At 36.4% G+C, this 117,490-nt stretch overlaps 1 protein-coding gene and 1 pseudogene across 1 annotated transcript; both read right to left on the reverse strand.

The window, feature by feature from the left end:
- Nucleotides 1–361: 361 nt before the first annotated feature.
- LOC109082181 (noelin-3-like) lies at nt 362–7,088 on the reverse strand. Its single transcript, XM_042717982.1, has 6 exons — nt 6,817–7,088; nt 3,861–4,004; nt 3,157–3,312; nt 2,574–2,793; nt 2,312–2,444; nt 362–1,647 (listed from the first exon to the last, which is right to left on the reverse strand). Exons 1-6 carry the CDS (start codon nt 6,883–6,885, stop codon nt 987–989), a joined length of 1,383 nt encoding a protein of 460 aa, XP_042573916.1. The 5' UTR covers nt 6,886–7,088; the 3' UTR covers nt 362–986.
- A 12,726-nt stretch (nt 7,089–19,814) lies between these two features.
- On the reverse strand, nt 19,815–93,007 carry LOC109089636 (annotated as a pseudogene).
- Nucleotides 93,008–117,490: the final 24,483 nt, after the last annotated feature.

Below are 117,490 nucleotides of genomic sequence, written 5' to 3' on the forward strand. Positions count from 1 at the left end.
TGTCACTAAATGAAGAAAAACACTTTGTTGATGAGAACTCAGATAATTTCTCATCAACATCAAAAGCAAAATCACAAAGCCCTCTGAAATTTCTCTCATCCACAAATTTCCTTTGGCATAAAAAAGAAAGCAGGAACAAAGCCTTTGTTGAATTACATCTGGAAATATGAGCTATTGAAATAACATTATTGAATAGCATTTCTGACAAAAAACACCACAGATTTGACGGCTGCCTGCTGTTGTGGGAAAGTTGAGATACTAAAATGAATTCTTTTTTTCAGGGTGTAGGTACATTTGAAGTTCACAGAAACAACGTCAAACCATGCACTTAAAGTAACATTTTTTAATTGTAATTACACTGTACAATGTGATTTTTTTAATTTTTTTTTGACAGCTTTAAAGGCGCCCATTGATTTCCACTGCGTAGATATTCTTCTCAAAATATATTTTTTGGTGTTCCACAGAAAAAAAGAAAGCTATAAAGTTTTGGAACAACACAGAGATGAGTATGACCAATGTTTACTTTTGGGTGAACAATTCCTTTAAATATAAGTCATAAAAAGAGCTTAAAAATACGTTCTTACTCTTCTAAACATTCAACAAGCTAAAACTAAGAAACAGTTTGATAGATCTTTATGTAATGTCCATAATAAGGATTTTTTTATTTAATGTTTCTAAGTTTCTAGTTGAAAGTGTTTGTTACATTCTTTGCAGAATCAAGTATTAGAGCTGAACACCACTGTTACGCACTGGAAGTTGCACAAACAACATTTAAATAGAGCTTTAAAAGTCCATGAATATCCTTATCTGAGACCGAGTTTGAGTTTAATCATGACTGTTTTACAAATGGAGGAGTGCAATGCTGACTGACATCTCTAGAGGCACTCATCTTTTGATTGAAATATACTGTATAAAAGCCATTATTTCACAGCAATACTACGGCGATTACAGCATCAAAGTTTTCCTCTCTCCTCAGGGTAGATCCCTCAGGATTCGTCGTCAGTTTTAATAATGTGGAACAGTGTGACGTTGAACAGTACCTGGTGGCCATTGTTCCAACCATAAAGTGCACGATCCCTGGCGTTGTAATCCAGCATGGACATGTGAAAGTATTGGTTATGGATGGGGATGTCCATGTACTCATAGGTAGAGGTTTTAGTGGAATAAGAGTAGTATACCTTAGCACCGGTCAGGTGGGAGTTGGTGATATACAGCGTGCCGCAGATCATGAAGGACTCACCTGCGTTTCGTTTGGAGTATTCTGTGTTCCAAGTGTTTAGCACCTGGATGGTCAGAGGATCCAGCTGGCTGATCACTATATTCCCTGCATTCTGATTTGTGGCATAGATGGCCCATAAACCAAGCTCATCAGCCATCAGGTCAATGTCGGAGAATCCGCCCCAGGTGTACGGGTAGACGTTGTGGAAGCCGGCCGACTCAAGTGCTCGTTGGGTCATAACCCGGCCACTTTCAAAGCTGTATCTGACAATGATGTTGCTCTGGTATTTGTTGTAGTACAGGGAGCCATTGTAGACCACATGATTAGTTCCCGCCCAGTGGAACGGAAGGTTGTAGGTTCTTGACTCGACCCCAGATACAAAGTCGCTTACTGATTTGTACTCACGGACAATCTTGTTGTTTGTATAGCTGTATTTTTGATGATTTTTAAAGATAAACCCTTTAAGATACCTCACCATGTTTTTTAAAGATAAACCCTTTAAGATACCTCACCATGAGTTATTCTTCAGCAGAAGACATAAGTCATGATTTTTAAAGATAAACCCTTTAAGATACCTCACCATGAGTTATTCTTCAGCAGAAGACATAAGTCAGTGTGACATGAAAATCTAACTTAAAATGCCAAAAAAAAATGTGTTTAACAGCTGCATGGAGTGCACAAACCATACTATTGAAGTGAGAAATTATATACATGAATACAGTAAAACTTATATTAACATAGTACAACTATTGTAAAATGTGATTTATTCAGTGACAAAGCGAAATTTTCTGCATCCATTACTCCAGTGCTTAATGTGACATGATCTTTCAGAAATCATTCTAATATTAAGATTGGTGCTCATTTTTATTAACAATGCTGAAAACAGTTCTTTGTTATATCTTTGTCTCTTTTTCAGATTTATTTTTTTTTATTTTTTATTTTTTTGCTTCAAATCAAAGTTTATAAGTTGTGATTGATTTTAGAGCTGGTTGATTTTGTTCATGTCTTTGAACTCTTTATTAAATATTTTTATGGATAAAAATAATGGAAAAACTAGATCCTGGAAAAAATGCTGCTGAAAAGTGGGCAAACACTGTGGCATAGTCATAGATTATTACCTTGTTGTTCTTAGGTGAAGCCTGAGGGTCTGTCATCCAAGCTCCAAACCTCGTCCCTGATGTCTTTACAGTGATGGGCCCAGTGATTTTCATCAACTTACCACAGGCTGACACAATGAAGAATGACAAGTAATGTCAGCTATTATATAAGCATGCCAACACACTTTGAACTTTAAAAGAACACGTAACATATAACACAAGAAAATACCATGAAAGTCATGTTGAGTACAACTCACTGAGTTTGTTCATACAGTTCCTCAGTCTTCCCTCTAAGCCGAGGACCCTTTGCTGGAGCTCCTCATAATCATACGCTCCTATCTCCTCCTGGATAGCAGTCAGCACCAGAGACAGGTTCCTGATCTCCTCCTTGAACTGGGAAATGAGTGTGGCGTCAGTCTTGTACTGCTCCAGCACTGGAATCAGCGGCTGCAGATCGTTCATCTTCCCCTTCAGCTCCTGCAAAACCAGACACACATTTACATAAAAAATTACATGAGGGAAGATTTGATTATGCAAGAGCACGGCACAGCTTGCCCGGTTAACAGCAAGACTCTCTGAACAATGACATGTTAGACCAAAATGATATTACAGGTTGGAAATAAAACATGACCTTTAGAGGTTTACAGGATTTCCAAGAATGCTGAACTGCATGTGGCCTTTTCAAATGTTTGTGAAGGATAAAGACAAGACGATTTTAAGTGGGATTTGATTCTTTATTCTTGTAGAGTAATGGCAAGAATGTGGCTCTTTCAAACCGTTCTGTTTGTATGAGAAAGGATCATTGATTTTCTCTGAGGCATGACTTTAATGGTAGCCCACCTGAAAGTTTTTAGTCAATAATGTTCTTCGGTTCGACTCGATTTGTCTGAACTTAGATCGGAGTCCTTTCATCTGGCTCTCCATTTTCATGACATACTGGAAGTCCCTCTGGGTCCTCAGGTTCAGCACTTCGATTGATTGCGACATGTTCTGAATCTTAAAAGAAGAAGATGGGCCGAAATGAAGTTAGGATCCATTAATCATTCTTTGAACTGCAAAAAGGAAGATGCGATAGATTTAAATGATATTTTCAACTGGTGTAAATCAGCCCTGACACCATGTCTCCAAGGAATTCTGCATTTCCATAATTCCACTCAAAGCAACCCAAGCAAAGGCGGAAAGATCTTAGAGACATACCACAGCTGACACATTTAAAACTTTCTTCACTATCATCCACCAAACAAAAAAAGACACAAATGGGCCGAAAACTATTGCAGAATTTTTACAGTAACAGAGAAGAAATGCGTAGGAAGTAGAAACAAGAGGGGGCCTAAAACACCCTTCAGGCCTTTTGCATTACCGTCATCTTTATGCTCCTCCACAATCATCTGCAGAGAAGCCTGTGGCATTCTTAATAGATGACAATGGCACGCAGTCGAGCATAATGCTTTCAAATTGCTAAAATGAGAGCTTTTGTTATCTAAACCAGATCTCAATATAAAGCAACTTTAGAGTTCTTAGACACACATTTTGTGCACACACACCTTCTCCAGTAGCTGGCGGAGCTGTCTGCTCTTTGCGTCTCTGGAGCACAAGTTCTGTTCAGGTGCCACCACCGTACAAATGCAGCGGCCGTCGGCATCCTGCGCTGAACTGTACACCTGCCAGCCTTCCTTTGGTCTGATGGTCTGTACACAAATATACACAGGCATGCATGGCATATCTTGGTGTTTTTTGTGTACAATTTAAAATTCTAAATGACATTCTTAATGCAATGAATTTTAATGACATAGAATGCGACATAATATGATTTTCATGCCTCAAGCATGCTTTGAGCAGCAAAGTGATACTGAAATGTGGATATTTAGTGAGAACTACGATAAACTTGTATGGCACACTATTCACTTCCAGTGCTTCATTTTATTATGCTTTTTCAGTTTATAACTTATTGCATTTGTTATATGGAGAGATGATTGAGTAAATATGCAAATCATTTTTAAATATGCCTATAATTTGTTTTGTGCGTAAATCTGGTGAGTCTACTGTATGTTTTTTTTGTTAAAATTAATAGCCTGCCTCAAATTTCTTTGATTCCACAAGCATGGCTCTCATTTATTATGTCTAGCTATCTGGGTAAAATGATTTTAAAGAAATAGTTAACAGTGAGTAAATCAGGCCATCCATTCATCAGAAAAGATTTGGAGAAATTTAGCCTTGCATCACTTGCTCACCAATGGATCCTCTGTAGTGAATGGGTGCCATCAGAATCTGAGTTCAAACAGCTGATAAAAACATCACAATAATCCACAAGACTTCCAATCCATCAATTAAAGTCATGTTAACTGGGAAGCTGTGTGTGTGTAAGACACAAATAAAAAATAAGAACTTTTTTAAATTCAAACTGTTGCTTCTGGTTAAATGCATGTTATTGGTTTCTCCAGAGAAAAAGTAATCTCAGCTGAATCAGGAGAGAAATATACCTAGGACAAGCACAGTTTACAAACATAAACAGCCCAATCCAGTAATAAAACAAATGTGTTGGTGGATTTTGATTTGAGTGTACAACAGAAGAGTATGGATTAAGTAAAAAAAACACCTTAACAATGGATAATGGATGCAGCTTTTCACTTCACACATTAATTGCTGGACTGGACTCCAGTGTGTGATGTGATGTTTTTATCATGTTTGAACTCAGATTCTGACGGCACCCATTCACTGCAGAAGATCCATTGGTGAGCAAGTGATGTAATGCTAAATTTCTCCAAATCTGATCTGATAAAGGAACAAACTCATCTACATCTTGAGATGGCCTGAGGGTGAGTACATTTTCAGCAAACTTTAATTTTTGGGTGAACTATTCCTTTAACTCTTTGTCTCTGGCTCTATAAGGCTCTATGGCTGCATTTGAAATCATAGAATAAAATCACAGGAGAAATATCATGCAATTGCTGTGTATTCCACTGAATATTCATTTTGATTCACACTGATTCATCAGAATTCTGAAAGCAATCCAAGCACACTCCACTAAAACATGGCAGGCCATAAATAGCATTATTTGACAACAAATAGCACCCCATCACAGCACCTTCATGATAAAGCCTCTCTCTGCATTCATCCCCCAACATTTCCCTAGATTGTCTGCAACAATAAAGGGGCTTTGTAAAGACCCACATTCATTTTTTCCACTCTCTCAGCGGGCTCTGAAAGGCCGGCTCTGGGGACTAGCCTTTAACAGGCAAGGCTGTAAAAGAGAGTTCTTTACACACTCTGGCACACTTCCTGATGCTGCTGCAACTAACAACTAACTGCAATTTCAGCAAATTGTAACATATTCAAGTTGGACGGGTACTTCCTGCTAGTTCACTGCCATTATGGAATATGAGCAGAGGGATTCTGCTCCTCAAATAAGACCTGCAGCTGGGTTTATTAAGACTGGATGAGAGATCCTCATGACACTTTCACTGATACTACGGATTTCTTGTATTTCCGGTCATGGATTGCATGAAATTCATGTAGTTATTTGGGTGTCACATGACAAATAATTGGCCTTGCCTCAACGATGCAGATCTGATCTTGACCCAGTGCTAAAATAGAGACATTAGGGATTGTGTACAGATTAATAGTAGTGCTGAGAATAGACTTAGAACACTGAGGATGAAAAAGCATTTGCTAATTTAAACATTTTATCATTGCCATATACTACAGATTACTAATGAACTCTCAATTTAACAAAATACACTATAACTATATTAGTATAACAATACTTTAAATTAGTTTAAAATTAAGTTAAAATGTATTGCAATGTCCATTTTGTGTACATACTGTACAGTACTGCATGTAATAGGTTACTCCTACTGTAGTAAACATCCATCTTAATTGGTTTTACAGTGTAAACCACAATATATTCTAGTATTATAGTTGTAATAGATTGGAGAAATGAAACAGCATGGAGAAAACGCAAATCTCATGATAATTTCATGCACATGTACACAATACACTGTATTACATGTTTAATTTTGTAATGCAAATATATTTAGCATTTGACTAAACACTAGACACTTTATATAAAATGTTACCAAAACCTAAGGTGAAATAAACCCATTCAAAGCCAATTCTCAATACAGGCGGGTGTTTACAACCTTTTAACAACAGCAAAAATAATGCACAATAGAAATTGTAAAATTGTATGTACAATAGCACATTCGCTATAATTTTGTGACCATTTGTACTGCAATCATAGAGGAAGTTATAGAAAATCTAATTTTTAAAGTATCCCACATCTATCAGGATTTTAACCCAGTTTAGGTTTTATTGCATTTATTTTCTCTCTGAGTTTGCTATTAAAAGGATATTATCGCATAAGTAGACCTCATAAACACATTGCTTTCGTTTATCGCTTTGCAGATATCCCATTCCTATGACTCAGAGTTGTAGTAGGAGCGGGACTCAGACATGTCAAGTTTGTGTCTATGTAAAGTCAGGAAGGTGCGCAGCACTCACCGCGGAAGGGCAGTAGCCGAGCAGAGCGAGAAAACACAGCGGTTTCAGCACCACGAACAGCGACCGCATTCTGCCTCCAGTCTCCCTCTTGCGTCTTTCTTCCAACCCGCTTCACTCTCCGCTGTTTCAGATCGAGCTTCTTGTCAGTATCTTGGGATCGGAGACCCTCGACAGAGCCACTGAAAGTGCGTGCGCTGTCATCGTCGCTCCGGGCGCAGAAAAGTTTGAGAGATGTGTGGAGACTCTCAGCGGATATTACATCATTAGAGCATTTCTGTGCGGGGTTACTCATTCATTACCCGAACTAAAACATATTCAAGAGTAGGCCTAACTTAAAGAGATAAAATCACGAGTTTTATATCTGTACAATGTCAATAAAGATCAATCAAAACGTCCATTCGACGTTGCTCATACTATAGGGATAGAAATCGTAAAGAATCGAACGATTCTGTTTCCTAAACAATACAATTAAAGATTATTTTAGCAATTAAGAAGAAAATATTTTTGGAATTAAGAATTGCGATTTAAGTGTAGCTATCTTTTTAACGTTACTTAAATGTAATAAAATCGGTCATAACTAAGCTATGAAACAAAATTCATTTTTTTTAAACCATCAGTGATTACAGCAAAACACATAATGTGCATCTTTCGTTCCACATTGTTATGTGAACAACCATTCAGTAACTTAAGGCTATAACAATTTCGGCTTTATTTCCAGTAACAAATAACTAATAGGCCTATCTTGTGGTTCAGTAAGTGACTCAGATTCAGAATTCAGTGATTGCCCAACTGAAGGTTCACACTAAGAACAATAATTATCAGGATAATAACTATTACGTAATAGTCGTTCTTATTCTATGAGAATGCGGAAGTCCACCCCACACGATTTGGTTCAGTGGCGTCTATTCACCAAAAGCCAAGGTATGAAGAACTCAAATGACGTCATCAAATTCCTTCAACGTGACAAGAAGTGTGCGTGGTGCGTCCAATGATGAATCACAAAAGCCTAGTTTTGATCATTACACAGCAAATGGGAATAGATTACTTTAAAGTACTATAGCTACTTTTTTATGGAATTTCCAGTAGCCATTTGTTCCCCCTAACACTTTAAGCTCAAAAGACTGAATATTATCCTATTTTCAATGTGATGACCAAAATCCTTTTTTTTTTTATTTATTTATTTATTTATTTTTGTTCATCCTTCAAAGACAAAAAATTTCAGGATGTAAAACTAACACTTTTATTTTTAAAATTATAAAGACGTTAAATTACCACTACAACCAGAAGATGGATTTTTTTTTTGATAACATTAAAAATCTATTTTTGTCACTTTTTGTATTAAAGTATGAAGTATATTAGGAAAGGTCACAAAGTCTCAAGAAAAAAACATTTTCTTTCTCAAATTGTCAATGAAATGAGATTGCGAACGAAGAGCGCTTTCTTTATTATAACGAAAGCTGTCAGTCAGTTCAGTGCAAACTCACTGAGTACGAAAACTGCTAATCAATGACACTATGTTACTAAACTTCACAATGAAACCTTTATTTACATTGTATATCTGCTTTGTTATAATGAAATAAAACCTATCCAGCGTTTTAAGAGATAGGATACTTAGCGGATTCTCACAACCGGTAGGATTGGTCATTATTTTCAACAGAAATGTGATTGACTACAATACTCAACACTGCAAAATTATGTTCTAAATGGGCTCATTTACTGCGTTGTTGAACAACTATATTGCTTTAATTTTTTTTTCTTTTTTCTAAACAATTACAAATTATATGTTACACATAGTAATATATCTCAGTTAAAGGGTTACTCCACCGCAAAATGAAAATTTTGTCATTAATCACTTACCCCATGTCGTTCCAAACCCGTAAAAGCTTTGTTCGTCTTCGGAACACAATTTAAGATATTTTGGATGAAAACCGGAAGGCTTGAGACTGTCCCACAGACTGCCAAATAAATAATAGTCAAGGTCCAGGCAAGTATGAAAAAAAAACCATTGTCAGAATAGGCCATCTGCCATCAGTGATTCAACCGTAACGTTATGAAGCGATGAGAATACTTTTTGTACACAAAGAAAACAAAAATAATGACTTTATTCAACAATTCCTCTCCTCTGTGTCTCTCCAAATCAGCGTAGCGCAATTCTGAGCAGTACGCAGATGGTGTACGCTCTTCTGTGTCAGCCGCAATGCGCTGATGTGCTGTTTTCTTTCAAACCAAATCGTAAATACACGTAAAAAACATATCCTTGTGGTGCGGCTGATACAGAAGAGCATACGCTGCCTGCGTACTGCTCAGATTTGTCAAAATGGCGCTACGCTGATTTGGAAAGACACAGAGGAGAGGAATTGTTGAATAAAGTTGTTATTTGTGTTTTCTTCATGTACAAAAAGTATGCTCGTCGCTTCATAGCATTATGGTTGAATCACTGATGGCAGATGGACTATTCTGACGATGTTTTTCATACTTTCCTGGACCTTGACTGTGTTACTTGGCAGTCTATGGGACAGTCTTAAGCCTTCCAGTTTTCATCCAAAATATCTAAAATTGTGTTCCGAAGAGGAACGAAACTTTTACAGGTTTGGAACGACATGGGGGTAAGTGATTAATGACCAAATTTTCATTTTGCGGTGGAGTATCCCTTTAATACAGCAGTATATTACTTTCCTTTAACCTGACCAGGCAGCCAGGGTATGGCATTGGCCTCGCCCCTGATTCAGCTGAACTTTTATTGGAATAGCTTTCAAAAAAAATTCCCAGCTAATGAATGATAAAAACACTGACAGCTAATAAAAATCCATTCTTATTTGGGGAGCTTGAGCATTTAAAGCTGCAGCAGCGCACGCTTATAATAAACAGAACATTTAGAAACATTAAGTCTAGAATACTTAAAAATCCAAATGACGTATTTTGAAATATGAATATAAATTAAAAAAGGTAAAAATATAGTTGGATGACATTTCTATTTTGTTGTGTATTAATGTACAACACTATAATAGTAGGAAAGGTAAACTGAAGGTAGCCTAATATAAAATGCTGCCCCACAATTGCTCTATACATGCGTATCATCTACAGACCTATATATGCTAAAATGCCTCTTCAGAAGTTGGAGCATAAACTTCACTGTATCTCTGCTCACATTCTCAATTAGTTGCTTAGCAACATGTGTGGTTAGTCTGTCCTTTTTTAGAGGTAGGCTTCTGTCTTTATCTGCTCCTTTATCAAAAGAGAAAACCTTTTTTACTTTATTGTCATACCAGTTTACAGTCAATGTCAGTGAAATCTCACTCATTTAGAGACATTACTGAACAATTACAAATAAGTTGGCTCTGAATGATGCAAGCAGTCATTTTAATCCAGTAATGCTTCACTGAAACCTGACGGCACCAGCTGGGGCCAGAAACCAATGCCGGGATAAGCAGGGCATCTCTGTGTTCATAGTTTGCCATGTTAGGTATCCATTTGATATTTGGTTTAATTAACTTAGTGGCATGTAATGGCAAGTTTTACCCAAGTACAGCAATAATACACATCAAAGTCCCTTTATTCATGTATAGACAAGGACATATTAGTATACTTTAAAAACCTGCTCTCCTTTATTGCAGAAGCTGCAGGAGTCACCTTGGTCTTTCCAGGAGTTGGCCACCCCCCCGAGCACACATCAATCTAGCTATGTATCAAAGCTCAAAGCAGCTGCAGACAGACATCTCAGAGACTGTCTTCAGACCACAAGCCAACATATGTGACCCTGGACCACAAAACCAGTCATAAGTGTCAGTTTTTCAAAATTGAGATTTGTACATCATCTGAAAGCTGAGTAAATAAGCTTTCCATTGATGTATGGCTTGTTAGGATTGGACAATATTTTGCAACTAGAGATACAACTATTTGAAAATCTGGAATCTGAGGGTGCAAAAAATCTAAATATTGAGAAAATCGCCTTTAAATTTGTCCAAATAAAGTTCTTAGCAATGCATATTACTAATCAAAACTTACGTTTTAATATATTTATGGTAGGAACCATACAAAATATCTTCATGGAACGTGATCTTTACTTAATATCCTAATGATTTTTGGTATAAAAGAAAAATCAATAATTTTGACCCATACAATGTATTTTTGGCTATTGCTAAAAATATACCTGTGCTACTTATGACTGGTTTTGTGGTCTAGGGTCACATATGTCAATGAGTATAGAAAGAGAGAGAGAGAGAGAGAGAGAGAGAGAGAGAGAGAGAGAGAGAGAGAGAGAAAAAAATTAATAACCATGCCCCAATAAGCAGTTATCATTCTCATTATTCTATGCATTTACAGGTGCATCTCAATAAATTAGAATGTTGTAGAAAAGTTAATTTATTTAATTCAACTCAAATTGTGAAACTTGTGTATTAAATAAATTCAGTGCACACAGGCTGAAGTAGTTTAAGTTTTTGGTTCTTTTAATTGTGATGATTTTGGCTCACATTTAACAAAAACCCACCAATTCACTATCTCAACAAATTAGAATATAGTGACATGCCAATCAGCTGATCAACTCAAAACACCTGCAAAGGTTTCCCGATGGTCTTTCAGTTATATAAGACGCGTTAGGCTGTGTGTTTGTAAGAAACAAATACATCACATCCATAATCTAATAACGCTTCTCCAGTGAAAAAGTCTATCCCATTTGTCCTCTAACATCAAAATCTACTGACATAACTTTTCACTTGTAAACAGTGTTTGATCTGTACATATTTCTTTTCTGATTCAGACTGGAGAAAGCAATATTATTGACACAGAGGACTCAGATTTTAGCCAGAAGTGATCGTTTAAAGGTAAAAACATCTTAATGATAGATTTATTTCTTACAAACATTTGCATTTACTGATGGAGTCATGTGGATTGCTTGTGGATGATTGTGATGTTTTAAATCAGCTGTTTCATTAGTGAACGAGTGATGTAAAGCTCCATTTCTCTAAATCTGTTCTGATGAAACTAACTGACATCTTGGATGGCCTGAGGGTGACTACATTTTCAGTAAATTTTAATTTTTAGGTGAACTATTCCTTTAAAACCCTGAAAGGCATTGACTGAGACAATAGATGGCACCAGTTTTGTGAGAGAGCGAGAAGTTTGCGGTGTGAGATGAGAGACCTGTAAGTAGTGCTGGTTTCAGTTACCCAGATCAGTGTTCATATGGACAACTGTTATATCAGGAAATGCATAGCGTGACTGATAATTAATAATGAAGTATTCCATTTAGCTGTGTACTAATACAGTAGCTATAATCAGTAGAAATTGTGAATTTACAAAAGAATAAAAGCTGTTAACCCATGAAGTCACTTAAAAGCTCACACAGAAATTACTTTCAAAGCAGCTTTCTTTTAGTCAATGTGTCAAAGCGGGTGTCTATTGTTGTTGCTGTCTCAAGTAATTTGTTGTTATGCTGTCTTCTCAGTTACTTCTGTCTCCCCGAGCACCGCAGCATAAATGGCTGCCCACTGCTCCGGGTGTGTGTTCACAGTGTGTGTTCACTGCTGTGTGTGTGCACTTTGGATGGGTTAAATGCGGAGCACGAATGGCCTGGGCTAGTGTCATAACACTTTATGGTCAAAGTATTTTGCAAAAAAAAATAAATACATAAATAAATAAATAAATAAATATATAAATAAATAGATAAATAAAAACCTGTATGGAAGCTTGTTTCCACCAAAAAATGTATTTTATTCTCACAATACTGAGTTTAAATCTCATAATTTTGACATTTTCTCTTGCAATTCTGAGAAAAAAGTCAGAACTGTGTGATAACTCAGATAAAAGATATTAAAGGGATAGTTCACCCCAAAATGAAAATTACCCCATGATTTACTCACCCTCAAGCCATCCTAGGTTGTGTATGAATTTCTTCTTTCTTTTTAATAAAGGCCTTATTTATCCATAAATATCCATATTTAAAACTTTAATTCACAATTAACTCTAAGATGAATTTGGGGAAGAAAAGTCAGAATCGTTAGAAGAAAATACCTTTTTACTCACAATCACCTATTTTGAGAAATTGCGAGAATTGCAAGAAAAAAATATTTTATTTAATTCCATCTGATTTGATCTTATTTTATCCAAATTAGATTTTTTTTTTTATCCTGTGGTGGAAACAGGCTTCCATAGGCTACAGCACTTAAGCAAGCTCAGTGTACAGTGAAAAATCTGCCTACAGCATGCACATTTTATGCTAATGATGAAATTTACAGTATTTCACATGAACTGTACTCATACCCTGGCGTATATGTAAAAACCAAAGCATACTTTGTATTTATATGATGCCTTAAGTGAGTTTTCAGCCTAAGTTCTTTATTTAAGTTGTTCAGTCTTTGGTCTGAGTCTCCAGGGCACGTTTTCTTTTTAGGAAGAAAGGAACTTTCATCCCAATATTGCGGAAAATAAAAGTCTGATGGTGTTTCATAGTGTACTGAATAAATGGTCTCTTCTCTGACACCTGTTTGATTCCACGAGCAGTGCTGAGGTTGCACAGGTGTGAGTGCAGGACATTTGCTTCCCTCAGCAGGTTATCACTAATGGCCTGGTTGCCTTTGATTATGCTTCATGTTATAGTAGCCTCAGAAAAGCACAAAAAGGTTTTGAATTAAAAGAGACTGTGAATAAAAGAGTGAGAAAAACAGAGAGAAAGAGTCAATGTCCTCACATGCGGAGACACTGACCCAGCAGGCTGCAATGTGCGTTGCCTGAATCACGCTAACACATTAACTCTGGGCACGTTTGTGTCTGGCATCTGGCCACCGCTGCTGCCTGCTAGAGCTCTGAATGAAAGGTGTTCCGAACAGGAGTGGGACGCCAGACATACACACACAGACACACAACACTAACACACACACACACAGAACATTTACGAAGAGACGTTATTCATGAGCTGGAGCGGCTCACCAGTCATTACTCAGGAGCTGTCTCAGTAAAGGCAAATAAGCTTTGCTGATTTATTTTGGACACTTAGGCACATCAAACATGGAGGCGGCAGGGAAGCCAAAGATAATGGACTTTCTGCTCATGGAACATTTGGCTATAAATTCAATTTCATTATCATATTACTATCGCTGTGCTCTCCCAGTAAAGCCTTGTAAGTGGTATGCTGTATTTAACTTAATCCATGTGGTATTGTTGAACCCGTCAACACCCAAGACAGCATTACAAGAAAGAATACAAAATAATTTTTTTTTTTTTTTTTTTTTAAGAATTAATGGCCATGATGAACACAAACAAGATTTAAGCCTCTGTCAGAAATTTGTGTCCTGTGAAATGAGCTAACTGTAAAATATATCAGCCATGACTAAATAGAAAACGTAATGATGATTAAACAAGTTCTGGATCTGGACAAGAGCGGTGACTCACAGCGGACAAATAAACATTTTTGTCATGTGTAGTTGCTCATCATTTGCTCATTTCTCCTCCTTCAAATCTGTCATTCCCTAGCTCTTTTTCTCACTCTGTGTGACTATATTGTTTTTTAATTATGTATTCATATATTCTTTTTGGTTGTCTGTGGCACAATAATGCATTAACAAGTGCATAATTAAACAATTGTCCCATGCATATTCTACCGTTCAAAATCAGGGGGTCAGTAATTTTTTTTAATTAATATTTTAATTTAGCAGGAATGCAATAAATTGATTTAAAGTAAAAGTAAAAACATTTATAATGTGACATGATTTCTTTTAAAAATAATTGCTGTTCTTTTGAACTCTCTATTATACAAAAAATCCTGAAAAATTATTAAAAATATTAGTAAATATTTATAGACATTTTAGACCATATGGCAAGTTACTTTGTCTTTTTTTGCTCCGCTAACAGAAATAGTTTCAAGAGAAGCCGCTGTAGAATAAACTGTTGTCTCTGAGCAACACACAGTAGTGGTGTTTCATTACTAAATAAAGCAGTGTTGATTCCAATCACTTGCACATAAAGACAGTTATTTGTCTTCATTTATTGACTTAACCATGCACCTAAAGAGAGTCAGATAGATTGTGAATATAGTCAAGACCGAAAGGGTTCTATAATACAGATTTAGCTTATTTCTTTAATTAAAATATTAAGCACACTTGTTAACTTTCAGCAAATTCATTATTATTGGGATGTAGGCATTATGGTTCTACTCAGTATGTTAGGCACATACAGTATGCCTAAAATAGATTTATCTCACTGGCTCAAGGAGAAAGACTTCTGAAAGTTGAATATTTGAGGACATTGACAATCACTTTTATAAAGTGATCAAGTACCTTTGAAGTTTGGAAGGAATGAATAATGCAATGAAGGTATTTCAAGGCAATCATTCACAAGTAGCTGTCAGGATCTTTTGAAGTGACATCTTTCTGTATTAAACTTAAGCATTCTGAGTACTAAGTCCGCTCATCTTACACTGATGCTTTTTATAGAGTGTTCAAACAACTCAAGAGGATGATAGCAGAATTTTCTTTTCTTTTTCTTTTCTTTTTTTATATGAGCAAAAACTGTTGGCTACTGATCAGTCCTTGTTATCAAGAGTTACACTGTTTTGTGGTGGCTAACAGAAAAAAACAAAAAACAGCTTGTATATACTAATCACAAAAACAAAAGGTGTTAATGAAAATTAGGAAACCCAAGAAGAATCACAAACAAGCAAAGCCATGCAAGCAAACTTTTTGTCAGTTTTACTAGAGAATACTATTTCTGGACATTAGTGTTGCTTGTTTTATCCACCATGTAATCTAAAAAGTACTTAAAACAAAATTGTGTTTTGCACACAAAATATTAACCCCTCGAAATTCTTATGAGTAAAATAACTCTGAAGTATATTCCCATTCATATTCACAATTTTGAGCACTCCAGGGTGATTATGAACATGAAATTATCCAGCCATTGCTTCCTGTTTCACAGAAATATAAATAGGGGGAAAACAAAGCCCAAATTCCCTTAATCATCCATCACAATGGGAAAAACAAAGAACATTTTTCTGATGTGCAGCAAAAGATAATTGAGCTTCACAAATTAGTGAAGTGGCTTTAAGAAAAGAGCTAGAGCGGTGAAAATTCCCATTTCCACCATCAGGGCAATAATTAAGAATTTCCAATCAACAGAAAATGTTATAAATCTGCGTGGAAGAGGACGTGTGTCTATATTGTCCTAATGCACGGTGAGGAGGAGAATTTAAGTGGGCTAAAGACTCTCCAAGGACCACAGCTGGAGAATTGCAGAACATAGCTGAGTCTCGGGGTCAGAAAACCTTAAAAAAATTGTCAAACAGCACCTACATCACCACATTTATGTTTGGGAGGGTTTCAAGAAAAATTATCCTAGCTTATCCAAAAACAAACTCCAGCATATTCAGTTATCAGACACGACTGGAACTTCAAATGGGACTGGCTTCTATGGTCAGATGAAACTAAAAAATTAGCTTTTTTAGCAGCAAACACTCAAGATGGGTTTTGGTACACACAGGGATAAAAAGTACCTCATGTGTACAATGAAATATACTGCTGTATTTTTGATGTTGTGGGCCTATATTTCTGCTGGAGGTCCTGGACATCTTGTTTAGACACATGGCATCATTGATTCTATCAAATACCAACAGATAAAAAAAAAAAAAAAAAATCAGTAAGTGACTGACTCTGTTAGAAATCTTATAATAGGCCGTGTTTGGATCTTCCAACCCTACAATAATCCAAACACAAACCTCAAAAACAACACACAAATGGGTCACTGAGCACAAAACCAAGCTTCTGCTATAGCCATTCCAGTCCTCTGACCTGAACCCTATAGAAAATGAGTGTGGTGAACTGAAGAGGAGAAGCACCAACATTGAGCTGGGAATCTAAAGGGTCTGGAGTTATTCTGGATGAAGGAATGGTCTCTGATCTCTTGTCAGGTGTTCTCTAACCTCATCAGGCATTATAGGAGAAAATTTAAAGCTGTTAAACTGGCAAATGGAAGTTTCAAAAAGTATTGAATAAAAGGGTGCCGTTAATTGTGGCCAATGTGTATTAGAGAAAAACACATTTCTTAATGATATTTCCCCCCATTTTAAATTCTTATTATCCAGTGAAAGGTTAGATTTTTGTGATTTTTTTAAATAAAAGATCAAAGGGATTAAAAATGCAGATTAATTTTCACAGCCTTCTTTGATCATATTTACCAAGGGTGCCGATATTTTTGGCCATGACTGTATATATATATATATATATATATATATATATATATATATACATAAATTTCCATCTTTATATGAGTGGTCTGTCTACCTTTTCCCAATTGTCTTCGATATTATATTGGATCTTTCAAAGTTTATCAGAGACAAATTTCATATATTAATGCACTGTGATCATTTTAAAGCCACAGTACTATTTCCGAGACTAATAATAAAAATATAAACAAAAATGTCTTTAAAACAAATCCAAAGTCTTAACATGACACATAAATTTACACGACTAATAAATACCTTAACTTACATAGACTTAAAGGGATAGTTCACCCAGAAATGAAAATTTGATGCTTATCTGCTTACCCCCAGGGCATCCAAGATGTAGGTGACTTTGTTTCTTCAGTAGAACACAAACTGGGATTTTTTACTCAAACATTGCAGTCTGTCATTCATATAATATAAATGGATGGGAATCACGGCTTTGAGAGTCATAAAACATACACAAACAAAACTAAATTAAACCCTGCAGCTTGTGACGATACATTGATGTGTAAAGACACAAAACGATCAGTCTGTGTAAGAAACTGAACAGTATTTACTTTGGTTTTTTACCACAATGTCTGAACTGTCCTGAGTGGTTTCTTCACATAGACAGTAAAAGAAATGGACACAGCGACCCCATTGGAACTCAACTGAGACAAGTGAAGCCCGTTTTTAGCGATTTTTAGAACTTCCGTTTCTGACGCGCAGACTCAAACTAAGCTTGATGACGTCAGCAACCTGTCTGACAGATGTAAACCTTCTAGTAGCTGTGCGTGCAAACTGCCATCGTTAATCTTGCAGAGACGGAGAGCTCGAGCGCGGAGTTCTTTGGCGTGAGTGAGCAGGAGTAAGTATTCTGATTAATTATTTTGTATAGTATTTTGAAATGTAACGCCAGTACGCCATATCTCTTGACGTCTCCCCGATTGCCTGCGAGCTTCTCCTCCTGTCTGTACGGTAATTTCTCTACTGTGCGACAGAGAGTCGAGTTGGTTATGACGCAATCGTTAGCCTATTTTTACAAAAACTGTTTCTACGGGGCCATAATGTAACATAGAAGGTAATGGAGCCCTTTATACATTGTCGTGTATCTTTAGAAATAAATAATGGACAAACGGAGTCTTTAAACGCCTCAGATGTAAAGTTATTCGCTGTCAAAGTGACGCAAAAATGAATGGGAGTCAATGGGATGCTAACGCAAGTGAAGTTCTGCTACAAGATGGCGGCACGCGGCCGACTTCAACTTCCGGTCGACTTCCTTGCCCCCTGTTTCTTCATCAGCCTGCATGTGAGGCCTCTTCTTCTTCTTCTTGCTTTATGGCAGATCGCAGACTTATAAGTGCATTACCGCCACCTATCTCTCAAATGGACAATTGACACTCCCAATTGAGATTGTAGATAGAGTGTTAGTGGTCCATTTGAGAGAAAATCTAATTTTCATTTTTTGGTGAACTATCCCTTTAATCTGCTAAGCCATTTCAGTCTTAGCTTATCATCTTTGGCAGTTTCTGTAATAATGCACTAATGTTCTTCTGAATACATTTTAATGCAAGTCACAATTGAGCTAAATCTGATCTGTTAGCTTTACATTCACTTTTAACAGAAATACAATGCTCAGTCTTACTAATATCCCTCCTCCTATTACTCTTTGCTCTTTAACTTATTTCATACTGTAAGTGTTTTGTTTGTAATTAGTATGTCATTATTAACATGATTATTTGCACAGGTAATACTGTATTTAGCACTGTAGAATCACATTGCTCTTTGCACATCAGTTTTTTTTTGTTTTGTTTTTTGACATAAGGATGACCTCTAGCTATTCAAATTCAATCACACCATAAATCATCCATCAAACGACATGGGGAGAATCTCCATTTGTATGTACCAATTGGAATCATTAGCTATATTTTATTTGGGTACAGGAGTCATGTAACATTTACATCTCAATGACTGAAAACCACCATTTTAAAATTCCCTGAAATTTCTAGGTTTGCCACAATCATATTCTAAATTCGCTAATGTAGCTGTAAAGTGTGTGATTTTGTTGATGTTAAAAATGTCATTTGTGGGACAGTTTGCACAACAAATTGAAAACACTGTTGATCAGCGTGGCACTATCGTAACTTTGTTTGTTCTGTTTGCTCTAGAATCACAAAACAGCATCCTGGAATCAATCAATTGCATGATTTGAGGGAGGGACTATCGGTTTTTCTGACCAATGGGTACCACTAACCACTGGGTAGGCCTGAAACTTATTTGAGAATCATTTTGCAATTCATCTAAACAGAGAACAATGAAAACCATCTTCAGAATCAGATTGTTTCCTTACCCCTTTATGAGCTCTACTTCATGTTTTGTGCACTAATATTTTTATCCCAAAAAGTAATTTCCTATCTCAGACCATTAGTTCAGGGTCGCTAAATGCATGGCTGTTAACATCCAAGGCACTACACATGCAGGTGCTAATAGCCGTGTGTTGCTCATCAGGCGAGTTTCTGCTCCAGCAGCTGAATAATCACTTCTACATGAGCTGTTCACCTATAGCACCATGGCAACATCAGCTATTAAAGAAACTGCAAATCTCTATTCTAGATTTCAGCATCATTCTGTGAGCTCTAAACTGTAAGATTTAGTAGATCAACAAGACATGCCTCTAAAACCAAACATGCTTTACATCCAGTGACATTATGGCTTAAATTGTATGATTGATTGAGTGAGTGGTTTTGAACTGAAATGATAAATCTTTGTTAGTTTGGGCAAAACTGAAACAGAGTAGATTATCTACTTGAGATGTAATCGATCATTTATTCCAAGTTTTACATAAATTATAAGTATGTTACACAGACGTGTAAGTTCTGAGTCTATTGCCATATATTTGAAGGGTTTTCAGGGACACAGACAGAACCGTAAAAACAAAGCATAAGAAAAAAAAAGCTTGAGCATTACAGAACCACAAAACCTGAACACATTTCAGCACAGAAACTTTAAATATGAAGAGAAATTAAGAATGCAACAAGCTTTTGCACATACAGCACAAAAAAAGTGTGATTGAGGAATCACACAGATGTGATTCATACAAACAGTAAACAATTATCAATTTTAATACAATACTGTCCAGAATCTGTAATATTGATGAAAAGCACCTCAAAATAGTTGTTTCTGCTTTAGATCTAGAAGGGGTAATTATAGCAATCACAAAATAACCAAACAAAAGTTTAACAAATAGTCTTTTTTTATTTTAAAACTCCCTGCCTCAAATATATAAACTTGATTTTCTAACCAAGGCTCTTTATATACAGGGTTGAACATCTTTGAATTGAATACGTCTTTTAAGAGATTGAGGTATAGTGTCAAGAAATTCAATCTGACATCAAGTTACTTTTCATCAAGTTTCTTTAGCACTGATTACCACAGCATCATTGCTACCACTGGAGAACAAAAGAAAACTAGTGGAAGACCATTGACCCTTCACTACGTTAGACATGCCCATATATTACTGGAAAAAAAAGGAAACTTCAAGTGCTTAAATTGGTCAATATTTACAAAATGGATACTTTATAATTACAAATTTAGATGGTTTGAAATGCTTGTTTTATTTTATAGTTGGCAGGGACACTTGATTGTTTGACATCTTGTGAAGAAATCTGTTGCACTGTTGGTTTCCAAACATGAAAACAACAACAACAACAACAAAATTCTAGAGAGAATACTCTTGATAGTTATCAATATTTCATCAGATCAATTTTGATGCACATGCAAGATTTAAAGGCAATAATTAAAGAACAGTATTGTACAAAATAATAATTACAGTTTTATCAAAGAAATGCACTTTCAATAGCACCTTAAGTGTTTGGGTGCTTACAACAAGAGCACACCACTGTGGTTGTCTTGCACTGAGCAGCACCTGGAGGAGGATCTGTAATGGATACAGGGAAAATGGACAGGAACGGGATTGGGAATTCATTGGATTGGGGCTTGGGGAAGGACTGGGATCAGGAGTAAATGGTGCTGGGATTAAGGTTGGAATGGGACAAAAAAAGGCTTAAGAGTTCAAGTGGAAAAAAAAACAAGTTTGGAAAAGGCTCCTACAGGCTCTAGAGTGGTGAGATGGTAAAGGAATGGGTCCTCCTCCTTCTCCTGAAAGTGCGCCATTGTCCACCAGGTAGTTCGTGTCCTCTTTCTGGTTTATTCCAATTGCAGGTTTCAGTCGTTCGATGAATATTTCATTTCTGATTACACAGTGCGGGGGCTGGTGTGTGTGTTTGTGGCGCAAGGAGGGGGTGGGCAGGGGGTCTCTTGGCTGGCCACACTCCTTGACCTTTGCCATAAAGGTAAGAGGGGGTGTCCTTTAGCCGAGGAAGCAGACAGGGCCTACCTCAAAGCCAAACCTTTGACTGGATCCCCCAAAGTCATTCAACATGACATCGATGATAGGCACCTGGTCGATGCGAGGAGTATTAATTTCCATCACAGATTTAGAATATCCCTGCTTTAGCTGGAAGAGAAAGAGATGAATTGTGTTATAAACTGTTTAAGCAGAATTATGTAACTGTTCGTTCTGATAATCTAATTTGACTGGACAAGTGGCAAGAGTCCAAGATCACTGAGGTTTCTGTTACTGTTCAAATAAAACTGAAATAAAATAAAATATAAATATTAGATGAATAACCTAAAACTTGGCAACTTATTCAAAATAAGTACTAAAATTATTTTAAAAATATATAAAATTAAATAAAAATAATTATAATAAATCAAGTAAAAAATTCACTTGTATGTTTTTACAGTGCTGCAGACAACAATATGAGAAAGAGAGTATTCAATACAAACATTATTCTTGCTATGATAATGTGATGTTGCTTAATTAACATACAGTATGAATATACAATCAGTACATTGTATATTAGTATATTATATATATATTTATATATATATATACGTGTGTGTGTGTGTGTGTGTGTGTGTGTGAGTGTGTGTGTGTGGGTGTGTGTGGGGTATATATACACACACACATACCACACACACATATATATATATATAAAAATATATATAGGTATCTGCCAATATTAGATGTTTAATTGTATAGCTAATTTCCTCTATTTTTACATTTAGATCACCTTTGCCCTCATCTAACTTTAATAAAGTTAATCTATAATTTCTTTCAAGTTAGTCTTTAAAAAAAATTTTTTTTAAGTAGTTAAATGTAATTAAAATATCTCAGAATGAATATCCACTATTTCCTACTTTATGTTAAAATATTGTGATTTACTTTTTTGTACATATAGTTTAATTTATTTAGGCAAAATAGTACAGAACCTAAATATCTGCCAATTGTAATATTGGAGCATCCCTAATATACAGTATAACCAGCAGACTGATCAACAGCACTCTCACCGAGCAGCCATCTGAAAGAGCCTTGATGAAGGGGTTGTTGTCGTACGACATTTCCTCATCATTAGAGCCCAGGAAGCGCAGCGCCTTGTCATAGTTGTCAGCCTTGGCGTCATACCAGGCCACAGACTGATGGCATATGTATGTGAAGTTCTGCCGGGCAGAAGAGCTGAGCAACTTGAGGAACGTCATCTGGACTGAGGTTATTGAGCTCTCCTCAACATCCACATAAGACAGCTGAGACACAGGGAATAGATGGGTCAAACATCTGGCCGAAAGAAGAACTTTCCAAAACTTTTCAAAGTATTACAGGGATGGAAATCATTAGGAAGTGAATGGTTCTCGTTCCTTGATTCTTTTAGTGCTTTTGAGAAATAACCTTTTAATAATTAGTCCGTAAATAAAAATACTAAGACTGGTTTAGTAAGTGATTTAAACTGACAACATGCATACAAAACTGATTTTATTCTTTAAAAACTCATACTAATTCATTTGCTTACTGAAGCACTGTGAAGTTACCATTCAGGTTGCATTAGCAGAAGAATGCTGACATCTAAGGACAGTTAAAAGAACCAAATTTTATGAAAATAATCCATTTCCCTTTTTCCCCGCCAAAAAACTTCTGAATAAGAACCATTTTTCCCCACCAGCCCTAAACTACTGTCACTCTTCAAGCAATAGAGACATTCATGACCGAATTGCTGAGCTATGATTCAAAGTTTATGAAGTTTATAATGCAAGAGAAAAATGGACACTTACAATTTTTCCACGCTTAAATTCACTGAACCAAGATCCTGGGGACTCCTTTGGCCAGTTTGATATTCTAACCTGGAACAAATGGAAACTGTGATCAAATAATTCCCTAAGATAATACAGTTCTTTATTTTGGATTTCTATTACTACCAATCATGAGATTTAGCAGAGATGAGTTCCTCTCACCCCTGAGGATTTTTTATCCGGGTAAATGCAAGTTTCTCCTCCTGAAGTGAAGTTACAGTACACTTTGAAGGCATCTCCCATGCATCCCATATTTGGATCGATCCAGTAATGTCCTGCAGTCAGAAACATGGATGTTAAAATTCTCTTTTTTGCCAAAGATAAAGAAAAGAGTAACTCTCCAGATCTGTTTTATCTTCGATTATTAACTTTTGTTTTCCTCAGACAGACTTAACTGACTCTTAAATGCCTAATCTATGCTTAAAGTAACATTCTCTCACCATCAGGGAAGTCTGGCTGGCTGAGCTGCAGGTCTTTGCAGGTTCTGGCTGGGTTATCCTGGGTTCCCAGTGGGAACTTCATGCGTTCAATGTCCTGCTTGAGGGTGTTGAGGGATCCAAACACATCCTCCATTCCCTCCATACCATAATCCATCATTCCCGCTGCTTCGTCATCCTGCATGTCAGGTGACCTCCGGGATTTTTTACTTGTCTGGATGGGGAGGGGCTGAATGATGTCACCAGCTGGGCCCTAGTGATAGAAAATCAAAAAGAATTCACTGACAATTCTGTAGGGTCGGCTTCAATCCCATTGGAGACATAAGCATGCCAATATCATATTTCATGCAGTATCATATTTTTCTTACAGGAGGACCTGGTGGTCCCACCAGGCCAGGGTCTCCCTTCTGGCCAGCTGGACCCTGGGGAAACAGAAAACACACTACATTTAAACTGGAACAAAAAATTAACCACCTCAATAACCATGTGCAATGGAGAGGTTCAGCACTTACAGTTGATCCTTTGGATCCTTTCTGTCCTTGTGTTCCCTGAAGATAGAGACAACGAGGAAGTCAATTAAGCAAATGTTACGGTGGTTAAATGTCATGTTTACATGCACAATGCATTAACTCGACTGTCACGACCAGAATAAGATTCCTGGAATCTGCATGAATGAAATCTTGCACTTTTCTTTTAATGAATGTAAAAACATTCATATAATAATAAAAAAAGGAGAAAAAATATCACAAAATTGTTACATTACTATCCAAATTAATTAAAATTCAGTGGAATAAATGGCAAGAGTGGGCGAGCATCTTCAGGTTTGCAGAAAGATGATAACATATTGAAGAATATTCATAATAGCTGTGGAGCATATTAATATCTTAAAAAAAAAAAAAAAAAAAAAAACATGAAAAAAAAAGAAGAAGTCTGAGTAAAAAAAAAACTGCTTACAGGAATACCAGGAGGACCTGGGGGACCGAGGGGACCAGGAGGACCAACGATACCCTACAGTCAATAAAACAATTCATATTTTTCAGGACAAAACCAAAACATATTCTTAAATAACAGCATCTGTGAGGAGCAGACAAAAGCACACCCAGATTCTGAACTGACTCGGGTGTATGTAAAGAGCACACATCACTCACAGCATCACCCTTGCCTCCACCAAATCCCTGAGGTCCTTGCAGTCCTCGGTCGCCCTTCTCTCCTGGCTCACCGGGAGGACCGATCAGACCAATCAGACCTGGATGACCCTGGACGAGTGAAGGGAAATTTATTACTAAGTCACAGGTTTTAATAACAGTGTATTTGCCTATATTTCGCAAATGCAAACATACAGTCACACTTTTCTGATGAATTGCATTCCACGGATGCTTTTGATAGAGCGTAAGTTGTATTTAACCCAGAATTTTGGCTTATTTGAAACCTATGACTATGAAATTGTATTGCCAATATGTTCAGTGGAACAATAGCATGCATTATTCAGTAAAAGAACCAATGCAAATCTCAGTTTAAGGGCTGAAATGGCAAATATATATTTTTTTATTTATCATGTACTAAATACAAGTTATTGTTCTGGATCTTTTGCAACCACAGTGTGTACAATATAAATCTTATTTATGGCACAGAATCTGAGAGGTGCTCAAGTGCTTTAGTTTCTGTTCAACACCTGATATTTACAGCTACTGTACTTGCCTCTCCAGAATATTAATACTTCACATCTCAGCAGGTCTCCTCTCATAAAACAGATTTACAGATGTATACTGCATTGATTATGTATCGCAGACAGGGTAACAGTTTAATTATTGTCAGACACTATATAATCTACAGCACTAAGAGCTTGTTTATACCTTGTCATTATGTGAAATAGAGATGCCAGTGAGGCCTGTTGCTCTCACATCTTAAACTTTCAACTGAGCTCAGTATAATTGTACATATACATAGACAGATTTAGGAAAGGAATATTTAAAATGTAGAACCTCCTTGGAGACGTTTATGGCATGTACAATATATATAATTTATGTTTTTAACATTTCTTAAGCTCACAAAGGCAGAATTTTGTTGCAATTTAAATGTAAAAGAACTGTTTTCTATTTGAATATATTTTAAAATGTATTTTATTTCTGTGATGGCAAAGCTGAATTTTCTTCAGACATCTTAGTGTCATATGATCGTTCAGAAAACAATTTAATATGCTGATCTGGTAAAATATACACTCACATCACACACACACACACACACACACACACACACACACACACACACACACAAATACAAAAACAAAAAAAATAAAATACATACATATTACACACACACACACACACACACACACACACACACGGATATCACATGACATTTTCTTACTAAAATTATCTATTAATATATTCCATTTGCCGTCTTTATTTTTCTGCTTTGGAAAAATTACTAGTAAAATACTAGTTAAAACATACCTTCTCACCCTTAGTACCAGGGTCTCCTTTCAAGCCAGGAAGACCAGGAGGACCCTAGAATGTCAAGACACATAAATATCCCTGTTGTCTTTATGCAAAAAAAAAAAAATATATATATATATATATACATCATTACAAGTGACATTCATTAGTCTAAATGGACAACATAATGGTGCCTCATTGTATCTTCTTACCAATGGTCCAGGAGGACCGTCTTGGCCAGCAGCTCCAGGAAGTCCCTGCTCACCCTGAGAGGGAAGACAGAAACCAGAATCCCATTAATACATACTATAATAGCAAAAATTTATGTACGGCACATATACTCAAATCTACTGACTAGACAAGGAGAGTGATTCAACTTGAAAAGCTTAATTATACAAATTAAGAGATTCTTGTGTACAATTCTGCTCAACTAATATAATTACGCAGCAATTTGAACTATATCAGAGTTTCCAAATGCATACCACAGGCCCCGGGATGCCACGTAAGCCTTCAGCTCCAGACTTTCCAGGAGGCCCCTGGGGGCCCACAGGCCCAGTTTTGCCCGCTGGTCCTTCAGCACCGGCCTCACCCTGTGTGATGAAAGTAAAATTAAGGGACAATATACTGGGGGAAAAAAATCATGCATAAGAAAATACCCTGACAGGGCGAATTGGACCCGACATAAAATAGCTACTTATTAAACTGAAAAAAATAGGAAAATAAAACTGATTTGAAAACATATTTGTAAAGGACATTCTATATATATCTAATGCTTTTGGACATTTAACTGACCTTTTCAATGCAAGTGTCCTAAAAAAATAAACTTTTATATCTATGTGAATGTGATAAGATGAACTGGATCAACTAATTATTTTGAAGAACAAAAGCTTTTAGGGGCAAAATATAGATTTCCTGTCACTTCCTCTGATTGAACCTGCAGTATAAGCTTAACTTGTTGTGGCATCCAATTAGGCTTTCTCATGCTCAGATCTTTCAATGAGGATTTTAAAAGTCAGGACCACTAAGTGTTGTGAGAGATTGGATTCAACAGACAAAAGCATGGACAGATAACAAATCAAGCTCTGAGGAGGACAAACGATTTACGCTGCAATACAAATGACAATCATGTTGTTTGGTTGTTCAGGTGCTAAGCTTAAATAACGGAAACTAGCTTACCTTTGCGCCCTTCTCTCCTTGTCTGCCTTCTGTACCAGCTGGGCCAGCAGAACCCTTGAAGAGAGAAAAATAAAACTCAAAACCTTCTACAGCAGATATCTATAAAGTGTCATCAACAATTAAAAAAGTATTGCATCCAAATGGCTTTCTTTTTTATCAACATGACACAACATTTCTGTTCACGATATCTCACAGAAACCAAAACATACTCTGGAAACCACATATAAACACTTTTATACATCTTATGTTTGTTATGACGTCTATGACTCAGAGGTTCTGCTATTGTTAATGCACTACCATTTGCTAATGGAGTAATATAATTACAGATTCTCAGAAACAAGACCTATTTTCATACACTATATTGATTCTTTAGGATGTTTAGATATTTTTAATGGAAAAGAACAAAACAATGATTAAGATAATTATTTTTGAAGCGAAGGTATTAGCGATAGCAATGGTTAATGGCTTGGCCAGGCATCCAGATATTTAGCATTACTGTCCACACATTTGTGAACACTAATATGATTATTCAGACAAATAGTAATTTGTGAAAGACTTAATGATGGTATTGTTTTCTCAGCGTGGGAATGAACACAACACAAGTTGAAATATGTTTCCCAGAAGTCCATGATCAATATGGGTGTGCACATTTAGATTCAAGACACACAGAAGGCCGAGGTCGGCCGAATGAATCAGCTTCATGCACAGATCCACTCAAAGTTGTAAGTAAGGCGGGTGAAAATGGAAAGCCCTGAAATGCCTTTTTATTGCTACTAACAGCTCTGCTGATATGAGAAAATTCAATTTTTCAGACTAAAAGCCTGACTTGTTCACATATTGAAAACAGTCTTAATTTCTTTCCTGACAAATATATTGCAATAAAACTCACTTTTAGAAAGCAACTGAAATGAAATTCTCTCTGAAGTTATGAGTCAGCGACTGAAAATTAAAAGTTTACTGTGGTAAATACATCAGAAGATGTGTTCGAGCTAAAAGTGTAATCATATGTAATCGAAAAGTCAGGATGGCAACAGAGCTGACAATGACAACTTCATTTCCTTTCGGCTATCACATTGCCATCACAGTGCTGTCATTCAACCCACTTTGGTCAATGTTCTATAATAGAACTGTCTAAATGTCAGCCTCGGCTTAGCTGCTCTTAAGCAATGCAAACTAATGTGAGAAGCCCATTTTTTTCCCCAAACAGGTCTTATGTTATACTGAGATTTCACAGAAATCCCTTTTCCCAAGCAAAGCGTGGACTCTTTACTCACTTGGGAACAATTTACTGAGGGAAGACCCAGTAAAATCCTGCTTTTAAAGATTTATTGTTTGTGCAGTTCAGATCTGTTAAAAATAAATGTGACACATAAAATACAGGCTACTTTTAGCATAAAGTTACAAGGGAAGCTCATAAACCTATTTGAAAATGTGTGTCTCGGCAGATTATAGAAGGTACAACAAAGGGGTAATGCAGACAAGTACATTCTTACATTTTTTTAAAGAAAACATTTGCCACTTACAGTGGGTATGTTCAAATATCTAACATTAAGTCTGAGCTGTTGGAATAATAAGTTAGTTTACTACAATGATGCTACTAGTTTAACCAGATTTCTTCAGAATTTTTGGATCTCTGCACATTTTCTTTTAGAATCACAATTGGTCCATAAAATATTGTACCTGTTTCATGCACATCATAAAAAAAATGTTTTAAAAATGTGTGCATTTCTAGATATAACCAGTAGCCCAACAATTGTACTCCAGTAGGCAAAACACATCTGAAATAATAGATCACGACCGGACACATGACCTATTTTTACAATTTTAGATTTAAAAAAAAATTCTAACATTTCTAATATTTGAGTAGAGACTTGGTACAGATCATTTAAATTTAAAAGCATGTTCTGTATTATTTTTTATATGTAATCAAATCAAATACAAATATCTATGAATAAGAAAGGGTCCCTTTATGTAATTTAAAATAAGTTGCAATGGAACTAACGTTTCAGATTGGTAGCTTGTCTGTAGTTAAACTGTTTTAAAATTATGGGTAGCTTCTAACTTGGAAAGCTTTAACACTTTTAAAGTATCGTATTCAACACTGAACCAAATGAACAAAATGCCTGGTGAAGTACTCACTCGCTTTCCAGGGGGTCCTGGAGGACCAGCTTCACCAGATGGACCAGGTGGACCCTGTGGTGTAAAAATCCAATGCATTACTAGCAAGTTTCGTTATGTTTGAATATAAAATATGATTTTCAGTGAAAGTCAACCATCACTCACAGGCTGACCGGCCTCTCCATCATCTCCCTTGTCTCCGGGAAGGCCATCCAGTCCCTGTGTGAAACAGGACATTACATCACAACATTGCCCTAATATTTCATTTCCATCAAGCATCATATTATAATTTCCTCACAACATTTGTTTAATACGCTGGACATTAAGCCTGTAACTAATGACTATTTTGACAACTTGTTGATTACTTATTTGATTGATCTTCTACACCTTACGCAATGTTTTTCTTTAAACAATGTGCAATGAAGCCTGAAATATATGCTGAACACTGTGTGCAAAAAAAGGTTGTTTGAGTGGAAACCTGGGCGTAATAAACTACATGATTTTCTTTGAATGTTTATATATCAAGTGCTTTGGAAAAGTGTTGCACACTTTTTTCCCCTCGCTCTATTGCTTCCAGCATTTTAAAATGCATTTGTTCCCCAAAGAAATAGTTATTTTACTGATGCAAAGTGAATGATCTCCATAGTGTTTGAAAGTCTCCATAGTGAACTTACACCTGTACCGGGCTCACCAGGAGGACCTGGATCTCCAGGGAAGCCTATAGGACCCTAAATTACAAAAGAAATGATGGATCAGTTCAGTCATCATGTAGTATTATTTCAGTGTAATAGCTGAAGGGTGCTTTCTGGGATGTCACTGATGGTGACTTACTGGGTTTCCTTTGGGACCATCATCTCCAGGGGCTCCTCTTCCACCAGCGGGTCCTGCAGCTCCAGGAGGGCCAGCTTCCCCTTTCTCTCCAAGTTCACCTTTGGGTCCCTATGGAAGGACACAACAACCATCAACATCCTGCTTTCATCCATCTATGATGATTATGCTAAACAAAATTAATTCAAAGCTGATGCTTTGTTGTTTTCAAGCCCAAAATGGAGATTACCTGTAAATATGTTGGCTAAAAAGACATTATAATGGTTACTTATTGCTTAGTGGTTAATAGGCCATTTTGGATGGTTGCACCTTTCACGACTGAATTGAATTTCTGAATTTAAATTGAGGTAGCCAACAGGGTGGACTGCATTTCAAATATGAATTTAAAAAAGTAGACTTAAAACTGAACTGAAGTTCATATCACTGCAACAAGTATAACATAAGTGTAAAAAAAAGGTTGTCAAAACTAACGTTGAATGTAAACTCCTAATGCAAGCAGAAAGCTACTATCCTCTTTAGTCTGAACAGACAAACATCAGCATTTAAGATGCTGATAACACATAAACAGGTTTGTGCAGCAGGCAGTGGTTGAAATAATGTCCCTGGGTGAAAAAGAATGACGATAGCAGCAACCATCTGGAATGCAAGTGATGTTCACCGCAGCATAAACGAGAGACAGGAAAATATTCACATGGCCGTTCTAAAGCAGAGTGAGATAAAACAGACTGTAGCAGCCTTCACCTGCCTGTGCTAATAACACGTGGTACTCTTGTGAATGCAGAGTGGAGAATTATACGGAAGAGAAGAATTCTTGAATAAAGTATTTTTTTTGTTTTCTTTGTGCACAAAAAGTATTCTTGTAGCTTCATAAAATTATGGTTGTACTACTGATGTCACATGGACTATTTTATCGATGTCCTTACTATCTTTCTGGGCCTTGAATGTGGTAGTTCTGTTGTTGTCTATGCAGGGTCAGAAAACTCTTGGATTTTATCAAAAATATCTTAATTTGTGTTCCAAAGATATACGAAGGTCTTAATGGTTTGGAACGACATGAGGGTGAGTAATTAATGACAGAATTTTTATTTTTGGGTGAACTATCCCTTTAGAGGTCATTAGCTTTATGTATTCTGAGTTAAAAACAAGGATTTGTGTAGTTATGCTCCTTGAATGTCAATACATTAGCTTCAGTAACATGCAACTCTTAAACACAAACAAATACTTACTACAGAACCAGGCTCTCCTTGTGGTCCTGGATTACCCGCCTCACCGGTCTCACCCTGAGGGGAAGAGATGAAGTTTTACCTAGTCTTTATTACACTGTAACATCTACTCACATTCATCATAAGAACTACAATACATATTTGTGTACATTCCTGTTTTTAAAGAGATTTATTCAAGAAATACGCACCTTTTCACCATTTCCACCCATTGAGCCGATACCTCCGGGAGGGCCAGGAGCACCCTGTCAATAAATAACAATACTGCTGATTCAAATCTTTCTGATGGAGTTTCTTTACAAATATGGCATGGTTAAACTCACATCTGCTCCGCTAGAACCTTGAGGACCTCTGGGACCAGGAGGACCAGGTGGACCCTGTAAGAACAAAAACAGCAGCTTGTCAAACAAGATACTAAACTCTGGAAGATTCAATGGATTCAGTCATTCTGACCTATTAATTACAAGAATCTGCACATCTTTTGTTTGTGAATCAGCGGCACTAGCACTAATACTGTGAAGGTGTGGTCACATTAGTGAAATTTCTGCAAAATCACAGGCAAAAATGAAGACTGACTGTCAAATGTCAGTTATACTGTAGCAATGCATGAAGCAGAAGTCAAACCAAGTGGTTTTTTTGTTTGTCAGTGTGGTGAATTTGCAAGGAGTGAATTTCCAGTTGTATGATTCCAACTGAAATGACTAGATTCAACAAGAAAATTGTTTAACAAGCAACAGTAGATGTGACTGCACCTAACCTCAAAATAAAGATATACAGTGCATTCGCAAACTTTTGTTGTAATTGTATGTTTTAAATAAAAAAGTATGCATGTTTAGTACATAGTTGAGACTAATTATGACAAAAATATAGTAAACACTGCGTTTTGACAACAAGGATACTACAAACTCACCATTGGCCCGACGTCTCCATTCTCTCCTTTCTCACCTGGTGGTCCTGGCAAACCCTAGAGGAAAACAAGTTTTACATATTAATCAGGAACAACTCCAGTTTATATAAGAGTTGACCTATTACAATTTAAAAAATGCTAAAGCCTTTATTAACAAGAGAGGATACGCAATTTAGAATAACAATCAGTCTCGCAGTGTTGAATATTAATATTATACATTTACAGCTCTGAGCCATCGGGTAAACACTATTAATCAAATAACAATTTTTGGTAATTAGCAGTAGAAGGAACCTCATGGCAATTAACACATTTGCATTTGGGTCCCTGCGAATGTGTCACACCCAGTGTCACTTTGAAAATATGAAACAAAAAGAGGCAAAGCTTGGCAAGCAATTCATTTTGCAATATAATTGTACTTGACTAAAGAGGTTTGAATGTTATTCAGATCATTATCACCGAACAATACCAACTGACGTCTCTCCATTGTTCATAGTCAACATCTGTAATTACAAGGCTATTCTGGGTCATTGTATTTAGCAGACATGCTCTTTGGTACCCGCTAACGCATATCTTACTGCTTATTGTTGTGATAAATGTTGTGTTACTATAAAAGGACAGAAGTAATATTTCACAGTCATGTTGACGGAAACAATTTCCCTAACTGCCAAAATAGCTTATACAGTACATTATATTCAGAGTGGGTTTTGAAAAGATAATGAAAAGTCTCCATTCTAATGAAGTCCAATTACTTCTCATTAGCAAGTTATTCAAAACTTGAGAATTAAGATGGTTAATTTTGTTGGATCAAAAATCATTATCATTGAAGATCAGTGAGAGGCACCAACAATTAGCACAGTTGGGAAGAATCACTATTCCTATTACCTTTGATCACCAGTCAATTGCTCTCAGTGACTCTGGAATATTGCTGTGTTGAGTAGCAGCCTCTGTTGCCATTTGAAAATCACCCCCTCATTATTCCCATAAACGGGAAGAGTGTCATTTTTTTTTTTTTTGATGTTATAATAGTTTCTTAATACTTAGAGACAGCTACAGTACCAATTTGTGGTCGGTAAGATTTTTTAAATGGTTTTCACCAAGACTGTATTTATTAGACAAATCACAGAAAAATAAAAAATACAGTAAAAAATTACGTTGTGAAATACTATTTTATACACTTAAAATTTAACAATACTCCAGTCTTCAGAGTCACATGGTCCTTTAGAAATCATTCTAATATGTTGATTTGGTGCTCAAGAAACATTTCTGATTATTATCAATGTTTAAAAATGTAACATTGCTTAATATTTTTATGGACTCGATCATTTTTTTCATGATTCTTTGATGAATGCAAATTTCAAAAGAACCGCTTAAATTTAAAATACAAATCTTGTGTAACATTACAAATGTTTTACTGTCACTTTTCATCAATGTTATGCACACTTGCTGAATGAAAGTATACATTTTTTACTCTCATAAATAAATAAAAATCTTCTAACCGTGTATAAATAAACAGTTCGTAAGTTGTTTTTCGGAAAAGTGGTTACCAAAATATTTCTATGTCTCAATGTTTGCAAAAATGGCTCAACCAATGGACTGAACTTGGGAAGATGGAGTGTGACTCTGTTGGTCCGGCCAATGGCAGACATGAAGCGTTCAAAGAAAGTCAATCAACCAAGTTTAGAGCAACATAATTGGATCCAGATTTTAAAAATGGCTATTACTCTCCTTGCTCAATTATCCTGCCTTGATGATATTTAATAGTGGAGCTTTGTGTAAATTAAATAACATGCTTGCAGCAGATCCATAATAGGTGTGTTTAGATTAGTTTAAAATGATAACTGTACCTGCAGTCCGACGGGACCGGGAAGACCTGGGAAACCACGGGCCCCCTCATCTCCCTTTGCCCAAACATACCCTGCTGACCTCTGGGTCCGGGCTCTCCGTCACTTCCCTATACAAGAAAAAAAAGAGTTCGATAAATGATAACACACTGACGGTTAACATCTGAAGCTGATACCAACTCTGAACATGATGGTGGGGAATACAGTACAACACTCTCTGTACATGTGAAGTCAACTTGCTGACCCCAGAATGTCTTTCATACTCCAGTGTACGGTGCAGACAAGCATGAAAATGAGATCTACCCCCTGAGACATCAAAAGTTAAGCATGAAAAGACGTGCCATTCAAAGGAACGCCCAGGGGAATTATTGAGGGTGAGAATGTGCTGCCCTCATTTCTGACGCTGCTTGCTCTACAGGGTCAGTGGAAGGAGAAAAGAGAGGTTCAGAACTGTTCAAACAAATGCGGAATGAAGATGAAGGCATTAAAAAATGTGAGGTAATAGCGCTTCCTGTGAGGAAAACATGTCTGAATGGGAGGTCATTCCAGGATATGATGGAGTGTTTGTATTATAAACTATGATGAACGTAGTATTGATGGACCTACAGGACAGACTTCACCATGATGGCTAACAAGTATTATTAATCATGAAAAATATACAATATACTAACGAGTGTATTTACTGATTATTGATTATGTTGGTCTAACTCATTAATTGAATATGCTTAAGATGCTTTTATGGTTTAAAAATAGCAGCTCACAATGGACTGAATGTCTATTTAATGGTAACTTGACTGCCATAATGTTTTTTGAATTATTATTATGAGGGCTTTTCTTAGAAATTACTGATTTAAATTACTAGTTAATTTCGTTGATTAAATGCAATATGCAATCAATTCAATTTGTTCATCAGCAAATCATGTACAGGCATGTAATCAGTGAAGGACAAAAAAAAAAAGAAAAAAAAAAGAAGGAAAACCAGAAACTCCATCTTTAAAATGTTCTAAAATAATGTTCTAAAATAATAATAATAATAATAATAATAATTGTATAGTACAAAAGTAAAATTACACTACTAGTAGTCTTAATTTCTTTGCTTTCAAATGTAAAATCATAAGATTTCTTATCTTAGCAGAAAACTACAGGGATACCTAAAAGCTTCTGTTTTATTGACAACAGATTTGCAACTGATTCTTATCATAAATTTGGGAATATGGTCGCCGTGTTGCGTTTTCAAATGCATGTTACAGTATTAAGGCCATTTCGTGTTTCATGTGAGAAAATACGGTAATTTGTGTGGAAATCACATCATTGCATATATTTAATTTGATTACATTTTTTAATCAAGTCACAATCCTAATGATGTATGCATATAAAGAAAGAAGGTTCAGTCAAATATTTAAGTGACTAAGATCTTTTATCAGCATTAACATCATTATGTCATCTAATAGATTTAACATCTCGCACGCTTCCAAATTTGTAATATCCTATTCAGTAGAAAAGCCAAACAGTTTCCAAGAATGTTCTTCATATAACTGCACAGAATAGGTGTAATTATCAGCTTTTATAGAGCTAATGTATCAAGGAAAGAGAGAGGCACAGCTGGGAGTGTTCAGCTTGAGTCATAAACTTTAAATATTCAACTGTGTGCCACCTGGCCCTGACTACTTACTCTCACTGCTGCTTTATCAACTCAGCAGGCTGGCTGACAGAGGCAAAACTGAGCAAATGTGAGTAGTTAGTCTTTTAACGGACACTTTTATCCAAAGCAACTTCTAGTGCAACAAGGAGCAATGAAGATCAGGGTTAAACAATCAAGATGGCCCAATGTAAGAAACGTTTGTCCAGTTATCCAGGCCAGTAGTTGCAATGTTCTAATGATTTGGCCACATGCAAGTGATTTTATGCCTTGCAAACATAAAGCATTTGTTTAAACATTGTTTTAAGGTTAATGCCTCACCCTTTGCAAGACTTAAACCTACATCCTTTTAACTAACAACCCAGATCACTAACCACTAATCCACAACACCCTGTGCAAAAAGAAACAATGAAGTTAGGCTAAGAAAGCTTGAGGAGTGAAGATACTTTATATGTGTGAGTAATAAAAATTATATATTTGTGTGACAGCTACTCCAGGATGATTGGAAAAAAGAGGTGATCATCTGGGTTTCATCCTATACGGCTCAAATGGAAGGCTGTAAGTACTCACAGCAGGACCTGGAGCTCCAATTACACCCTGAGGACCTACTGGACCTGCTGGACCCTACAGCAAAAGACAATCAGGACAACTTTAGAGACTGGTTGTGAAGAAGCTAGATCTCATATGAACATCTGAATAGCATTTGTTTGTGTTAAAATAGGCACAAGTGAGTGTAAATACAGCAAAAATGTAAAACAAAATATTTATAATTAATATTATTGTAATTATATTACAATTATACATAAAAAAAACGGTAACACTTTACAATAAGGTTCAATTTAGTTAACACACAATAGTTAACAAACAAAAAATAATTTATTAATCTTAGTTATCTTGGTCATTTCAACATTTACTAATACACTATTAAAACCAAAAGTTGATATTTTTTTCCTGTTAATATTATTTCATGGACCTGAGCTAACATGAACTTACAAAAACAGTTGTATTTTTAATAATGTTTACAAATATTGATAAATACTGTAACAAATATATTATACATAAAGTGTTGCAACAGTGACATATGATTTATAAGCAAGTCAAAGCATTCAACTAATGGGACCTTATTTTAAAGTGTTACTAGTTAACTATATAATACTTAATATTTTAAATGTTTTATATATAATCAGTACTGTTCAACTTACATGTTCACCTTTGTCACCCTTGCTTCCCTTTTGACCTGGTTCTCCAACTTCTCCCTGGAAAAAAAAGAAAAGAAAAAGTTTTTGAAAATCAAGAAACTTTATGCTGTTTACAACTTTTCCTTAGTTGCCTGGTCATCAAAATTTTCTCAAGGTCACTACAGCATCAACAGCAGAATAAACGTTACTCCAGAGATTTTAATTTAACAGTAAAACCAAGACCTTGGGATGTTTTTGCAATTAATTGATTACTTGGTCCCTCCAACACCATTGCTGCCACAGCCGAAAATAATAATGTGGCTTGGGACGTGATAAGGATCTAAAAAAGCACTATTCTACATTTAACAGGGCGATAATAGATTCTGGAATACATTAGCCTCAAAGCATGTTTGTTTACTTGGTTTACGTGCCTCGATTTCACTGGTTTCAACATTTCACTATAGTAATGATTTAGTGTCTTGTTTGGTTATAGTGATGGATAAGTCAAAACTCTGTCCGTACTGTCACTAATGGTGTGCAGATGTGAGATGGGCATGATATCTGTGTATTAAAACCTCATGCTGTAAAGTTTAGAATGAAGTGCTGCACCTTGTCACCATCCTCTCCAGGTTGACCCTGAGGTCCGGCTGGGCCTGGGAGTCCGACTGGACCTTGGATGCCATCCCGGCCGGCAGGACCAGCAGGTCCTTTCTCACCCTGCATGAAGTTAAGAAATAACAGTTTACACACATGTCTGAAAGTGCTGAATAAGAAACTGTTACATCCTATGAGGAATACTATAATCTGGTTAATACAGACAGGCTGAGCAAACAAAGCTAATGGCAGATCCACTGCAATTAATTAACAGCATTTATACACTATGCAGAGGAATATGTTCAGTGTTATTATAGAACCTTTCAGTCAACTAATTGATTTCATATTTAACTGTTTGCTTTAGAAGTCTCAATGAACTGAATTGAGTTTCTGTTTGGATGCTGCATTAAACTGGCTAAGCTATCTGTGCTAGATGTGTTTATTGAAAAGATGAATTTTAATGAACCAAAACTCTTTTCCTCTGGCCCCTTTTGTTTCCCACAGGAATCTCTAGACATTAGTGCAACACTTAAATGTATCCAAGCATTTGATAAAAGCACAGTCACTATTTTACTTTGAATTCAGGTAAATTAGGCCATGTTTTGCTATTCATCTCAACAAAAAGTGGCCCCGTTTACTTGAATTCACATTATTTCTTTTTCTTATTCTTTTGGACAGTGTACAAGATAACATTGGCATTTTTATATCCAAACAATGCGCACTCACCGGACCACCCTTCTCTCCAGCACCTCCGGGTCCAGCTGCTCCTCTCTCTCCTGGTGACCCCTGTGACACACACATCCCATTGAATCTGGGATTTTCTGCAGTTCCGCTAACAAACATCATTTGACCCATTAAATCTGACTGCAAAACAACTGGATCTGGAGATTTTTAACTGCAGTCATTCGAATGTAACAATTATTGGTCTTGGGTTACAAAAATTTAAAACATTTGCTCGCAACCAAATGAACAATTGCTCTTCTGTTAGATCTCGACATCTCGATCTCTCGATCACACGAAGGCTCTCGCTCTCTCTCTCCATCTCTCTCTCTTCTCTCTCTCTCTCTCTCTCTCGCGCTCTCTCTCTCTCTCTTCTCGCTCTCTCTCTCTCTCTCTTCTCTCACGCTCTCTCTCTCTCTCTCACGCTCTCCACTCTCTCACGCACACAGGCACACACACACACATACTTTCAAATATAAATATGTATTGCCTTTTATCTATTAAATGCCATAAACATCTGTATTATATACACTGCCATTCAAAAGTTTAGGATCAGTAAGATTTGTAATGTTTTTTAACCCCTTTTTTCAGCTCATCAAGGCTGTATTTATTTGATCGAAGATAAAGAGAAAAAACAAACAAACAAAAAACAAGCAAACAAACAGTAATACTGTAAAATGTTATTGCTATTTCTAATGTTGGCTTCCTATTTTAATATTCTTTAATATTTCTGTGATGCAGCATTGAATTTTCATCAGCCATTACTCCAGTGTCACATAATCCTATTTTGAATAAACACTGTTCTTTTTCATTTTTTATTTATCAAAGAAAAATAATGTACAACAGATCCCAATTTATTTATTTATTTATTAAATATTAGAATGATTTCTGAAGGATCATGTGACACTGAAGACTGACACTGAAAATTCATCTTTGCTTCACAGGAATAAATAATATTTTAAAGTATATTCAAATATAAAACTGTTATTTTAAATTGCAATAATATTTCACAAAATTATTATTTTTTTCTGTATTTTTGATTAAATACAGCCTCGATGAGCATAAGAAACTGCTTTAAATAACATAAAAAATCTTACTGATCCCAAACTTTTGAAAGGCACTGTATATAGTTAATTAAATATTTTAGAGCTAAACAAAACCATAAAAAATGATATTTAAAGTTCCATGACTTTTCCAGGCCTGGAAGTGACAGTTCCAAATGTCACTGATATTTCCAGGTGCTCTGTGTCTGTGGGAACCGTGTTATTTGGTAGTTTGTTTTGGCTCTGAGGAACATGTTCTTACAGATCCTTTTTCTGCATTGAACAACACTTCATGCATTTGTGTATCACATTAAATACATTTCTTTCTTAGAGTGTATCAGGAAGTCTTACCAAGAGACAAAAGTTTATGAGTGATCACGCTCTCTGGTTCAAAACCAACACGTAGCATGTCTTTTTCAGAAACAGTCCATTAGAGCATCTATTAGCACTGAATGATAAGCACTGAAGAGAGCTCTCAGAGCTAGGGCTTTATTCACCGTTTACTTAAAGACATCCGGTTGCTTTCACATGCATGTACATACCCCCAGAAACACATGCTAAAACACACACACAACAACATCCGACTGCATTAGCCAGCAGTGATAGTGCTTCTATACATAGTGAGGGGTCAAGGTCACTGCACACCACACCGCACTACCAATACATTCTCACTCCCAGCTCGTCACATATTGACGCTTGGGCAGGACACATCACATTTCTTGTGTGTCTCGTGATGATTGTGTCATGCTATGGGAGTATCTGTTTGTATGAGATGTGAGATTGTTAACAGAGCGGGATCATTTTCAGCGATTAAAACCTTATGTTAAAAACATCATATGGCTTCAGAAGACTTGGAATGCAACACGACTTGTTTGCAATTCTTTTATATTGCTTTTGTATGGTCAGTTTTAGCAATGAATACCCATGACTGTGCTTATAATTGCCTGTTGTGTGTTTTATATTGTTCAGAGATTTTAGGGTAGGGGTGGGGTTAGGTGCTCCAATTAAAGTATACATTTATATAAAATTATTTCTATATTTTACAAATGCATGAAAACCATTAAATTAAGACAAACAACTGAAAACAATGGAGGACTCTGCACGTCAAAAAGAGATGCTAAAAGGATACCCCTGTGTGTTGAAAACTTACACTAAAGGGGTACCTTGAGGGTCAAAAAACGAAGCCAAGGGGTCCTGACCAAGCGTCAATATGTGACGAGTTGGGGGTGAGAATGTATTGGCACTACATGCAGGACAGAACATTATTAATTATAATTTTCAAAAAGGTTTTTATATATTATTTAAAGGTACAGATACAAATAATGAAGCATGCACAGTTTCTGCTCATTTCCACAATGAATGGTCCACTGTCACCACAGACTATGACCAGTCAAATTGACACAACACACAGCCCTAACTCACTTCTCATCTGATATACCACCTCACAAACACACTGAGGCACACTGCGCACACTGACTCAACTCTTTATTAGAGACTTCTCTGAGGAGTTGTACTCTGCTGCCGGTGACTCAATTCAGGCACCTGCGGGAGGTCTATTTAGGCAAAGATAAGATGGCTGATTGGCGTGGGTGGGCCACTGACTTAAAATCCTTCTGATTTTTAGAGTTTTTTCTTGCCGGGCTGTACAGATGCTTTTTATACAAGACAGACAATGAATCCCTACACCAATCCTCCTCAAGCTGAAAGGGGCTTCACATAGCGCACAGCTGAAGCTTTGATGGTTTTAAGATGTACTGCTGTGCCTTCACTGCACTACAAGAGAAGACAGACAGCAGTTACTTTAATGGGAGGATGTTATTTCTATGCAGAATGGAAGACCTGTTTTACTCTACATTCTATATAGGAGTCAATAGCAAGAACAGTGAAACAGCATTATTATCGATACAACTTTCAACAGCACATAATTCAATTATTGAACATAAAAATACCGTTCAGTTGTACTGCAAATACTAAATTGGTATACTTAAAGACTGCTAAATTGGAACAAATAATTTTGTACTTAATGCACTTTAATTGTGCGGAAATAACGCTGAAGTCCAATTAAAGATACACTGAAGTATATTTGATTGTACTAAAGTGGAACTATTTTAAGTATACTTTAGGTACACTTTTTATTATCTCACATTTTTAATGTCACTGTTGATGAGGATCATATGGTCTTTGAATAATATCGGCTTTTCCGATATTATTCAAAGATCATCTGATCCTCATCAGCAGTGACATTAAAAAGGTGCATTATTGTGCACAATTAGCTCTCCAAATAAAGTTTAAATATAATTTTATATCAGTAAGATTCAAGGAATATGTCAGTAAACATGTTAATAGATTTCTATGCTTAGTATGAAATAAATGTATTTTAAATATATTACTTTTTTTTAAGGGTATATATAATGCTATTTTCTACTTTATTAATAGCAAAATATTTGTATTAGTAAAATACTATTACATGTATAAATATGACATTTTTATATTATTATTACAATATTTATACTTGAACTCTCTTTCTCTTTACATATACATAAATATAATAAGATATGTTAACATAATACATATCATTAAACATTACATAATATAATTTTGATTTTTTTTTTAGAAAAGAATAGAACTACATAACTACATTTTAATAGAACATAATTAATTACAGAACTGTTCTGAAGTTAAAATGTTAAGTGGCAATATTAAATAAAAATATTTTATACATTATGCACAATAAAAAAAAAAAAAAAAAAAAAAAAAAAAAAAAAAAAATAAAATATATATATATATATATATATATATATATATATATATATATATATATATATATATATATATATATATATATATATATATATATATATATATATGATTTTACATCTTTGCAAATTTATATATAAAAAAACTTAAATGATTCCATTGCATAAGTATTCATACCCTTATCTGGGACAGTTGGACTTTAGCTCAGGAACATTCATATTGCTTGTAGGTGTTACTACACTTCTAGTGAAGTTAACCTGTTGCACATTCAGTTGATTGGGTATGATTTGGAAAAGCACACACGTCTTAATAAAAGGTCAAACAGCTGATTATTTATATAAGAGCAAAAACCAAGCCCTGAGGTCAAACGAACTGCCTGTAGAGCTCAGAAACAGGTTTGCATCAAGCCACATATCTAGGGAAGAGTTTCATTGGGGAATTCAGCTTCACTGAAGGGTGAAGCATCATGAAGCAATTCTAAGCATCATGTTTAAAGGAATCCAACTCTGCTCATCACCTATAGAGTACCATCCCAAAAGTAAAGTGTGCTGGTAGCAGGCTCTTGCTGTGGGGCTGTTTTTCAGCAGCAGGGGACTGAGGGACTCGTCAGAGTAGAAAAAAAGCTCAATGCTCCAAAATATTAAGACAGCCTTAATGAAAACTTAGTCCAGAGCATTCAGAACCTCAGACTGGGCAGAAGGTTCACCTTCCAACAGGACAATGACCCTAAGCACACAGCAAGAGTGACTTACAGACAACTCTGTGAATGTTCTTGAGTGGCCCAGCCAGAGCCTGGGATTGAACCCAGTCAAATATTTCTCAAAAAACCTTAAAATTTTAATCAAACCTCATCCAACCTGATAGAGCTTGAGAGGTGAAGAGATGAGGAAAAGAATGGCAGATAATTGCCAAATGCCGATGAGCAAAGCTTGTCACATAAAAAAAAAAAAAAAAAAAAACAAAAAAAAAAAACTTGAGACTGAAATGGCTAAAAGCTAAATATTTAGTTAAGGGTATGAATACTTATGCAATGTACTTATTTCAGTTTTTTTATTTGGTAATAAATTTACTAAGGTGTGACAATTCTGTTTTTGCTTAGTCATTATGGTGTATGGAGTGTAGATTGATGTGGGGAAAAAAGTAATTTAAAGCAGTTTAACATAAGGCTGCAACATAACAAAACGTAAAGAAAATTAAGGGGTATGAATATAAAGTATATATAAATGATTTTTTATCTTTTTTATATAAATATTTAAAAAATAACAATAAAAAATATTTCTCAATTAAGTTGCTTGAAGTTTTAAGAAATAAATATTTTTTCTCTTTCCTTTTTAATATTTTCATTATAGGCCTTATAAACAGGTCCAATTCTGCCACTAAGCACATACCGTATCAAAATTGCAGTACTTTTGACATCCCTGATGACAACAGGTCTGAATCTCTAAGCATATTTCACATATGATTCAAATGAAATTACTAATGTGGTGACGGACTTACTGATTAGGCCTGACTCATTCAGCGTGATCAGACTGCGTGGGATCAGATCACACACCAAACTTGGCACTCAGTGCCAACATTACTGGTCATTAAATTCACCACCTGCTGACTGCGCCCGCTCCAGAATTTGCCTGATGTCACTTCACTAATAGAGGCAAAGCTTGCAGATTGATCGTTTGCAGCGACCGAGTTTCCATGGTAACACAGGTACTTACAATAGGACCGGCTGGACCCTGCGGACCCTCGCCTCCCTTCAGACCAGATGGACCCTGTGTGAGAAGGAGAGAGAGTGGTTTAATTCTCTAATGAGAGCTGTGCTTCAGAATCTGTCAAAGTGGCATCTGAAACTCTGTGTGCGCTTGCATTTGTTTGTGCCAGTGTATGGCAGCTGTTTGTACTATATGTCTCCTGGAAATACAGCCCAGAGTGTTTATACAACTGGCAATCTCTCTATTTCCTACATCAGAAACAAGTGCTGGCAGTGCATTGTCATGTGACGCCAAGGACACGTCACTCTCCTCCCTTCTGAGTCATGAAAAACATATGAGCCAGCTAAAAGTAAACATCAAAACAGCAAATGACGGCAAAATCAACTGTTGTTTATTGAAATCATACTGGCTTTGTGTTTTAAATGTGACTTTCAGCAACAACTTATTCATGAAAGACATAACTAGTGGAGACTGAGATTCATCAAGAAGGCAGATGCTGTTTCTTATACTAAAAACAAAACAAATTTTGATTATATTCATTCCCACAGTTTTAAATACTCTTAATGAAGAAAAACTAGTAGAGACATTTCCAAGTCCCTGTGACATATTTCTGCTTTGAGTCGGCCAACTGTGGCAGTTTGTTATGTACAAAGTCATTTACAAGCCCACAGAGTTCCACATCAGAGGGACAATAAATATGTCAAACTGCATCTTTGAAAACTTACTAAAAGTCAGGCATTTTATGAGATACATGTTAGCATTTATTTGGTAAAACTTTATAATAACTTCACTCTAAGGATCATTAATCAAGCATTAGTAAATAGTCAAATCATCATTTATAAAGCAATGCCCCTACATTAATAGACAGTAAGCAGTTTATAAACACAGCTATAAATGCTTTGTTCTTGAGTTATGAGCATAATGTGTTTAATATTTGTATTTTCATAATTTATTAATGATCAATGTATCATTTCTAAATTAACCATTACATTATTAACAAACCGGTTATTAGTTGTCAGTGGTTTATAAGATAATTTAAATCTGTATTACTCTGTTGTGTTTGTTTCCTTTTTCTGTTTAGGAGATAACTGAGCCTTTAAATCTCCTTTTAAAAAGTTTTTATGAGGCACAAGTAGTCTTCACTTTAGATTGGCTCACACAAACAGTTAACTGACAGGTACTCAAGGTTTTATAACTACCTGAATTAATCATGAAGTACAATAAGAATACGTGTTAATACAGCATTTATTAACACACTATTTCTATATGTCTATTTATATATAAATGTCCATTTAAATTGTTTATTAATCATTTACTTAACCTTTCTAAATGATCTTATGAACCACTGATGACAACTAAATAACCGGTTTGTAAATAATGTCATACTTAATTTAGAAATGATAAACTGATCATTAATAAAGTATACAGCTGTGAGACTGTAAAATCTGATTAAAAATGAACTTTTTTCTAAAATGAATCTCCAGCAAGAGATTATGTTGGTACACACAAGTTTCTTTCAAATAAATTGTGGACCTTTGTACATTAAAGTCAATATAAAATCAAAATTGCCTATTTATATATCCCTGGTTGTATTGCCAAGCACTGCAGTGGAATTTCTCTGCAGTGTTAAAGACGTATTTCAAAAAGCTTGCTAAATGTCTAAATGCATGTTAAATATGTCAGTTAATCTCCATGAGCCTCAGTCTCATAGTTAGGACTGTACCCTCTCCTGAGGCATTCATCCAGCGTAAGCATTTGCATGAACAGCAGGCGGTTAAGCAGCTAATGACCATTTGGTGGGGCACACAACATTAACTTATTTGTTCTTACCGCTGTACCAGGAATACCCCTTTGGCCTGGGAACCCTTTTAGTCCGGCAGGGCCAGGTTTCCCAGAAACCCCCTGAGGACCTGGATCACCCTTCAAGGAGAGAGACGATGAGAATTTAGTCTTCAAACCTAAAACCACCAACCTCCACAGCTGTTATTTGTAGGCCTTACCAGCCACCCACACATTGTGATATTGAACTGAACATTATTCGAATTCTTCCCAGTTATTATCCTGGAGTGATCTGAAGTGAGCATGTTTAGCAAACCATACCTTTCCACCTTCTTTGCCAGCAGCTCCGGGAAGACCTTGCTCTCCGGGGGGTCCTGGTGATCCAGGATGTCCTCTCTCTCCAACAGGTCCAGTTTCTCCAGTAGAGCCCTTTCATATTCAAACAGGTTTTTTTTATTTAACTTCTGTCTAACAGCAGGTTTTTATTTATTTATTTATTTATTTGTATTTCTACTCATATAAGAGCAACTTATATAGCTCACCTGTGGGCCAACAACACCTCCAGGTCCAGGAGGTCCAGTTTTTCCTTGGAAACCCTGTTTGAGGACAAGCATAGTCATTGTGAGCATAGTTATCACATTTCTGGAAGCAAATTTGGAGAAAAGGAAAACCTGGTGGAAACTATGTAAATATCACTAAACTGTACAAATCCAACCTCTGAAACATCAGCAGCACTTATTTTTGTTACTTTTTTCCTTAAATCAGTGAAAAGTCAAGTGTCAGAAAACAAAACAAAGGGGAGTCTTTTAAGATAAAATAAGTGTCTCCTTTTGGCACTCCATCTGTCAGACGTTCTTGATTAGAAACAGAAAGATAGACCTGCCAGAAGTAGTGTAGCGCCTTGACTCTGTCAGCAGCTAAAAGGTAATCCACCATATAAACACTGTCTACAACATTTATTCCTCTTTACTCAAGAGACAGAAAACACTTATGAAGACAAAACGATACTCACAGTCTCTCCTCGCTGTCCAGGGTGACCGGGCAATCCATCCTTTCCAGGAGGCCCCTGAGGGAATTACATAATTAATAGTGATTAAATCATATTTATATAATTATTATAAAATAGACTTGCAGACTTGTGGCTTATTCTTTTGGGTTTTGTGATTTAATGGTTACAGCTTGACCTAATATTCGAATTATAGTATAGTAAGTCTAATGTATGGAAGTCCATTTCAGCCACAAAAACAACAAAGCTTTTGCAAGTCAAAATAAAAAGACACAAAAAGAAGAAATTATTACATAAAAGTAACTTATGATTAATAGTTAGGTAATAATTATGACAAATAATGAATCTATACTTAGCGTGTCATCATTTTAACATAAACATAACACAAATGACACTTTTATAACACAAAATTATTAAAATTATAATTTCAATGTTTTGTCATCATTTTAAATTCTTTGAATCAATTTTGAATTCAACTAATTAAGTGTAGAGTAAAAAGTCAAATTAAGTTAAAAAGTAGAATTTATGAGACATTAAAAGTCATTATAATTTCGAACTTGTATCATGAATAATTATGAATTTTATTTTATCATTTCAATTTATGTCATAATTAGTTATCTCATAATTTTTCATTTTTTTCTCAATTTTCACTTTTCTCTCCCATATAAATGACTTTCTTATGTGGTGGAAATTCTAAAGTAAGTCGAAGAGTAGAATAACTTCTATCCACAGCATTAAAATGATCAACAACATTTAAAATCGATAAAATTACATACAGGTGGTCCTTTAGGGCCTGTTAATCCAACAGGGCCCTGAGGTCCTTGGAGTCCCTAAAACATGGAGAAAGTAACATGTAAGGGAATTGTAATGCAAACGTTTTTGTCCTGGAAAGTTGACAGATAAAACTGAAAGGGAGAACTAATTGAATGATCACTCACTCTCTCTCCTGGGCCACCAGCTGGTCCATCATTTCCTGCTGTTCCCTAAAAAAAGAAACACAGTCAAAGGGGCCTGTTAAAAGCAACCATTCACAAATACCATTAACTAATTAAGTTAAGCTGAATCATGACTGATGAAGCCTGACCTTTGCACCAGGTTTTCCTGTTGGACCTCTGGCACCTCTTCCACCACGGGGACCCTGAGGACAAGAGTTATTAGTAATACGCATTGTGCATCACTAGCGTATGTGGGAAAAAAAGTGTTCTTTTCTACTTAAAAGATTCAAGCTTGACATACCGTTGGTCCTCTTTGTCCTCTTGGACCTGCTTTACCAGCAATACCCTAAAAAAACAAAACAATTACAATCCTATCATTACAATTATTAAAGACTAGTCAACTTCTGGTAGAAGTTGTTTGTAATCAGAACCTGAGAGATGTGATAGAAATGGCTCCTTTAGGCTATAGCTTGTAAAAAAAAAAATCTAATCTAAGAATGAAATCAAAAGGGCCTCATACATACCCTTGCTCCCTTCTCACCATTGGCTCCAGGGAAGCCAACGAAACCAGTTGAGCCCTGTGGATAGAGACAGATTATTAGACACATTGAGGGCAGCAGTTTTCAACGATACTGTGTAAATGACATGCTCACTTCAAAAGTATCCAATATCCTTTAAAACATGCCAAAAAACTTTTGCAAAAAGTGAAGCTGTGTTGACAGAGAGAGGGTGTCCTTGAAGAATAATTCAACATCGTTACTGCTAATGCTATGTATATTATGTGGGTGATACTCAGAGGGCAAGCTTTTGGAGTTGATAAACATGAACGGTGTACGCTTGTTAGCACAAAGACAGGAGATGAAATTGAAGGTCGAATTATTTTGGCAGGCAAAGAAGGGGAAGCGGCCTGTGCACAATGGATATGCATCAGTAATTTACTCCACGGGATGGTTCCCTGCACAGGATAATGGAGCAAATCAAACAGACAACTGCAAACACACACACACACACACACAGAAAAAGGAACACTGCAGTTTGACTGAACCAAAGGAAGTGAGTGGAGAAGGCCGACAGCAATTTCTCATCACTGCTGAAAGTGAACACTAAACGCAATACTCCAGCTCTGGGTTTTACATTTTTCAACTGATACCTTATTTAAAATGTCTAATATCTAATTTTGAATCACACACACACACACACACACACACACACACAAACACACACACACACACACACACACAAACAGCAGTTGGAAAAGTTTAATGTGTCATCAAAACACTAACATTAACCCATTAACGTCATGCTTTTGTTGGAAGCACGATAAGCCACTTATTATTTTCATCAGTGCCTAAATAACTATATATAAAAAAATTAATACGTAAATAAAATGCTAAAAACTAAAATCTATCGTTTTAAATTCTACTAGTTAATTCAGGCATCACAACATTATATTTTATATATGAAAAATGGGTATTCATTTTGAATTAGGATTTATTTATTTTTTTCAGATTTGCTAAAGATTACATTTAACAATACTAAGAAATGATTAGTGTTTTAAAAATAACTTTAAGTGTTTTGTAGATTATGGTAAATAATCTAGTAGTAATAATAATAATAATAATAATAATAATAAAACATGTAGTAAGTCAAAGGTTAAAGGAGAGGAAATTAGTAAAATAATGAAATATTAATATCAACAATACTGATAAAAAAATACCCATTAATTATCAATATGATACTGATATATTGTGCATCTGTCACTGGAACTCAAATAACAAAACAAAACAAAAAGCAAAGCAAAGCAAACAAAACAAAACCCTCCTCACTCCACAGGAAATAATAATAAAAATAATAATAATCATCATCATCATCACACAATTCCGCTCTTCATTCCAGACGCTCAGACACTCCTCAAATAATTTGAACAGAACCCTGAACGGGCCAAACATCAACTGTAAACCCAGAGCTGAAATAGCTGACGAAGCAGGATGTAGACTACTTCAATGTCACTCTGCACCACTTGCTATTCAAGCAAAGTAGGATCCATTTCATTAAAAAACTTCAAAAGTAAAACTCAATGAATAAATACCAGGGAGTTCAAGCTATTTGAGTGGATCAGCCCTATACTGAATCAAATGCTTGTTTTGATGGTGTCAGCAGCCTGAACAGAATAAATAAGCTGACAAACATCACAAACACTGTCTGTACAGTTTTGAGCTGTTCACAGGACTGCACTTATTGCATGCTGGGTGGCCAAGAGATAAAGCGGTCAGCGTCATGGAGAATGAGTTTATCCTATTAACTCTGTTAACACAGGCTATCAGAGAACAGCAGGCCTTGCGTGTCAAAAGCAACGCTCGGCGAAATATATATAAAGCAGTACTGACCGTGTCACCGTTTAAGGGACATGATGATTTCATAGTTTTATTTTTTATTAGTGTCTAATTTGAATCTAGAGATAATAATCCTAGAGATGCTTTGAAAAAATACATAAAAATAAAATAGAAATAACATAAAATAATGATAAAGTTGCAACAGCAAACGTGTCAGTACTTACCTTAGGACCTTGTCTTCCTGGGTAGCCAGGCAAACCTGGAACTCCAAGTTTTCCCTAAAAAACAAAAAGAAAAAGAACAAACTCAGCACATTTTCATTTTGAGTTTATAAATAATTATCAGACCCTGTACAGTCACAATAAAGCATTTCACCACCCTCCATAAACTGTAAAAGCATATGGGAGCTGTAATGGAGTATTTGGCTGACATTTAAAACTGGCATTCAGAATCAATTTATGATTATGAGTTCGGTGGCATTTTAAGATTTAATTCATACATGTATTAATAATCCCTGACAGACACTTAAGTGCCCCAAAAACCCTACTGATGATTTTTCCAGGGCTGGTCATTTCAAGTCCTTTGCCATTATACTGAACATAATGAGTTTCAAACTGACCTTCTCTCCTGCCATGCCCAGGGGACCAGCCTCTCCAGTGGGACCTGCTTTACCTTTCGGCCCCTCTGGTCCGTCTTCTCCTCTGGGGCCTAACACGCCAACCTCTCCCTGAACACCAGCAACAATGCACAAACATCATATTAGACTTGCAACAACAAAATGGTTAAAACTCACCTTAAATAAATAATAAATAAGTGTTTATAAGAGTTGATTGAAATTAAATGTAACTATACGTGTTTGTTACTCACCTTATCTCCCTTGAGGCCCATGTCACCCTTGAACCCAGGAAACCCATCTTCTCCCTGAAATCAAACTCAGATCATTTATTTGGGTAAAATGTAAACTTATGTTAATAAACAAATGAATGAATGAATGAATGTGATAACAAAAATTATTTAAATAAAAATTGTCATTTAAAAATAGAATTTAAATAGAATTAAATAACATTTAAAATATAACTTTTCACAATGAATGCTGATAGATAAGACAGACAGACAGACAGACAGACAGATAGATAGATAGATAGATTTTATTAAAATAAATAAAAATAAATACTGAACAAACTATCAAACATTTTAATCTAATAATACTCCATAAGAACATAATGGCTAAATGCTGGCATCTTGTGGCCATAGTGTAAACTGCTGGTTCAAGCTAGTTCAGTCTGAGAAATGAAATCATATCTATGATTGCATGCTCATTTAACAAACTATAAAAGACTTCTTGAATTTTAAATGTTAAGCTTGAGACTTAATATTTCATACCAATAACGATACATTTTAGAAACAAAAGTCTTTGACTATTGTATGAATGAAACACTGACACTTGGTGGCCACTGCAGAGGATACAGCCTGAAGCAGATTATATATAAAACAATTATAACAGATTACAGATTACAATTCTTCTATCATTTTTTATTTTCTGCTTATAAATCTCTACTGACATCCAGTCGTATGGCTTTGCTTCACACCACACACTCATAACACCTGATTGAAGCCATTTTGGTGCAAATAGTCCCTGAAATGGCCTTCCACTTTTAGCTGCTGGCCTGTCATCTGTGTGCCTCATTTTAGAGGCTGACCCAAGAGCTCAGTAATGGAGACAGGGGATGGGTAATTTGCTTACCTTTTCTCCTTTGCCACCTTTCAAGCCACGAACGCCCTCTGCACCCTAAATGAACAGAACAATGAAAAGAGGTTCTAATGGATAGAGTAAAAGCACATAATAAAGAACCAGTGAGATGAAGAGAATCAAGGCTGTTTACCTTCACGCCTCGGGGACCGGGATAGCCAATGGACCCCTGGGGACCTGGGTGGCCCTATAGGAAATGAGTAAATATAATAACACAGAATCAGTCAGGATTAATAGAGGGGAATTAGGTTTTAAACATCTAAAAGGTAATTACAGACAGAGAAATAGCTTTAATTTCAATACTGAACTTTTAGACAGCTGCCTTACAGGTGTTTAGTGGCTTTATACTTGAAATGTGGTCAATAACTGGAACTTAGAGTGACAATTCATTTCGAGACAAACTAAAAATACACTCACAGCTGCTCCTTTCTCCCCAGGAGAACCTTCCTTCCCAGGATGACCCTGTGCAAAGATTATAAACAAAAGCATCTTCATTGAAAGTCTGAAAGTAACATGAGGAAAATACAGCTGGGTATGGTCCTGTGGATTTAGTGTACAGTAATTTACAGTATTCAGAGTATTACAAACGCCAGTGTTAAGATGATTCCAGTGCAATAATCTAACTTTTTAGGGGTTGTGCACTACTTAGTATTGGAATAGAAAAAAATAAATAAAAAAAATATGTGAAATATATATATATATATATATATATATATATATATATTATATATATATATATATTATTTTTTTTTTTTAAATGGGGTCTTTTTTTTAGTTTTACTTTTATTCAGCAAGTCAATAAATGCATCAAAATGATTAAACTAACCAAAAGAGACAGTAAACACATTTATACTGTAATAAAATAATAAAAATGTTTCTAAAGCAGCAAATCTGCATTTCTGAAGGATCATCTGACATTGAAAACTGGGGTAATGGCTGCTGAAAATTCAGCTTTGCCATCACAAAAATAAATAATATTTGTAAATATATTCAAATAGAAATAGTAATTATTAAATTGTATTTAATTTTATAATGTTTACTATATTTTGATAAAATAAACATAGATTTATGAGTAGCTAAAGAAGAGAGTTCTTTTAAAAACTTTACAAAATTTACAGACCCCAAACTTTTGAACGGTAATGTAAATTATTATTTGTGAGATAAACACCCATTAAAATAACATTATAATAAATGCAATTAAAATACATAAACATATATATTCAATACAATTTATTTGATACAATATTTTTTTCTTCCTAAAATAAATAATTTTCTAAAAAGAAATCATATTATTTTGATTTTTTAATTCTATAAATATTAGAATTAAATATTATATCAATAACCAACAACACTAAATATTATCAAGAAATACTATATATTTAAATAAATATATAATTTTATGTACCATAGCGGAATTTAATTTGCCAGAATGCTTCAAAATGAGTCGATCCACATTGAACAGGCTATAAGACAGAAATCAAAGAAGGTTTCTGTTCTTGCTCATTTTGATGTTGTGTTGGACTAATGAAAGACCTCTGTCATGTCTGTGTTGAATTTCTTTGAACTGCAATTCAGTAAATTCCACTTTCTGTCAATTCAATTCAAATTTCAACTCCTGGATTGAAAGGCACCCGCCACTTTAATTCTAAATTGTGCAAGGTAAATGTATTCCCCTCAAGCCAGGATTATCACCAAGCAGGTAACTGGCTAATGACGTGTGATGATGCAACGTATTTCTGATATAAACATGGAGATTTAGGGGAGGGGAGAATATGAAATACAGAAAAATCCACTTACGGGAGGCCCATCAGCCCCAGCCAGTCCATGGAGCCCCTGTTTCCCATTGGGACCCTATAAGAGAGAGAGAGAGAGAGAGAGAGAGAGAAAGAGGATAAGTGAGAAAAGAAGGAAGAAAGAGAAGAGCGAGGAAAAACACACACAATTACTGGTGTGCTCAAGTGATTCGCTGGGCAACTTTTAGAAGCAGTTCAATCCTAAAGCACTTCATTATCATCTTTTTCCTCTTGGTAAAGAAGAGATCTAATCATATGGTATGTCTGGAAACACTCCACCACTTCTGGAGTCACATTTCAGACTCTCTGGCCTATTTCCAGGAGCCCTGAGAAAACGCTTGTCTGAGAGACCAACCAATGACAGTTTTGTGTGTAAGCATATCTCCTGCTTGTCAAAACATTAGCGAGTCTTGAGGTGTGTGTGTGTGTGTGTGTGCGGTTTTCCTCTAGCCAGCATTGATCTGCTAGCAACCTACAGCTTGGAAACCGAGGAGTCTGTTGAATCGTTTATAGGGTTAGGGCAGAAAACTCCGTCTGTAATAACAAAGACTATGGCTGCCGGGGCAAACTCACTTTCTCTCCAGGTGGACCGATCGGGCCTTGAGGACCAGGCAGACCCTGCAAGACAAGATTTCAGAAGTCAGACAGTACAACATGGGGTCTTCAGGGGAAATCTGATAGTCAAGTTTATATTGGAAAAAGCTGTGCGAGCACCTCTCAGTCAAATCTGACAAAAGAATGTCGAACAGGATACATTATTCTTGTGTGAATATAAGAGTTTTCTCTTTACTCTTTACTTTTTCTGTCAAATTCTTTTAATGACAGTTCATTAAGCTCCACCTTTAACGGAATACAACAGAAAATGCATAAAAAGAACATGTAATAAATTGATATATTTCCAATTAAAATAGGATGTTTGTGTGGGAGATATTGAAGGGGTGGGTTCCCTTTTTCTTTTAAACTAGCTAAAAAGCTATAGTAAATGCACGTCACAGTCATAAACATGATTTGCTAATTGCTAGTTAGTTGTGGGTGGTATCAGGGGAGGGACTTTCTCATTCTGGAAAGCGGCTGATTGGACAAAATTCTTTGCAGTACATGAACATGAATCTTCTATATTTTTGGTTTATTTACACTACTGTTCAAAAGTTATTTGATAAAAAAAAATAAAAATACGCTAAAACAGTACACTGCAAATTATTTGTATCATTCAAATGTACTGTTTTCTATTTGAATATATTTTCAAATTCCTGTGATGCGAAGCTGAATTTTCAGCAGCCGTTCCTCCAGTTTTCAGTGTCTCATGACACTTTAGAAATCATTCTAATATGCTGATTTGCTGCTTAAGAAGCATGTATTATTATCAGTGTTGAAAACAGTTGTGCTGCATAACAGTTAAGTGGATTTATTTTATTTTATTAATTGACTGATTGATTGATGAATAGAGGGTTTAAAAGAACAGCATTTATTTGAAATTGCTAAATAAAAGTATACATTTCTTAAAAAAACTGACCTTTTACAGACCTTTTTGAACAGTAGTGTATATATAGTATATCTACAAAAGATTGTTTTTGTCAACCTTTAGGAGTTCAGTAGTGTATAGATTACTCCAAAGCTAATAGACCAAGACTAAACGCCACAAAAATGTCATGGAAAATGGGAAGTGAAAGATTCTTGATTAGAATAACACAATCAGGTTGTCTAAGAGAGAGAGAGAGAGAGAGTGAGAAAAAGAGCAGACTGACAGTGATCATTCGACTGATACATACATGCGGACCGGGGTTCCCCTGTTGCCCAGGAGGTCCAGGCTCTCCTTGAGGACCCTGTTAGAACATTTAACAAAAACACTTTAGTACACAACACTAGTATTATTCCTACACTTCACTGCTCCAGGCAGCCTATGACATTTTATAAAGATATGAAAAACAGTCCCAATACCTCAAACTCCAAAAATACTCTACATGTTAAACAACAGACATGTGAAAATTGCAAATCCATCTTTTTTCCATTGGCCGTGCTTCATGAATTGCACAGCCTACTGTAATAAAATCTATTATAGCAGCTTTAAACCACTGTCAAAGAGGAAGAGTTCTATATATATTATATATATACTGCTTAAGAAAGGCAGTTGTAGTTAGAGTTAGACTTTGAGTGAATGGAAAAAAATATATATTTTATATTTATATAAATATATTAATTTATTTTAATGAACTCCAGGGATACTCCTAGTATTTAATGAACCTTTTGAGTTTATTTGCTAGCTAAGAAGTTGGACCAAACACTTGTGTATACTGATGTATAACTTTGATCTACATTACTGAAGTGAGATAAACACTTATTCATAACATTAATGAAAACACAATCAGTTATGTCACTGGTAGGATGGTTTATTAGTTAATTCATTGTTGGCTCTTCTTTTTGTTTTATTTTTTACACATTTTGTTTTATTATGATTATTTTTTTGAATCATTTGAATTCTTCACAGACCACAGTTTGTAAACAAATGAATAAGAAACTTATAGAATCATGGTAAAAACATTGAACTGTATGCCTACATGAATCCTACACTTCGTGTCTTGCATATTTTAGTGGCAGACTTCATGCCTTCTTAATTTCAGCACTTCCAGGTCAAAGATCACCCCCCTGCTGCCACAGTAACAGTGACATCATCTCTCTCCTGCCAGGCCTACATAGTTTCTCTAATCTAATAGCCTTATTTAGATATGACCTCTGCTTGGGAGTCGGGACAACAAATCTGTTTCAGAGAGGTCAGAGGTTGTCAGGAAAAGACAGTTAACCAGGAAACCCCTTCATGAGGTGATCTCTTCTGTGATAAGTACACTACCAATACAGGGGAGAGAAAGTACTTACCATATTTCCTTTAGGGCCAGGTGGTCCATCCAATCCAGGAAGACCCTGCATGTATATAAAACAAAAGTGTTTAGCTGTGAATTTCATGCTTTTTGTACAGTTATAATTAAGCAAGTGTGGTACATACGCGCTGTCCAGGGGTCCCAGCAGAACCTCTGGGGCCCAGCAGTCCTCTTGGACCCTGGGAGTCAATAAAAGAGGCATGTCATCATGAGAATAATTAGACCATTATACTGACCACAACTGGTCTTCAGGCCAAAAGAACCCTCGGTGGATAGAGATATGGAGCATAGACCCCTTTTACATATGTGTTGTATTTTGACTTACAACAAGTACTATATTTATGTATACTTCTATAAGAGATTTGACCAAACGTTCTACTATAAAGAGCCAATAAAACAACCTTCACTTCACTGAGGGCTGTGGGCTGAAAATAAATGTTGCATTATATATAACAATACTATATTAAAATTGACATTTTAAAAAAATCGCATTCAGCTAAATTAACATTAACCCCCTCTTGTGATGTGGCATGGCAGGACAAATCAAAAGGCATCATGGACCAGCTTTAGACCGCAGGCCCTGGTTTAAGTATATATTGTGAATTATATACTTGATTAAACTACAATATCATTAAAATATTATCATTATTGATGATTCAGATAATTGTACATTTAATTTTTTTTAAAGTGGAAGGGACAATAAAACATTTAGCTGAATTGGTTGAAGTTAACTCAATATATATTTGTATCATGCAAATGTAATTATTTTGAATACTTGGTGGACCCCCTGTAGTTACATTGTATAACAGTCACATTTTTCAACAGTATGTCTACTTTGTGTTCTAGAATGATTAAAGTAATATCTTCATATGTTTTGATCAACTCAGAAAGGCATATTAAAAATTATCTTAAAGGAACACTCAGCACAGAACACAAAGTTTAAGAAAGGACACCCTGAATATGCTTTTTATTAATTAATTAATTCAAAATGGTTTAGAAATATCTATGTAAAACAGAAACAAAGGTACTTTGGGTTTTAGCTGTAGACCCAGAGGTTCACTACATCAACTGTGAGACTCAATCCAATTAGGATCCACGTCTTCAGGGCTGATTCTGTTATTTGTTAGATCTCTGCTGATGGAGAATTTAGTCAAAGAGCGAGTAAAATATGTGAGACTATTAGTGCGTCGTGAGAAACAGAGAAAGAAAGAGAGCTGGAGAAAATAGAAAACTGCAGCGCTCCTTTCCTATACAGAGCCATTACCTCAATGAGCAACAAATATTGAGATTTGAGGTGGAAAGAGCAGGGTGGGCCGTGAAGAGTGATTATAGTGGGCAGTCATGGTCTTTTAGGCATAAAGTGAAGTTAATAACCCTCACGTTCTGTCCTGAGAGCCCCGAGGCACATTTGAATAACTCAAAAACATGCTTACCATTGTTAACTTGATACTTCAATTTTCCTAATTAGGTTATATACAAAATTTTAACTTGATAATACATACCTTACATGAAAAGGTCACATTACTTGTGGTCTTAGACACTTCATGATTTAAAAATACACAATTGGTATTATTATTTTTTTTTAAAGAAATCTCTTACACTAACTAGGTCTGCATTTATTTGATCAAAATACAGTAAAAGAGTAATATTTGAAATTTTATTCCGAATTAAAATAAATTATTTCTATTTTAATATAGAATTTATTGCCATGATGGCAAACATGAATTTTCAGCAGCCCTCACTCCAGTCTTCAGTGTCACATGATTCTCCAGAAATCATTCTAGTATGCTGATTTCGTGCTCAAAAACAGTTTTATTATAAATTAATTAAAGTTGAAAACAGTTGTGCTACTTGATATTTTTGTGGAAACTGTGATACAGTTTTTTTTTTCCTCCAGCATTCTTTCTGAATAAAAAGTAATAATAAAAATAAAAATCTACAAATATTAATGTCACTTTTTTTTGTTTTTTCTAACTGACCCCAGACTTTTGAATGTTAGCATAATTAGGATTTTTTATTCTTTTTTTCTTTTTTTTTTCTTTATCTTTTGCCAGGGTCAAACCGACTTCAAAGGGATTCTAGTTATTGGAAAGCAGTCATATTTCATAAGTCTGTGCCCACACCGTGATGCAAAAGAGGGTTAAAGTTTCAAACAATGTCTATTAAGCTGTGAACAATTCACATAAAAAATGTATTTTCAAGGGAAAATATGACAAGAGAATATAAAATGTAAACAGAGATGGAGATGCTTACACTTTCTCCTGGCATTCCTCTCTGTCCAATCTCACCATCCTCGCCCTGCAGACAAGAGCACAAACACACTTGCCAACGTGTCTGCACACACATATGCAAGTACAAATGAATCAAAATAAGAAATTAATGTGTCACTTAGACAAACACACCCTCGGTCCATCCTCTCCTGGAGGGCCTGGTGGTCCGATAGGACCTGCCTCACCCTAAAAGGAAACGAAAGAGATTAAATGACAGAGAGAGAAAAAGAGTAAATGTATTATTACTGTCCCTGCCTGCCTGTCTGCTTTTGGCTCCATGCATTTTTAGGGCCCAGGACCACTATTTATAAAACTGCATCCCTATAAGAAGAGGCTATAACATAACGGGGCCTGTAATTACCCAGGGCAGGATTAGGAGGACAGCACTTTGGCTGGAAATATACACAGCTCCCTGTGATCTACAGGCCTCTTTCACTATACTAGCCCAGGCCAAGCAAGCCACACTCTGCTGTGCCTAGCGAGGGCAGCTTTCATTTGCCAGAGGAACGCAAGCACGCCAAACAACCCCCAGTGCCACTATAATGAAGTCAACTTCTCCTGCCACTTTGACTGTCAGCACGTTAAACAAAACGTACAGCGGCAGACATGGAACATTATAAAAATGCACTCGGTCTTGGCAGGAGCCGTCGAGAAGCTTTTCAAATCGAGTTAGCGCAATATTAGGAGATTTCTGTAGGAAAACTGCTGCTGAGAGAGGAATAAAATGAAACCAGGCAAGAATTGTTCCCATAATCATAAAGCGCTGTTCGAGACAAGCTGGAAGTTTGATAATTGAACATTAAAAATACATTTTTCTCACAGGTGGTGGTCAGGCTTGCGTTCTGCTGTCTAGAACAATTCAATTCATTTCAAGTATTACAACAATGAAAGGAAGCTATGTATGAGTTTTCTTAAGAATAGCTCAGCACTTACCCTGTGTCCTTTCTCACCAGGAAGACCAGGAAGTCCATCAAATCCTCGGTCCCCCTGTTAGACGGTAATTACAACGAGAATAAAAATAGGGCCGTCAAAGTTAAAACCTAAGTGCCTAATTGTTACTTATTTCTGCGCATGTATTTCAATCAAAATAGGGCCGTATATTGATAAAAAATTAAAATCTAACAAAATAATTGCAAAGCAATTAATTTGACATAAAAATGTAATTTTTTAATCACAAATGCTATTTATTATAAATATATTTACACAATACATTTTCAAATTAATGTTGAAAAATTTGGTATATTTAAAAAACATTTCATGCCATCTTTAGTCATCTTATTTTTTATATTTCTGAGGATAAAATGGCCTTACAGCAATTATTTAGGCCTGAACTGCAAATAATCAAACCAATGTTTTTATTTTGTAACACTTTAGTGTAGGGATTAATTCTCACTATTAACTAGTTGCTTATTAGCATGCCTATTATTAACATATTGGCTGTTTATTAGTACTTATAAAGCACATATTCTGCATGACCATATTCTAAATCCCTAATCTGACCCAACAACTAAACTTAACAACCACCTTATTAACTATTAATGAGCAGCAAATTAGGAGTTTATTGAGGCAAATGTTGTAGTTAATGGTTTGTTAATAGTGAGAATTGGAACCTAAAATTTCCTCATTTCCTTGTTACTAAATCAAACAAAATCATTAGTCTGATAATCTAATAATTATTGTTATAATTCCATCTAACATTAGCAATGTTATAACAACTTTTAATTTAAATGATTATTTTAGCTAGTAGAGATTAACTCATTAATTCTAAATCAGTAATTATATGACCAAGACACACAGTAACAAACACTCCCACTCCCAGTTTTCAATACAAAAGAAGCAATTCTGAAACCTTAGTCAGTGGTAACTGTGTTTTAAGTAGAGGTTTTGAGTCAGAGGTGATTTTACCTTGGCTCCTGATTCTCCAGGAATTCCTCTGGCTCCGTCGGCTCCATTTCGGCCCTGTAAAACCAGGTCACATCATTAGCCTGATGCTGCAGGTTAATGTGCTTAACATATGTTTTCAACAACTGCAGAATTAATGTGAGACAGGAGATGATGTGAAGCGAGCGAGTACACAAAACCTAAATAAGGTGTGTTGAGTCTACAGCACGTTTGGGGATTTAGTTATTGTGGCAATTTATAACAAAACTGTGAATAAACTGTGTCAAAGGAGAATCTGAGAAACGTTTGGCATTAAACCGGGCAGATGTGAATGTGAATCCAACAGACATATGTTATTCAGTTAAGCTGAACCAGGTAAATGAAGGTCAAGGCTAATAGACACAGACAGTTTCACGGAAAATCTGGTGCGCGGTTGGAGAGTGAACAGTGGGCTTCTTGCGTAGAGCCTTTCAGCTTCACTTTGCCTGAGTACTTCAGTAGCAGTGTTGCAGATGTATTATGTATGTCACCTTTTTTTGCTTTTTCAATGTCATGCTACAATCAAACACTACCAATTCACAGCATGAGCAGATTTTTCCTATTCTTACCCTCTTGCCTGCTTTTCCAGGTGATCCAGTAGGGCCCTGAAGTCCTCTTGGTCCTAAAAACACACAACATTCTGTAATGAAAGTGTACTGCTAAATGACAAAGCAGTGTTGAAAATTAAGTAAAAGCAATTGTTAAATTGTTACTTTTTATGACGTAACACTTAAAGCCTAATAGTTCTTCCTCACCGTAGCTGACTCTCTCTGCTCCAGAGTAGAAGCGCATGTTTTTTACATTAGAAAGTGCTATTTTATTGCGGACGAGTGTTTACCCCTAAGCATATTTTACATTCAATTGCATATAAGCTATACCATGTAAAGAAGCATGCAAATTGTTATGACAGCGTTTAAGTTTATGGCGGCTGCACCTGTGGGCTCCGAGGCAGAGCAAAACTCTGACGTAACACCCTAATTCGGTTAATTAATCTACAACAGATAAGGACTACAACTGGATTCACCTTTGAGGGTTTTTTTTTTTTTTTTGTCAGCATTTTTAGAAACATTTTTTTTTTTTTTTCGGGATGGCCCTAAAGAAAACATAGTCACTTATAAGCATGATGCACATCTTTAACTACAATATTTCATCAAATGCAATGCACCCTAAAGGGACTGATCACCCGAAAATGAAAAGTATGATGACAGAACCATGGCATTAAAATACATCTTCTTACAGTATCTTAACTCTGCGGGCTTCACACATTAAATGAATAGAAAAGTAGTGTGATTATGTGATTATGAAAAGTGCAGTATCTCAACTCAAGGTGACAGTATATAACAGTACATAGAGTTTGGGGTCAAAAAGTTTGGGAGTTCAGTGTCACATGATCCTTCAGAAAACATTCTAATATGCTGATTTGCAGCTCAATAAACATTTGAAATATTTGAAAATAATTATACTTTCAGGATTATTTGAAGAAAAAAAATAAAGCTAAAATATTTTGTTGCATTATAAAATGTCTTTACTGTCACAGTTTTATTGCATTATTGATTAATAATAATATGAATTTATTTTAAAAATACTAGGAAAATACTAGGACTAGTGATCAGATACTGAGTCCCAGGAATACTCATATTGTTGTTCTAATTAGGATTGCAGCTGTTGTTAAACAGGTTGTTAAAAAGAGACATAGTCACCTGTGGGCCAGGATCTCCACTTTCCCCTTTAGCACCAGGTGCACCAGGACCACCCTGAAACACACACATACATACACAGATGAATTTTACATCTCACACACCTCTCTAAACACCAAATTCACATGCGTGGAGCTGTCTTTGGGTCACACACTGGCTACCCAAACACATTCCTCTGCCATTGCTTTTAAAGGGCATTTGATTTGGAGGCAGCTGTGGAAAAGAATGAGAGAAATTCTAGTGGCATTCTTAGTATTATTCATCTCAAGAGGATGAAATACAGAAACACAAATGTGACAAAAGAAATCTGAGAAGAGAACGTGAAAGCAAACAGCAGACAGCCTGAAAGCACATCAGCACAGAAGAACTGTTCATTTTCTGGTCATAAATCACAGCGAGATGAAAGTAACACATGTTCCTATCAGTGTTTGTGTGATGTCAACTGGAGGAAGTTGGGTTTGAAACGAAGACATGGGAAAAGAAAAGAGACATTCACGAAGGTAAATCTTGCATGCTTTTAGATCGTGTTTATTTTATATGCTCTTCTGTGCCCCTCATCTACATAATAATAATAATAATAATAATAATAATAACAATAACGATAATAATAAAAATGAATTAAATGCATTTAAATAGAACAAATATCACAATGCCTGAACTTATGTTCACAACTTAATTTCATTTTGTGCAATATATTTAGGTTTGTAAAACTGTTTATTAAATTACATTTAATTAATTTACATTGAAAATTATTCATGTTTTTTTTTTTTTTAAGTACGAAAAAGGCATACTGTCACAGAACCATTGGCAACTGTTTAAAGAATTTTTAAAATCTAACGTCACCTATTCATTACATTTATTTCATACATTTTTTTATAGATATATACTGCTTTATATAAATATATCTCTATTTCTATTTTCGTAACCAACACTTACCCAGCAAATGTTGTGTAAAAAGCTTGTAAAATATATACAACATATGACGTGAAAGTGGTACAGTAGTAATAGAACATAGTTTTATTTTGTTGAAAAGGAATCATTTTGTTTAATGTTTTCCTTAAATTATATAGTCATTGTTAAATGTCACTTAGAAATAGGACACTCACCACAGGGCCAGAACGTCCTGTCAATCCCATTGGGCCAGGTGCTCCCCTCATAGTCAACTGCAGCGACAAAGTAAAGTTTGCAAACCTGACATTAACTGCAGTAGAGTACATAAGTTGTGTTACTGGCAACTTGTACATTTCCATGTAGCATACAGTCTTATGAGAACTATAAACCTGACTTAGTTTTAACAGTCCCTTTAAACTTGCTCATATACATTCCCTGCACCTAACACACTCATTTCAGCCAAAAAAAACCCCAACAAAACAAAACAAAAAAAATCATGAAACAAGGGTACACACCCGAGCCTGGGCAAGGATGGCTTGGGCCTGAGCTTCTTGTGCTGTCACCACCGGACCTTTGTGAGCTTCTCCACCAGCGCGGAACTGTCAGAGAAACATTCACAAACACAGAAATCGCAAGTTTATTTCAGTACTTTTACTGCATGCTGGAATTTAGAGGGGCCACTGGAGTCACTACAACATAAAGTGGCCTCAACGGTCTTGTCATTATGGCTTTGCATCTGGGTTGCAAAGTGCCAGTTTGTGTAGAGTTAATGCAGACTTTTGGGTGTAGCGTGAGTTCAGTAGGCTTACGGGGTGGGGTTAGGGCTTTTCACAGCTGTAACAATTCATAACCTGCTTGGACATTTACAATGATAGTAATTTGTCCAATGTTAGAGGAAGTTGCAGCTGATTTTGAGATAAGTTCAGTGGTTTCTCTAAGATTGCGGGCTGGAAAATCTTGTCCTTAATCAGAATCATTGGAAATGTAAGGGTTGGACGAGCTTACCGGCAACATGAGGATGGTGCCAGAGGGCCCCGGAGCTCCATCTGCGCCTGGCAAACCAGGACGACCAGCAGGGCCCTGAGAGAAGAAGAGAGAAGGAGAAAAGAGGGAGGGGAAACAGAAGGAAATGAGCCATAAAGTGTGTGGGAAATGAATGTGTAAATGGCTGTAGAAAAAAAAAAGACAACTATAGGCATGGAAAGAGAGGTTGTTTCTTTAAAGCTTAAAATACAGGGAAAATACTGTAGGATCATTTTAAATTGTCGGTTAGGTCACCTAAATCAACTCAAAATCCCTAAACAGTTCACAAAAACAAAAGCTTGACTAAACAGTTTAGAGAAAAATGCTGCGGCGCTTTCGCAAATTGCACCTAAACTGCAGAAGATTTCCGCGGCGTTCCATACGCCCGAAATCAAAAATAGCTAATGTGCTAAAGCCCCGTCATTATCCCATAATAATACACTTGGGTTTATTTCGCTTTATATTTATACTGAGGTTTATATATGTTTTGTGTTGTTTATAGTTCCTTTCATTGCGCTGTTTATTTGTGTGTGTGCTCATAATGAATCTGACACCCCACAAGAAAAGCAGGGAGGACTCATATGATGGAATGCTGCTAGGGTAGTTTTGGGAAGAGATCTCTTTAGCAGGCATGTCACGCTCCTCTTGTAGACGGCTCACTTCAAATTGTTCCCATATGACGGTGTAGTTGTGTGAGTGCATGTGTGTGTGTGTTCAAATGTCCTTTCTATGTAGCATATACACTGACACCTAGCACACATGTGCTTCTGCATATAAATCAGCGAGGATGTACTGGCCATCGATGGAAGTGGCCGTCATTGTTAATTAAGCATTTTCGGCTACATAAGAGGAGGAACTGATGGAGATCAAAGCCAGTGGGAAATCGCTTCCCCTCACAGACAAAAAGCCCTTTGTGCTGGGAGGCGCAGGTCAATAATGGTGGGATTGCTGTCCATTTCCCAGAATGCACTGCAGGAGGTTAAGAAAAAGAGGCCAAGCTGCACCACCGTAAAGAGGAAAAAAATCCAGCTGTTCGTTAATATGTGGACAGCTTTTCTCTGTGCAGTAATCAACAGAGAGCATTTACAATTCTGAAAAATGGTGCGAACAGCACCAAACATAAGAATCTATGGGAGAATAAGTATGTGTTAATGTGTATGAGAGGTTATAAGCTCTGCTGCTCCTCTGGAAGTGTTATTAGAGTGAGGATTTACAGGCAGATCTGGTTTCAACGTGGCCTCTCAGGTCTTTGTAATATGCACACATCTGCTCGTTTACATACGACATGCTGCTTGTCATTGGCTTATTCTCTCAATGCTTTAAACAATGTAAACTTTACCATTGTCTTTATGTGGAAGTCTAACTGCTCTAATAAAGTGAGAAAAGGATTGTGAAACTTCTGACAGGGATACGGTTACCTATAACTAGTGTATATATGTGAATAAGATATTTTAACACCACAAACAGGAGTAAGAGATAGTAGGTAACCAAAATGAGGAATGATTTTTTGGGAAATGTCAACTTACTCTCTCACCAGGATCTCCATGGAGGCCTGGAGAGCCTTGTGTACCTGCAGTGCCTGGGAGACCCTGACAAAAAAGGACATGTGAAACGTCAAAGGCAACGTAACATAGACAGAAACACACTATGCTGCCATTTTCCATAAAGTTAAGTTTTCCTGTGGAGTTTCGCCATGTGTGAAAAGAGTGCGGAACAAGGTGATACTCACAGGGGGACCTGGTGGTCCTGGGGGTCCCTCTACCAGCATCCCCTGAAAAGAATTGAAGGGGAGAGAGGAAGAAAAACATGAGTTTGGTAGCATGCTGGGCAGGCCGTAAATCTCACAGTATGAGCAGTATGGAAATAAAAAGAAAATCAGTGAACAGTGAAGAGGAACCCAAAAGATGTGGTTCATTTAGTCCAACTGAACCAATCGCCTTTTTTCACTATTCAAGAAAAGCGAATACTGCAACTGCTGTCAAAATCAGATGAATAATACGTTGACATTTGAAAGCATTAATGTAAGAATCTTTTTTCCTGGACTGCTACCATCTTCCCTTTCCTGTACATCTGTACAAAGAATAAGTAGATGGGAGGTATGACTACACTGGCATATTACAGTTCCAAAATACAGGATGCATTACATTGATCAAAAGTGATAGTAAAGACTTCTATATTGCTAAAAAATGTAACAAATGAAAAAAATTGTTATTAATAAGAAATAAATCTTGAGCACCAAATCAACATTTTAGAATTTGATTTCTCACATGTGACACTAAAGACTGACGGCTCTTGAAAATTCAGCCTTGCCATCAAAGGAATAAAATAGTTTAAAATATATTAAAACAGAAAACAGTTAGTTTAAATTGTAATACTATTTCACAATATTACTGTTTTTTACTTTTTATTGTATTTTTGATCAAATAAATATTATTATGCAGAATAAGTGTATATATATATATATATATATATATATATATATATATATATATATGTATATATTTACAGTGTATAATATATATATATAGAGTTGCATTTCATTTGGTACTTGTAAAAGCTTCACGCAGAGTTTACCTACCGGCTCAATGACTGCAGGTTCACCTTTTTGCCCCTTTTCACCACCATATCCACCAACCTACAACAGAGGCAAAACAAACTGAGATTTAATGACAGAGGAAGTACTACTCCTGTAGACCAAACAACTGTAAAACAGCACATTAAGCACTACAGCTAATGCCCAAAATGGACTGTATAACTCTTTAAAGCCAAGTGGTGTATACGCTCAGTGAATACTGTGAGGATGATTAGAAATTAAGTGAGAACTCCATCTTTTCCTATAACATCCACTTATAAGACCCACAGGGAAAGTCATTTGACAATATTTATACAGTCGTTTAACACAACTATTAAATTCAGCCGATTAGTGTGTGTTGTATTTGTGGACCTGGATGATATATCTCTCCAGGAATGAAGAAAAGAAGCGCAAAGCCACTGTGGTCAGTGTGTGCATGTGTGTAAGTGTCTGTGTAAACGAGTACTTGTGTTGAGCTGTGAAGTTATAACAGATCAACACTGCAATCACGCAGCTAACATTTCATTTCCTGTCTCCCACACACCGCAAGCAAAATGCCTACAATTGAGAGACTTTCATGTGTTGCTGTGTCAGCAGACATACTGAAACGTAGTAAGGTAAATGGACATTATTCCTAGTAATTAGGAGCATTAGAATTACAGTTATGTGGTTGCAATAATAATAATAATAAAAACATCCATGGCATTCTCTTGCCACACAATTGACTTGTTTCCAACATAAAGATGGAGAAGTCAACTCACATTGCTCTCTGTGACCTGCGTTTCAGCAGGTCGGCCCGGTCCAAACTCGCTCTCATAGGTTGATCCGGTGGGTTTAGCTCCATTAGTATTGTAGTCATAGAACGAATCATCATAAACGCTGGGGTCTATCTCTTTTGCATCATATTCGTTAATGTCGTATTCCTTAAAGTCCTGGTTTTCTGCACCTTGTGGAGTGCTTTGGGACTCCACAATATCCACATTCTCATTGGTGGCAACGGTGGGATCCACTCCAACTTCTTCTGTCCCTGTAATGTAGTCGTCTACTATTTCCTCTTTTGGCGATGGATTCTGCTCAGCCCGGGAAGGAAGGAGGTCAGCGAATGAAGGGAACAGGGAGGTTAGTCAATGCAGACACCTAATCAAACTAATGAGCTCTAAGGGTGAAAATACTATTGCACTAGCAAAGCATAATTTTAAATGGGATCATTTAAGACATGACAGTGTGAAATTGGTCTAATGTCTGTAATATGTGTATTTTATGATATGACCTTACAAATGTACAATAGATTTAATTTAATTAAAAAAACTGCTTTCTTTGTCAATTAATTTTGTGACATTTAAGTAAAAACAAAATATTCATATCTATTTATATTGTTTATTTATTACAATAATAATAATTAATATTTGTTTTGTTAAAAATATATGAATGTCAACACATAATTAAACATTTTTACATATATAAACAATTATATGTCATTTTGTTTACTGTATATTGAAAGTGTGAAAAAGTGTTCAAATACTTTTTGGGGAAACTTTATGTGACTAACAACTATAACATTAAATATTTTACCACTGCAGTGAATAGAAACTAAAAATCTGAATTGTTTTGGTTCATAAAATGACAAACCACAACAACCTTGCATGTAATAATGCTGCACTGGTTTCTCGTCTTATTTTGTACATCCGATGCCTTCCAGCATTTTTTTTTTCTTTTACTGAAAAACTATTTTGGCTCTGAGTCTGACAGCTTTCCTCACCCAGGGGCCTTTATGCAGTGAACAAAAGTACTTAAGATTTCTCTAGTTAATCCCAGCCTTTGTGTTGTATACAGGAGTGCTTTATGAGGCCGCGTCAGCCCATGTAGGTGTATCATTTGAAGCAGACATTTGGCCATCACTAAATGCAAGACATATTGTTCCAGTTAAAGCTGGATGTTCTTCATTTAGACTTCATTTGTGTGATGTCTTAGAACAAACTGTGACAGAATCATCAAACTATTGAAATAACATAAATAAGGAAAATGCTATGATTTCACTGCTTTCTGCTAAAGGTAAACTGTTACATGGAAAAGTGGTTTTTATTTGACTTTTACCCATAAAAATCAGACTGAGATACAACCATTTGGTAAAGAAAAAACACAGTGAACCACCTCAAGTAGAGCTTGCACCTCAAATGTGGACGATTTTCTACTTTTCTCTTATAGCTTAGTAATAACATGATCTAAACATAGCAATTGTTAAAATTTAACAAAAAATTAAGGTGCAAAATAATACCAGAAGAAGGCTATTTAAATAGTAACCTACTTAAAAATCAGGAGCATGCAGATCTTTACCTCACTGGCCGGATTGAAAACAGAAGTGTCTTCAGTGCCATAGTCCTGCTCAATATAATAGTCTCCAGTGTCAGCAGTGCTGGGCTATATCACACAAGAGATTCACATCACTCAGAATGAAGAAAAAAATTTACCTAATGTTGAGATGTGAATGTTCATTTATTGTTCATTTTAAAACAACTGCTTATTCTTAGCTGTTTATGTTCAAATTTGAAATATAAACAGTTCAAGTGCAAGTAAAAGTTAGATTTGGCAAGTGAATAACAGCTGGCTGGTAACTTTATTACATATTTTAACATTATAGTGGATGATTTAAATCACTCTGAAAGAAATCAAACTGTCTACAAATGGGGGGAAAAAAAATCTCTCTATATATATATATATAGTCTCTTTGACAGTGGAATTATTTCTTGATAAACAATATGAAATATAGTTGCATGCATGGTCAATACATTTTCTCAAAATCTGATCTAGCAGATCTAGCAAAAAGTTACATTTGGAGCCTGTATTTGAATGAAAGTGATGGCACATGAGGAGACAAAAAGGCAAAGTGACAGAGAGTAACAGAAGAGTGGAGTGTGAGAGTTGGGGCAATAAATCAGAGACCACACAGTGTGGAAGTGGGCAGGCTGAAGAAAACATGCACCTAGGCCATACAGATGAGCAAGAGTGTTTACCTTGGTCTCAGTACCGACGTTGACTGTGGGATTTTCAGTGGCAGTCCCTTCTTCTGTGTAGTCATATAACTCATTATAATCTGTGTATTCAGTATTGTACTGAGAGAGAGAGATGGTTGCATGTTAGAAATAAATACTTGAATTCAAAGCCCTTATACAGTCCTCAAAACACATTTGAACACTTTTTAAATATCTGATACCCCCCCCCCCATTTTTTTTTTTTTTTTTTTGAAAAATGTTTGCACTTTTTTTCTATTTAATAAACACCACTTGATTTGATATTTTGTTAAAGTGCCCCTATTATGGGTAATTAAAGGTTCATATTTTGGTTTTGGGAATCCCCAGGAACAGGTTGACGTGCATGCAAGGTCAAAAAACACTTTCATTGTCTTATAATATGCATTTATTTTGACCTTATTTGCTCAACGACTCTAAAACGATTTGTTTAAAGATACATTTTTCCAAACCCCTCCATTGCTTGAAGCTAATCTACAGTGATTGGTCCGATTGGTCTCATTTTCATTTCATAATGCCTGATAAAGCAGCTTTTGTAAGCAGTGCTGCTTTGTGTACAGCGTTACCGGGGAAACTGCTATTTTTACCGCTCCAAAAGCGGCATCTAGTGGCAAAGAATGAATTTGCATTTTTATTCAGACCAACGCAAAAATACCAACTAGTTGGAGGGCAATATGCAACATGAAATCAACATGAAACGGCTTGGGATTCGTTTTAAAAAATGACTCGTTTCAATGATTCAGAGTCGACTCTCTTTTGAGAGACAATAACTTTATACACAGTGCACTTTCAAATGTAAAATTTTGCAGGATGTTTTCATTCACTAAGAGCTGTGTTACACACTGCATGAAAGGTAAATTTCAAAAATCCATAATGGGGAACTTTAATTATTGCAACATTTTAAGTGTGGCTAAATTTGTAAGTGTTCAACTGCTTTTTGGCATCACTGTACCAAGTGGAAGATGCATTGTAGCATACATTATTAGAATATCACATATAATACAAATATAAGAATATAAATCATGTGAAATGTGCTTAGGTATGCCGTTGACATGATGGGTGATCAGTGAACTACAAAACTCTTTTGCAGTGTAAGTATTTGAGAACTTTAATTTCTTTGACCTTCCCATCCATTTAGACCATCAAATCAAAATGTCAAAAGGCTTAGTTTGATTTGATGATTTACATGACATATTTTTACACATAGTTATTTATCTAACTGTATCATTTAACAAATGGTTTTTCATTCAAAACATTTTATGGTACAAAAGCACAAAATATGTGCTTTGAGCCCAACTGGGCCTCATTTATGAAACAGAAGTAGAATTAATTTCTGTGGAAATCTGTTTGTACGTATCCAGTCACATTAAATTCCATGATCTGAATACAAATCTCATGAATGTCATAAATATAATAATGAAGTTTACTATAGTTTAACTATCCAGTGCCATCCCTACTGGAGATTAAACCTGTAATCTTTTTTTTTTTTTTTAACAAAAACAAGCATTAACACTGTGCCCAAATAAGCAATGAGTAACAGTAACATTAATAACTAGAAAAAAGAGACATAAGTGAACAGTACAAAGTATTCTTGTCGCCAGTGAAAACACAAAATCAAGAAAATTCAGCTTCTATAAAACATGAAAATGCACTTCAAATGCCAGATCATGTGAGTATGTGATAGTGAAAATGCTAAAAAAAGTGTCTTAAAGGGTATTAAAATAATATAATAAGACTGCCTGCTAATGCTCTATTTTATGTACCGTATATCACAATTTTGAGCCACCTGCCATATCACTGTAAAACACTCCACTGCTCCACCTGTATTCCACTGATACTGTAGTTAAATGTTCAAAATCCAAAGAAGAGAATAACTGATAATTACCAAAAAAAATAAATAATAATAATAATATAGTTCAATATTGCAAATGAATGTAAAAATTGTTGGTATTACAGTACATTCTGGGACATTGATGCAGAACATATAGTAATGCCAATATAAAATGAACTCAGCAATTAGTGTGAAAATCCTGTCGGTTTTTTTTTTTTGTTTTGTTTTGTTAAACAGAGCTCATGGTATTCACTGTGTATGTTACACAAGGCAGTTTGCAATTTATAATTCATTTATTGCATAATTATGCTTCTAATAAAGCGTGCTAATTAAATGTTACACTCCTAAGCCACTTGCACACTAACAGTTTTTAAAAGTTTTTAAGCACTTCAGTTCAATAGCAGTCAGTTTAACAATTCAACAAAGAGCTATTGTTATAGTAAGTCCTTCCCAATAATAAATGACTTACATTGTTTATGACAAATAAGCAATCATAAACATACGTTTCCAATTATTAGCTTGTTTTCCTCTCTAACTGAAATACGTGAGCATAAGGTGAGGTACAGAAGATTGTAGTGGTATAGCAAGTTAACAGGCATTCTGTGATGTGCCTTTGTCCATCAGAAAGGGATGAATTTAAGTCCCTATGCATCAGCTGAGCTAATAAAAATAACAGAGAAAAAAGAACTGAGGCCTGGTGGACTGGCTGCATTCCACTGGCTGCAGAAGAGAAGCGAAAAGGAAGAAATATCCAGCTGCGAGTCGGTTTACGGCATTAAAGGGTCTTGCCAGGCTTGGAGCCTGCCATGGCTGTAGCCAGCGAGCTGGATGAAAGGCATAAATATCGTCCTGGGCCATTAAAAATGCGTCCCCATTTCCCACACGTGTCTTAAAGCATTTGGTACGGCGCAGGGGAGCTCCTTGCAGGGGAAAAGAACGGGCCTGCATCCAAAGTTGTCTGCTTTTTCTAAAAGATATAGATGTTAGGCTGCTGATGCTGGACTGAGTTACAGCACTAGTAAATTAACACGGATTATAAAGCTATATATCATCTGCTTTTAAAAAGCTGACTAGTTGTTAAATTAGTTTTTACCTCTCTGTATTAATTCGCTGATTTCTCCATTGGTTTTGCTCTGGCTTCTTCTACGATACGTGAAGCTACATTTTCCATTCACTGTTGTGGTGTAGTTCTCAATACCCCAAGCAGCCGTTACAGTGATTTATCATCATGTTACAATCAGGAGTTCTTTAACAGCCGAGAGACATAACTTCACTTTTCCAGGTATTCCAGAGTTAGCTGTGGAGGGAGAAACTAGGCTTTCCCAGCAAGCATGCAGGAGTCATTAAAGAAAAATATATTTCCACTCCACTCAAAAGTGGGCTCAGACTCTGTGGCAGGGGGAAAAATAGTTTCCACCGTGAGCTCATTGGTTATTCTATGAAATATTATTGGAAAACATTGACGCACTGAAAAAGCTTCATATCAAAAACCAGACAAACCGCACTGTTTCAATTTGGGATTAGCAGAAGAGTTAAATCCCTCTAGATCACACTTGTGATTCACAATAGATTCCATAAGGACAGTTTGTTCAGACCTGCAGCTCTAATAAAACGTTCTGTACCACAATTAATAGGCTGAATAATAGGGATGGACATTTAAATGTTTAATAATATTTTTTTTTTAATTGATAACTTAAACTTATAAAAAAATAACATTAGTATGACAAATGTGAATACATATGTGTAAATATATGGAGACCTTCCCTCATTTTGCCATCAAGTATCCACAGCGCCACCTAATGCATTTATTTGTAACACTGATATTTAGATAAGACATTTATTGGAAAAGTATATACTTCGGGTCTTTCTGGATACGAGGCAAAAGCACCAAAGGAAATCAATTTCAAGAGCTTGAACAGTGTTTTTACTAGAAAACTACTTGCTGCAGAACAAAAACCCAGCTAGGCGATTACTCTTATATATCCCTACTAAACACTGATGGATAATTCAGATATTTGGCAATGTTCTTGAATCCAGGCCTAAGAAAGCCCCAGACAGGAGCTGTGGGTGTAGACAGTATATAATCCATTAATACATCATCACACAACCACACACACAGACACACACAACACACTCATCTGGGTCAGATCCAGACACGTACTGACCTCTTCCTCAGGTTCCTGGGCCTGTGGTGTCTCTTGATGGGGTGTTTCACAGTCAGGGCTGTAGTGTTCACAGTAGTCATATGCTGCACGAGCGTCTGCCACCAAAAGAAGCTGCTGGATGTCTCCCTGAATGACATTACAGAGACATTTATCAGAAATATACTGGATGTCTATACATAAAAATGATATATGCCATTTCTAGACAGACAGACAGACAGACAGACAGACAGACAGATAGACAGATAGATAGATAGATAGATAGATAGCTCTGTGTCCCATTCAAAAAGCACTGTTTTGCTCCACAGTGAGTCACATTTCACAGAGCGTCCTACGTTAACGACTGAGGAATGGCAAGAAAAATAACCAGCACCCGTGCTGATGTGAAATATCTGAGGCCGTCTGTTTTTCATAAAAATTTCGGGAAAGGAAATAAGATCCCTTCTCCCACCTCGACACAAAGGCCAAACAGCTCCGAGCACAAGCCGAACCCGAGGAATTCTTCAAGCGAGAACTGTCTGACTCTGCTGAGAATGTAAACTACTGCTAGAGAAACCGCAGAATACCTCTGCTGACCCGCGCAGACTCGGACCCCCCATGCAATACTGATATAATGCATCATAAATAGGTAAAAAGTCAAAGAAGGGCAAAGGTAAATAAACACACAGATTTCTTTGATTTGATTGGCGTGTAAAGTCGATTCAAGCGGGGTGGCCTGTGGAGGAGAATGCTAACATGCAGACGACATTAAATTACAGGGTCTACATCTGTAGGAGCTTAAGGCGCTGGAAGACATTTTATGGTACCAAAATGATGCTTCCTGCAAGCATGACCAATAAATCCTTGTACACACTGGAGAGCTCTGATATCCCTCTATATACAGCAAACATCTCACGATTAAGAACTAACACATGTTTAGGAGCTAAATGTATTTTAAATGCAACTTTATATATTTTTTTAAAAAGTTGTACGATTAATATAGGTAAGAAGAGGTGTTTTTCTCAAAAGCTGTGGCAGAAATCAAATATTTAAAGTCAGAATTTCACAGATTTTCTCATAATGTAAAATAAGTCTGCAGTTTTTTCCTAGCCTAGGGTCTTATCTCATCTAAGGCAATTGTTTTCAACCTTTATACCAAGGAATTCCAAATATCATGATTATGAGGGACTGACTTTCTAAAATATGAAGACAGCAAGATATTTTGTTTATGTATAAATATAAATTTTTATTGTGCGAGAAAAATATTAACTGCAATACTATATAAATAAAATTTTGCTTTGTATATTAATTAAATGATGTTTAAATTGTGATTTTACTAAAGCTTTTACTAAAGCGATTGGTGTATATATATATTTTATTATAGTATATAAAAATTTTATTTGTTATCTTTTAGCCATTATCGACTCTTCTATCCAAAAGATGGCAGTATAAATTTGTTAAAAAATAGTGTGGTCAATAATAATAAATAACTGAAATTTATTACATGATAACTGACTTTAGACATTCTTTGGCAAACGATTTGAAACTGTAATATTATATTCTGAATGTGTTAAATTATGGTGTTAAACATTTATTGTAACATGTTTAATGCAATAACACTAAAAAACATTTTGTAATTTTTCTATTTCAATAATAACTACTTTAGTTTAAGCTGAAGTACTAAAACAACACACTAAAACTGAAATAAAAATAAATTCAAGCTAAATAGAAATATAAAAAAACCTAAAACTAATAAAAATGACAAAACCGCATAAACTGACTCAATTTAAATTAAAATAAATGAAAACTAAAAATAAAAAAATAAAAGCCATTTCAAAATATTATAATGTATAAATATTACTAAAATAACAAAGCACTGGTGTCCCCTCAAAAAAATCGGTACATCATGACACGCTTGATACATGATCACTGATATTCAGTGACCCCATTCAAACATAGTCAGACAAACCATTCAAACACACCTGACCTAGTTCAACATTAAGTCAAAAATGTGTTGGCCCACTACTGACATCCATCTCTGGTCAAACACATCTCCCTTTTCAGCTTATTTCTAGTCTGAGTCCCATCCAATGACTCTCCATCACTGAACAGGAGTTGTTTTTCTAAGCGTCTGGCACATCTTCTTCCTCACTATTGAGAACATAGATAATATACTAGCATGGCTCTGGACTAAACACTGACTGAAACAGGGAGATATAAATTTACTTTGAATACTTGAGCATCCGTTGGGATTGCCCTGTCTTACAATGTCTGCTGAGTACTGTGTTAATTCATAACAGACACATTCTTTTCAAAGAAAAAAACTCCTTGTACAGCACAGTGAGCTAATTTCAGATTCTGGATATTAAATATTGAAAAAGAGGCCAAAAACTTCCAACAACAGATCGGTATCAAAATCCCCACCAGCTACTTGTTGTGGTTTGATTTTCTTCATGTGCGTCACAAGTCCACTCAAAATCTCTAAACTTATTAGTTACACGCTCTATTAAGTCTGTTCAGGCTTAGAATATAGAGAACATTCAAACTGGCAGGAATTGAATACAATCCAGGCTACAGATGTCAGAAGAACTGGTACTTACTGTTAATACCAAGTTAATACTTTTTTTTAAAGAAGCAATGATTTCATACTTTCAGCAGAAGCAGTACCATGTATTAACTCAATTTCAGTACCCAAGTGCTGTCTGACAGACAGACAGATACTTTCACATGGCCAGCTGTAACAGTGATAATGTTAATACATTTAATGTTGTCTATAAATGTACACGGACAGGACAAAATAAAAAATCTAAAACTGCACCATTAACTAATGCATTCTGAAAAGCTTCACCTGGTTCTCATACTCTTCCTTTAATTAGAACAGCAACCTGTGGCGTTTGACTATCCTGCTGCGATACTAATCATATTCTTTTGTGGTGTACATGTACTGGTAAAAAACGGAGGGCAGTAGGGATGGGCAGTACACTGGTAGACCCGAATAACCGGAAGAAATTTGTCAACTGATTTTGGACTACTGTCACTATTGCAATTACAAGCTCATGTGACGTTGTTGTGCTACGTGGTTACGAAAACTTTGCAAGCATTGTGGTGATTTGTGGTGCAAACAAGTGATTTTAAGCCGTTGAAATGCAATCAGCAGCGGAAGAGAACTCATTTAGCTATATGTGTGTGCTGTCTGAGAGATTGTTTCTGAGCGCTGTCAGAGAGGCGCACACACTTGGAATACAGTCCTCAAAGAGTGCGGGAGTATTGAACAGAATTTTTGTTGCTTTATAGACTTTGAATAGTTAAATACACACACATGTATGTGTCAAAATGCCCATCTTTGCAAGTATCCTCATAAATACAGTAATTAAGGTCTTTTGAAATCAAACAGCTGAGAAAGCAAACACATGTGTAACAGTATATTGGATCCGGGCAGCTCTTAAAGTGACAGCAGTCTAAATTTACAGCTGTCTTGCATTCATATTAATCAAACAACAAAAGAGAGAAAACCTCTCACTGCTCTTGACTAAATTTCATGCACAACGCTGACCCCATACGTCATGCTCCCGAAACTGCTTAGTTTACAACACTGAGCGCAAGCTAGATTAAAGTGATTATTGCGTTTTGAATATGGATTTTTTTTTTTTTTTTTTACAAAAATGCATTGATTCGCTACAGGAGGTCTTTGCTCACCCCCCAGAGCCGTGTGAGACACTTTTTCTTATGGAAGGGTGACTTTTTTTCACGTCTTTTGGACTGAAGAAATGCAACAGCCGTTGAGTGCCATGAAACCGCTTGAAAGATCAAAGACAATTTTTTATAGAACTCCGTCTGGATTCATCTAAAAGAAGAAAGTCATATACACCTAGAATGCCTCGGGGGTGAGTAAAACGCAGCCTAAGTTTCATTTTGAAAATAAATGGATTTTTTTCATTATAATACTGAGTTTAATTTAATTTGATGTTAAAATATGTTCTCTAATTTAAGTACTGTTTGTTTATGGGCAGGTTTTGGAGTCAGTCATGTCATCTTTCAGCTACAAGTGAAACGCAAGGCTGCGGTCTGAACAGCAGCCCTTCACCGGCTTTTGGAGACACACCAGCACGAGAATTAACCCTATTTTGGTAAAAAGTGATTACAGAGAATGGTTGAATACACTCAAATAAAAATGGTACTTTTTAAATATCCCTTATTTTTTTTTATATTGTAAACTCTGCTGTATTCACTCAAATAAATTCAATTTGTCTTGTATTTTGTCCATGGGTGTTCTTGCTTAATAATAAATGTTCATCTTTTGATAATTGCTGTTGCCTATAGTAATTCTGTGTGTGATTTTTAATTTCTAGCACATTTTAAGCCAGCAATATTATGGTTTTTAAACAATAGAGGACTTAAAACAACCCAGCATGGTGGGTAAAAACGTTTAACCCAACCAGCTGGGTCAAAATAACCCAGCATGTTTTCTGTCCAATATTTATCCTGAGCTGGGTTGCCAAATAACCCAAGTTGGGTTGTTTTTAACCCAGCATTTTTTAGTGTGTTACAACACCTAAAATATTTGACACATAATGTGTTTTTGTGTTAAAAAATGTAAGATGTGGGATCTAGTGCAGTGTTGTCCAAGCCAGTTCCTGGAGGCCCTCTGTCCTGCAGCGTTTAGCGCCAATCCAAATATAACAAACCCAACTGAACCAGCTTATCAAGGGGTGCGTCTCAATCAGCTCCCTAGTTTAGTCACGGCACTGATCAAGGAGTTGGTCTCAACTGCAAAATCCTTCTAGTGCACTGGAATTTTCACTCCCTGAAAATTTCCACAATGCATCACAAAAACCAGTGAGTCCTTACCAGTGCCCGGATTCCTGAACATGATATACTGAATCACAAGCTCAAATTCTATTAAGATGACTGAGATGCACCCAAGGTCCTCAGATTCACTACAACAAACTTTCAGACAAGCGTGCTGCAGCTGGCTGAAGCTGAACTCCAACCGTGATGTTAGCCCTCCAGGAGCAGGATTAGACATCCCTGTTCTAGTGAAAGTTACAGCCAGCCATATTTCAAGGTCTGGAGTCAGAAGTTATCCCTCCTGACTGTATAACCTAGATATTCAGCAAAGAGTTTTGGAAAGATTCAGAAGAAAATACAGACTGGAATAATATAATGGAAAATGCAAATTGTTTAAAAAGTGCACAAACAGCAACTGACTGTCAAATGGAGAAAAAATGGAGTATCTAATGCACCCCAGATCTTATTTCACATTTTCATGAAATACAGAGAGTCTCTTTGGCTGAAGTGGGAAAAAGCTTTGTTTTATGCACTGGTATACAGATTCCATGCACACTTTGAATAAAATTAGTGTGCTAAGGCAAAAAGAAAAAATTCAAATAATGGTTTAAGCTTCAATACACCACACCCCCGAATTGCTTGCCCCATTCCAGAGCAATACTCCAAACAGCAGCCGCTACAAAGCCTTGAAGCAGGCCTCAAATGTTACCTTATCACTCTACTGGGAGCCGTTAAACAGTAAAATATGTTTCCCAGCAGTGTGCAGGACACAGGCAGAGGCCAGTCAGGGGAGAAGAGGATACAGAGAAAGTTTTTTTTTTTTTTTTTTTTTTTTTTTTTAAAGAGAAAGAACCAAAAGCCCAAATGTGTAACAGCATACAGTTACATCTTTTAGGAAACGATAGACCAGTATGTCCACAGGTGGTCTGACGACAGTTCATTCTAGCGGGAAAAAAAAGTGTCACTGGGGTGGTACCTTTCAGGTACTAATATGTACCCTTCAGATATTAATATGGACCTTTAAGGTACTAATGTGGACCCTTTAGGTACTAAGTTGTCAGCTTTTGTACCTTCTTTTTTTTTGAGAGAGAGAGTTTAGGAAGAATGAGTCCAGTTATACATCAAACAATTAAACACAGAATAACTTGAGATGGATGCTCTGTTCAAAAGTGAGGCAAACTAAACCATAACCAATCATTTTCCAAAATTGTAAATAAAACACAGATTAATGGACAAAACTACTATTTCAGTCATTTTACTTAAAAATTTCATTTTCAATTTCAAAGTCAATGCATTACTTGCAGTTTCATTGCGATTATTTGTGAAATTTAATAGCAACTGTGAAATTGTCAAAGCAAATTCTACACCAAATTTATATTCTTAAAAAATAGAAATGTTAATGTATTTTTAACAGCATGTCACATTATTTTACAGAAGCTAAAATTATGATAATAATGAATTTCAATAAATTATTTTAAAGCTATTAGCTTAGCATAGCTCTAACTGATCATAAAGAGCTATTTTGACTAGCTATATACAGCATATGTTGTACGTTGTTTCTAACTTGCATGCTTATTTGTTTTTTCCATTGAACATAAAAAGTGATTAAAGTGTCTTCACATACAGTAGATGGAGAAGTACAAAAAAGGTAATCTCAAGCTGCATACCTTGAGCTTTTCGTTACAAAAAAACAAGCTGAACACACTATCTCTTAAACAGCTGTGAATCCTCGGCCAAGTCATAACCACACTCTGATCATATTTTCCCCTCGATCGCAGTTCCAGGTTCACACACCTGCCTAAGCAATCTCCAAAGGCTAGAAACACAGATGGTCCAACATGAGGTATGCTCCTTGTTCAGACCTAGTAACTCATCTCCAACGACACACAAACAAATCTTAAAAAAATTTCAATTTAGCCTTCTTGAACGACCAGCATACAAACTGTGTATTTATAGGTGTCTCCACAAATGCAAACAAGTATTAAGCATTGACAATCATGAAAATAATGAGCGATGCGCACCTTACATTTACATTACATATACATTTACATTACATACAAGCTGGGCAAATCCACGTTCATTATAAGCTTGAATTTGCGCAGCTTGTCAGTTAACAACGGCTCTGTGTAGTAACAGCTGCTCTATGTGAAATCACGCACCTGATGGAATTTTCCGCTGATTAGATAACCTGCTTTACTGACGAGATGCGCATTAATCATCGGCCGATATATATCGTGCACCCCTAGAATTATTCATTGACTCACTTATAAAAACAGTAATTTATCACCACCTACTGGTGTAGCAATGTAACCTGCAGAAAGAGAAACTAAAAGGTGTCCCTCAAGGATGTCATGAACAAATTGATGGAGATAAAAACTCAACCTATTTGTTATTCTGTGACAAAAAGACATTTAATTTCAATGACAAGATGATCACACTTACTAAACAATGTCTTGATCAGAGTTATTCAACTTGATTTTTCCATCCACTCAATGTCTAACACATGTCCTTGAAGGAACACTAATTTGGAATCCTTATGACATGCTGGACTTCTGGCCAGAGATCCCTAAATCCTTGCCACATCTCACAGGGCTGGCTAAGCCTGGCTACTTCCTTGGCCAAGAGTTACAAGATATGTTTCCCACTTCACAAACAGTCCTTGCAAAGAACTTTTGCAAAAGAACGTGAACGTGCATATCAGATCTCTTAAAATGATATCTTAATAGTTAGGGAAAAATGTTAAAACTTTTCTGATAAGACTGAATGACTTTACACTATAGTTCTAGTTGTCACAAGGTATGCATCCCAGTTGACTATAAGGTGGAAATAAATGTCCATTTACAAAAATTTGTTTCTCTAGTGGTGGTTTTGTGGGTTTCAAAACCTACTTAAAATTAGAGTTGTTCTGTAAATTCAGTCCTCTGAACTTAACTTACAATATCATAATATTTAGCTATAGCTGTTGGGTTAGCAAATTAAATCAGAACACAATAAAACTACACTGACTTAAATTCAGACCAGAGTCAAATATATGCTAAAGATTTTAACTGAAAAGTTGAGCTGTGTTCTCAGGACAAGGGTATTTTTCTTAAATGTCTTAAATGACATTTCTTAAGCCAAGTTGTGAATTGTTTGATACATTTGATTGGTTTATGAAACAGTTAAAACTTTGCAGAAACACCTATGATAATTTCTAAATACAGAGTGTGACAACTAACCTTATACTTTATATTCAATATTATACAGTATGTATATATCAGAGGTGTGCAGTGGTGCTCTGAAATGAGGAAGCAATGTCCTTTAATTTAATTTTTATTTTTTATTTTTTATCAAATGGAAACTCAGGTTCCAGTCACATTTTCCTGGTTAAATAAACATTACTTACACTGTCAGAAAAAAAAGAAAGAAAAAAAAACCTATTCTACGTTATATTTTTTACATTAACAATGTAATCAATATTCTATTTGTTAAAGCTAAGTATGAATCTCATCAACTTACTGTTTTTTAAGCATTTTACATTAATTCAAAAATGATAACTGAAGGCAGTAACAATTGAAACCATTTTTATTTTAGTAGTTAATAGTTAGTAGTCAGTAGTAAATTTCACCAAGCTGATTACTCATCAGGCCATTTTAAGTCTTATTTTGACAAAGTAGTTATATCTAAGTATCTAACTCACTGCACACTTTGGAGGTCTGTTAAAACTCAATGGACTCAGGGGAGGCAAGACATACGCATGCTCCCACTGTAACTTTTCCTGCTAGTGTTGCTGTTGGACAGTTTTTCTTTCAGAAAATTAGTAATATTAGTGTTATATTTTAAAATATTTAAAAAAATTATTTTCGTACTACACATTTTTGTTATCCAAAATTTTGAGGAGACACTGCTTCCATTGCCAAAGAGCTGAGCAAAAAACAAGGGTGTATTAATGACGCTGCTGCCAGTCATTAATGTTAATCAAAGAACAAAAGAAAAGAAAATCCCTCGCTAACCTTGAAATAACCACTTTAACAACAGTCAATATATAATTTACCTGTTCTGTTATTCGGCACTGACTACTGTAATGGCAACGTGCATCACTGTGCGATTATTTTGGAGATGCGTTCCAAGATAATTTATCCTTGTAAAGGCCTATTCTATTTTGATCTGCGGTTTAATAAAAGTTAAATAGAAAAAAAAGACAAATAGTACCACTGCATGTGCTTCTGAATATTAGTTTAAACAAACTGTATAATGATGAAAAACCACAAACAGGAGTTAAAATTAAAATACACAAACAGGAGTTAAACTTAAAATACACAAATTCCTTCACAGCCTATTTATACAGGGCACACAGTGCGCTATTTCTACAGATTTTTTAAACAGTGTATGCAGTATAATTATGTTTAATTAAGTTGAGATATAGCACTATAAATTCTTAATTCATTTGCAACAAAACTATAATGTTTTGTTGCAAATGGATGAAGACAGACCTATATCTCAGCTTGCAACTGAAACTGGTGTGTGTTTATGGCACATGTCAGCAATGTTGTCTCAGCGGGGGCAGGGCATCGTGGAGGTGGGGCTTAGGTAGACGATATTATCGGATATTGCGAGATATATATTTATATATATAAACACACACCTAAGTGAGTGAATTTGCTAAGGTACTAATTTCCTCTTGGAATTATCACAGCGGTCATCAGAATTCCTTCCCTGGGCTGTTAAATATGAATGTATTTCTTGTCTGGCTGCCCTGGTGTGTAGGTTGTAACCTTGTGTTCTCTTCCAAAACACACACATATACAAATAAACACAACTTCAATGTTATTCAGCATAAGCATCTGCAAATACTCTCTCCATCTAGAGGAAAGGTTAGAACATAAACTAAAAAGCCACAAAAGTCATTTCCGCAGAACACCTACAGGTGTTTTGGGTTATAAACCTGGGGGTTATAAAACTTCCTAACTTATATTTCTATGATTAACATGGACTCATTTACCCATTTAAGCAATCTATCTGCATATAGGCAAAAAAATCATTTACAATTTGCTTTACACAAACTTTTTATGTTCAACATAAAAACAAAGCAAAAACCACAAGAAGTTCATTTCACAGTGCTTAAACCTATTAGCAAAGCTTTTGACAGCTGCTTTCATCTTAATCAGCTCTCTTGATTGAAACATCTGTGTTTACCACTGGGCAGCAAAATCTGACATCGTTTCCAACATTGCGAGCAACCGTACAGTGGGTGGAAGAATTCAGAGATGAGATGCTAAGCAATTGCTGAAAATGAGCCCATTAACTATGGCAGATTTACCTCTCAGGCTATATATTTTGCAGGCTCATCATAACCCTATGACTAACACTTGGGCTAGCAGAGAAGAGGAAGAAATGGGATAAGAATTTCAAAAGATTCCTGTGCTGTACAACATCTCTAACCTGAGGCGAAAATTTAGCATGCTGTTCTTATTAGACAACATTCCTTCAGCTCACATCAAAGACAGACTCAATCGAGCGTGCAGAATTACACAGGATTGCTGCGTTGCTTCGTACAGCAAAGATAAATGTGAATGGAATCCTTCAAACTTTAGAAAATTTTGCTTAGTATGCAGCTTACAATACTGTACTTCCACTGAGTAGTATCTTCATGCAGATGGTTAAACTACTGCTGTTTTATTGCTCGGGAGAATTTAGTTGCTTTTTCGTAGCAAGTAAAAATTTGGCCCCAATTTGGCCTTTTCTTTCAAAAGGGGAATAAAAACTGTTAATTTAAAAGCAAACAACCACAAATAGCCCAATTCTCTCAAAAGTCACAGCAGGTCAACAAATTTATAAGCAATTCCCACTGGCCTCAACAGCATTCCATATAGGATAAAATGTGCCAAATATGTAGAGTAGTTTAATTGTTAAGATATTGACTGGAATGCTCTGTTCAAAAACTCTAACAAGTATTCAGTATCTTTTGGTGACTAATGGGCAAATAAAACCCACTGACATGCCCTATTATTTGTAAGTGAAATGAAAGACTCTTGACAAACATTATCTGACTGAGCAGTAAATCAAATCATTTGCCAGTTTTCCTGCATAGCATCATTCGTATGGCCTCGACACACACACACACACACACACACACACACACACTAAAACAAGTGTGAGTATTCTTTGTGGCCAAATTTAAGTAAGCACTAGTGACTTAACAGTTCCCAGAAAAAAAGGTACAAAATCTGTCACTGGGGTGGTACTTTCAAGAGACACTAATATGTACACATTTGGTATTAATATGCATCCTTTAAGGGTAACAATGTATCTTCTCAAAGGGTATTGTGTAAAGTGACACCTCTTGTATCATTTTTTCTGAGAGTGTATCATTGGCCTACTAACATTGTTGTATAAATCATAAGTGGAATGGACTGTATCCACCAGGGTTTTTGGAAAACAGCTTTGCTTGCCTCAAAAACTTCCTCGTCCAGGATTCTGGTCCCAAAGACAGTGATGCCATCGGTGTTAATGATTGCATGGTCACTTCTGCTGAGTGGTTTAGAGATCTTCTTCTTACAGTCCACAATCATTGTGACGGTCTTCTTTTCGATGCTAATAGCCACACGGTGCCACCTATCGTTTGGGAGGAAATTGTATGGGAAAGACAACAGAGAAGAACCATGAAGTTTGTGAGAATGATATATGTTTACTTTCCCTTGCATAATCAAAACTCATACAGTGAGAAAAACAACTGCCTTGTATTGGTACAGGATGTTCCTAAATGAAATAATTTAAATGGAACAGACAAACAGCATTCTCTCTCAAAACCATTTGCATTTCAAAAGGCATTTTACTGAGCTCCACCTCTCATATTGAATCAATTATAAAAATTTCACAAGCTGGTTTTTGTTTAACACCATGTTTTTTCAAATAATAAAAAAAAAAAAAAAAAAAAAAAAAAAAAACGTTTTTCATTACATGAATTGTGAGAATACACATTTATAACATTTAAACCTCAATGTGGCTAATCAAAAGCACAGTAGCTTTCTGCCGTTCTCGTTTCTTATAAAGTAAATGTTTGCTTTGCTAAATTGGTTACATATGGCTGTACATTCACAGTTTTCCTAATTTAATTATTTCTATATAGATAAATAAATGAATAAGCAGATAAGCTGGTCACTAGGAAAAATTTATAAGCAAATTGCATAACTTATCCAAACACTTTCAATGGCCAGTTGATGAAACTGTACTACAGCTTGTTCAAAACACACACACAAACACACACACAAAGATGTTAAGGCCCATTAAAATAAGATTACTTCTGAAATTGATGTATTGTATTGTACTACTTCAGACATTCAATCTGTTTAGACCAAAAACATTCACAAAGATAAAAAAATATACAAATAACGTCAACTTGCTTTCCATCTGCAAGGTTAATGGCACGGAAAAGGGGGTAATCCTCAGGAGCGGGCTTCCCATGCTGATCCTCATACAGGAAGACCGGCGCACGGCCCACCTCCACACCCAGCTGCTGGATGCCCTGCTCGTTGTACACCGACAAAAGGAAGGACTGTACTCCCGCCTTTGGTTTGATCGTCATAAGGATGGAGAAATCCTGAGGGAATACTCCTCCTGAAGACACAGGAAAGGCATTGTGGGTTAAACATCAGCTGTTATTGATGATTCATTTGCTTGTCTTCCTTTCCATGATGTTGATGAGCTACAATACTACAGAAGGTCGGACAATACTGTGATCTAAACAGCCTTGTAATATGCAGTAGCCCTTTTACAACAGCCCAGTAGTCCCCACATCATTTTTTAGGGGATGGTTTAATGAAGTATGAAACGGTTTGTCTTTTCTGTTGCCACATTAACTTTACAAGGTGTCAGATGACATAACAGATTTACAATTAAATGGGTTGTATGAGCACTGGAGTGGAACTAAAGCTCAAACTGTCTGTCTCTGAAGTGCTGTTCACTTTTCCAACCTTGAAGGAGATTTTTTTTTTCTGCTAACAAACCATTTTCCTAAAATTTTCAGTCCTTAAATCATAAGGTTTGGAGCAGATTTTATTTTAGCCAAAAATCACAGAAAACAAATGGTTAATTTAATCTCCTGCTATTTTGTGCTTCAGTTACCCTTTGCAGTCTGGCCAATTTGGAAGATACCCAACACACACAGAACAGAAGGTCCAAGTTAATGGGACTAAACTAGTAAATGCAAATGATGTTGTTGTTATAGACAGAGCAAATAATTAGAGAGTTCAACATCCCATTCGTAAAAACTATACTCAAAACTGTGCTAACCATGGATTTGCAGGAGACATATGACACACTGGTTTTGTGAATATTTAGCATTACTATGACAAATAGCCCTTATTTCAAACAATATGTAATAGTTCATCATGTGTGATGCCACAAACATCATATTAGTTTATGTTACAGGACTAACAGCAGCAACAGTTAACAGCAGTGTGGAACTTTCTAAGTCTTTGTTTAGCTAGTCATGGATGAAATAGTACGAAACGCTCTGGTCAAAAGCTACCAACCCAGGCTATGTGCAAGTAAGTTTATTTCAGCTGGAACTGCAGTGAATTGTATGTATAGATACATTTTTGGAGTTTTGCTAAAATGTGGGAAGAGGCACGTTTTTCCAATGAGCCTATGTAGGTCAAAACAGAAGCCAAAGAGCTTTCTTTCTTTCTTAATGGACTCTTTCTTGAAACAATAAACATGGCTTTAATTCCTTCATCAAGGTCTGGGCATCAGACTTCTAGCACTGTAAACAGTCCAAATGCATTTAACTGAGACGGTCAAGCTACATTATGTACTTCCTGTTGGATGCATTTCAAAGAGAAGAAAGAAACAACTTAAAATGTCACTTTTCAAGAGAAAACCAATTACACAACATTTATAGGTGATTTACAGCCTTGCCCAAGCAGAACATTTGCTGTATTTAAGAGTAAGTAGGGATGAGGGTGCATACATTAGCTCAATTTACATACCTGGGAAGAGCTGCTTGGTTGGAGTGCTGAGTTGAGCCTGTTTGTCCACTCGGTAGGCCACATCTGGTTTGGATCCTCTCCGGATGGTACAGAAACCTTGTGTTTTCTTCACTCCTTCTGGTGAACTTTTAAAGTCTAAGACCTTGAGCACATCCACGGGTTCAGCTGTGAAGCAGAACATCGGTTGCTATGATCAAAGCGTTTGTCATTTTTATAATTTCATCGGTAAGCAAACTTTTTTAGCTTCAATAGCTTTGCTACATCAAATCAAAACATTTGTTCAGTTATTTCCATTCATACATTCATTCCATTAACTAAAGACAATAATTCTGTTAGCAAGCAGATAGATTAGAAATGAGGAAAAGTCTATGAGGGGAAAATCAAGCAGCAATATCCAAAGATACCTTTCATTTGTCATATAGATGAAAACAGTAATGAAACTACAGTTGTCTGAAAAAAAAAAAAACTTAATAAATGTCCAGTTATTTAATCTTCACAATTGCTTCCAAGTACAGTTGGGTTATTATGTAATTTTATTGCACTATCCAAGTTTAAAAAACAAGAAGTCAGTATTGTTAACCTCAATTAGACCGCTTTCTCTTATGCAACAGGGCTTATTTGTTCTTATCCTGCCTTGAATGGTGTAGAGTGAGTATATCTACAGTCAATTATTGTTCAGCAAGTGAGAACATTTATGGGCCACATCTTGCCAATTGTTGATATGGACATGGAGAAACAAATTCCCATGAAATCCCCCTCGTTGGTGCCACACTGTGTCATTTCGCAACAACCTTAACTCTGACTGGTTTTATTGTACCTTATTGCATGCCATTGCATGTGTGCTGTGACCATCCAATGAAGCAAATGTACTTTTACAAGGAACCCGAGCAGCATAGCATTAAAGATCTGAAGAAATCTCCAGTAGGGATAACGGACCCCCCTACATGCAGATCCATCTACAAAGCCAAACATTCCAGGAGTTAAAGTCACTGGTGCTGGTCACTACCCTTCTACTGTTATGACAGCTCAGCATGACCAAGACTTTACAAGACGCTCAGCTCCACCAATATGTCAGGTACTACACTTCATCATGTTGCCAATGTCATATATGAAAGGTTCTTGTTTCACTCAGCCTGACCCCACAAATGGCTAATTTCTAATGACCCTTAACAAATCTATGCTAATGCTTAAACAGGCTGAGAGATTTATGATATGATTAATATGGCAATTTAGAGGCTGGTACTGTAAAGTGGACTCTGAGCAGCACTGTAATGTCACACTGATTTATTGCTCTGCTCTACTCTTTTAGGCTTCGTCTTTGATGCCGTGAAAAGGAAAAGTTCCGGCCTCACTTGAGACTGATGAATGAGGATGTACGCAAGTTCAGGGAGATAAGAGTTTTAGCGGGGTAACTTACATCCATCACTATCTGTACACAACTTTGTGTCCTTTAGACGCATCTGTTTGTCATCACCACTGCGAATGTTGTGGTTAAGGATGCCTTGAGTTGTGTGAAGTCTCTGATTCTCAGGAGGTTTAAGGGAATAGGAACAGAGGCTGAATGGATGACTAGCACATAAATACTCCTATTCTGACTCCCCCGCTACCAGAGACTACAAAAACTTTTGAGTCAGGTCAAATGGACATATTTGTCTGCTGGTCAGGCTGCAGACAGGAAGTATCCCTTTCAAAGGCCTAAAAACAATAAACCATATAAACAGAATGACTAGTCGCTAAGACTCATTACTCTCTCTCTCAGGACTCAGTGTTGGATCCAAACCAGGCATTTATTTTCATATGCTTTGACATCACAAAAAGGCTCATTTTCCACCCTGTCCCACTCAACGAAGGCTGGGAAAGCACTTTAGAAGAATTATACTGAAGTCTTTTGATCAGCCCTTTAACACTGTGCTTAAGGAACAATAAAACCAGCAGAACCTTTATAAAATATGATGAGCTGCATTTGTTAAAAATAGACTGTGGGGAAAAGTCACTCAGACGCCTGGTCATCACAATTGCACTGAATTATATTTTAAAGTCAAGAGCAGAAAAAAAAAGAAAAAAAAACTGAGAGTTCTTATTTTGCTACAGTAGTTCATGTAAAAATAAATCAATTTGACTTAATTATTATTATTTTTTTGTAACCATATGGTAAGAGCATGAAGGAAGTGCTGATCCGGTAGTTCCTGTTCCACATATGTGGCCAGGAGTTGAAGGGTGGTGCTTTTTTAGGGTTAGTGCACATGCTGAACACATTATGGTGTCGGCATGATACAGCCTGCAGATAACTTTGACTCAGTGTACCACCAACCAAGTCCTAATGTACTGAAAGCACAGATTTATTGTTATTCTACTCTGGGACTAAGAAATAGGGACTATGTTTAAGAGCAAATGATGTGCAAAAGCTTGGGGTCAGTAAATTTCATTAAAGATAAATATTAAAATTAGAATTTATAAAAAATATATGTTACAAAGTACTTCTATTTCAAATAAATGTTGTTCTTTCTGTTGACTAAAGAATCCTGAGCATTTTTTAAGACATAAGAGAAGTGATAAATGATTTGGTTTCTGAAAATGCTTTGCCATCACAGGAATAAATTAACATTTAAAATAAAACATGATATATATAAAATAAATAAATAAATAAGTAAATAACATGAACAATTCTTACTGACCGCAAACTTTTGAACAATAGTGTTATGTTTAGAGTAATCTGTATTGCCCAGAACAATTTTCCCTTAAGAGGGACAAATGAACATTATACAGTATTATACAGTATACATTTTTGTATAGTGTATAAATCATTTTGCGGATTTTTTAAATGTTACCAAAAATCTGCAGTATTTGCCTAGAACAGCTTCATTTTCTTGATAACATTAACAGCTTCACACAATAAAGCCCAGTGTGTCTACATCCGTGTGCACGTTTGTGAGCTTGATGCGGTGAGGTCTTAATGTAGTTTTGTCAAATCAGTCTGTTGAGAGTTTCCATTCAGCGTAACCCCCACTGACAAAACAAAGAGCAGCCCTCTGCATTGTCATTCTAAATGAGATGCAAAAACAGAATAAAAGGCACCCAAACTCTTAAAGGAGAGGGTAATAATCTGTAACTCTTAGGAGTCTCTTCCAAAATCCAGTGCTACTGTTTTTTTCCTTTCTAAACACTAAACTAAAGGTCTCTTTGTGCTCTTTAGAATGCCTCTCAGCATTACTGCATACCTAAAGGCCTCATATATTCCAGATGTGGAGAACTGGCAGGAACAGGACCCCCCTCTCACAGAAGCTTTTAAAAAAAGATCAGCATCCAAAATCCATTAAAGCAGCAAATAAGCACATTGATCATAATGCATATCCACAATTAAAAGCACTGGATACATTTTTTCCTTCTTTGTATTTTCCAGATATTCTCTCTGGGAGAGCCAGTGTCATGGGTAATGTCATGGTAGATTTTTCACAATAAAATATGGTAAAAGTATTGAGCAGAAAAGAATTTATCATCTGCGTAATTCAGCCACTAATATGACTTCAAACCTTGAAGAAATCTGGCAGAAATGTCAATGCCGTCAAATTCACAAGAGACGCAATATCAATTGGTCAGGAAAGAAAAATCTTAACATTCAAACTGATCCAACAAGCAATAAAATCCAAGTACATGACATTAGCCCTATCCATTCTATGACGTAAAAAAAAACTGCAAAAAAAAAAAAAGGCCCTTGTATACTCATTGGTTGAATCATTGAATATCCAAGAAGGTGGGTCCAATATCTCATGTGAACTGCTGTAAGAGATATTTTATATAGATTTCAATTCAATCCAAAAACAAGAGCCAAAAGGTAGCTTTCATGCATGGAATTTATTTGTGGTCAAGATTCGTATTAAACCAAAAATGTGGAAACTCACTTTCAAAATATCCCCACCTCCCAATTGGCCTAGAGAAGTGCAATGTGGTGAAGACATTATCAGGCAGCCATTTTAAAGGGGTATGTTATATATCTGAAATGGCCATCAGAACAGCAACAAAGGAATATACTCTTTCTCATTTTACAGAGTAATTATTATATTTTGTATTAGCTTAAAGAAGGAGAGACCAGGCTATATGAAAGCTTACTAGAAAGACAGTACACACAAACACACACACACACACACAAAAAACTATTTGTGATCCTCATACAGGTGAGTCAGAAAGAAGATGCCCTAATTTTGCCTTTTACTTAGAGTAGCCTGTACAGGAAGACTAAATGTATAAATGATGGATAGGGCCACTTTAAAACACTCAAGTGTCCACGTTTAAAGGTAGACAATGTGCCCAAGTCAGAAAGCACTTCTATAGCTTTCTGACAGTTGATGGGTCTTTAGTGTGGACTGGGATAGTGTGGAGAAATGGTATCTCTCTCTGTCTGAGCAATACAATTTCCTAAACTGATTCTGGGCACTCGAGTGCCTCACTGGTGTGTGCAGGGTAGTGCAGGTACCATGAATGCTGCCTCATCAACAGGTCAAATATAACAGGCATGAACCTTACTGCTATTTATTGAACCACTCTGTTTTAGGAAATAGCCAATTGTTTTGTATATGTAAACCTTTGAAGATCAGGGTCACCGGTGATATTGTAACTGGTATTTAAAATGTATTTACACAAATATAATCTTTCCATATATTTAATTTAACAACATTTAATCCAACTCTGATGAAGCTACTTGTAACAGCACACTTTAAAAGAGCCTACTGTCTTGGTAGACTCTTCCGATCTAAATTTCAAAGGCAGCATCTTGTAGCTATTAGACACGAATACATCTATAAATAATATAATCATATAGGCCTATTTTCAAATCGCTGGGTACGTCGATATTGAAACAATGGCATTATTAACAGCCAGAACATACGCCACTGATATCGCTTAGTCAAAGCTTTTTCTCATCAAGCAGCATTTTGGCCATTATTATTAAATATAATTTAAAATAGTCGTTATCGAGATTGAGGTTTAGAAATGCCTTGTAGTTCGTAACGAGCCTATAATGGCCATAAATGCTGTCTAGGTAGGAAGCTCACTAGGTTTTGAGATGCAGCCAATAAATTTTACATTATATACATGCTAATTTTATAATATTCTGACAGTGAAATTCACTACACATTTTAAGTATTATATATAACTATATACAGGTTTATACTGAAGGCTGGAATCACTGGAAGGTTCGTGACGATGCTCCTCAACCTTTTCCTTACCTGCTCTCACATGTGTTGCCTGTAGGACAAAAGTCAGACTGAAGATTGCACTTAAAGCGGAGTTCCTGAGCCAGTTTTTCGTTTTCCATCTCGTGGACCACCTTTCCTTATCCTTATCCATGACCGGCGCCCTCAACTGTGTCTTATTTTCAAATTCGTTCCTTTTCCACAATCCAGATTATTTTTATTTATTTCTGCACTGCCATGAGCGAAAAAAAAAATCAATTGGTTCTCGTCGTGAACAAACTCCTCAGTCCCTCCGCCCAGTAGCCTCTCAGACTGAAGGTAAACGGGCTCTCGTGAAAAAAAAAAAAGAAAACCGGTTTGTTCCCTGAAGAGCTCAAGTCTTTTGGAGGGTTGGACGTGTGGACTGAACCTGACCCGTGAGGAAAAAGAAATGAACACGGGGAAATCACTAGTCTTGGAAAGATCCGCCCATTATTTTTATGAGAGCTTCAAAAGTTTGACACCGTTCCCCCGAAAACTCAGAGCAAAGGTGTATCTACTCTGAGGGATCATACAACACCGGGATGATGCTGGAACACCGGTTTACCGGAGGAGAGACTCACATAACCCGGATTATCAGACTGCATCCTAAATGAGTGATATAGGATTTTTTTTCGGCATATTTTGTTGAAAATTTGGAAACACTTTTGAGTGGAAATAGCTGGAATGACACTGAAATTAAATTGGTGTGATGGCACACACAAGTACTATAGTCAAACCAAGCAGAATTTAGCTCAGAAAAATGTTCTTTTAAAGAAGCAAACCAAATGTTGGCCTGAAGTAGCCCATTTAAAATTCCGCAAGAAGCAATGATAGCCAGAAAAGATACCATCCACATGAATGAGAACTACAGATGAGACTTCTTGGCAAAGTCAGAATTCTTTCCAGAAACCTTCTTGAAAGAGTCCACTTATGGGATTGCTGTACCACAGACGTCTGAAAATAATTACTCTTTAAAAATCTTGGGGCAGGTGGCAGCTGTATAAATCCAGGCGTCAGTCCACAGTATAATGTTTAGATGCATAATTGACAGCATAACAGCGGTAATTGTCACTGAAATTCAGAACACATTAACCGTCATTATGCGTTATCCCGCAATAAATTGAGGCCATGCAGATTCTTTCAGAGAACGCAGAGGGAAACAATAAAAGAACTGAAACAAAGAAACTGTTTCACATGTATCTTCTTTCAAAATGTTGTAAAAAAACGAGAAGCTATTCAGTCACAGATGGGACAGGTTTAGGGTTCAAACACTTATTTTACTTTAAGAAAATATGCTTAGTGGGCAAAATTCCAGATTATTAAAGGAGAAATGTAACATTACATAATTTGCCTCTACAGTGAATGGGTACCGTCAGTGTGAGAGTTTGAACAAAGTATCTCAATAATCAAGAAGTAATCTACACAACTTCAGTCTAGCAATTAATGTCTTGTGAAGCAAAAAGCAATGCGTTTGAATTAAAATGCAGTTCTAAAGAAATATGTCTGTGGATTTTGATGTGAGAGAACAACAGATTTTTTTTGTTTTGTTTTGTTTTTGGAAGCATTATTGAATTCTACTTTGGACAGAAGTGACAGTCAAAATGACTTGATTTTTTTGTTTTTCTTGCTTCTTTTCACTTCACAAGACATTAATTAATGGACTGGAGTCTTGTAGATTACTTGTGAATTTTTTATTATTTATTTATTTTTTTATCAGCTTTTTGGACTCTCATTCTGATGGCACCCATTAACTGCAGAGCATTCATTGTTGAGCAAGTGCTGTAATGCTTATTTTCAAACTCATCTGGAAAATTTCTTTTTTGAGTGTCATTTTTTTTTTTAAGTTTAATACTTAAAAACCAAGGAAAAAGTAATACATGTATCAAGCTTTAAAACATTCCTGCTTGTATAAAGTAATGAGAGTGGGAACATGGAAAGATTTCCATGTGTCAGATAGATAAAACTACCTTATGCAGTCAGCATTCATTTCGTTTTCCACAAAGTACACAATAGGGGTTTGAGAAACCACTGCCAGAACATTCTGAATGGTTTCATCTTTGTCTATTGAACATTTGTTAATGCTAATTATGCAAATTCTTAGTGTACCATTTTCTACTTTTTTCCTTTTCATTCACATTTCCCTGAATTAAAAATCTTTTTGGCATACTCAAATCACAAACATACACTGACTCCTTAACTGGGACAGACAGAAAAGTTCAAAAGCAAAAAGATGAAATATAAAGACACACAGCTCTAAATGTTTTTATAGTTGTCTTTATTCTGTTTGGAACATACAATTTACAGCATGATCCATATTGGCATTGTTCATTTATCTATAAACCATATGATTAAGCAATCAGTGCACATACATCCAAGTTATACCCTGCATAGTATAATTATTCTATAACTGAGCCATTCTAAGTGAATGACCTTCACTTTTGTTGTTTTTAGACATCCCGAAGCTTTCAATTAGTTTGACTGGTTTAATTTATAGTTCAAATTTAACTCAAAAGAAGTACTCGCTCACGCCAGACATTTTAGATGTTTGCTCTTCAAAAGCAGCTGAAATGAATCTAGACTGTATGTTGATTGACTAGAAGTTTTGAGGCATGACTCCTACTGCTACTCTCATCTTGGCCTGCTTTTGCTCCTCCAGACCTTTTGATTTTGGTCAGATCTTGACCTCAAAGTTTCTTGTTCTAGGTCACTGCTTACATCTTGGCTTTTGAGGTTTTGTCTTGACATCTGTCTTGGCCCGACATGAGACCGCAGTTTCATCCTATGCTAAATGGTAGCATTACGACATGCTGCTGGTTGAGAGAGATCAACAGGGTTAATACAGTCAGACTTACCGTTATCTGACATTAGCTGTTGCTGTGAGGGTAGGCTGAACTTACAGTAAAAGTGTGTGGTTGGTTATGGAAGACTGACCTAACCACAAGACTTTGGAATGTGTTCCAGTCTAAGCAAGAATTTCAGTGCTGAAGAATAACCAGCTGCTTAATACAATCTTTATATTTATTTATTTAAAAGTGGTCAAATTTATTTGGTTGTGTGATTGCAGCAATGTCCTAGGGAATAGTGTATTCATACTATATGAACTCATAGTTTTCCATTTTAAAGTAATTCACTGTATGGTACAGTTTTATAATTATGGCAAAGTTTTGACCATTGAAATGACTGTACATACTGTATGTGCCTCTACTAAGCCTTCAATGCATATCTTCAAAAAATGTTATAAAATTGTACAGTAGTTTTTCATGAATGAATCGGTCACAATTACTTTTGGGTCCAATTATCTCCATTAAAGGGGTCATATGATGTTGCTAAAAAGAACATTATTTTGTATATTTGGTGTAATGAAATGTGTTTATGCGGTGTCCCCAGTGGGGACTTAATTACTGATTATAATGACTTATACTGTCTTTTTACGCATTGTGTTGCATAACAAGCGCCAAACAAGCGCTAGCTACTCTACACTGCTTAAAACTCGCATTTGAATAATCAGTGGCACATTCTTTAAATATAAAAAATGTACTTACAGGCTGTGAGTCAGAAGCACATTTGGAACTGCCTCACTTTATAGAACAGCCTTTGAGCACAGACCCATTGCTGGCTACTCTGCAGGTTCAGGAAAAAGTCCTCCATAAAATGCATCACACAGCGTCATACACTGCGGGTTTCAGTGAGGAACGGCCGGCGGACTTATGCTTTCTTTCTTTGCGTGAACATTTTGGCGGTTTTATGCAAATCTTCCCACACAGGGATATAGACATGTGGGGGCATTTTAAACAAGGTGTTTTAGGAGGGTGTGGACAAGTCTTAACTTTTATAAAGAATATCTCTTTGGATTTGAGACTTTAGTTTTTGCAACTTTACAGATCTTCTTTATGCACCAAGAGCTTGTAACACTCTAAAGAGGAAGGAAAAATTTAAATTGCATCATATGACCCCTTTAAGTGAATGAATCAGGACATTATAACACTTAAAAAGGACGAAGGTTTCTGAACTAATCGTTTTAGTTAACTGATTAAAAAGATTTGAGTCAAGTTATGAATTTAAATACCCACCACAGATAAACTGAATCTTATAGTCACAATGGAAGCTTATCAACTGATTGCAGTCTGTCTCCATGGTAAGATTTGAAATTAATGAGCACACTTGAAACATACAGTAGTAAAAAACAGTAAGAATGAAAGATATTACACAAATTTTACAGAAACCAAGACCCTTGTTTTCAATGATAAAGCCTCTAATCTTTTATTTTATTTTTCTGTGGTTTACCCTTTTCCACTTCATGCGATTCAATTACTTAAAATGGTCACATGTAGTTTTAATCAGTGACTCTATTAAATGGAGCTTCAAAGAACACGTTGCTGTACTGTGCTGTCTCAGAAGTTGCTCTTAAAGAACAAACTGCTATAGAATTTTTTTTTTTCTTTTTACCATAATCCTACAAGTGAGTGATTCTGATATAAGTTTCTCTACATGTTCTTTATTAGCAGGGATTTCACTGAGGTTTAATGTAGCGATGTCATCAGTGCTCTGAAGCCTTTTGTTTTGAATACTTTCCCTTTGAAATCCATACAATAGTGCTGCTGTCCTTATTATGATTTGCAGCTCAGAAATACAGCATAGTGTACAAACAATCGCCCTATAAATCTTACTTTCTAGGCTGATGAGAAATGAAAAGCATGACAAAATATTCAGTGAGAAAATAGCTTACGATAAATCAGTTCGAACTGTATAATTAGCGCCAGCTTCTCTGCATGTGTTCACAGCACGTCTGTACATTAATTACAGCAGAGCCTATTCCCAGAGCTATTCATTTTAAAATGATCACACAACTCGTTTAAACAACTCTGACTGCAATAGAGTCAACTCACTGACATCAGTAACTCTCTACATCTATTAGCATTGGCCAGTCTTATCTGTTTTCTTAGGTGCAGATACACAGGGAATTGCACTGGAGGAGGTTAATCAATGTTCACACTTGGGACGTGTTTTACAAATGAATTAAGAACACCACAAGAGACAAACCAAATCTATCTTAAGAAGTAAATCCTACTTTATATTTACTTTTATATATACAGTAATATCTTAATTTGCTTAAACTGATTATTTTGAATCAGTATGCTGCTTAAAAAAAAGGAAATTATGGAAATAAAAACACTCAGCAAGATCTCTGCAGAAAAAGTAAACAAGGAACATTTTAAGGTTTACACTGCAGGCTCTAAGACAGACTAGGTGCTCTGGAAAACACATGATCCCATTCCTTCACAACTCTCCATTCACTTTCTACAGACTAAACAGGAAGTTCTAGAATGACTAGTAAGTGCCAATTCAAAGACTCCTAGAGAAAGACAAATCTAGACAAGTTCTAGACTTAAGACCATACCTAATTCCAGTTTAAACATACCAACTAGATCTTTCAGTTATTTTGTTGTCCTTAGGTTGGGAGGGATTGTTATGGGAGTTCAGCACATAGGACATAAGGTAAAGCAGAAGAAATATGTTTCATGATCAGATGACCTTTACATATTGGGGGCAATAAAATGTAACATTCCTAGGAAATTGATACTGTCATTGTCATAAAAAAAAAAGCTTTCATTTGCCTGACATCATCATAGTGGATGTGGTCATCCTTGAAATGATCTCACCAAACACATGGAAAATCAACTGGAAAAGGGAAAAGCTCTTCCAAATGATACATTTCTATTAGGAATATAAATCACCTACAAAACTTTATTTTGATTGTTAAATTATGACTGGATAGTCAATTACAAAAAAAAAAAAAAAAAAAAAAATTTATCCTAAAATTTCTTGGGAAAAATACTATTAGATGCAGTAAGAGTATCAAGCTGTAAAATGTATGTAACTATAATATGAAATGTTTGCATCTGTTTGACAATCTTAAGTTTACATCCTGCAGCATTGACTTTTTTCCCTTTGAATTCTGAGCTAAAAAAAGAAAGAAAAAATGCCTTTTTTATTGCAATTGTGAGTTATATCTCACAAACCTTATTATATCACAAATCTGAATTGTGAGACAAAAAGTTGCAAGTTTATTTATTTATTGTTTGTTTGTTAGTGGTAGAAATAAGCTTCTGTATTAAACTCACGCAAAATTACTGGGGTCTTTTCTTAGAAGATAAAAGCTAACACCTTAGATTAGGGAACACTATTCACTATTAACTCCTATTTTGCTAAACTATGTTATTGATAGTATGTTAGGTAGTTGTAGTCATGTTTAGGTATTGTGTAGGGTTAAGGGATTTAGAATATGGTCATGCAGAATACGTCTTAATATGTGCTTTATAAGTATGAATGAACATCCAATATGCTAGTATGCATGGTAATAAGTAACAAGTTTATAGTAAATAGTGTCCTCTAATCTAAAGTGTTACCAGATAAAACTAAAAAAATCAGAAGACTAGTGTAGCACTGGTGTGGATTGGACCAGTAAAAAACTAACTACCATGTTCCAAAACTCAATCTACAGAACATTTTTCTTTCCTCATGGGCTTAATTAACAATTTTTGTTATATACTGTAAGAAAGTTACACAGAATACTTTTAATAGTATTTAAAATGGCAGCATAAGCATTAAACACTATCTCACTTTAATGATCTGTCCTACATTATCTAGAAAAAAGTTCAATGGATTGTCTAACTAGGTTCAAATGTCTATCATCACAATATATTTTTATTATAAAAATAAATAACAGTTATAAATATAAACCAATAAATATGGTTTATATTTATGTTTATTATTATTTGGTGTCATAATTCTTGCATTTTTACAGTATCTCATGCTTGGCTTGATTTTAGAACTGTAAATTGTCACATCAAGGGACTTGCCTTTTGACATCTGTTAACACACACACAACACTCACACACATTTACTCGAGAGGAATGCAAATAAAATGCAGGGGGTGTAACTGTGTTAGAGAAAGTTAGATAAACTTAAAGATGTCACTTTCTCGCTGCACCAGAGATCGTAAATTAAGAACATATTGGTTTGATTTTCTTTCCAATTATTGCTGTAAACCCAAGCTGAAGACTAAAGCAGCAGCTCTGGCCAAGGGTTTGGAAAAACACATGCACTGGATTAACCGCACCGTAATCATATCACTTTCAGTGGAAGGAAAATGAAACTAATGGTGACTGGTCATCCCAGAGAGAAAAGAGAGAATGTCCATCAGCAAAAATCAAACAACTGTGGAATGTTGGATATTTGACACAGAAGAGGAAAAAAAAATCTCATAACATTTAACAAAAGTATCATGGGACTTGATGGGAGAGATTCTAAGCAACTAAACAGATTATAGATAATGCTGTGACTAAATAAACACAAAAAAAGATACCAATAAGCAATGTTACATGCTGTTATTGATCCTAGTATGACATTACACCACTGCAACCCATTAGCTGAGGATGATGGAGGTGCTCCTACCTCATGTCCAGACACAGGACAGGAGATCCACCAGTGTCCTACCCAATTCATCAGATGACACTTAACTTGTTCTGAAGCATCTGCTTCTAATAATGTGATGGAACAGTCTGACTGGAAAGAAATCGCACAGGTTTTCCATTATGGTCTTTACCAACATGGTCAAAGCTTTGTTTCCATTTGCATTCCTGGTGATCCACAGAGCTCCAATTGCATCAATAGTTTGTGAGTCATTTTCTCATAGCTTTGATGTATTTTCTTACCTGGCCATTTATAAGACAACATTTCTGATTATATTTTTTGAACCAATCCAGACCTAAAACCATTTCTATTAAGCATTTGATCTGCATCTTTCTATTTAGTGGCCAGATCACATTGACCAGCGATGGAAATGTCCTTCAAAAATAGCAAAGTAGTACCCTATATACAGTTCTGAATAGTGACAAACTGCAAGTAATGTGGATTACATAATTAGATTACAATAAATAAATAAACAAATACATGCAGAAATCAGGTCAGAGTTTTTAGTTTTTGTGAATCTCATGACTAGTGATTATAGTGATGAGAACTTTTGAAACAATGCTTCATGAAGTTTCAAACATTTGAGAATATTTTATTTTGGATCAGTGGTTCATATCAAACTGACCAACTAAAGTGATTTTGGCAAGCAACACACTGTGATACCATACCTTGTTCGAACCTTGTTACAGGTAAAACAACTGTAAAAAAAATAAAATAAATAAATAAATAAATAAAATAAATAAATAAATAAATAAATAAAATAAAATCCTTCATTTTAATACAGGTCACTGTGCCCTATTTTTACTGAATTTTTTTTTTTTTTTTTTTTAGTAGCTGTCACAAGGTCACCAGCCCAGTCACAATCCCAATCGCCAGCCAGTCACCAGCTCAGTCACCTTACCACATTAAAGGTGCAGTAGGAGATCTTGGAAAATGCTAACTTTAGCCTGAGAGCACTGAAAGCGAACTTCCCACCCTCCCTGCAATCGCCGTCCAAAGCCATGGCCCCTGAACACATATATGCTGACAGACCAGAATACCAGAGACAACATAATACCCCCCCCCCCCCCCCCCAAGTCTGCACATGTCATATGTGTCTCTTATCACGTGCAGCGTTTGTCCTATTCAACTGTAAGTGCCCTACGAAGTGGACATCATTATATTCCGCCATCAAGTTTGAAGCAAGCATATATGTTCCATACAAAGGGCATTAAAGTGTGTGAGACGTAAATTTAAATGTATTTATTTACAGAGGTATATTATGTCACACTAAGTGGTGGACCGTCAGGGTCAGCAGGGCCTTCTCTGCTGGCCCTATAAAAAAATAAAATTGTGTGAAAAACACTTTTATTATTATTATTATTATTATTATTTAGGTATCATTTTCATTTGTGTAATGTCCACATTACAATGGCCTATGATTAGTTTAATTGAGGTTGAACTGGAATATCCTACATAAAAAAAGTCTGCGGCCAGCACTACAGATAGTGCTACCCTTTTGTTCAAGGATGTTGCATCTGATTTGTAACAGGCATTAGTGACAGAATCATCAGCCAATAAAATTTTGACGTACAATGACAGCACGCCCTCTGGGTCTAGTGACGTGCCCAGTGCTACCCCCGGCATCAAGGTATAATAGTGAAATTAAACGAAAAGAAAATGACAGCCGCAGTCACCAGCGCCTACACCAGATCTTGTTGCCGATCTGCTAAATGCCTTGTTCAAGGCACTCTTTTGCAGACAAAAGAGGAATAACTGAGAAAGGATAAACTACTCAAACTGAATTCGCTAACAAAGTATTTTTGCGCCATTTCAAAGATTGCAACTATGCGTGCTGAGAGTGGCTAACAGCTAGCACCAGGCACAAGTTATTTGGCCATGTCTACTTTCTAATACAATTAAAGGGACATGGAATGACAGGCGCACAGACTTTATTTATAAGTGACAGGTGAGTGCTTTATTATTTGATGAGTACTGAATCATGCACATGGTGGTGTACGTGGTGGTTGATAATATTGTGGTGTGGTGTTGGTGTCTAGCATTTGTACAGTTTTGCTGTTATGGGTATGTCGTCATTTTAGAGTGACGTGAATGTGCATAGTGACCCGTGTATCGGTGGATTACTTTTACTGATCCATGTATGGACATTTACTCTGCATTTAATCCACCCCAACCTACTGTTGAAATTGCTGATCATCTGTCATTATTGTTGAGAGCCTTGCGCGGCATAATATGCAAATTGTATGCATATGGCTGCGTTAACTGTTACAGAGATGTGTAAGATAGATGTGTAAGGGTATGTAGTTTACAGTTGCTTACTGAAGGCCCTGACTGAAACCCCATGGTACGCTACTGGTCACACTTTACACTTCTCTAGTAAGTTTCGTCTGTGTTTGAAGATGCTGTGCAGCGCAAATCCATGAATGAATGTTCTGAAGTGAAGTAAACTTCAACGGATTTCCCCTGCTCAAGGAGTAGTAGGGATCATATCAATCAGAAAACAGTTGATGCACTTAGCTCACTTCTAACGAGCTGGTTATCTGAAGAGGGTGTGTAAACTAAGCGAGACATGCAAAATATGCAGAGTGGGGGTCGCGAGGACTGGAATTGGGAACCGCTGGGCTACATCATGTGTCATTCACCGGTGAGAAAACTTTAAAAGTACTACAACACCAGGAAGGAAGATCAGGTTGTTGATGTTTGTCTGCCATTCTTGCATTATCTGCACAGCGTGCATGAATGCGCTGGTGACGTATCCTGTCTGCGTGAACCCGGTGTTCAGAGGTATGCTAATACAAACGTTGACAGGCAGGTAGGAAAGCCAATTAAAACGCTCGGACCGAGCATTTTGATTGGACAAACATTTTTTGGTCTTACCCCTACCACAGAATACATAAATACAGATAAATACATTTAGACCACTCAGCTTACTGATTGCTATCGGGATGTGAAGAGACTTTCAACCACCATAAAAAAAAAATGTTTCTGAAAACAATCACCTATTGCATTTTTAATGATTCCATTTCCCAGCATCCTGCCTGATTCACACCTGCACCTGATCCCCATTCAGCACACCTGCCACCATTTACCTCATCACCTATGGTATAAAAGAGTTCAGTTATGAGTCTGTTCTGACCCCAAGATTCAGTGAAGAGTCCGCTTTAACCCTGGAAACTTCATCAGAGCCCACTCGTACCAGTGACTTTAAATTTACCTTTGGTCCAAAAGCCTGGATGAGAATCCCATCCAGACCATGCACCCATCTCAGAGCACAGCTCCAGATCAGCTCAAACCCCTGACCAGAGTCGAGAGATGGCTGTAGCCCCTGACCAGAGTCGAGAGATGGCTCGCGTTCCAGAGTTTAGCCCAGAGAGGGTATCGGTGCCAGACCAGAGTCTAGTACAGGGTCCAGCCTCTGAACAAAGTCCAGTTTGGGCTCTAGCCCCTGACCAGAGTCCAGTGTGAGCTCCCAGCCCTGGCCAGTTCCCAGTAAAGCCTCAAGCCTCTAACTAGAGTCCAGAGCATTCTCCAGCCCTCGACAAGAGTTCAGTGTCAGCCTCAGCCTCGGAGCAAGGTCTAATGTCGGCTTCAGCCCCAGACCAGAGTCATTTTGCAAGCTCAAAGCCCCGACCATGGTCTAGTTCAGGTACACAACCCCGACCAGAATCCAGAGCACATTTCAGCCATTGATCAGAGTCCACACACTGCATCAAACACACAACAAAATCAAAACCTGGCTTCAGCCCCCAGACCGGAGTCCAGTAAAGGCTCCTGCCTATGATCTGAGTCCTAGACACACTGCAGTGAATAGTCTAGAAAAGTTTAACTTTAGTTCCCCTCTCTAAGAAGCCTAAGTCTGTCATCACAGCCAGGAGTGCCATTCCCTCTTCAGTCAGATTAAATGTCCTTGTCACGGCCAGAGCCGTTCCCCTCGCTGTAAATATCAGCTACCCTATCATGGCCAGGAGTGCCATTTTATCTTCTTTTGGATCAAGTTTCCTTGTCAGGCCAGGAGAGCCATTCCTTCTTCAGTTGGATTAAGTTCCCCAGTCACGGCCAGGAGTGCCGTTCCCTCTTTAATTGAAAGAAGTTTCCCTGTCCTGGCCTGGAGAGCCATTCCAACCTTCAATGGAAGTTAATTCCCCAGTCTCGGCTAAGAAAGCCGTTCCTTCCATAAAATTCAAATCCCTAACCTTGACTCCTGTACTCTGGTGGTGGTCTACTCCAGACCACCCCCCAGTGTCAGCTCCTCCAGAGAGCCTTCCACTGTCCGCTTCTCCAGAGCACCCTTCAAAGCTCGCCCCAGGGTCTCCTGCACGGCCGGCACCACCATGTCCTCCCCAACTGCTGGCATCTCCCTGGCTCCCTGAGTTGCCGGCACCACCCTGGAGGTGTCCTAAACTGCAAGCACTGCCCTATTTACTGGTTTCCTGCCACAGCTTCAGGACACCCACCTTCCCTCCCCTGTTGATCTCCTCTTGTTGCGGGATTGTGCCTTCCGAGAGGGGGAGGTACTGTCACAAGGTCACTAGCCCAGTCACAATCCCGATCGTCAGTTAGTCACCAGCTCAGTCACCTTACCACATCAAGGACTCCATTTCCCAGCATCCTGCCTGCTTCACACCTGCACCTGATCCAGTACGTATCCAGACCATATGGTGGATCAGTGCCTAGCGAGAACCTCTACAGCCTTGAAAGTCAGCGGAGACCAGGACAACTAGATGAGCCCCAGAGGCAGATCCCCAGTAAAGACCTTGCCTCAGACAGCCACCGGGACAAGACCACAGGAACCAGTTGAGTCCTCTGCACAATGTGACTTTACTGCAGCCTGGAATTGAACTGCTGATTTCGTCTGGCCAGAGGAGAACTGGCCCCCTGACTGAGCCTGGTTTCTCCCAAGGTTTCTTCTCCATTCTGTCACCGATAGAGTTTTGGTTCCTTTCCGCTGTCACCTCTGGCTTGCTTAGAAGGGGACACTTCATTTGCGATTTGATTGCACAGATACTATTTAAACTGAACTGAGCTGGATGATGACATCACTGAATTCAATGATGAACTGCCTTTAACTGAAAAATTAGAGTTTACAATATTCCCACTTCACAATATACACACACTATTACCCTAAAAAACTCCTTACACATAATCTGAAACAATAAAAATTGTTAAAAGTGCTATATAAATAAAGGTGACTTGACTTGACTTGACATCTATGTTATAAAACCTAACAAAGATGAGTGGGCCACTGCCCACTGTCTCACAACAGGCTTCTTCCCAATAACTGACAATCCAAAAGGGTGTGGAAAGCAACTATGGCTGCCATGTATACCTATAAGGTAAAGGGAGTCAACCCTGTGGAGAATTGTTCTTGTAAAAACTCCAGCACTGAACCAAACGGGCAGTTAACTGGAACAAGCTGTTGATCTCCGCACTATGAAGTGAAAAGCTTCCACTTTGGGGAATACAGTTTCCTTGTGGAGAGAGCTCTGGAGTGGGGAATGGTCTCTACAACCTCAGCTGTGAGACTGGAATCTATAATTTATGCCCCCTAAGATGCCACAACCATAGTTTCCACAATTCCGGGTGTGTGTACAAAATTGTGCTGCCCACCTGAGTCAGAAGTTCCCACAGAGAAACTTTACTCAGGCCAGCCAAAACTACCTCAGAGTGGAGCCTCCACTCCCCGGGTCTCAGCCACTGCCCTGACAGTATACATGCTTCCTGATTGAGATGCCGGGGAATATAGACTGCCTTCAGAGAGAGCAGTGATAGCCTCTATGGTCTGGGATGAAGTATTTCCATGTTCAAAACACGGTAAACATCTCCATGCAGTTTATGTGCCATGAAAGATGGTCCCTCCACAGAACATGAGCAACCACTCATGATTCCTCCCCAGCACATGAGGAATGCATCCATTGTAACTGTTATGCAATGACAAGGAGCTCCCAACATGGGACCCTGGGACAGGAACCAAGGTGTTTTCCACATGACTAAGGCACGAAGGAATCGCTGTATGACCGTGATCATGTGAAATGGGTTACCCCTTGATGAAAAATCCCTAGTCCTGAGCCACCACTGTAAAAATCTAATGTACAGCAGGCCAAAAGGTATCACATTGGATGCAGCTACCATCAGACCCAACAGTCTCTAAAACTGTTTCACAGTGAGTGGCTGGCCTAGCCTGACACTGTTCATGGTTGTGAGAGTCACAACGGTATGAGCAGGAGACAGATGTGCCTGCATTGTTGTTGAATCCCACACCATGCCAATATAAGTGGTCACCTGAACTGGATAAAGCACAGTCTTCTTGGCATTCAGCCTTAACCCCAGCTCTTTCATATGGGTGAGGACGACATATCGATGCCAAACTACTATCTGCTCTGATAGAGCCACTATCAACCAATTGTAGGTATAATTTAATATACGGATGCTGTGGAGTCTGAGAGGAGCTGCATCCACACATTTGGTAAAAGTGCAGGGTGACAGTGCTAGGCCAAATGGTAAACCCTGATATTTATATGTTATTCCCAATGAAAGCAAACCTCAGGTATGTTCTATGTTTGGAAAGGATGGAAAAATGGTAAGTATGTGTCCTTCGACTCTATGGTGACAAACCTTTCCTCGGATCTGATTTGTGTCACAATCTGTTTTAACGTCAGCATCTTGAATCTGAACATTTTGACAGAACAGTTGAGTTGATGCAGATCTATGACAGGATGCAACCCCCCATCCTTCTTTGGAATAATAAAGTATTTGCTGTAAAAGCCGGCGCTCTCAAGTGGGGGAAGGTGCTCTATGGCCTCATTCCTCTAGAGAGTTGACACTTCATATTCCATCACCAGAGCCTGCTTGGGATGCACCACCATAGGTGTGACCACGTTGAAACAAGGTGGATGAGAACCGAATTGGATTCTGTAGCACAGGGGTCTTCAACTACCATCTTGCAGACTTCAGTTCAAACCCTTCTTCATCACACCTGCCTATAATTATCAAGTAACAGTGAACACCTTGATTAGCTGCATAAGGTGTGCTTGATTGAGGTTGGAGCTGAAATCTGCAGAATGGTAGCTCTCCAGGAGCAGGGTTGGAGACCCCTTCTGTGGCCTCTCTATACAGTCTGCAGGACCCACTGAGACACATTTGGCAGATGCTTCTACACTACCAAAAACTGTACTAAGGGAATCAGTCTCTCGAGAGTAGTCTGAGCAGTCATTTCAGTGCCCTGAAGTGGATGACTGGCAGAAATGACTGATCTGACTGCTCTAATAACCTCCTTCATGGATGCAAGCCACCCAGGGCTACTATGCCAAAGCCTGCTCCAGTCTGTGAGCCCTCCGAGTCCACTCTAGAATCTACTCCAGTCCAGGAGCCCTCAGAATCCACTCCAGAGCCCACTCCAGTCCAGGAACCCTCAGAGTTCACTCATGAACTCGTTCCAGGCCAGGGACTTTCAGAGTCCACTCAAGAGCCCGCTCCAGTCTGTAAACCGTCTGAGTCCACTCTAGAATCCAGTCCAGGAGCCCTTAGAATCCAATCCAGAGCCCACTCCAGTCCGTGAGCCCTTTAGAATTCACACCAGAACCCACTCTAGTCTATGAGTTCACTCCAGAGCTTACTCAAGTTAATAAGTTCACTCCTGAGCTCGTTCCAGTCCAAGAGTCCACTACTGAGTCTGCTCTAGTTCCTTCCAAGGTGGTGGGTGCTGCAGAGGAGCCCCACGAGGTGGCGGCATCCGCTTCAGCTCCCCTCTGGGCAGTGCTGTCCATTCTGGAACTTTCAGTCTGCCTTGTCATGGCCAAGGAGACTGTGGTGGAATTGTCTGCCTGTCCCGTTACAGCCATCAAGGCTTTTATGTAATCTTCTTTTGCAGTACTACTTGAGCTGCTAGGAGGTTCATCGGCACAGGGTCTAATTAGTGTGCCCTTTATAGCCACCAGAGGGCACACTAAATTTGTTTTGTTCCTTTGGACTTCAGTTCCCATCACCCTTTGCTTTGACAATCATGTCTCATTTCATTCAGCTGTGTCTCATTTACCTTGTTAACATCCTCCATATAAGCCTGGTTTTCTTTGTCTTGTTTGCTAGTTGATTATTTTCTGTTATGTGTTTTCTGATGCTCTGTTTTTCCCTGATTTGGATTATTCTTTGTTTTTTGGATGTTTTACAATAAATGCCGCACTTGGATCTGCTTGTTTTGGAGTATTCCGTGACAGTATCAAAGTCCCCAAGGTGGAAACATTCACAGTTGGGGTATTGATTTAAAAAACTAGTTGAAGAAGAAGACAATGCAATGACAATAAAAAACAGCAGAAGGTGGAAACAACAACATGGAAGTGTGTGTCTGAAAACAGAAGCATTTGTTCTAAGGTTTAAAAGAGTAAAGGCATGACACAACTCCACTCCATCCTCTGTATGTCAGGTAGAATATCACAAAGTAGTGTGTATGCGTCAAACATATTGGTAATTATTGTGTTACATGTAGATTACAAATTAATCTAGAAGTTGTAATGATTTCTGTCAAAATTTTTTTTTTTTTTTTTTTACAATTTTAGTCTTGTACTCAACACTACTTAATACAAGTTACTAACAAAATATAATTTCAAAATAGCACCAATGCTACCAATGATTTCTACAATAATTATGTCCTCTTCAAGTGAGGTTGGAAATATCACAATTACAAGCTGCAAGTACATTAATGACCAAGCAAAGTTCAGTTTAATTTGAACCATGTTGGAAGCACTCATCTATAATACAGACCATATAATATAGCTATAATCTGTAAACAGATATCAGTGAGTGGAAATCGAGACATATGTACACAGCAGCACCATTTCCATATGCAAAACTGGCTTGCCGCCATGGCAGCAATTCGCTGAGTGTCAGTAGACACAGCTCTGTTCGAACAAATGTACTATGGATGTTATGGATTTAAAAACTTTGACAGCATGCAGAGGCTTATGTAGCATATCTGGAAGCAGTTAAAAATCAAGAGGACGCATTCCCTCATGTGGAATCAGTTTTTCCCATGAAGTGTCATTGTTTCCATAGGCACTAGGGTTTTTACAGTACTATACCTTTAAAGGGTGGGTTTGCTTTTGGGACTGTATATGGTTATGTAATGTATATTGATGTTTTGTCTAAGTCAAAAGAGTGCTCAAATAAGTGCTGTTTTTCCTTTCTATCTATCTATCTATCTATCTATCTATCTATCTATCTATCTATCTATCTATCTATCTATCTATCTATCTATCTGTCATCTCAAATACAATGACTGCTGATCATTGATCTTTGCTATCATAAGAATAAATGACATTTTGAAATATATCAAAATTAAAAATTATTTCACAATACTACTGTTTTTTAACAATATTTTACTAAGCAAATGCAGCCTTGATAAGGGACTTTTAAAAACATAAAAAATTAATTCTACAATAAATTAACAATATAATAAATTAAAAATATACATGAATTAAATATTCCCAAAACATTAATCATAACATTCAGTATACATTATATGTAGATAATGTTTTTCTTAATGCCAGAATGCATAATATAGTCCATAAATAAACCATTTCATGTGCGCCTTGTCGCAGAAAGCGTTTCAGAAAAAAAGCTTTCAATTGATAAATGTCCTTCTTTTTCTGCAGCACATGCTTTTTCAACAACCTGCAATCAAACCACTGTAATTGGTGGTATGATGTCACAGAGCAGAAGCTTCAGTTAGTAGTATGAAACCACAGAACCATATTCCAGTCTACTGTGGCTTTGTCAAGCTTGCTTCAAATATGTGCAACACTTGCTTAATGATGGTCTTGGATGAAAGGCGGTGCGTACAGTTTCAAAATCCCTGCGATGGACGATCATGATGCCAGTGCGTCAATGAATGCCTTGACAAAAATTGCACACATGTGGTTGGTTTAGTCTTAAAGTCTTAAATATGCCTGGGAACCCTGTAGTCATGAAAAATGCATAATGTCAGGGGGAGCAGTGGTTCAGTGTGTCAGTAAAGACACGCAAAATGGTCTGGCCAATCTAAGTGAGGGTTAGAGACCCTGGTGCCAAACTAAAGACTGCTTGGCACAAATTGGGATACACCTCCCAAGAGCCTGGCAAGTGCTGCAGTCTGTCAAGTTAGGCAACTTAGTGTCCGTTTCTGAATGAGTCAGTGGGAATGTGGGTTTTGAGTACAAACTGTGTCATTCTGTGTTTTTTTTTTTCTCTCTCTCTTTTTCTTTGAGGAGAATAATTGTCTGATTAAAATGTACAAAAAAAACAGTCTAAGAATTCTGCTCACTATTATTATCTGATATGGCATTTTATTGTGTGGAGTGTCCTCTAGTGGAAAGAGTTGGGACAGTGATTGCTCTGTTCCACATGAGGTGTTTTCAAGGACAGCATTAACAAACCCCATTTGAATAATTTTATCACAAACAGACTACTTGTATCATCCTGTGTATTGTTTCTCAGGGCATTTTTCTTCTGTAAGATCATATGGAGAGAAAGAGAAAGATTTGACTTTTATATGCTTTTGTGTGGCTTGGAGTCCTTGTCTAACTGCAGAGCCAACATAAGCTCTGTTTCCAACTGTACCTCCTTCTCACATCTCTCTGTCTCCTAATTCAAATCTGCAAGAGCCTCCATCAAAATGCTACATGGCCTCATGCCAAAGTTAACTTCCTGGATTGTACAGTTACAGACTTGCTCACTTACACACATACACAGATGGGCACGCACGCACGCATACACACGCATGCCCCCCCCCCACACACACACACACTAACACACACTAACACACACACACACAATAAAACAGTACTTTTATTGCACATATATTTATTGTACTTATCTAAATAAGAACATCTCACAGAGTCATGTTACTTTTATTTAAAGCTATATATACTATAAATATATACTATAACCTAACCCACACCCTAACAGAAAACATTCAGCATTTTTACAATTTAAAAAAGGAACTTGATTTACTTTGTTTGTAGATTACACGTTTACTTAGCTATCTACAAGGGAACATAGAACTGGTTTTTTGTTTTTATATACAGCAAATTAATAACAATATACAGGTCAGAGGTGCCCAAACCTTTTGCAGTAAAGACACATAAAGTAAATGTTGTATAATAAAAATATAATATTTTTAAAATAGATTTTCCATTTATAAAATTCCCTTACATTCTCTACGTCAATGAAAAAAGTAGCCAATTTTTCTCTACCTTTTTTTGTAATTTGGCAAGATACGTTTACTTGAAAGGTAAAAGTGTCAAGATATTTTTCAAGACTTGTTTTAAGAGATGATATATTTCAGTTTATTATTCATACATCACAGGCATTCTTTCCACTTTGTTTTTAACATAAATGTAACACAATTTTGAGAGGTTTGTGCTTACTGCTAAAAATGGGTTATGTTGAAAAAAAAAAAAAAAAAAAAATGCTTTCTTATGACTGGTCATCTTACTTTTTAGTTTGGCTTGCCTGAGAAAGGAAAGCATTTAATTTAAAGACATTTGGTTTACTAAAGAATTTATTAAGTTCTGAGTATCAGATAAACTGAAGGCATAATTCTGTGAGTTTACACAGAAGTTGTGGCTGTGAAATACCACATATGTTCAGGTTACCTTAGATGACCATTTGGTGGCAGCCCTATCATGCCTCTGACTGACCGCGACCTTCATGCCAGTGCCAGATCAGGCAAGATCAATATTCCTCCTTTGATGGCCATTCATTCATCATGCTGCCAGAGGATGCCTTATTTTAGTTCAAAAGAAAGCAGAACTCAGAAAGAGGGAGCGGGACAAAATGCAAAAGAGAAATGAAAAAAAAAAGTGCACTCAAATACAACCACTGGAAAAGACATTTATAGGAACTGCTAACCACGCAGTTTAAAAATACAGAGCAGAGAGATTGAAGACTATGTGAAGCTGTGTAGTCTGTACTAAGCGAGTCTCTTTTTTTGTCCCATACTGGAGAAGACTGAGCGCCAGTGCTTCTGACAGAAACCGCTCTTGGCTACTGTTATGGCAGTGTGTTTGAGGGGAATGGGGCCAGCCGAAGACAGAAAGTTGGACCAAAATGGGGCAAAACTGTGAACATACTGTGAACTGTATCCATGATCAAAAACAAATAAATTCCACAGCCACTGAATCATCTGGTCAGCTTCTGTTCGCTCCAGATGCCCTTTCCACTCGAAACCAACAGGACACTCATATTGTCAAAATATGAATGCATTGGGATTGAGCTATACATTTTGGTTAAAGATTTTAAGCATTTATGTCAACTGTTGGTGAAAGTGGTCTCAGCACAATGCACATAAGATCTGCAAGGACACTAGTCAGTTAAATGAAGATGATTTTAAAACGATTCCATGTGTAGAATCAGTAAGTAGTGTGAATTTATGCTGGTTTCATTAAACACAAAAAGTGTGTACTTTCAGTTCTTTTACTGGTGATATACTGAAAGGCTTTTGTTTTATTAGCATCTTTGCATGTGTGAAATTAATTATTGTTAATATAATTGTTTCATTTAAAAGCTACGAAGTTAGAAAGGAGGAGAGAGTTCATGTGTTTTTTTTTTTTTTTCTGACAGTAATTTTCTGTTTTTACAAAATAGCTGTATCCATTTTGTTTTAGGGTTGTATACTACAATAAAACTCCACACACTTTTGAGTGGCCAACTGAATGAGAAACAGAAACAAAAAAAAAAAACAACTATAAAATGAAGAAAGCCATAATTTTGACCTTTTGTATTTTTGTCCAGGACAAACTTTCATAGGCTACAACAGAAAAGTAAAAACAAAAATAAAAAAAAAAACATTGTCAGGTGTTTAAGAATAAGGCAAAGATATTTCCTCATCAATAGTGTGCTCAAATTTTTAGACAAGACACGAGAGAGAAAAAGAGGAATGTTTCCCTCAGTTATGTTTTTCTGCTTGCGTCCATAAGAGTGAAGCGCCTGTTTCCCGCTGACTACTATGAAATGAGATCATAAAATTGATTCCATATGTACGTTTGTGGATAACTTTCCATCCACCAGCACATGCTTCAGCCCCTTTCCTGCACGTTCCTCTTTATTCACAAAGATTTACCATCTGTCTGCAGCCAAAAATCCATACTAACCTATATAATATCTTATATTTTATCTCATGATGTATATCTTTGTCAAAATGATCAAGTATTCCAACAACCTTGAACCCTGCAGCCTTTCACCAAAAACAAAATAATATAAGTGTGTGCCATAATTACTTCAAATCGTTTAATCCTCACTAAACTGAAACATTAAACACTGTACCCTGTTGGTGAAGGGAATGCATTGACACTTAACTAATTGTATGTTGTAAATTATCCTGCCTTTTGGTACAACATAAAAGTACTTTTTGGCAGATCTGGACTCATTTTGTAAAGATTAATGACATCTGAATGTTACTACTATCATCTCTCAACAAACGCTTGACTGATGAATGCTGCTGTTTGTGTGTGATATCAAACTAATGGCTGTTTACAGAGTTTGTAGACATTGTCCTTATCCAGATGCCATCCAGTCATTAACTTGCTTATTGCAGACTCTCATTCATCAGTTTGAACTGAATTCAAAGTTCACAGTTGTACAATGAAATGAAGTGTGTTCAGTGAGTATATTCTGATAGGCCTTATGATCACTTCAAGATGTGTTATGCGGTCTGTAACACCGTCTTTTGTCTCATGGTGGCGCTGGTGCACTTTCTCACATGCTTAGACCATTTTTATATGAATGTCATTTGTGAATGATACATTGCAAATCAACACATTCAGATTCATAGCGGTCACTCTAAAAAGCTTGAATAATGTCAAGATGACTTTAATGATAATGCCATAATGTCACAAGATGCCATTCATCATAATGATAATGTAAATATTATTTTGAATTATGGGTTCACCTTTATTCATAAAATAAGATAATGTACTTGCCTATTGTTTTACTAGTACATAGAGTAAATGCCTGGTAATAAAAAATACATGAAGTAGTACATTAATTAATTGTTAAAATTTCTTGCAATAAAAATAAAGCATTGTTGTTATTATTATTATTATTATTATTATTATTATTATAAACAATACTTATAATTATGACATTAATGGTCTCGGCTTGGAACAACATGATAATATAACTTAAATTTACAATTTAATTACTATTTAATAATATACCTTTATGCATTATTATATTTTAGCATTTGGTAGTGTTTTACATCATTTTATTATTATTATTAAATGGAACAAAATATTTTTTATTAATATGATGTTAATTATTTGTAATATATAGTCATTTCATATCAATAATATGATATTTCAGGAAATATATTTTACAGACAGATGTGACCCCTTAAGGCCTGGTGCGAGGGCAAGAATCTCCCATGTCCAATATAGAAGCAATTAATGCACAGCTTAATATTGATTGTAAACACCATCAATGAGCTTTCAAGAACCTCAAACACACCTTTTTTAGTGAAAAGTTATAAGGGGGTTTGAGAGAGCAGGCCTGCAAACCCATATCCTCTGATGAAGCCTCTGCAGATGTTGTGTTTGAAAGTGTTTTGACAAATGCCACCAGTCCCCTGTCATATGGCATGTTCACTTCGGTTTCTTCAGGGAAACCCATATAAGTGTTAGGATGAGATTAGTGCATTTTATTTATACATGCAGGGCCTATTGATTTATTGTTTTCTAGTTATTACATTCTTCCTCCATTTATTATTGTATTGGCATCTTACATTTCAAACAGTTGACAGCTGACAATATGATGCAGGGCAACAACTCCATAAATGCAGTTGTGCCCTAAAATTCAAGATATTGTGTCAAAAAAATGCCCCTGTATGAGTTTTGTCTCATATTTTAATATCATAAGATACGATAGGCTATCACACGAGCATTGAGAGTAGTATTACACAAGTGCTCACTCTGCTCATGTAAATCCCATGCCAAATTGGCAATCCTGCTTGCGATATGAAACAAAGTCTCAGCTTTTAAATTTTGTAAGTTTTAATACTAAATACCGTTTTGGCGCAATAAATGTTGCATAAATTGTAAAATGCAGAGCTTCAGTTAAATCCAGAGCCATTGAAATACAGAGTTGCGACAAGCTTTGATCTCACCGGCGTCGCCACGTGGTCACGTGGTTCACGTAGCTCTCCAAACAAACCAGCGTTGAGAATACATTTGAATGGGTTTAAGTAGCATAGACATTTTCTGGTAAACATTACAGTATATAATGCATTGATTATTACCTCAATGACATTTACAGTATCATTTTTGTCTGGAGAGTGATGGAGATTTAAAAATCATAAGAAATTGTTTACTGATACTGTTTTTGAAACCAAATCTTTGCATAACTACAGGAAACACTGTATCTAACAATGGTTTTGGGGAAAAAATAGTTAATTAAAAAATAATAATAAATAAAAGCATATACATCAACTCAAATATAGTTATCTAATAAGCATACATCCTATTCTGTGTACTAAACTCCTAAAACATTGGTGTCTTTTTGAAACATTGCTGTCTCTTTGAATATGATATGACAATAGTTTTTTCAAAATAAGTCAAATGCTCATGAAGTGTCTCAGAGCAGTTCTAGAGATTATGTTTGTGTGTGTTAATGTAATCATACATTGAGGTGGCAAAGGCTGAAACCACTGCAAGCTTCAGTAGGCCTATGTGTAGTAAATCAAACCGCATGTCTGCGCCATTAATTTCCACAAGGGGTGGACTGGGAAAAATATTTCAGATGGGGAAATCTCAAACTCATACAAACAAATTCTGAAACATGGACAACCCTATTTTTTGTATGGACCTGACAAAAAAAAAAGTTTAAATCTTTAGATTGGGGACATGCAAAATAATTAAAAGTTCTCTCCTGAACTTCACCTTCACTTACATTTTTCTTTTCAGTCTCTTTATTTTGCATTGATATCTATCTCTCTCATGACTTTAATACTCAAAATTTAACAAAACTATACTTTCTAAATTGCCTACATGTCAAAATTAGTACATCACTACAATATCTATATAGAAAAATCCTAATACTGAATGAGTCATGTTTTTGCCTTACAAAAATTAACCATGCTTTTATTAAAGGGATCATATGATGCTGCTAAAAAGAACATTATTTTGTATATTTGGTGTAATGAAATGTGTTTATGCAGTTTAAGGTAAAAAAAAAAAACACATTATTTTCCACATACTGTACATTATTGTTTCTCCTCTATGCCCCGCTTTCTGAAACACGTCGATATTCACAAGGGTCATCTCTCTGGAAAGTGAGGTGTGCTCTGATTGGTCAGCTATCCAGTGCATTGTGATTGGCCGAATGCCTCAAGCGTGAGACGGAAATGTTATGCCTCTTAACATATTGTGAAGCCTTGTCCGGCCGGAGCAACGAGACAAAAAAACAAAACCCATTATAAACGTGATATAAACATGATTTCTAGTCATGTTTTCTTTTGGAAGGCAAAAACAAAGTAGTTTCGCTTTCTCAGTGAAACAACGTCACACCGCGGCCTTGAGTGAGTGGAGGCCGGAGTCCTACAGTGAACCACAGCCTTGAGTGAGCAGAGGCCGGAGTCCTACAGTGAACCACAGCCTTGAGTGAGCAGAGGCCGGAGGCTTAGAGTGAACCGCAGCCTTGAGTGAGCAGAGACAGGTGGCTTAAGAACGGTGCGGCAGGCGCATTCTACGAAGGAGCGTACCTTGGGCTTGCGACTCCGCTTTGTCCATGGTGAAAGCCGATTCGGCGATCCACAGTGCAAAGTTGATGTATTTCCTCAGCGACCAGCATGGATCAGCTCCAGACGAAGTGTATATCGTCCTCTTTTGAAAGGCCAAACAAAGTAGTTTCGCTTTCACAGTGAAACACACAGCGTCTATACGACATGGCGGCAGCAACAACAATACTACAATGAGAATAAAAGGTACGCCTTCTTTGTTTGCGTGAATTGGGCATTATGCAAATCTTCCCACATATGTGGGGGCGTGTTAGAACGAGCCATTTCAGGGGGCGTCGACGAGTCTCAACTTTTATAAAGAATATCTCTTTGGATTTGAGACTTTAGTCTTTACAAATTCACAGGTCTTCTTTATTCACCAAGGGCTTATAACACTCCAAACAGAAAGGAAAATTTTAAATCGTATCATATAACCCCTTTAAAGAAAAAGTACAGTAACCAAGGTATGTTTGTTTATTTATTTATTTATTTATTATTTATTTATTTAATTATTTATTGTCAAATGGCTTACCATTTGTATTTATTTTTAAATTAATTAATTTGTAAATTAATTTTTACAGTTTTTCTCAGTCACTTTGTTGCATTTCTCAAATCAGAAATGAAATTCTCAAAACTACTTGTACAACCTCCACATCATCTAGTCATTTATACACATCAT

The sequence above is a fragment of the Cyprinus carpio genome, chromosome B2 (assembly GCF_018340385.1).
Source record: "Cyprinus carpio isolate SPL01 chromosome B2, ASM1834038v1, whole genome shotgun sequence".
NCBI classification, from domain to species: Eukaryota; Metazoa; Chordata; class Actinopteri; order Cypriniformes; family Cyprinidae; genus Cyprinus; species Cyprinus carpio.

Excerpts from the sequence above, each read along its gene's own strand:
- LOC109082181 (XM_042717982.1), bottom strand. The coding sequence starts at position 6,885 with ATGCGGTCGCTGTTCGTGGTGCTGAAACCGCTGTGTTTTCTCGCTCTG. Across the intron at positions 3,313-3,860 it reads TCCGCCAGCTACTGGAGAAG|ATTCAGAACATGTCGCAATC; the intron begins GTGTGTGTGCAC and ends TCTTCTTTTAAG. Across the intron at positions 1,648-2,311 it reads ATCTATGACTATGCCACAGT|CTATACAAACAACAAGATTG; the intron begins GTTTGCCCACTT and ends TCAAAAATACAG.